The 144,179-nt window shown below is 42.7% G+C and overlaps 1 protein-coding gene and 1 non-coding gene across 3 annotated transcripts; one reads left to right on the top strand and one right to left on the bottom strand.

The window, feature by feature from the left end:
* Positions 1 to 17,810: 17,810 nt before the first annotated feature.
* Positions 17,811 to 17,922, bottom strand: LOC142855188 (small nucleolar RNA SNORA44). Its single transcript, XR_012911451.1, has one exon. It is a non-coding gene; the product is annotated as a small nucleolar RNA SNORA44 (small nucleolar RNA).
* Positions 17,923 to 43,326: 25,404 nt separating this feature from the next.
* Positions 43,327 to 119,534, top strand: Wars2 (tryptophanyl tRNA synthetase 2, mitochondrial). Of its 2 annotated transcripts, XM_075981801.1 has the most exons (6): positions 43,327 to 43,456; positions 91,164 to 91,421; positions 105,267 to 105,347; positions 108,519 to 108,604; positions 117,241 to 117,359; positions 118,703 to 119,534. In XM_075981801.1, exons 1-6 carry the CDS (start codon positions 43,367 to 43,369, stop codon positions 119,149 to 119,151), a joined length of 1,083 nt encoding a protein of 360 aa, XP_075837916.1. In that variant the 5' UTR covers positions 43,327 to 43,366; the 3' UTR covers positions 119,152 to 119,534. The 2 variants fall into 2 exon arrangements, with proteins under 2 accessions (XP_075837916.1, XP_075837917.1); XM_075981802.1 differs by lacking the exon at positions 108,519 to 108,604 and having other exon boundaries at positions 118,703 to 118,880.
* The last annotated feature ends 24,645 nt before the right edge of the window (positions 119,535 to 144,179 follow it).

The following is a 144,179-nucleotide window of genomic DNA, read 5'->3' as shown; positions in this document are numbered from 1 at the left end:
CCTTCCTTCCTTCCTTCCTTCCTTCCATTTCCATTCTTTTCTTCTTTCTTTCAATTTTTCTTTTTTTGGGAGAGTGTGTAAAATGTCGTGGCTGCTGTGTGTTCATGATTTTAGCATGTAATATCCAGAAGACAGGACTCCCTATTCTACAGTATTCCCTGGACCTGGAAAGGAGTGACCTGGATACCCTATTCTAGTACCAGGAGATACCCCACACCTGGCTCTGAAATTTTAAGTTGGCTTCTGGGAAGAGCATTAACCAGCCATGCAGACTGCGTCATTCAAACTTCTATTTTAAAATTTCTCTTTTTTTTCTTTTTTTTCTCTCCTTCCCCTCTCCACAGTCTCCTCCACATATGCCAACACCCCTTTTCAACAGATCCATATCCCCTCTGCATCCTCTCAGAAAAGAATAGGCTTCCTAGGGATAATAACCTAACACAGCACAGCAAGCCGCAAGAAGACCAGGCACAGGCACATATCATCACTTGAGACTGGACCAGGCAACCCAGTAGGAGGAAAAGGGTCCCATATGCAGGTAAAGAGTCAGAGACAGCCCCTATCCACAATGTTAGGGGTTCCACAAGAACACCAAGCTGTGCAACCACAACATATATGCAGAGGACCTAAGCAAAACCCCTCAAACTCCCTGATCTCTGCAAGACCACGAGAGTCCCTGTCAGTTAATTCTGTGGGCTGTGTTCTGTGTTCTCGTGCTGTCCCTGACAAACCATGCCCCCACCCCCCCACCCTGGTTCCTCCCATCTTTCCTCCCTCTCCTCTTCAGAACTCCCCAAGCTCTGCCTAATGTTTGGCTGGTGGACTCTGCCTCTGCTTCCATCAGTTGCTGGATGAAGTCTCCCCATCTCTTTGATGAGGATTCTGCTAGGCTTCAGTCCCAGAACATTTTGCAGACAGGACAAACTGTACGTTGAAGGTTTTGTGGCTGGGTTGGCATCCCAATCCTACCACTTGAGGCATTGCCTGGTTACAGCAGATGGCCTGCTCAGGCTCCCTGTCCCTGGTTTACTAGAAGTCTTTGCTAGGGTTTCTCAAGTAGATTCTATGCACTTTCCATACTAGGTTTCCATCTTGTCCCCGAAAAGCTCGCCAATTCCAGTCATTTCTCCCAGTATTTTCTCCTTCCCTCCCCTACTCCTGTTCCTCCTGTTCCTAACTCCACCTGCTCCCAATCTACCAAAAAAATCTATTCTATTTTCCCTTCCCATAGAGATCCTTGTGCTCCCCACCCCCTTAAGCCCTCCTTGGATCTGTGGGCCGTGGCATGATTATCTTCTACTTTACAGCTAATATTCACTTATGAGTGAGTACACACCATGTTTGTCTTTCTGCATCTGGGTTACCTCATGCAGGATGATTCTTTTTTTAGTTCCACTCATTTACCTTCAAACTTCATGATGTCATTGTTTTTATCACCTGAGTAATACTCCATTGTGTAAATGTGCCACATTTTCTTTATCCATTTTTTGGTTGAGGGTCATCTAGGTTGTTTCCAGTTTCTGGCTATTATGAATAAAACCACTATGAACATAGTTGAGCGAGTGTCTTTGTGATAGGATGAAGTATCCTCTGGGAATATGTCCAACATTAGTATAGCTGAATCTTGAGGTATGTCTGTTCCAAATTTTCTGAAAAACTGCCGTATTAATTTCCAAAGTGGCTGTACAAGTTTGCACTCCACCAGCAGTGGAGGAGTGTTCCCCTTGCTCCACATCCTCACCAGAATGAACTGTCACTTTGTGTACTTGTTATTAGCCATTCTGACAGGTGTGAGATGTGCATTTCTTTGATGACTAAGGATGTTGAAAATTTCTTTAAGTGATTCTAGGCCATTTGGGATTCCTCTGATGAGAATTCTGTTTCCATCTGTACACCATTTTTAAATTAAATTATTTGGTATTTTATTGTCTAGTTTCTTGTGTTCTTTATATGTTTTGGAGATCAGCCTTCTTTCAGATGGGGGGTTGGTGAAGAGCTTTTCCCATGCTGTAGGCTTTGGTTTTGTCCTGTCAATAGTATCTTTGGCTTGACAGAAACTTTTCAGTTTCATGAGGTCCCATTTATTAATTGTTGATCTTGGTGCCTGGACACTAAGTTGTCAGGAAGCTGTCTACTTAACCTGACAGAAGAGAAAGTGGGGAGTAGCCTGGAACACAGTGGCCTTGACCCCTCTGGCTCCTTCTCCTTTCTCCTCCTCCACAGGATTCCTAAACTCTGCCTAATGTTTGACTGTTGATCTTTGTATCTGCCTCCCTCAGTTGCTGGATGGTGTCTCTCTGATGACAATCTGGTCACAGGAGATGGCCAGTACTGGCAACTAACCTGATATTGTTAGGAGTCTAAGCTGGGGTTCTCCTGGGAGATTTCCCTGCACTGTATCTTTCACTGTACTCCGAAATGTCCCCACCAGCAGTCCCCCTCAACACTCTCCGCCTCCATGCCCCCCCCACAACCTGGCTGATGAGCTGAAATGCTGAGTAGTTGTCAACCAGGAGAGTTTTCAGTAATATCTATTTTTTCCCTATAAGTTCTCTGTTCATCACAATATTTACAATCATATGTATACAATATATAGCAAAAAATACAAATCACATTTACCTGAATTTTTCTGGAAATTTTTATGTATAAACCTCATCTGTCCTGTTTTTCTTTGAAAAGTTAAATAAGGACTTCTTACCTAAGTATTGGCTGACTCTCATTTGGATGAGAACTGTGATTGTAAGGATAATAGCTTCTGGAAATCCTCTCTGAGCTTAGAGCATCTCCTATTGTGTGACTCCCAAGCTCACTGCCCAGGCTCCTTTGCTGCTACACCAGCAAAGTAGGTTTTTCCAATCAGGTGGTGTCATGTGAATCCTCTGTTTTGAAGGAGATGCTTTCCAGGGGCAGGTGTGCATAGCACCCAGCCACAACTGAATGTGGGCAAGAGGGCTGCCTGGCCAAGCTCCTGTGATTTGTGGCGAGTATTATCATTTCGAGCTACAGTGTTGACCAGAAACACGGGTGTTACCAAGCATTGGCAGCAAGGGTGTTTTCCCTGGAGCAGACTACAGTACAGGTTACTATTATTGCTGGTCTTGTTGTTTCTAAATCTGCTCTCTAGAGAGTTCTGTGACTTGCTTAATATTTGTAGCATATTCTGTTTCTGCTTAACCTAGCCATTATGGATTCTACTGTCTGCAACCAAGAACTATGTGTGACAGCATTACCTTCATCTCCATTTTCCAAATGAAAAAATTAAAACTTCAAGAAATGGAGAAAAATCTCATAATTGCAGCTAATAAATAAATGGTTGATAAGACATAAGCCTAAGACTTTTGGGTTGAAGTCTGGACTCATCTGCAATGCCTTGTTGATGCATGTTTTTATAAAAATTATTAGCAATTAGATTTTTTTAAAAAAAATCTTGAGTGTTTAATATTCAGAGTAATTTAAATTTAAGATACTCTAATATTTACTATAATGCAGGCTCCTCCATAAAAATAAATGTGATCATTTAAAAAATGGTTACAATGGGGCTGGAGAGATGGCTCAGTGGTTAAGAGCATTGCCTGCTCTTCCAAAGGTCCTGAGTTCAATTCCCGGCAACCACATGGTGGCTCACAACCCTCTTCTGGCCTGCAGATATACAGACAGAATATTGTATACATAATAAATAAATATTTTTAAAAAAATGATTATATTGTAACTGCATTGCTCACCACTGATCATAGGTATTACTAACAGCAGATGACAGTACTGGGACCTGGAGATGGATGGATTTTACATGGAGGTAATCACAGAACTAGGAAAGAAGCCCAGCTTCTTGACACCCATTTCCTTCAGCCAGTTGAGGTCACATGTTAACCTACTTAGAGATGCACACATCAGACAAGACCCATGTCCAAGTGAGAACCTTGTTCAAATATAATGAGAAATAAATGTTAACTATGTGGGAGAATATTCAGCATGCTGTCAACCAATTTCAAGAACACTCTGAGCTACACTATTATCAACTCTTGGGGAGAGTAACTAGCAAGCCTTGGAGAGAGAAAACTCATGAAAACGCTCCCTGGGGTATAAAGATTACACTTCTACCCTGCTCTGCAATTCAAAATTTAATCAACCAAGTCTGCTTCAGGGAAATGATCCCCCTGGCAGGAATTAGGAAAACTGTTAAAGTCCTGTTAATCCATAGAAAAATACAAGGTTGGGTGTCTAAGTGTTGTAAGTAAAAAATTCCCAAACAGGTATCATTAGCTCCGTGTGCACAGTTAATGGAAGATATGTTTTACTCAACAGACCATCTCTCTTTCCTGGGGAAGAGTGGGGGTTTGTGTTATACAAGGAACCTTTGCAGTTCTGATTCTCTTCCCTTTAAATCATCCAGATATTGCTTTTTTATGGGCTGTGTAGTGACCAGACCGTCTCTAAGGGGGTGCTGAAACTTTCAAGCCTTGTTTCCCTTAAAATAAAACAAAATAAAATTCTTAAAGTAGAAAGGAGGGTCTGTGTGAATCTTTGTGGGCTGCGAAGCTCTCCTCAGACAAGATCTAAGAGGCGTAAGTGAGCGGGGAATGTCCTAGATTCCCTTTCCTGTTTAAAAGTGGACTCTGTACAAAACCTTCCTTTACAGCTTAAAGCACGTCTTACCTATCAGAAGCATATTCATTATCGCTGAACCAAAGCGACTTTTACTTTCTCCGTCAGAAACTACCTGGAGACGTCGCAGAATGAAGTCATGGTGCCATTCTAAACTACATGTGGTTTAGGTATAGCTTAAGAGATGGTTGGTGTAAAGTCACTCTGACCTAAGCGCAGTCTAGTTTTCAGGATCACTGAGTGAATCACATGGTGGAATGATGGAGTGTACAGTCCACTGATGGCTAACTCCGCAGGACCAGCCCCTTTCCCTTTTGTCTTAGGATTGCTGCTGCTGTGATAAAACACCAGGACCAAAGCAACCTGGGTGATGTGGGATGCCCTTCTCTATATGTGATGCTTTCGTTGGCTGATGGATAAAGCTGTTTCGGCCAATGGCTTAGCAGAGTAAAGCCAGGTGGGAAATCTAAACAGAGATAGAGAGAATAGGTGGTGTATGTAGCCATGTAGCTGCCGAAAGAGAAAGACACCACCAAAACCTTACTGATAGGCCGCACCCTCGTGGTGATACATAGATTAGTATAAATGGGTTAATTTAAGATGTAAGAGTTAGTTAATAAGAAGCCTGAGCTAATTGGCCAAGCAGTGTTGTAATTAGTAAAGTTTCTGTGTGATTATTCAGATCTGGGTGACCAGGAAACAAGGTGCCATCTCTGTTTACACTTGGGGAAAAAAGGGTTTATTTGGCTTACACTTCCTACCATTGTTCAGCAGTTAAGGAAGTCAGGATAGAAACTCAAACAGAGCAGGGACCCAGAGGAAGGAGCTGATTCAGAGGCCATGGAGTGGTGCCACTTAATGGCTTGCTTTTCCATGGCTTGCACGGTCTGTTTTCTCATATAACCCAGGAACACCAGCCCAGGGATGGCACCACCCCCAATGGGCTAGGCTCTCCCCCATTGATCACTAATTAAGAAAATGCTGCACAAAGGACCTTAGGGAAGCATTTTCTCTATTGAGGGTCTCTCCTTCCAGATAACTCTAACTTCTGTCAAATTGACATAAAACTAGCCAGCACACCTTTTCTTGTCTCCATAACTAAGATGAATGTCTCTGGCTTATTCAAAGAAACTTTTGTCTTAAACTGTCCCTTTATTTTAGTTCTCTATTAGCCTAATAAGTAGTATAGAAAGAAGGCTTAGGAAGACCAGGCATTTTCTCAAACAATAGTTGAATACCTCCGCAGTTTGATCAGCAGAAGAAGTCCATCGGTGGCTCAGGTCATTGGTAAAGGCACTGTTTAGATTCTTTGGCTGGTCACACCATAGCTACCTTAAGTAGATGTCCGAGGAAACCATTCAGAAATCAATTCCTTCTCCCTTCCTTACTCAGTGTCAACTCTAGGCAGGTAACATGCTCAGCCCTGTGTGTGTAACAGTGAACCCCTGAGAAAATGGATGTTGAGAGACCTGCTTCAGAGGGCCATGGCTTTACAGCAATAAATACTACTTCTCCTTTGTGATATGTATCTGTTTTCAGGAGACAGCAACATGGAAGTAGTAATACCCACTGAACATTCTTCATCTTGTCAAGGTCTGCGCTTTCTTGTGAGCTCTACCTGAGAGCTGATACACCCACTCACTGCTCATGTACCCTCAATCTGTTTCACCTCCGTCCTACTCATTCCCAGATTCTGTCGTTGTCTCCTACTTCACAACAAACATTAAAGTCACTTAACTTGTATTTTCCAGCCTTTCTTTCCACTGCCACTTTCAAATTTATGTCAGTTCTCTCCAATTAAGGAAACCTCAAAAAACAATCTGTAACCTCTACAATCTTTGAAAAAGATATTAAAGGCTCTTAAGAAAAAAAAATAACATGTTAGACTACTCAGGAAAATCTTTAGAATACAAAGAAGCAGAAAAGAATATCCTCCATAAAAGATAGTGCAGTATATTTTGAAACTTCAGTAAGTGAAAGGGTTTGATATTCAATAAAAATGGAAAATACATGGGATATAATAACATGTTCAGAAACAGATTCAAATGCCTATCGAGTTTTGGCTGATCATGAAGGTGACATCTCAAACTGGGTAAAGAAGGAAGAATTCAAAGAATGATGTTGGGGAACTAGCTGGTCACTAGGAAAAAAAAAGATTAAAACTATATTTCTCTCATCAGAAATAAATTCCAGATGCGTTATTCAAATGCAAGAAATAAAGGATTTAGAGAAAAGCTTGAGGAATGAGAAGTGTCACATTTATCTTACTTCCTAAAATAACTAGAAAAAGTATAAGAAACAATGGTTTTCAAGCATTGGATGACAAAGTACAATAATCCCTGGGAGAGAAGCACCAACAGCAGGAGCTCAGAAGCATCCAGCCTACAGTCTGGAGACTTCCCAGGCCATGCCATGGGGGAGGAGAAGCCAACTATCAGGACCTCATTACACAGAGAGGATGAGGCCCAGAGGCCCAAGGATGCTAAAGACCAGAATAGTATCCAAGGATAGAGAGAGACCAGAGTAGTGTCCAAGGCTAGAGAGAGCAGAGTGGTGTCCAAGGCTAGAGAGAGACCAGAATGGTGTCCAAGGTTAGAGAAAGACTAGAGTGATTTCCTCTCTTCTAGTTACTTTAATCCACCAACACACATTTTGTCCGTGTTGGACTTTTTGTCAGACTAAGTTATTTTATTTATTTATTTATTTATTTATTTTTATAGTTTTTGCTACCTCACTTCTTGATGAAAAAACTAATAGCCATGTATAATTGAATGCTCCTTGCATGCCAAGACACATTTTAAAATATGCGTTATTTAACCATTAAAGATCTCAATGAGAATATGTAAGGACTATTATCACATTTCAAAACATGGAGAAGAAGAAAAGGGAACATAAGACAACCTGACTAAAATCACAGAGCTAGTTAATAAAAGCAATAGGCTCTCCGAGAACCAGCATAAGTAGCCTGATCCCAGATCTGAACGTCTTGCTATTGCTTCCTTGATAGGTCTCACTTAGTTGTCCCTGTCACAACACCATTAATTCTCAGCACTTGTCACCTGGAGTCTATTTTCCAGCTCCTCCACTGCTTTGGTATAAATGTTCCTCTCACCTCTTTTCCTTCTGAATCCCTCACTCTTCCTTGGTTTCTGTTGCACACTCTGTTGCTTTTTGTGTTAGTTTCTTTTCTATTGCTGTAATAAAACACCATGACCAAGGCAGCTTCTAGAAGAGGGAGCTTGTTTGGGCTTGTGAGTCCAGAGGGTTAGAATCCATGATGGCAGAGTGAGACAGAAAATAGCAGGCGTGACGACAGGAACAGCAGCTAAGAGAGCTTACATCATGAACAACAAAGAAGTGGAGAGCTAACTGGAACTAGTGATAGGCTTTGAAACATCACAGCCTGCCCCCAATGACATACTTCCTCCAGCTAGCCCACACCTCTTAAAGCCACCCAAACATAACCATCAACTGAGAACCAAGTTTTTAAACATCTCAACCTCTGGAGGGCATAAACATTCAAATCACTACAACACGGTTCCATCATTGAATTTTGTCTCTATTTCTGACTCTCTTGAAGGGAATTTCCAAACAATGCCTTTTCTCTCTAACTCCAGGAGCTTTGTGAGCAATAGATACTCAGTTTTCCTTAGTAGGCATCAACAAAAGCATGTTTCCTAGGCACCAATATTTACAAAAGTCCAGAATTGTACCCATCTCCCAGCTTCTCTTTGCTTCTCCTGTTGTTTATTATCTGTTAGATAACTCAGTAGAGTCACAGACCCATTCTTATATCATCCTCATCTACTTTTTCTAGTTATTTCTGAGTTTTCTATCTGGCTTAGTCACTGCTAGTCACTGATATGCAAAGACGCCATGACCAAGGCAACTCTTACAAAAGAAAGCATTTAATTGCGGGGTTTGCTTACAATGTCAGAGGTTTAGTCCTTATCATCACAGCACGGCAGCAGGCCTGCGAGTCATGGTACTACAGAAGTCGATGAGGGCTATGTCTTGATCCACAGGCATAAACAGAGAGTCAATGGGCTTGGCATGGGCCCTTGATACCTCAAAGCCTACTCACAGTGACACACTTCCTCCAACAAGGCCACACCTCCTCATCCTTTCAAATAGTTCCACTCCCTGGTGACTTAACATTCAAATACATGAGCCTATGGGGGACATCCTTATTCAAACCACACTGTTATAGAGCTCTAACATGATAACTGTATATTGTCTTGTATGTTGTTTCTCGCTTTAAAGACGCTCTTCATACTGCTATGAAAATATTCTGAAGTCAATGTCTGATCATTTTAATAGCGCATCTAATGTCCTCCATGGATGCTCACCACCATCAGTGACAGAAAGCCGTCCAACTTCCACAGTATATCATTGGGGAATTCTATTAACTCTACACACATTTACAGCCTAACCCCTACGCCATTTCACCCCAACTGCCTGGTCTTGAACTAATTCCCTAGCATAACGTCCCCAAGCTTTTGCACCTCTGGGTCTTTTTATAGATTGTTCTAGGTATCATAGATGGCTTCTCAATCTTTTTATGGTTGGAAGACCTGATAATATTCTAAGATGTAGTCAAATGACACTCTCCATGAAGCCCTCGTCAACTTTCCTAATGAAAACTGCCTTTTCTCAGCAGCCAGACAGCACAAATATCTGTTATATAATCTGTCACGAAGCATTTGCCTGCAGTCATGGTTTGTTCAAATGACCTCTTTGTTTGCCTGACTCTGCACTCAACTCGTACGGGGGCCTATGATGTTATCTTATTTAGTTTTCTTCTTAGCTCTAGGTATGTGTATTTTGTTCTGTGATATGTTAGAAATCAGAAATTTAAAAATTGTAAAATGCTTTAGTTGAATATCACATTTGGTAACCAAAACATGAATTTAAATTATATTCTATCAAATTTATAAAGTTGGTATTTTCCATCCAAGTATGAACCCCATGCCCAGAGGTAGTTGTCCTATACAAAACAAACACTGTGAGGGTTTTTGTTTTTGTTTTTTTGGTGAGCTTTTTGTTTCTTCTTGACTTTTGGGGGTTCTTATTACTATGGTTTTTTTTTTTTTTTGGTTTTGATTAGGTGGGTAAGAGGTGGGGAGTATCTGGGAGGAGTTAGGGGAGGGATAAAATCATTAAAATACATCATTTGAAAGATTGTTTTTTTAATTTTAAGAAAAACTAATGTTACTTATGTCCCCAAACTGAGAGATTTGTAAGTCAGTTCAGTTTCCTCTGAGATTTTTTTTTTAAATCAGTGTTAGGCTTCTTGAGCCTTCTTATTCCCCTGACTCCCCAAATTGCTTTTGGTCAGTGTTCTATCAACTCAAACACTAAGTTCCAGCAGATCTCAACCTGAGAATACAGAGAAATAGGTATTCTCGTGTATCTGTGGGGGTGTACCAGTTTATACAATCTGCCAGTCGCTGTTGGATTGTCAATTTCATACCACATATAAATCATAAATGCATAAAATTATTCAGAAAGTCATAATCAGTAATAAAATAATTGTTATCTTCTCCAAATGTTCATTAATTGTGAACTATAGGAAATTTACATTCCAGATGCTACATAGCCACGAGAAACACTAAATTAGTTACTCAAGTATGATGCAAGTGGATTTCCATGATATATGGTTAAAAGGCAAGGAGGGACACAATGCATATGACTATCAGCTAAATAATCACTGTACAGAAGAGAAGTTGGGGCAGTTACTATACAGAGATGTGTAAATGTCTCTGGGCTGAGATGTGTAGAGATGAAGGACACTGGCTGCCCCTCTAGAGTTTTCTGAGCAGGGCCACGGGACCAGAAGCAGGACTCCCATCTTCTCTTTGACCTTTACAACTCAGGACAAGTAAAGTTATCACTGCTTTTTATAACAGCCCCACAACTACTGTGGCCAATAGCTTTGCTGGCAAATTCTTTCCCTCACTTTGCCTGGTCTCTTCCAATCTGCCCTGCTTAAGAAACATCCATTACCTTACTTCTATAAGCTGAATGAATGTACAAGGGCATGAAAGAGAAAGAGAGAGAGAGAGAGAGAGAGAGAGAGAGAGAGAGAGAGAGAAAGAAAGAAAGAAGGGAAGAAAAACAAAGAAAGAAAAGAACGAAGGAAGGAAAGGCTCGTTTAGTAGCAGCCTTGCATTGACAAGCTTCTGCAGAGCCTTTCCTGGAACACAGAGATCTGTCTACCAGAATGTCGTGATAATTGTACACTATAGGGATCACTTTTGATTATTTGTAATCTTTATGCCGGGTCCCTCAACTAACATGCCTATTGCTTGACTTGAATTTCCTAACTACTAGTTCCCAGTTTATGTTTATTTAGGCTTCTGTGTCAGTATGCTCAAGGATGTACATAATACACAGGACAATTTGTGTGTGTGTGTGTGTGTGTGTGTGAAATCACCCGTGACTCTGAATGTGTCTTTTTTATTTATAGTAATGCGTCACTGTGTACCTAAGATGCATATATGGGCAAGACGAGCCAAAATACATTTGGAGAGGCTCTCTGGTAGAGTTTCCAAAACAAATACACAGGAGTGCATTGTAAAATCATCTGTGGCTTGTGTTTATTTTAGAGTTTCCCTACTTTTCAGATGGAGGAACTGAACTGAGACTGGAAAGTGACCAGATGCATTCCTCAGCAGCCACAGCAGGTGAGGCTGTACCCCTGTGCACAGAGCACAGCATCTGAGAGAATGATCTGGAGACCAGGCAGTTTCTGGGTCAGATGGAAAATTGACAGTTATGCCTTAGGTAGTGGGCAAGAGAAGAATTGCTCCTCTCTGGGCCATAGTTCTCTTAGGAAGACTCTGAAGAGTCTAAATACACTAAAGGGCTTGGTCACATGGCAGAAAGAGGCTGGATTTTACTATGTGGAACAAGGCCAATGCCATCATCAATGAGAGATTCAGCCTCCTAGCTACGGCGTCATCATGAATTTGGCTACAGATGACAGAAAACCCAAACGTACAGTAGCACAAACACACAAAATAGGCAGAAGTAGATTGTGGCTGTTTAGGAGCTCCATTGCCTCCCATTCTCCATCTTTACTATCAAAATCTATAGTATAGGGGCTGTGCATCAATAGAATGATTACTTTGCATGCCTGAAGCCTTGGGCTTGATCTGCAGCATTCTGTAAACCGGAAATAATGGTGTCCATCTGTGAGCCTGGAATTCAAAAGGTACATTAAGGGGGTTCAGAAGTGCAAGGTCATCCATGACTATGTAACAGCTTCAAGGCCAGTCGAAGAGACATGAGACACCAGTTAAACAAGCCTAACAACAGCACAGTCCATATTACACTTATCTTAAAGAGTTTACTTAGAGTCTGTAGACATTTAAAGACCCTATTCATTAAACAATAGCACAAAAGATACAGCTCAGTTATTAAAGTCAGGATGGGTCTGGTAACATAGGTCAGGGGCTGGGTAACAGTACCTGCTGCCAAGCCTGACGGCCTTAGTTCGATTCCCGTACACACACAGTGGAAGGAAAGAACTTTGTCCCACAATTGTCCTCTAACTACCACATTCTCACTATAGTACAGGCACAAACACATGTGAAATAAATAAAACTGCAAAAAAATCGTGGTGGATTTTTTTTTAACTCCTTAAAAAGCAATTACACTGTGTGGTCTAACAGGGGCAGACTAAAGAATAAATAACTAAAACGGGCTCCAGACTAACATCAGCATTTAAGCTTACTCTTTACACTCCATACAAAATATTTTCTTGTTCTAGATTCCTGCAAATAAAGGAAAGGAGTGACTGGTGTGTGGTCACCTGACTCATGACAGTTTGTAACTGTATTTCAGTGAGCCCAAGGTGTCTTCTCATAGATTCTGTGGCCACAATAAATATCCATGTTTCCCATCTCACAGCAAACAACAGAAAAAAAAAGTTCTGAGGTCTAAAAAGATAGTTTGGGGTTGGTAATACAAGTTAGGATAGAAAGCAAATTAGGTGAAATTTAGGATGCATAATGGAATATTTTCTCTAAATTTGACAAATACAGATAGACTGGATATTGTAAAAGTAATACTTATCTGATAATTGTTCTTATTGTATATAGTTTTACTATGTTAGAATTAAAACTTTCCCTTTTATTTATACAAAAGGCGGAAATGTTGTAGAATATTTGTACGCTCTGAAGAAGTACTGCTGTGATTGGTGCAATAAAAACCTAAATAACCAATAACTATGCAGGAGAGAGAGAGGTGGGACTTCTGGGAAGAGAGAGAGAAAGCTGGGAAGAAGTAAGGTGGAATTGACAGTCAGACAAGGAGTATCGGAAGCCAGCCAACCTGTTCAAGTATGCCTGAAAGGGGGAGTGAGGATTGAGGAAAGAAATAGACAAGAGACAGAAAATAGAGTCAGGAGGGCATCCAGTGAATATTGTATCCCCTCAAATCCATTTCTCAAAGCACTTATACACCCCAAGCAAAAGGGAGGGCAAAAGACTTTCTTACTATGATACAAGGAACAAACACATATAATTACTTCCTTAATTCTCAAAGCATCCATTAACCACAGCTTAGATCAAACATCCAGATATCTGGCCTTGAGGATCAAGGATAGGTTTGAACTCTCTGACATTTAGTCAAGATGGAATGGAGTCAAATCTGTGGGCTTTCACAAGGAAGAAGCAGGATGTACAGAGTAAAGGTTACCTAGCCATGTAAAAGAATGCAGATTAAAAGATATGGGTTGTTTTAAACTATAACAACTAGTTGGAAGCAAGCCTAAGCTAAGGCTGAGCTTTTGTAATTAATAATAAGTCTCTGTGTCATTATTTGGAACTGCTGATAGAAAAGAAAGTCCATCTACAGAAAGGAGAGCAAGAGCCCCCCAGAAATGCCACCTGGCATTTCCCATGTCTCCCACAAATCAGGGCTGGCCTTTCACAGTGAATAAAAGGGCATACTGCTCCACACAGTAGACAAGAACCCTGTTATTTGGGGCTAAAAATACAAATTGTGTACAGAAACAGCTTAGGCTAACGTGTGGACTATGAGGCTTGTTCAGATCACCACTTCAGTGGACAACAAATGGAAGCCTGTAATGGTAAACAGAGGAAAGACAGAATGTCTCAGGGTCTGTTCTAGACCTTGTACAGCTGGTGCTTTTTTGGGTAATATTCTTTCCACACACCATCCCATAATTACACTTTTATGCTGGGGTGGCAGTCTTGGAAGGACATAGGTTAGCATACACTCTTCCAGGTATGGATACAATGGCAATAACTTACCTTTCTTCTTCAGCAAAATATTCCCAGAGCAGCAAGGAATAGCATCAATTTAACATACTTCCTTGTGGAGGAAAAGCAACATAGTCATACATGCTGAGGATGTAAATCATCACCACCATCACAGAATGTGATATACAGAGGTTTGTGTGGTCCAGTTTTCCCACTTCTGGATATAGAGCAGAAGGAAATGGAAACACCTTATCAAAGTGATGCCTGACCTTGTTTACTGTAGCACCATCCCTATAATCAATAAAGAGTTTACAAAATGCAATATGCATGTGTGTATGCATATATATACACACACATATATATACATATATACACATAATCTATAAACAAAAATATGTGTGTGCATGAATACATATGTGTATGTATGGTATATATGGGATATTTATTCCATCCTAAAACAGAATGGAATCCTATCATTTGTGATAACAGATGGAACTGGAGGACATTAAGTGAAATAAGGCAAACACAGCATGGAAGATTTTACATGTTCTTTCACATATGCAAGCTAAATATGAATCAGAAAGCAGAGTGGTAATGACTATAAGGTAGGAATCAGAGAACGCAGGCACGGGGGAGGATCAAGTAACAGGAACCATAATACAGCAGCATACACTTAATCTTTATTTGATAAAGAACTATAAATGAGGATTTGAATGCTCCCAACAAGAAGAAATCATAAATGTTTAAGGAAATGGAAGTGTTAGTTGACTTGACTTGATCATTCCACATGTATATGCGTTGAATTATCACACAATAAGTACACACATGAAGCCTGTAAATATGTACAGCTATTAACATGTGTCAGTTAAGGGATGCAATTAATGAAACACATAGTGTTGTGACTGGCAGTGCCAGAATGTGGGCTTGTTTCAGGCTGGCTCCAGACTTCGTTTGTCATAACGCAGGTGACATAGTGACAATCATTTTTTCATTACATTACGCTGAGACAAGGGAATACCATACATTTCGCTAGGTATTATAGTTGTAAATTTACAACTTCATATTGAAGCTGAAATACTATTGTTGAAATTCTGGAAAGAAAACTCCTAGAACTTTATTCTCTTGTGGAAAAAATGAGATCTAAGAGTTAGCAAACATGCCCTTAAGAGGAGAATTCCTGCAAGGCACTAGCTCTGCAAAGCACTGGCAACCTTGGCTTCGATTAGCAGTGGATGTGACCAGCAGCTGCAGAAGTGGTTCCTCACTGGGAAATGGCAGGGTGTGGTTGTATATGTGGCCACTTCATAGAAAGGGGTATTTCCAAAAAGAAAAGCTGTGGGTGACTTTCCAAAGTCATAGTTCATGATGTTCAGAAGGGCAATAACACTTAAAGACCATGGGGATGCTGATAGAAGAGGCCTGCTTTAAACACCCCGAGAAAGCACATACATTCCAACGCCAGCAGCTCGCTCCAGCCAAGAACTTTCCCTGCCAAAAGCTTCTCCGTAGGTTGAATATGATCCCTCAAGGTATAAATCTTTGCTTTTGTTTATTTATTTTTTATTTTCTTCTCCTGGGAGACAAACAAGTTGGTCATGAAGACGAATAAGCCCAAGGAATGCAGCTTGCCCCGAGTTGGTGAATTCACTTGGAAACCTACCTTGCTATATCCATTTCCCCCCAGGTCTGAAGAACAGCAATTAAATCCCTTTCCTGGCAGAGAGAGGGCACGGGAAGAAGGCAGCGGGTTTACCTGAGTGTGCATAACTAAAATTCCTTCGGTCTCAAGGTGCAGTTTGTCAGGGAATGCTTGCTAGTGCCAACAGCAACACCACCACCACCACCCCTCTCCACAAGTAGCAAATAAGGAGAGGGGGGAGCAAGAATTTAAGTCTATAAAAACGCCAAGCTGCATGGAGCTTTGCTGGCCCTTAAGAAGGGCAAGGAGGAGGTCTCTCTCGCCCAGGTAATGACTGTATGGGTCCCATAAGGAGATGGTTAAGTCAAACTGAGATGACTGTTCTTAGGAGGGGAAAAATATGTCAATCACACTTTGCCTTTGACACAAGGAAATTCCTTGAAACTGAGAATGGAGATTGGAAGGGAGGGAGAATGTCTCCTCACGTGGGTGGCCAGGAAACCAGGGGCCGGGAAAGCATGAGAGGAGAGAGGGAGAAAGAGACGCGCTGGGGAGGGGGGACAGAAGATTGAATTCTAATCAAAATGCTATGAAGCGTTCACACCAGGCCTTGGGAGAATATTAACAAGGTTATGGGGGGGGACTTTAGCCCCAGGAATTATTAGTGAATATGGAATTATATTTGCACAAACACTACCAGATGCAAGGAGCTAAATGTCCTGCAGATGTGGCAGGGGCCAGCGTGTGCTCCAAATAGGCGGCAGCTTTATTTGTTTTACTGGTCTTCCAGCGCCGGGGCAGCACGTTTCTGAGGGGTTACATTTCTGGAATGACCACCACACCGTGAACCCCAGTTTCCCAAATTCTGCCTTCATCAGCTTTCACGGTGCCTTGGCCTAGGATGGTGGGGGGTAGCCCTGAGGCAGGTTTGACTAGCTCACCAACTTACTCTCCTGTCTCCTTCGTAGAGGGGGAGGGGAGAGACAGGCGAACTTTCCCAGAAGGGATTTCCTGGAAGATGAAAGAGATCAGAGCTAGGTATATCACAACCGCTTCAGAGAGAGGTTGGGATAACAGATAGAACCGGCAAACAAAGGAGGCAACGCGCTTCCTTATCCTATGAAGCATCCTACCGTCCAGTCGGTTTAATTTCAATTTGTCCCTGCTGGAAAGGACAGACATCATTTCTAACTTTGGCAAGACACTAATTTCAGAGAGTGTCCTGAGAACGAGCCCCCAAATGCCCCCAGTAGTCACTTTGAGTATCAGTTATGAGGATATCGGATTGTTTTGAGGAGAAATGATTCAGTAGGTAAAAAATGCTTCCCGCCAAGTCTGAGTCTGATTCCCGAGACGGACATAATGAAAGGAGAGAGCTGGCTCCTGCGAGTTGTCCTCTGAGCCCCACGGCATGAGTGTGCACACACACACAAATAAGCCAAATACAATAAAAACTTTAAAGATGTGACTCCAGTGAGCAACGTTTGAGAACGCTGGTATGACGTGTAGAAGCAGGGTGTCTTGAAGCTAGCCTCGGGAATCCTCACAGGGCCTCCGTCGATGTTGGCTATATCCCTTCATGGTTGTATGTTTTTATACAGTTTATCAAGTTAAAGTGCTTAATGCCAGCTAGTTAATATTGCTCTGAATTCCCTGTCACATTTTCCTGCAGATAGGGTGGTTTGCAGGTGGGTTGAGGACGCGTTCAGCTTGAGCAGAGTGGAGCGCATTATGTGGGTCATGGAACTTTGCTGTTGAGTTGATTGCTAGCTCATACTTACATGAATGGATTCCAGAAGCCCTCTTATTGGCTGCTCACCCAGTGATCTGCATAGCCAAGATTTGTCATCCTGGAATATGAGCGCATCCTCTAATGCCCAGCTCTGGAATTAGGATGATGGTGGAGGAGAGACAAGACTTGACCTGCAAAGCCAGCAGCTGGTATGGAAAAGTTGTCTAGACCACATGACTCTTAGAGTTCTCAAGGTTCTGAGAAAAGCATTTTCAATCTGATCTAAATTTGCATGAGTGGCCCTGCAAGCGATGAGATTATGCGCTGAGAAAGTTTCCTAAGCTATCATCAATAAAAAGCAAGTTTGGTTAAACACACTGAAGAGGAGAGTTGGGATGTCCCTATTCTGCTTGTCCGGTATGTCACTTTAAAACAGTTCTCGTCTGTCAGCTGAGAGAATCTTCAGTGTGGCTGCCATCTGCTCGTGACAGACAGCTACTAAAGCATCCTGCTCTTTGCCTGGACTTGCAAATGTTCGTACTGTTTGTCAGCTTCTTCCATATTAACAATGCGCAATTCTCATTTTTTATTTCTTTTCTATTTTAACATATATAGGATAACTGAGTGGCATCTACAGGTACTGTGCTGACCTGGGCTGTCAAAGTCTCTCCAGTTCCTTTGGCATGCATTGGAGATCCCTAGCCCTTGGAAGCATGCTGACGACTTCTCTTCCTTACTAAACACTTGCTCAGCTCCCTCGTATTAATGTCCGAATTGTGCATTGTTTATCTAAAGAAGACTCCCAGAGTTGAACGAGTCTCAAACCCACATCCTCTGAGTTTGCTCTTGTGCCATGTGTCCACTTCCCAGACACTCTTACTTTCATCTTTAGGTTATACGGCAGGCTCTGGTCATACCACCTGACTTGAGACTTTCAGCCACAAAGTTCTACATGGATTTGAACCATGGTCTGCCTTACGCTGGAGGAAGGCGGTTATCCTAACCCTCACTCATTCCCCACCCTACCCAAGAGCATGCTGAACCTTGAGGATCTTTCTGTGCTTTGTCTAAGATCCAATGACTTCACTGACACCACCCCCACTGTACGCATGTGCCCCTTTCCTGCCTCACAATTGATAGATTTTTTTGGGGGGGGAGGGGATTGGTTGAGACAGTGTAACAGCCCTGGCTGTGCTAGAACTTTCTTTGCAGACCAGGCTGACCTCAACCTCACAGAGATCCTCCTGCCTCTGCCTTCTGAGAGCTGGGATTAAAAGCGTGACTCACCACACCAGGGCCAGTTGATAGATTGTAAAGTTCTCAAGATCAGAGTTCTCTTCGTTTTCTCTGATACATGTTCTTGCGGGTTTCTCTGGAAAATCCACCATCTTGTAATACTTTCAGGTGTTCACAGCCTGTAAACAGAAATAGGAAAGCTACTTCAAAGGACCTGGGTTGAAGGGATTTTGAGCTACAGGGATTTAGGTATGTTTTTGCTGAACTTCAAAAGACACTTTCTCCAGGAAGCCACTAGATGAATGGTAGGCTTACCAACCTCTGTGCAATTCTCTCGTAGTCCTCTGTTTACTCACATCTACACGGAATGTTTGCACATCGGCTCATTCTTCTGAGAAGATAGCATGAGCAAGCAATGCCTTATAATCTTTGCTACATAAATGGACATTTCGATTTAAACATTGTGAGGACCCAGCAGAATTTCCAACCAGATGTCTGAAATGAGGCGAGGTTTTTGTTTGTTTTCTTGCTTTAATGCAACTCAGCATCTATCACGTTACCTTAAAAATGAAAAAGAAATCAGTCAACTTTGTATCAAAACAGAACACCTCACGTCAGTGTGGGACAGAAATCCTCAGGCCTCCTGACCTGGCTCCCCAGATTCTTGTGTGTGGCTTTGGCTCCTTAGGTGGGACGGCAGTGGATGGTGCTGTTCCCAAGTCTGTAGCTGTAAAATTAGATGGTGTTATTTCTTGCCCATTGCAAAAGTCCCATGAGCCCTGAGAGTTAAATGATTAATGACCAAAAGTTCCTACACAAACATGAATACTTAATAAAAATAACCCCTCTTTGTCCCAGTGATAGGCACCAATGACCTGATGCTAAGCCTTGATCCAGTCTTGAGGCAGCCGAGATGAACCTTTCCCCTGCTGCAGACAATCTGGGCTGGTGTTCTTTTTCTTCCTCTATCAAGTCCCCTGCTCCCGCCTGCAGGCTCAGACTTTACCCCCAAGTCATGTGAAATCGGCTCTCTGTTTATGGGGGCCTCACACAAGGGACAGCTCCAGTGTGGGCCATCGTGGGGTCAGTATAATTTTATCATCTTTTTTTACAAAGAACATGCCTGCTTGACCCATACCACAAAATTATTAGGAAGGTTTGTGAGATCAAAACTTTTTATCAAATTTCATTCAGTTTAGACCTCCCCTAGGAGAAGCCCTGCGCAGCTGTGGAGAGCCTCTAGGGCGAGCGTGTTTCTCTTTGCATTGCTGGAACTGGAGTGTGCTTGGACAGAAATTCATAAGAAAATAGGTTCAGGCAAATTCTGAGTTTACTATTCTTTGCTGACTAAAACTAAAACTCATCTTTCTCTTTAGGTAGAAATACAGTCATGTGGAATGTCTGAGCTCCAATCTGATCCCTGAGCAAATTCAAAACACCCCGGGTGGATTATCGGCCAATGTGGACATACATTCAACAGTCTCGTCCCAGACGACTTTCCTTGTCTTCTCTTTGAGCAGACGAACGGCTAAGGGAGCCCCTGCAGGAGAATAGCATCACAAAGCTTCCTGTGTTCCATACAATCATTGTGTGCATAGCTGGCCAGGATTCACAACCCAAAGCAAAGCAGGAGGAGGCACATGAGACTCTTCCTCAAGCAGATCTTGATCTGAAATCCCGAGAGAACAAGCTAACAGCTCTGGGATCTGAAGCATCTTGTTTGGTTTCCTTCCGTTCATCTCCTTCTATGCAAAGAGGGACAACGTCACAGAAAGACAGAGCAGAAGTAATGTATTAGCAGCCACTGCACACTTAGAGGGCCGAATTCAGACTTTAGGATCTGGGTGAGCAGGACCAGGAGTTTGGTGAGTTTTGTTCTATCATAGAAGCAAAAGTGAAGAATTGATGTGGGAGTGTCTTCTATCTATCTGTTGCTTTCATTGGTTAATTAATAAAGAAAACTGCTTGGCCTAATAGGGTAGAATTTAGATAGTCAGAGTAGACCGAACAGAATGCTGGGAAAAAGGGAAGTGAAGCAGATGCTATAGCTCTCCTCTCCAAGATGGATGCAGGTTAAGATCCTTCCCGGTAAGCCACCACCTTGTGGTGCTACATTCATTATTAGAAATGGTTTAATTAAGATGTGAGAGTTAGCCAGTATGAGGCTAGAGCTAATGGGCCAAGCAGTGTTTAAAAGAATACAGCTTCCATGTAATTGTTTCAGGTAAAGCTAGCAAGGTGGCAGAACGCAGCCCGCCGCTCCTCATCACTACAAAGAATAACTGACACAGAGCAAAACCTGCCCTCAGAGGATCCAAAGTAAATGTCTATCCTTATATGTTCTCTGATTTTTTCCATGTGTATTATCAATCATCTATAAAAATTGTACATGTTCCCCAGGCTGGGAGTACAACTCAGCAGTATGACCTATACTTGGCATGAGTGAGGATCTGGTTTCAAGTTCTCAAACTGAAACTCAGAATAAAACAAAAATAGTTGGTCAAGTTCTTCAGTTACACAAGCTGACTGTAATCACAACTACATAACACATTGTGCAAAACATTGTGTATTATAAAATCACAGCTTAAAACAAAAGAGGGAGGTAAGGCGTATTCAAGTCTGTAGCTAGAGCAATGAACATCACCATTAATCATTATCTGGGAAGTAATTTGAAAGCCTAGGAAAGAGCATCTCCTGGGCTTTGCCTTGGACAATATTTTTAAATGCTTAAAAACCATCTATCTCATGAGACTTCTACTCCTTGTGCTGGTGGAATAAGGGGACTAGATTAGCCTTCCCATGTAAAGCCCTGGATAAATACACGTAATACTAGCTTTCTTGACATTGGGAATAATTGGTAGAGGATAGTATTCTCTATAGAAACAAGGTAGGTGACCCCCACGGTTGCCCCAAGATACACAATTAGGAAGGCAGGGTAGAGTCCTGGTGGTTTTTCTGGGAGGAGGCACTGGAGTCCAGTGAAGCCAACGTGGTCAAAGTTTTCAGAACAAAGAGCCCCAGGAGAAAGAGAGATGGCCAGTGAGAGTTTCTGGGATTTGTAGTCTCTTGCAAGATTTCAGCTAAGAAGTGCTCTAGCAGAGTTAATTACCTTAAAAAGCAATAAACTCTGATGTCCCAGGATGCACAGAGGGCCAGGACAGTGATTGCTTCCATCATCCTGAATTGAAAATCTCATACCTCTTGGGGCTGAGGCTAGTAATGAGAACGTTCTAGTCTCAGAAGTGGGGAGGCATTAAAACTGAGCTAAATATTGTCCTGATCCTACTGAGCAAAGACTAAATCAGGATCAGCACCCTCAGTTTGCTTCTTCATACTTGGCCCTACTCGGAAACAGTGTCTAGCACCTCTTAAGACAAAAGAACTGAAGTTGGGCACCTAGGGGGAAATGACCAAGAACACGAAAAATTGATTTTTTAAAGCGTGAACAGAAAAATAAATCATGTTCAAAATTAATATGATTCAAATTCTTACATTAATAAGGAAGGTTGATAGAAATAGGTGTGGTAACTGCATTCCAAGTGTTCAGAATGTGAGAAAGGGGCTGAGAAAGAGCTCACAGCAGAGCATCTGCCAGGCTCTGCCAGGCTCCATCACATTCCGTGCTTCAGGAAGAAGGGTGGAGGCTCCACAAGCCTTCGCCTTCCACGATAGCACGGCCATCAGTGTCCTTGTAGTTTAGAACTGGCTAACATAGCCATGCTGATGAGACTTCATGGGTGTAGCTTCTGACATTTCAAGGAGACACAGTCTCACAGCAAACTTCCAATTTCTCTGGCTCTTGTCATCTTTCACCTCTATTATTAATTTCACCAAAATTAATACATTATTATTTACAAAATTAATGCTAATTTAATATTTAAATTATTATTTAAACAAAGAGAACATACAGTAGAGATTCATTTGATATATTAGGCAAAGATAATGGAGATGTTTCTACAAAATGCATTTCTAGCTAGGCATCCATGGACCACACCTGTAATTCCAACACTCAGAAAAGGGAAAGAAGGATCCTGAGACAAGGTAGCTTGGGCTCTATTGAAAAACCCTATTTCAAGCCCACACTTGAAATGGTATCTAAATATGGAAGGAAAAGCATCAGAGATGTAAAATCCACTAGATGAGATTCACACTAGCTTGGGCACCAAAGGCAAATTGGTATGTGACTTTGAAGACACAGAAATAGAAACCGTTCACTGTGACGCACAGAACCAAAGGCACCAAGAGAAAGAGGAGTGAATACTGGACCACAGGACAGCCTCAGACAGACCAGTAAATGTGTGATGAAAGGAAGTAAGGCAAGGTAGGACACAAAATATTGAGGAAAGAATAGCTAAAATATTTCTAAATTTAAGAAATAGCCAAGATGCTTCAACTACAAGAAACATGAGAAAATATAAGAGCATCAAGACAGGTTATAATCAAATTGCATGAACAAGCATGTGTACATAAATGCTGCAAGATTTTATGGTTAATATTGTTATTAGTATGTTAAAATTTTAAAATTAAATTCAGAATTGTAACTAATAATCTTGGAAGTCAATTACACACACACACACACACACACACACACACACAAAACCTGTTGAATTATCATGGGTCAAGAAATATCAGGCTAGCTACAAGACAGACCAATTGTATTTTTCTTTATTATATGGGGTAAACTCACAAAACAGGAGTGAGAAGTTCAAGCTCAGCTGTGTAGCGTGGGAACGAGAGAGAGAGAGAGAGAGAGAGAGAGAGAGAGAGAGAGAGAGAGAGAGAGAGAGCGCCCTGGACCATCCAGCATTTTTCTCAAGGGTACCCTAAAGGTCACACCCCTAACTTAGTCCTACCTTTGTATTGGCTGACAGAGATTTCTCCATCAGAAATCTCTATTATCTTTTATAAACCAAAGGAAATAAAGTACAGAAACAACAACAAAAAAATAATTAAAATAAAAATCTACCCAAATCTCCCACTATTTTTGAATATTGGAAAAAATATGATATGAGCTCCCTTCAATTAAAATGGTTATTATAAAAAAAGATGAACGAGAAGTATTGACCAGAAAGCATCAATGTGGGAAAGAGAACATTTGTATACTGTTAGTAGAAAAGTAAGTTAGTTTAACTATTATGGAAAACAGGCATTTATGAAAAGGCAAAGAATCAAATTACCATATAATCCAGCGATCCCACTTCTGTGCATGTACTAAAAAAAAGGTGAGACCATACATGTATGCATCCTGTGTTGGTTGCAGTTATATTTATTTGCATGATCCAAGTTCTAAAACTCCACCTAAGTGTCCATCAGTAGATGAATGGATAAAGAAGGTACGATGTCTATGTACAACACAGCTTTAAAAAATCCTGTCATTTGTGATATGAAAGCCCAGAAGACAGCACAGTAAATAAAACAAGCCAAGATAGACTAACGCTCTTGCCTCATCTGCATGAAGGATATTCAAAACTGAAACTCACTGAAGCGGAGGATAACATAGTGGTTACAATAGGCTTGGATGGAGGGAAACTGTGATAACGTTGGTCAAGGATACAACAATTTCTTTAGGTATGAGGAAAGAGTTCAAGATATGAGTTGAACATCGCAGAGACTGTAGCTATGAGCAGTGTATTACAAATTGATATCCCTAAGAGAGGCTTACATGATCACTCTACATATAAAATAATACAAGTGTGTGAGGCAAGCCACATGTAATGGCTTGGGTTAGCCATTCCACAGTGTTCACATACTAAGGCATTATGCATACCATAAATATATGTAATTTTTACTTATCAATCGAAATATTAAAATATTAAAAGGGTAAAACTGTCACACTAGAATTATTTTAGTCCCCTAAAACATCTTTTAAAATGAAAGCAAAACACTTTTTCAGACAGAAAAAAAAAGACAGAAGCTAATGTTTAAAAACTATAGATGGAGAAAAACGTAACAAAGTTCAGTAGCCATCCTTGGTGCTTCTTCTTTTCTTCTCTGGGGTTTGAGCCCTAGAATAACACTACAAAATGGAAATAAAGTCACAAATCTCAACAAATTACTACTAGAACAAAGGCTCTTGAGTGTGTAAATAGCACATACAGGAATCCTATAGCTAATATCATACTTAATAGCACATACAGGAACCCCACAGCTAATATCATACTTAATAGCACATACAAGAACCCTACAGCTAATGTCATACTTAATGGTGAAAGACTACATACTTTTCCTCTGAAATCAAGATCAAGTAGGGATGGCTGTTCCACACATTTATTCTAAATTATACTGGAAGTAACAGAATAGGGAAGGAAAAGAGCCAAATGGCACCCAGGCTGAGAAAAAAGAAGTAATGTGTCTTTATTCACAATGGTGAAACTGTACACAATGGAGACCCCAAAGAAACTACAAAGGAACTTCTGAAACTAATCGATGCCTTTGGTAGGGTTACTAAATACAACATAAATAAACAAAATTAGTTGCATTTTTGTACACCAGCAACAATTAGAAACTGAAACGCAAACTGCTATTTACACCAGCATCACACAAAACATGGGTTAACCTGCCAATAAATGGGTGATAGTTGTGTACTATAAACTACAGAATACAAAAGACTTAAATACGGTCACTCCTCCCAATGAGTAAGAGATCCCATGGGGAGGCAACAAAGTCTGGTACATTAAGATGGGGCAGGACCCATGCTCTTGGGTAGGCAGAATTAACATAGTAAAATGGCAATCTTACTAAAAGGAATCTACAGATTCAATGCAATGTCCATCAGAATCCCAGCAAAATTCTTTACAGACTTCAAAAGAACTGTACTCAACTTCATATGGAAAAGCATAAAACCCAGGATAGCCAAAACAATCCTATACAATAAATGAACTTCTGGAGGCAACACAATCCCTGACTTCAAACTCTACCACAGAGTTACAGTACTGAAAACAGCCTGGTATTGGCATAAAAACAGACAGGAGGACCAATGGAACCAAATCAAAGACCCAGATAGCAATCCACACAGCTACAAACACCTGATTTTTTACAAAGAAGCAAAAAATACTAAACAGAAAAAAAGATAGCATATTCAACAAATGCTGCTGGCATAACTGGATATCAACATGTAGAAGAATAAAAATAGACCCATATCTATCACCATACACAAAACTCAAGTCCAAATGGGTCAAACATAACCTCAACATAAACCAGCCACACTGAACCTCACAGAAGAGAAAATGGGAAGTACACTTGAACACATTGGCACAGGAGATCACTTCCTAAATACAACCCCGGTAGCACAAACACTGAAAGAAACAATTAATGTATGGGACCTCCTGAAATTGAGAAACTTCTGTAAAGCAAAGGACATAGTCAACAAGACAAAACAGCAGCCTACAGAATGAGAAAAGATCTTTACCAACCCCACATCAGACAGAGGGCTGATCACCAAAATACACAAAGAACCCAAGAAATTGATCATCAAAAGAAAAAATAATCCAATAATAAAGAATTAAGGTACAGACCTAAACAGAGAATTCTCAACAGATGAATCTAAAATGGCTAAAAGACACTTAAGGAAATGCTCAACATCCTTAGCCATCAGAGAAATGCAAATCAAAACAACTCTGAGAGTCTATCTTACACCTGAAAGAATGGCCAAGATCAAAAACACTGGTGGGAGCACAAACTGGTACAGCTACTTTGGAAACCAACATGGCAATTTCTCAGAAAATTGAACCAATTTCTGAGTAGGAACCAATCTACTTCAAAATCCAGCAATACTGCTGTTGGGCATATACCCAAAAGATGTTCAGTCATACCACAAGGACATGTGCTCAAGTAAGTTCATAGCAGCATTATTTGTAATAGCCAGAACTTGGAAACAACCTAGATTCCCCTTAACCAAAGAATAGATAAAGAAAATTGTGGTACATTTGCATAATGGAGTACTACACGGTGGTAAAAAATAATGACATCTTGAAATTTGCAGGCAAATGGATCTAGAAAAAAACTATATTGAGTGAGGTAAGCCAGACCCAGAAAGACAAATGTAATATGCATTCACTAATAAGTGGCTTTTAGACTTAAAACAAAAAAAAAAACCAGCCTACAGGCCACAATCCCAGAGAGACTAGACAATAGGACCCTAAGAGAGAGACATACACAAATCTAATCTATATGGGAAATAAAAAAATACAAGATATCCTGAGTAAATTGGGAGTGTGGAGACCATGGGATAAGGTAGAAGAGGAGGGTGGAGGAAGGGAGGGGAGCAGAGAAAAATATATAGCTCAACAAGAACAATTTTAAAAAAGAATGAAGTATAATTCTTACTGATGAATGTCCCTTACAGTGCACTCTCATCCTAGGGACTGTGTGCCTAGGGAGGCAGCAATGCTATCTATTGTTACAGCTACTTCTGACCTCCTGGATTTGGATAACACACAGTATGACCTGTAGTTCTCATGGGTGAGCAACTTCCAGCCCTATAGGCTTTGTACACTGCCCAGAGTTAGCTCTAGTAACTCATTCCCATGGTCTTTTTGTGATAAATAATCTGTTGTTCTAGGTCTTTATTTAGCAAGTGAAAATTTAGTCTAAAAACCCTTGTATATAAATGTTCTGAATCTCTTGTTTTTTTATTACCAAAAGCCCCACTTCTTTCTGTATCAAGTTTACATGGCATAACCACTGATATAATTTGAATTGTAACTCTTCACCACAGGCTCATATATTGAAAGTCAGGTCCCCAGCATGTGAGCTTACATTATTGACAGCTGTGGAACCTTCAAGAGCTGTTATCTAGTAGGAGGAAGTTAAGATATCAAAGGCATAGTCTTCCAAAGGATACTGGGGTCCTGGACCCACGTTTATTTCCTTCTGCATCCCAGCTGCCAACTTCTCCTCCCTTCCCCATCCTCTCACAATTTTTTTTAAATAGTGTTTTTCTACATAATCCACACTAGATGCAAGATCTCACTGCCTGCATTTGATGCGAGATGTCCTTCTGTATATGTGCTGCATTTATTGGTTGATGAATAAAGTTATTTTGTCCACTTGTTTAGCAGAGTAAAGCCAGGTAGGAAATATGAACAGAGATATAAAGAGTAGGCGGGGTCAAGCAGACATTATTTAGCTGCCAAAGGAGAAAGATGCCAGAACATTACTGGTAAGCCACAGCCTCATGGTTATACATAGATGGGTTAATTTAAGATGTAAGAGCTAGCTAGGAATATGCCTGAGTCATTGGCCAAATTGTGTTGTAATTAATATAGTTTCTGTGTGATTAGTGAAGTCTCTGTTTACATGCATTTCCCTCCTGAGGGAATGAGGTTTCAGGTATGTGTCACCATGCCCACATTTTCCCCCTTTGAATAGATTCTCTCAAGTAAATTGTCACCAAAACAGGAAGCTGGCTAACACAGAAATCTATGAAATTAAAAGACCAAAGGTTGTTCCCTGAATGCAGAGGCATGATACTGTATACATGGTCTATTAAAATAAACAAAACAAATTCTCAGTGATGGGAGAAATTGAAAATATGTCCTCATGCACTATTAACATTTTTGGAGATAAATTAAGGGATATTTATTAAAGTATAAAAAATATAATCTCACAGTCATCTCAATTTTAGAATTTTACTCTGAAATGTCAGCCTTATTTTAGTATATTTATAATAGTTATAAACCATATTTGAAGCATATAGCCATCTAAAGATAATCAGAGTTGGGCATGTACCTCAGTGGTTCCAGCCCCCACATATCAGGCACAAAGCCAGGATTCAATCTCAGGAAGAAAGAAAACAAATAACAACAACAACAAATCTAGACACTACTAGAAGACGACAGCATGAACAATGATGTCAACATTCAATGGAATGCCTCTGCCTCTTACCCTTTGAAGCCTGATCTATATACAGATAAAGATCCACCAGAATAGGGGAAGATCAAGCTGTAATACTCTACAAGGAAGAAAATATTAGCTCAGTGGTTCTCAACCTTCCTACTCCTACGACCCTTTAATACAGCTCCTTTTGTTGTAGTGACAACAAGCATAAAATTATTTTTGCTGCTACTTCATAACTATAATTTTGCTAGTGTTATGAATCATAATGTAAATATCTGTTTTCTGATGGTCTTAGGTGATTCCTGTGAAAAGAGTTTTGGACCCCAAATATGTCACGACTAATAGGCTAAGAACCACAGCACTAGAATGTGCTGTTCTTTCTAGAATCTACATAAAATAGTTCTGTAAAGGCACTACCAACCACTAGCAGTGTTTCTCATGGCAATGGGATTCAACTTGAGGAAAGAGTGGAGAAAAGAATCCCAAGATCTTGTTTTATCTTTTTATTTACAATTTGATTCTTTTGTTTCTTCATATTGTGTGGTCATGAAGAAGTGTGGTGTGTGTTCTGGGCTGTGCACATGCTGTGGTGTACATGTGGCTGACAGAGGACAACCCATAGAAGTTATTTCTGCTTTCACATTGTAGGCTCTGAGGATTGAACTCAGGCTCCTTCACCAGATGACCCATCATGCTGACCCTACTGTTTGAATTTTCCTGTGAATGTGTTCCTCTTAATATTAAAAATATTTTCAAAGAGCAAATTTCCGTCTACCCTCTTTCTCTTATTTTCTGCCCCCCAACCCCATTCTTTCCTTTCCTCTTCTCCTTCCTTCCTCCCCTTTCTCTCTTCCTTCATTTCTTTCTTCCCTCCTTTTTTCTCTCCTTTTCTGTTGCAGGATATTTGATCACACTGTGTGATGATGTCTCTGTTTTACTGCACCTGCCAAGGCAACTTCTGATTGGTTTGATAAAGAGATGAACAGCCAATAGTTAGTCAGGAGAGGACACATGGGACTTCCAAGAAGAGAGACAAACTCAGGGGATCTGAGAGATGGGTTATTGGCCAGGGAGACACTGAGGAAGTCGAGACATAAAGTACTAAGGAGATGTAAGAAGCCACATGACAGGATGTAAATTAGTATAAATGGGTTGTTTTAAGGGCTAGTTGGGAACAAGCCTGAGGACAAGCATTCATAATTAATAAGAAGCTTTATGTCATTATTTGGGAGCTGGCAATCCAAAGAAATATCTGCTATACCTTCCCTCCTTCTTATCATCCCTTCTTTCTTTCTTTTTTCTTCCTGCACTTCCATTTTTCCTTGTCTCATTCATTCATTCATTCATTCATTCATTCCTTTACCTCTCCTTCCACTCCTCTCTCTTCCTTCCTTTCTTACTTCCCTTCCTTTTCTCCCTTGTTTCCCTCCCTTCCTTCGTTTGTTCCTTCCTTCTTCCTTCCTCCCTCTCTTCCCTTCCCTCCTGAGATGGTTCGTGTGCAGAGCTATTCCCAGAAAAAAATTATTTTCCTTATCATTACTTTTCAATAGTTGTCCTCAAAACAGAGAAAAATCAGCATGCATTGTTTAGCTGCTACAAGTTCTGAAGTAGGGTGTTTTTTTTACACAATTATCTTTTGCTCAACTATAAGAACCAACCAACATAAGCTCCCAGGCAACTTACCAAGAAATCTGAAAGTTGTAGAAAGCCTAGAATAGAAGTGCACAGAACATCTGACCCCCTTAAATAAAACTTAGCTTTGCTAATGGTTTACTTTCTAGGTAACAAATCACTTTAGTGTTGAAAAGCATGAGCTCATAATTGCTTCATTATCACAGAAGATTTGCTCAATATGTATTTGAGGACCAGTAATTTTTAAAACTCACCAGAATCTCTTGAACCCCCAATTATACAGCCACATAGAGTGATAGGCCAGGCTAGCCCTCACAGGCTGGCCAGGGTAGAACTGCACAAAGCCCTCAGCACCCTGAGGAGCTGCAGCATGGTGTTTGCTCACATTGCACAGCTGCTTTAACTACCGGGTGACCTATGTAATTTTCAAAAACTCAACATACAATTTAGAATATTTATTAGTAGGTTGCTGTTCACAGAGGACAGGGAGCTCCTTTTTTGTTGTAAAGTACAGATGAGCTGCCAGATCACCTCAGTTGCTTACAAGAGTCAGGTGTGATACCAAACACCAACTCGCGGCACGGTGACTTGCTTGAGTTTTTTCAAAGGAGCTGTCTCTCAAAGCATGCTGCTATTGAAAGAGTTCTTAAAATCCTCTGATCCTGATCAAGTGAAATTAAAGCTCAAGCACTTCTCACACCACCCTGGCTACTCCCACTGTGGAAACACTTCCCCAGACCACCTGAGAACACCTGTCCTTACATGCAGCCGCTGTCAACCCTCCTAGGGCTCCTCAGTCCGGCCTGAACATGGATGCCTGACCAAAGGCATGACCAGTGTCTCTGCTGATATGTAGAAACAGACTGACATCTGTCTCCCACTTTAGACTCTGTGGAACATGTTCTTCTCTTACATGTACTATGTCCCTTCTTCCTACACAAACATGAGCTAACCAGTGATGGCAACAGTGATCTTATGACACATTTTGCATGAATGCCTCTTCAGCAAACAGGGTTAAAGGGCCATTGATGAATACTTCTCTGAGAAAGGTGTGACTATTGTTACTTTTTCTAGATATACTCAGTTAGAACTGAGAATGATTTTCTCTTTTTTCCAAATGGTAGTTGGACTTCAGGCCCTTTAAAGTTTTTCCAAGATATTGCTAACATGTTTTTATCTCATTCAGCTCAACCCAACAACTCTCTGCTGAGCATCTGCTGTGCACAGTGCTGTTTATGGTATATAGCCCTGAGTGAGGCCGGTCACTTCTCTGGAAGATATTAAAGGTCCATGGAGAATACAGTCAGCCAATAGTGTGATGGGCTATGCATGAGAAAGCCTGTGAAATGCTGAGAACAGGGCACTAAGGGGACACCAGGAGGGGTATAATCTCCACCTTGGGAGAAGGGTGTATCTCGTGTGGCCTTACATCTTCAGACTATTGAAGAAGAACATGCTGCTTGCATCTTGTTCTTGGCTTTGTCAATGTTCAATGTTTTCTTCCAAATTCCTTCTTTCATCTCACCGTGGGTTTGTGACTCCTCATGAGCTGCACAGGACACCAGCTCTAAACAGATTCTTGGGAAAAGCACTGTGGATGCCTGTGTCATGCTAGGACGTGGGAGGCAAGGGGGGATGGAGCCAAGCAGGAACACCAGGTCCCAGGAAAAGGAACCCGCAGCACAGCTGGTACTGGTTAGCAAAAGGGCTGAGAACATGGGTAGGCAAGGCAGATGAGATGGCCCCAACCTACAACAGCCAGGCTGCTCTAGGAAATCTGGACAGCACTTCTACGTGTGCGTACTGTGTGCAATTCAACCACAGAGCCTGCCTCAAAGTCACTCAAAAATGCTTCTCCATTTTAAAGACTTTTAAACTGTGTGTGTGTGTGTGTGTGTGTGTGTGTGTGTGTGTTCATACATCACCTGTGTGTATATGCCCAGGGAAGCCAGGGGAGGACATCAGATTCTCTGGTACTGTAGTTACAAGTGATTGTCACCTGTCTAATGTGGGTACTGGGAAATAAACTTGCTGCTCCGTTGGAAGAGCAGCAAGTGCTCTTAACCACTGAGCCATCTCTCCGGTTCCATTTCTCTGTTTAAAACTACTGTTAACACACATACACACATACTTGAAATCACTAAATTAAGGGATGATAAATACATTAAGTCTCAGTGTTTTGGGGAGGAAGTGTCACATAAAGTAAGACAGACTTGTTCTTCATCTCCTCTCTGGTGTTTTTTTGTCCATGACAACAGATGTCCATGCACTTCATGGGATCTGAATGGGTGGATTAATACAAGTGAACAAAGGAGTCTAGCAGAGTTGTTACAAGCCTAGGGGAAAAAAAACTGTCCAAAGTCAGGCCAGCTACCAGGTGTGTCCTATGCTCTAATCCCAGCCACAGAGAGGCTGAGGTAGAAGGGGTGTCACAAATATGGGACAAACCTGGGATACAGAGTAACACCATAACTAAAGAAAATAAATAATTAAGAAAGCAAACCAACAATTGCAAAAAGAAAAACAAGCCAGCCTGCAGGAGGCACCTAAAGGATCCAGGAAACTGACACCGCCGGGGGTTAGCACAACCCACAGCCTCAGTGGAGCTGAGTTTTGCAATCCCTTCCTTGGTTGAGAGGCATGCAGTGAGCCTTGCTTTCCCCCCAAGGATGTGGCTGCTTGGAGGGCAGATGCAGGGACAGGAAACACCCCAGGATGGTCCAGAGCTCTGTCCAGAAGCATCAGGTTCTAGTCAGGCGGAAATCCTATCCCCTTTGAATTCAGGAAATGGCGCTCACCAGGGCTGCCTCTGCAGTTTGCCAACTTTCTGAGGGCAAGAACTGGGTTCTTTATCTTATCTGAGCAAATACAGCATCTTGAGCAGGAAAGAAGGGTACTCAGTTGTTAGTTATGGGATAATGAACTAGCAAACTGGCCCTGCCTGGCTCCCCAGATATTCTGTTAAGGTGCAACAAACTGAGTGTGTAGTAGCTTAAAACAGCATACTCTAGGGGCTAGAGAGAGGTGGTTCCATGGTTAAGGTCACTGGTTGCTTGGGTGTGGTAGCCCACACCTTTAATCACAGGCCTCCAGAGGCAGAAGCAGGCAAATCCCTGAGTTCAAGGCCAACCTGGTCTACAGAATGAGTTCCAGGAAAAACAAACAAAAATGAAGAATCAAAACCAAACCAAATCAAACAAAACAGAACACTGTCAGTTCTTCCACAGGACTCAGGTTTAGGTCTGATTCCTAGTATCCATGCGGTATCCAACAAACACCTGCAACTCCAGTTCCAAGGTATTCAACACCTTCTTCTGGCCCCTGTGGTCACCAAACAGGCACATAGTGCATAGACATACATGCAGACAAAATACCCATACACACACAAAAAAAAATTTTAAGTACAGTACATTACCCTATAGCTTTTGCAATTAGCAGTCCTGAGGTCAAGGTTTGTGTTCCATCTGAAAACTCCAGAGTCAACCCTGGTCTCTTCTTTTCTCTCTACGTTCCTTGACTCATGGCCCTTTCTTCCAACCCAGGTGTCATTACTACAATGATAAGCCAGAGGCAGGTATATATAGAAAAAATACCATATATATAAAGAAAACCTCTTTATAAAGAAAAGAAGTTATTAACTGATAGTTCTGAGAATTCATAGGTAAGAATCTGCCATCAGGTCAGCACTGGTGAGCATCTTATGGGGCACCTGTAAGAGGCAGTGATCACATGTCTAAACAGGAAGCTAGAGAGGCAGAAGTGGATACCAGAATTTGAGCCTAATGGCCCCAGAGACCTAAAGACCTTTCCCACTAGGCTTTACATATTCATGCTTCTATCACCATTCAGTAAAAGAACCTTGAAGGACAAACCACACCCAAAGCACAGCAGACACCAAGGGATGCATTTTTATCCCACCCGTAACCCTTCAGGCTCATAGAGTTTCTAACTTGAAGTTATTTTTAATAACTGAGTGGCAAACTTGAATTGCCAAGCCTGAGCTCTAGAATGCCTCTACCTTATTATAGTTTCATAAGTTTATAAGAAATCGCCCTTGTTAGTTTTTGTTGCTGTTTACAGAGACAGGGTCTCTCTGGCTGTCCTGGAACTCATTCTGTAGACCAGACTGGCCTTGAACTCATAGAGATCCACCTGCCTCTGCCTCTTGAGTGCTGGGATTAAAGGCATGTGCCACTATGATCTAGTGAACTCTCCCTTGTGATACTCGATAGAGAAGCATCGTTTCTTGGTTTTTCATGGAACATCAGTGCCATAGGCAGAAGAATTTTAATAACATGTTGTTGCGGGAGAATTGTCTGTAATCTGTCAGTCATGTTTTGAAATAAATTATGACTGGCCAGGCATGAAATATAGACAGAAAAGCCAGACAGGAAGTAGAAATGATGTACTGAGAACAGGAGAATTCTGGGAAGGAGGAAGTTGATTCCTCCCACTCCTGCCCAGATCACCGAAGCAGCAGGATGTGATCTGCTCCACTGAAAAAGGTACTAAGCCACATGGCTAACACAGATCAGAAAAATGGGTTAATCAAGATGTGAGAGTTAAGCCAGTGAGAGGCTAGAGCTAATGGACCAATCGGCTTTATAATTTATGGAGTCCTATATGTGATTTTATTTGGGGCTAAACAGTTGTGGGGACCAGGTGGGAGGACAGAAAACACAAACCACAAGCAGGCCTCCATTCATGTTACAACATGTGACTGATAATTTTTAGGAGGAAGGCTGTGAGGGAGGAAGGATGTAGAGAAAATACAAAATAGGCAGTGATACCCAAGGCGAGATGGTGGTAATTGTGACAGCATAGCAAACACCTGCCCTGCTCTGCCTGGAAAATACTGCTTCCACAGAGTCACCTACAGCCTCTAGCTCTTACCATTTTTCCTTCAGAAAGATCCCGAAGCCTTGTGTGCGGTGGGGAATAATGCTAACAATTCAATAGTAAAAGAATTATTTAAGTTGTAGTGGAAACATTTATCAAAATTGGAGGCAGGCTCTGGCTAGACATCCTTGGGTGTTACTTCCAAAGCATGAGAGGTCACTCGGTTACAAATGCAATGCCTACCTGAACATAAGAAGACTGAAAGGAAGTGTGAGGGCCATTTGGTTCAGTCACTTCCGCTATTCAGACAACAAAACAGGCTTAGAAGGAAAGGCCTCTACCGGTGATGGTACAGTCCTGCTGGAAACAACGTCTGTTTTTATTTGTTTGTTTGTTTGCTTGTTTGTTTAGTGCGTTCACTCTCTCTGGGAACATTATTTCTGGATTCCCATCACCTTTACCCTCCCAAGGGACATTTATCCACTGTGTATGTATAACTGATTGGGATCTGGCCAGCAGAACTTCTCAGTAAGCAGGGAGATGATGCAAGCTCGAGGACCTGGTCCAGAAATACATTACATCTTCATGGACTATTTACTGAAAGTAGATTTTGAATAATTTCCACAGAAATTATTTTACCCACAGGAATGCTATTTCTTCCCACAGGGATTTGGCCAAACAAAAAGAGGAACAAAATGGAGGGCCAATTGTGACTTAGATTTATTTAGAAAACATTAACTGGAACCTAAGTAATATCCCTCAAGTAATCAGAATATTGTATATACACTGATTTAGCCAAAGGAGCAAACCACAAGAAAGTAAGCATATATCGTAGAATTTTAAAATGCTTCCAGGGTTTAGCTTACACACACACACACACACACACACACCACACTTTCTGCTTTAACTCTCAAAACTGTATACCGTTAAAATATCCCGGCAAAGATCTGCCTCCACCCCCTCACACACACACTTTGTTCATTTAATCAATCTGACTATATTTACTGATCCCCTCCTGGATATACTGAACACTCTGCCAAACAAGTCTAGTATAGTAAAAGTCTCATTTCTAGAAGTTTTGATGTTACAATAAACGTTAACCTAAGATTTAGGGTTCCCCCCAGTTTTGTAATTCTGTCAACAGGCCGTGGGGCTGTACTGAGGGTGTCCATTGGCCCCTCCAGGTCCACCACCCACCATCTCCATCTTGGCCTCTCTTTCTGGGCTTGGCAAGGGGACTTTTGAAGACCAGATAAATATTTTTTCCCCTTTGTGAGGTTAAACAACTCGAGGAAACCAAACATCAGAAGGTGGGTGGGGGCGGTGAGAGAAGACAGAAGCAGTGGTATTTAATTTGGAACAGGCATGCACGCCGGTGCACCAAGCCGGTGCTGGAGGGTGATGCCGGTTCCCTCCTAAATGCCTTCTCCAAGAACTCTCTTTCTCTCTGTCTCTGTCTCTCTTCCTCTCCCTCTGTCTTTCTCTGTATCTCTCTCTCTCTCTCTCTCTCTCTCTCTCTCTCTCTGATTAGCAGTTGTCATATAAGCCATTGTGATTGTCAATAAGAAAATCTTAAGTATATTTCAAATAGAAAGAAAAACAGCAAAACAGCTGAGAACTAAGGGAACTGCTTCCTAGAGAGGTTAGAGAGGAAAGTCCAGCCAGGATATCCTCTCAACCCTTTGAGGCTTGTGAAAAACACCACTCCCATGTTCACGGCGGCTGAGAAGTTTATTTTCTCCTGTGTGTAAACTTGCCATGTTGATATGACAGGTAGGGCCGTTTCATTCAGTTGGGCCTACCTGTCTGAATCAGACTGGAGAAGTCCTTCTCAGGTGTCTGTCTCCTCGTATTGCCTGTGAGCACAGAGTCCATAGATGTGAGTCCGATGACGCCTTTCTAATCACTCCTTTTTAGGACATCGGAAACCAGTGGCCTAGACAGACGTGATGTAATGTGTAATCCTCTAACAATCCATTTTCCCCATCTATTCTACATTTAGGGAAAAAGACGTGTGAAGTTTAAATGACTCGTGGAGATCAGTAACAAGGCCAGCGTGCAGATTTTCTCAAATTTTTGCTATTCCATTTATTGAAGAGAAAATATGAAAGAAAAAAATAGCCGATTATAGGTCAATGGATTTGGGGAAGTCTGATGGATTCTAATGCACTGAAATGGAATTTGACAGCCACAGGGTGAGGTTGATAGGCTATTTTTAGAGAGATCAAAATCACTTGATTTTTAACTCCAGGAAGATGAAGAAATAAATATTTTGTGTGAATTTTGGTAGTCACAGTGAAGTGGTTCTCAATCTATGGGTCACGACCTCTTTTAAGAGGAATGACTCTTTCACAGGGGTTACCTAAGACCATTAGAAAACATATATATTTAAATTATGATTTGCAACAGTAGCAAAATTACAGTTCTGAAGGAGCAGCAAAAGTAATGTTATAGCTGGAAGTCACCACAACGTGGGGAACTATATTAAAGGGTCATAGTAGCATTAGGGAGGTTGAGAACCATGGCTGTAGAGAGACAGGAGATGAACAAGAAATAGTTTGATAAACCAAAACAGAAAATTCAAGGAGATGGCTGTGGGGTTGTTTTGCTTTTTATTTTTTTCTTATGACATGGTCTCACTTTGGGACAGGCTGACCTCAAATTTATAGCCATCCTCTTGCCTCAGCCTCCAAAGAAGTAGAATTATGTGTAGACATGAGTCACTATGCTTGACTTCCAGGAAACATTTTTGGAGAAGCTTGCCAAAGTTTACTGCATGGAAGATCAATTTGGAAGTAGGAGACCTGTCCATTCCAGTTGTGAAGTAGCTGAGTGCCAAGGATGAGTTTAAAATAGATCATGCTGTTGTAAGGAGCGGCGGGTTGTGTCCCCGCCACCCGGCTGCCCGCACGGCTAGCTTTATACCTGAAATAATTACGTGGAAACTGTATTCATTTAAACACTGCTTGGCCCATTAGTTCAAGCCTCTTATTGGCTAACTCTTACATATTGTTCTAACCCATTTCTAATATTCTGTGTAGCACTACGAGCTGGCTTACCAGGAAAGATCTTAACCTGCATCTGTCTGGAGTGGGAGAATCATGGCGACTGCCTGACTCGGCTTCTTTCTCCCAGAATTCTGCTCTGTCTACTCCGCCTGCCTAATTTTCTGTCCTATCAGGCCAAGGAGTTTTCTTTATTAGTTAACCAATGAAAGCAACAGATAAGATGCATCATCATGCTGCAGAGAACATATAGGTCTTATTTTCAGGGCCATACCATCTGGGGGGAAAATTTGGCATTCCAAGGCAGTTATAAAATACTTTTTTAAAAGTTTAATTTTTCTAATTTTTAAGTTATATTTTCTCCTTGGAAGATGAAGAGGGCGGGTGGGAAACACTGACACAACCTCTTTCGATTTTCTCTGAGATCCACGTTTACGGATCTGCATTCTCTACCTTCTTTCAAACCATTCTCTTAAGCTAAAACTGCAGCTTCAGAAAGGGTATGGAAAGAATATTAAAACTAATAGCCACTCTTGGGCCTACATCCTATGTAATCCTATGTAACTAGTTCTCCTAAAGACCACAGGATTCCGTTTCTGAGGATCACTGCTTCCAAACTGCCTACTGGGCATGCTCCATCTCTTTCCACTCTCCCCTCGCTTTCTTTTAGCCCCAGTCACAATGCTGTGAAGTAGGAATCAAAAACCCTTAAGGTTCTTGCTATTCATATCCTTTGCTTTCTCCCTTGATCTTATTGGATTGCATAGTCGAGAAGAGACAGTGATGTCTTCCTTAAAACTGTTAAGTGACCTTTCAAAGTACACAATGAATCTTTTGATGATTTTCACAATGAGATAATTTTCAATCCCATTCCACGGGGGCGGGGATAGAGAAAGAGTATCTTCTAAAATACAGACGAAGAGACCAGCATTACCTATCTAAAAACCAGATACTCACTGGTCTGACCACACATGGGATGTGGCTTCATGTAAAACCTTCCCTCACTTGGACCAGATTTAACCTCGGTTTTCCTAGCAAGGCCCTAGCATGGAAATGGAATTGAAGCCTGTGTGTGTGCGCGTGCGCTTGCTTGCACGCGTGCACTCCTGTGTTCTTGCTCCTATGTGTGGAATGGTTTGTAAAAAGTGCTATCTATGGACCAGTTTCATGATCTATGAAATACATCACAGAACGAAGGCTAAGCCAAAACTGAAAAACAACAGCCACCAATTCGTCATCTCAGCTCACCCATGCTTCTATGTGCACAGCGGTTGTCTTACACAAGGGTGGGTTTCCACAAGTCCCTTTTATTCCTCTGTGCATAATGGATCCACACTAAAATGGTATGGTCAGAAAACTGTTGCTGTACAGCCATAATTATCAATTTTTCTTCTATTACAGAATCTCCTCCACATTAAAAAAAAACAAACAAAACAAAAAAAAACAAGACATACTCAATATGAAGGGCCTGGGTGAGTGGGTTATGCTTAAAGTAAGTTTTGAATACAATTGCCATCTAATTTTTGCAGCCTGAAAAATTCTTCTTTAAGTGAATAAATGTGTAGGGCAACTCTCCATTACCTTGATCAGCACCTAATACCAATGTGACACTGAGAATTAAATTAGAGAAACAAAACTGGATACTTTGAGACTTGGGGCTGATTATAATACTGGAGCTAAGAGTGGGTTTAAACTCTTCCCTTATCCCATTTAAATCTGACTAGGTATAAACTCTCCATTACTGAAGAGTGGAGGTGTGTCTGCCGAGGTGGAGGTTCCCTTGATGTTCGTGGACGAGGAAACCCAATCCTCTTTGCTGACACACATGGTTGCAATAGAAACAGCGCCTCGACTGCCAGTCTGGTTTTAATCTGTTGTTTCTAGCAAGAGAGGATTTTCAGGGAACGTTAAGAAGAGCGCAAAATTACCAGAACTTACTATAAAATAAAAGTGTTGATGAGAAATCAAATTTTAAACAAGTGCTCACGCTCCTAAACATGAACACATGTGGACACACATGGTGGGTACTACAACTTTAAGAACAGGAAAGCTTAATATTTTAAGAATGTTCGAAGACTGCTCTGGAAACTAATTTATATCTCATTTTAAGAAAACACTTCATCTTACTCAAATGATCCTAGAAGTAAAATGCTGCCGTTAAGCACAGTGTACCATTTAAACAGCATTCCTCGATACATTTCTGTATGAGTAAGTTTAGCATTGTAACCTTTTTAAGTATAATTACTGTGTATGAAAACACTTTTAAAAGTGCATTATACAACTTTTTAAAGATTGACAATTACAATGATTAAAGATATTTGTTAAAGTAAGCAACACCTGTATACTGTTTATTTTGGAAGATGGTTTATTTGAGGATGGCAAGTCTTTGGTCAATCTTCCTTCAATACTAAAACACTATTGTAATATGTTAAAAAAAAATCTGACCAGAACTGGCTCTAATGAGTTTTGTCGATTCTGGTTGTTAAAAGTTTTCCAACATTTTTTAAAACCTAAGTCATATAACATGTTAAAAAAATAAAACTTAGATTTAGAACATATAACTGCTCTGTGCAAGGTACTTTACTAAGTGATTTGGAGAAATGTTAATATTTGTGAAGTTTTTATAGTATAATAAATATTGTGTAGTCCTTTTCCTGGCAACAATTAGCTATTAAATCTCTAATAACATCTTGCAGTTTATAAATGATTACCTCAAAGTATTGGAAATACATTGATGGTGTGTTAACATAAACACATCTTTTACCAAGAGCGAGTCCAGATTTCTCCCTTTGTCTTACATTGCCTTGTGTTTGCAATCTTTCTGCTGCATGAGTCTGAATTTGTGTTTGCCTGAATTATGTCATGGAAATCTGTCCTTGTGTCTGTGTGTCCCTAGCAAAGGCTTTTGTTCTGTATTTATGGGACAGCAAAGAAAGCATTTCATGGAGGAGGGATGGATACTTCACTGGAAACTTGAACAGACTTTCACAAAGGATGAAATTTTACTGGCTCAAACTGACCCTGGCAATGAACAAAAACTATCACCTATATCTAACTTCTGCTTCCAGTGTTTGTGGTGATTTGTTTATAAGGTTGCTTTCAACCTATTTGTTGCTTTCAACAAATGTCTATTTACAACACACCAATAACTACATGCATTGCTTTCTGGATCATAGGCAAGGAAGAACATTTATCTTAAAATTGCAACTATGCATTAACTCAGGTGATTGCATGGAAAATTCAAGGCAAGCGATGTGGATTATTACATGGTTCCCTCTCTCTTTTGTAGTTTTTGCAATTATATCATTTCCTCCTTCCCTTGTTCTCTTAAAGGCAGATTACTCAAACAGGCTGAGTACATGGTAGAATAGAAGTCTTTTTTTTTTTTTTTTGGTTTTTCGAGACAGGGTTTCTCTGTGGTTTTTGGAGCCTGTTCTGGAACTAGCTCTTATAGACCAGGCTGGTCTCGAACTCACAGAGATCCGCCTACCTCTGCCTCCCAAGTGCTGGGATTAAAGGCGTGCACCACCACCGCCAGGCTTAGAATAGAAGTCTTAAGTAACTTCAAGGTGTATAATTTGCTGGCTGTGAGGTCCAGTGAAAGTATGTAGGGATATTTTCATAATAATATAAGAGATATTTCCATAATAATGTGTCACCAGAGCAAATGATTTATTCAAAAGTCACAGTACAGAAGTAGAATCTTAGTTAAGATAAACTGTCTTAACTAAGAACGTGTCCTGGAAATATTCCCCATGAAAGTATTACCAGTCATAGCCTGGGCAAAAAGATTCCAAAACATAACTGGCCCAACTGTCTCACTATTAGGTTTATTTTTTTAATTCTACAATCTGGATGACCAGGAATGCTACAAATCTAAAGCTAATTCTTAAGGTTATAATCTCATTGACTCAAATTGTAATGATTTGCTTCCTGTGGGAAGACTAAACACCTAAGTCATTTATCAACCCCACGTCGCAGTGGATACTGTCTGTCTCTTCTCCTGATGGGCTTTGTCCTGGGCTTCAGCTAATACCATACACTTTGGTTTTCTATTAATTCATGGCTTCTAAATTTCCATTCTTGGCCACTTTTGTATTCTGAATTCTATCTGTTTTCAGTTTTGTTTGTTTGGCTCCTAATACCATGTTCTGTGGCTCCAGTCTCTCCTCAGGTCCACACTCAGCTGTGTAGTCAAAATGCTTTGCACTTGGAAATACATGCACCTTGAGTTTAACTGACAAAACCAAAATCACGTTGGTATGTTCTGTTAAGGGATGAACTATGACCTTATGCATACCTGTAATTCCTTCCCTGTTCACTTTCAATTACAGCAATTGTGCTTGAACTTCGGGGTCAATTGCACACTTAGGAAATTTTATTATATGATTTGAATCCCATCTTAACCTTAGATTTCAAGTCCTTAGGAGTACAAACACCTCCTATACGCCTTAACCTGCCATGGCCCCTTGGTAATTAATTTCTAGTATATGTCTCTTAGACTAATATAAGAAATACAATAGGACTGGGCCACATCTGTTTCAGTTATATTTTTTTACTGATTCTTTATCTGAGAGTTTTCAGATCCACTGACAGAAGTCAACTATCTTAACACGAAACACTGTCTTCCTCCCGGCATCATTGGTGCCATTAAGCTGGTAGTGAGCCACCAGCAAACACTGCAGCTTGTCTCCTGAATGTGGTGCTTGCTTCGACACCAACTCCTCAGTGTGCACCATGTATTTATCTGCAAAGGCAAGATACGCACACATATCCTTATACCACCAGTGGTTTCCACTCAGGGTACGAGAGTATAGTTGGGGACCCTATGACCACCACGTAAGTCTCAAAAAGCCATTATGGTCCTATAGGAGAAGCAGTTTTCATTCTTAAGGGACATGAATAGAAAGTTGCATCTTGTAGCTTGGTCAGAAAAACAAATTACTTGGGTTTTTTTGTTTTTTGTTTTGTTTTCTGTAAGAAGTAAAGTCAGGGAGGGGGAGGGAATAGGCTCAGTTTGACCTCAAAGCCTTGAGATCATATTTTTAATGGTCTTGGAGGTCACTGCCCTTTGGTTCAGTATCCATGAGTATAGCAGAGCAAGCCATGTGGGGTCTGACAAGTCATTGTATGTAGTAGAAAGGGATGGTGGTGGGGGGAGGATGAATTGGATGTGAGGGGGAGCGGGCATGGCTTTGCCAGAGTCAGTGACTGATTTTCGAAACGGCAGGGTGGAAGATTGCCTATTTTTGCCATTTTCGATGTTCAAGGAAATCCGCGGGCTGCATGTTCCCAGGAACCTTGGGGTCTATTTTATAGCCCTTGTTTAGGGTGGATGATTTCCTGTTATTTCCGTGTCTAACACGCAACAACTTATTTGCAAGGGCAGATAGTCTCCTTCAAGGAAGCTGGCACAAAGAGGACGGTTGTAGGAAGAACACTAAAGCCGAGTGCCACCTCACTCCAGGCCGCACCTTCTCTGCAAACGCAGGAAACGTCCCTAACGAGCTAGATCAGCCAGCAAGCACCCTGAAGGCTAGCGCATGCGCAGTAAGCACAACTGGGGCTCGCCCGTCGACGTCATTCCGGGCCAGGCGGCTCCGCCCTTCCCAAGATGGCGCTGTGCTCCGTGCGGAGGGCTCGTGGGTGCTGGAGCTTCATCCGGGCACTTCACAAAGGACCCGCAGCGACTCCTGCTCCCCAGGTAACCCGAGCCGGCCCTCTGCAGCAGGCTTCCGGTCCCGCCAGCGCCTCTCCGCGCCCCTTCCCTCCGGCCACTTATTTCTCCCTCCTTGTTTCCCGCAAAGAGCCCTCCGCACTTTCCGAGGTCCACTAGCCTATGAATGTCCCCGACGTGGGGACGTCGCAAGCGCACGTGACAGAATAAGGCGCTGCTGCTGGGAGGCTCGCGCCGCCGACCGGCCACGTGGCCGCCGTTGCCAGGCAACGCAGGAAGCCGGCTCTTGAAAGAGCGGGCGGGTGTCTGAAACTTAGTTGCTCTGGGGTCGTTCTACACGCTGGTCTGTCATGTTTTTATCCTCCTTTCCCTAACGGCTACCCCGGGTGCTGCGGAGAAGTCAGAAAAGGTCTGTTTAGGTTCGTGCAGTAGCTAGCAGCGTGGATGGTGCGCAAGTACCGGTGCACCGCTCTGGTTCTTTCTTCATCCTTAGGCCTGTATCTAGCAGGCCCTGTAACCAACAGCAACAAGCTGCCAAGGAACTTCATACTGCTGCTTGCCTGACAGCACTGAGCGTGATACCTTGTGTTGAGACCCACCGTATTTGCACTTTACTGTCAAAGCCAAGCTTGGCAGGAGATATGTTGTCATTCGTTCTGATACGCACCAAAGCTTTTTGACTTAGATTATCAGGGGAGTAGGGTCTGAGAGAGGGAAGGAAATTTGAGGAATGAATTCTGACTCCTTGCGTCTTCATCGCCACGAATGCATAGACAGATGTGACTTGAGAATGTCATATCATAACCAATGTATTGAAAAGCAAACCGGCCTAGAAGTTAGGAAAACATCCTAAAAGTTCCTGACTTTTTTTCGGATGTTTGCTAGCTGTGCTGCAGATCGAGTCTCCAGCCTCTGGGCTTATTTTCTTTAGCAGATGGGATACCTGAACTGATTGGCATGTTAATTTCCAAGCCTGGAAATCCTGTGGGTTCATCACTGTGAAGATAAAGTATAGCCAATGAGTGTAGATGAAAACCAACATGTAAGATTGTGTTTCTAATCATCCCATAAACTCATTCTCTGAACTTCTGTTTTCTTCATTAATGTAAACCTCACAAGATTCCGTAAGAATAAAAGACACAATATACAGGAGACTCAGCAAGCAACTATTCAAAAGTTACTTTAAGTTTTAAGAAACAGTGTTCGGTAAGAAATGATTCCAGCTGCAATTATCAAATGCTGTTTTTCTTGAGGTCTGGGATTTTTGATTTTTCAGAATAAAAATGATAGGCATTTTAATGTGTATGGAACCAAGAAATTCTAGGGCAGATTACTATTTTAAAACCCTTAATTTAGCTTTAAATAAAAATAATTAAGTGTTAAAGTACCGTTTCTGCAGTGTCATAATGCATATCACTTAGAATTGATGGCAGGAAAGACTAGGGTAAGCCTGGCCTGATGACAGAGGCCTGTAGTTCCTGCTATTCTGGAGCCTGAAGTGGAGGCTGGAGGATCACAAGTTCAAGACCAGACTGTGCTATAAAGTTCAAGGTCAGTCTGGGTGATTAAGTGCAATTTTTTTGTCTCAAACTAAAAAGATGACTGGACATGTAGCTGAGTGTCAGGGTGCTTCTGCAGTGCACATGATGACCTAGGTGTAGAAACACCAGCGAAACCTGCCGAAAGACTGATAGCGAAGAGTAAACATTGTATTCAGAATATTGCAGTAGTTTTTGTACATAAGTGTTTACACATAGGAAAAAAACACTGGAAGGAAACAGCCTTCTTTAACATTTTTGTTGTGTTTGTTCATCCTAAATAGGGGATTAAGAATAATTTAAGTGTACATTAAGCATTTGTCTCATGTGTTTCGAGTTGCAGTTCTATCACTTTTATAACCAGAAACGTTTGAAAGCATAAATCTCCATGCAAACCCGTAGTCACTGATGCTGTTTTGGCATTTTAGGTTTCTGAAAGAGATACCTGTCCTATATTGCCATTATTAAAGTGGCCTTGGAAAAGGACTCCTAAAAATTTATGGCCACTTTTCCTGTGTGGGTCTTCTTTTGCTATTGAAAGGCTTCCTTTGAAGTCCAGGGGATTTTGTGAGCAGATGCAGAAATATGTGAAGGAAGAATTGGATTCTCAAACCAGATGGACTGGACATTTTTATGACATCTCATAACCTTTGTACAAAACAAAAAAATAGTTTGTAAGAGCATACTATAAGAGAAAGGATTGCATATTTATCATATAGGTGGTTTTATCAAACCAAGAAGTGGTTAAGTTACTCGGTTATTGGTTTAGGCTGTGCTTGTGCCCCCCCTAAGGTGCTCAGTGGGAGCAATGGTCTGCTTTGAGGTGAGATGAGTCATAGTTGTGCTTTGTTAGAATGGATGTACTGAGACTCCTAAGTTCTTTCAATGTTTGGGGAACTTTTTAAACAATATCTTGGCTAAGAAATGTAAGAAGTGCATTGGTAAGAAGCGTGACATATTTACTCCCGAAGGCTACAAGTACACTCAAACACAAAATAGCGAGAGAAGGGCTAGAGGCGTGGCAGGTGCTTGCCTAGTTCTGGAGAGATTTTGGGTTTTGTCTCTGATATCTTAAAGAAGGGCACAAGGGAAGAAAGTACGAATAAGAACACATCATACCATATTCAATGTGGATGTCTACAATTTATGTGAAAATCATGGTTTATTTTGTCAGGTGTTGCTTGACAGAAAACTGCTGAAACCTGACGAGATGAGAGTAATCACAAAGTCAGAGAAATGACAATCTGACGTGCTGTTTAAAGGCCGGTGGTGTTAGGTCCAGTGAAGCCTGTCATCGTTGGCCAAACACAGGACCTGTCCTTCTTTAAGCACTCATTCATGGTTGTATTTTGAAAACAATGAAATAGTCTTCGTTAGAAGATTTTTTTGCCAGATTATTTATAATCATTCAGCTCACATATAAAAAGCCCTTGGTTCATTTTTAGCCCTCCTCATCCTAGGTTTGGCCAACACTGCCTTATTCTTCTTCCTGCCAATAGTCAAAATGTAACTGTTAGATGAAGGAAACATGTTTCAAAAAGACGAAAGAGCCACTTTCTGATTACACGACAAAACTTCTAAAAGCGCTTAAGATCTCCAGAGTTGCAGAATTAGTTCCTGTCTAGCCTGTGATACACTTTGTACTACACACTCATGATTATCAAAACAAAACTTTTAACATCTGTACAGTGCTATCACCTTAGGTATGAACCAGGTTCTAATTTTGCCAGTTTTTCCAGCACTCGTTTTGCTTCATCCGATTTGATGCAGAATCCCATGTTTCATTGTTGTGCATTCTCCAACCTGGATTACTTTCTGGTTTTCTTATTATTATTATTATTTATTTATTAAAGATTTCTGTCTCTTCCCTGCCACCGTCTCCCATATCCCTCCCCCTCCCCCAATCAACTCCCCTTCTCTCATCAGCCCGAAGAGCAGACCAGGTTCCCTGCCCTGTGGGGAGTCCAAGGATCTCCCACCTCCTTCCAGGTCTAGTAAGGTGAGCATCCAAACAGCCTAGACTCCCACAAAGCCAGTATGTGCAGTAGGATCAAAACCCAGTGCCATTGTTCTTGACTTCTCAGCAGTCCTCATTGTCCGCTATGTTCAGCCAGTCCGGTTTTATCCCATGCTTTTTCAGACCCACTCCAGCTGGCCTTGGTGAGTTCCCGAAAGAACATCCCCATTGTCTCAGTGTGTGGGTGCACCCCTCACAGTCCTGAGTTCCTTGCTCGTGCTCTCTCTCCTTCTGCTCCTGATTTGTACCTTGGGGTTGTAGTCTGGTGCTCCAATGTGGGACTCTGTCTCTGTCTCCTTTCATCGCCTGATGAAGGTTAATATCCAGGAGTGATGGAGGAAGGTCATTGGTTAAGTAATAAAGAAACTGCTTGGCCTCATAGGTTAAAACATAGGTGGGAGGAGTAAACAGAACAGAATGCTAGGAGGAAGAGGAAGTGAGCTCAGAGGCCATGCTTCCCTCTCCCAGGCAGAGGCCATGAAGTAAGCTGCCAGGTCAGACATGCTGAATCTTTCCCGGTAAGACTGATGCTACACAGATTATTAGAGATGGGTTGATCGGGATATGAGAATTAGCCTGTAAGGGCTAGAGTTAATGGGCCAAGCAGTGTTTAAAAGAATACAGTTTGTGTGTTGTTATTTCTGGTGTAAAGCTAGCTGTGCAGGAGCCGGGTGGGATGAAAAGCAGGCCCGCAGCTCATACTACACAGGAGGATGACTATATGTTTTTCTTTGGGTTCACCTTCTTATTTAGCTTCTCTAGGATCACAAATTATAGGCTCAATGTCCTTTATTTATGGCTAGAAACCAAATATGAGTAAGTACATCCCATGTTCCTCTTTTTGGATCTGGTTTACCTCACTCAGGATAGTGTTTTCTATTTCCGTCCATTTGCATGCAAAATTCAAGAAATCATTGTTTTTTACTGCTGAGTAGTGCTCTAATATGTATATATTCCATACTTTCTCCATCCATTCTTCCATTGAAGGGCATCTAGGTTGTTTCCAGGTTCTGGCTATTACAAACAATGCTGCTATGAACATAGTTGAGCAGAAGTTCAAATGGCCAAAAGACACTTAAGGTCATGCTCAACTTCCTTAGCGATCAGGGAAATGCAATTTAAGACAACTTAAGATACCATCTTACACCTGTCAGAAAGGCTAAAATCAAAAACACCAATGATAGCCTTTGCTGGAGAGGTTGTGGAGAAAGGGGTCCACTCATCCATTGCTGGTGGGAATGCAAACTTGTGCAACCACTTTGGAAAGTAGTGTGGCGGTTTCTCAAGAAATTCGGGATCAACCTACCCCTGGACCCAGCAATACCACTCTTGGGAATATACCCAAGAGATGCCCTATCATACTACTTTCTGGTTTTCACTATTGAAAGGAGCACCTTGGCTGCTGTCGATGAGTACGAGTCATGCTTGGTAGGGTGGCTCAGTGTGAGTTCTCCTAGGGATTTCTCATGCTTAGACCAGAGTTACGGATTTGGTAGAATACACAGAGAAGAAGTTTCTGTCTAGGTCATGAGGCAGGTGTTAGCACTTTAAGAACTAGAAAATAAGGTCTCTTTAAATCCTTTCCCAGTTGATCATTGGTGGAACTGAGATGGTGAAGTTTACTGTGGGTGTTCCGCTCCACATTTTATGATTATTGTTGGTTAGGTTTCTTTGATCATACTGCCATGAAATTGGGGTTTTCCTGGTAGCTTTTGACTCAGTTCATTTCCAGTTCTGTCTGTGCCCTGTCCATCACCTGCTCCCTCTGTATGGGAAGCTCTAGGAGCTGAGAGGTCGGTTCAGAGTCTTGTTAGTTGAGAACTGTGCCAGTTAGATCAGACTGTTTCAGTTCTGTTTTCTTAAGCAGTGCAAGAGGGCTCCTTGTGGATCCACCTACAGCTTCTTTTCATCTCAAGAAGTAAATACATTTGTTGAAAATGCCCCTTAGGTTGGTTGTCTATTTGGACTGATTTAATGTAAATATAAATATCTCAAGTCTTTGAAAACATCTCTGGATAGCTAATAAAAACCACTGCTGAAAACACAGAGGAAAAAAACCAGATAATTCTTAGGGCTGCCACAAGCAGGGAGTGCTGGAGAGAGAGAGCCCGCTGCTGCCCTCCAGATTCCTTCTGAGTTTATTATTTTCATACCTGCATGTGCAGAGCTGCCTTCACAAAGGAACTCTGTGTGTGTGTGTGTACATAGATACACATATTTGCATTGGCATAGATGTATGTGTTGTGGTATCTTTTAGAAGAGGAGATAATACACATGATGTGTGCTGAAGCATCATGACCTGTGCCAGGCGAATCTTATCTTACTCCTTCCAAGAGTTTCTGTAACTCTTATTTCTATGCATTTTATGAAGGAAGACACTGAACTTGGGGAAAATAGTTGACATTCCCCAAACACAGAGCTAGTAGAGACCAGTGCTGGGGAGCAAACCCAGAGTTGCCTCTGCTTTTTTCACTTGATTAGAAATTCCCTCTTATCAGTGAAATAGTGTAGGGGGTAAAGGGACATCTATAGCCCTTCTTGTCTGATCCCTCCTCCTATTCTCCAGGGCCCCTGAGATACAATAGTGAATTTCATTCTTATTTTTTTCATTTTTTATTAACTAATTTTTTTTCTTCAGCCCCAACAGCTCCCCTCTCCTCTCATCCCAGTCCCTCTCCATGACCCCTCCTTCATTCTCTCCTCCTTTCTCTTCAGAAAAGTGCAGGCCTCCCATGCATGTTAGTCAGCCATGGCTTATCAAGTTGCTGGATGAGGCAACCCAGTATAGGAGGAAAGGGTCCCCAAAGAAGGCAACAGAGTTAGAGACAGCCTCTGTCCCTATTGTTAGGAGTTCCAAAGAAGGCCAAGCTACTCAACTGTAACATATGTGCAGAGGGTCTAGGTCAGTTCCATTCAAGTTCCCTGGTTGGCAGTTCAGTCTCTGTGAGCCCCCATGAGGTTGGCTAGTTGATTCTGTAGGGTTTCTTGTGATGTCCTTGACCCCTCTCTGGCTCCTACAATCCTTCATCCCTCTTCCACCGGAGTCCCCAAGCCCTGCCTAATGTTTGGCTGTGGGTCTCTGCATCTTTTGTATCAGCTGCTGGATGAGGCTCTCTGCTGACAGTTGGGCTAGGCATAGATTTGTGAGTATAGCAGACTATCACTAGGAATCATTTCACTGACTTTTTTTTTTCTTTTTTGCCAGTCATGTTTAGTTCAGTCCCAGGTCTCTGGGTTATTTAGCACTCCAGACAGTTGCATGGGTAAGTTCCCTCTCATAATATGAATTGCAAGTTGGATCGGTCATTGGTTGGCCACTCCCATAATTTCTGTACCACCTTTATCCCAGCATATCATCTAGGCAGGGAAAATTGTAGGTCAGAGGGTTTGAGCCTGGGTTGGGCTCCCAATCCCTCCACTGGAAGTCTTGCCAGCTTATAAGAAATGACCAGCAAGTTCAGGCTGCAGCTTCCTTTAGAATAAAAGGGAGTTTCTTGATTGGGTCCACATTTGATGGATAGATTATGTTTTAGAAAGCTGTCCTGAAATATATAAGTAGAATATGGTATTGGTTCTGTTTACCAAAGCTCCATGAGTATAGGGAAGTCATCAAGTACTGTTCTCCTTCTCTGGGTTTGCCATCTTCTCTGTTCTTTCTTTCCTATCTTCTTGCTTCCTTGGAGCTTATTCTTTATGGACTGTTGGTCGTTACGCAAAAGGCAATGCCACAGCTTTATCTTGAGTCTCTGCCTGGCCTGACCTCCAGCCTCCTCACAGCGAACACCCTCCCCCCACCCCGGTTGTGCTCTTGACATTAGTGCACCCTAGTGTTTGGGAGCTTCTCTTCTAGACACTGTGGCCCATGCCCAAGACTTCTTCCTAGATTCTTCTCGGGAAAGATGTGCTCTTTGAGGATGAAGCTGCTCTGCCCTCGGGTAGCATGGCAGGTGCAGAGACAGTTTACAGACAGAGACAACTCACTGACTCCAGCTTGCCTTAATCAGCCTGGCATTGGCAGACATCCATCTATATCATTTCAGTGAGACTTGTCTTTTATCGCCATCTCGGCGTTGACCAAGCAGAGCAAGGTCGTATCTAGGTTATTGCACTGCCCCATTCATTTCAGTGAGACTTGTCTTTTATCGCCATCTCGGCATTGACCAAGCAGAGCAAGGTCGTATCTAGGTTATTGCACTGCCCCATTCATTTCAGTGAGACTTGTCTTTTATCGCCATCTCGGCATTGACCAAGCAGAGCAAGGTCGTATCTAGGTTATTGCACTGCCCCGTCACTTGAGTTCTCTTGGTCCTCCAATCATTTACTGAAATTCGTCCATAACTCTCTTTGCTCTTGAGACAGCCATTTTTGTTTTATTTTTCTTTTCTCTTCAAACTGCCCCTTCATTACGTGTTGAGCTTACTTCTGATTGGCTAACACAAGCTGGCTTTTTGACTGCTCTTTTGCCTTTTGAGTAGAGTCAAGTCAGTGTGATGTCTAACCATGAGGGTTCTCACTAGTTCTGCTTCCATCCCTATGCCAGACCAGCAACCAGCATTCAGGTTCCAACTCCTTCTCTTTCCTATCTCCTCTTCTGACCGACTCATTGGTGAGACAGCTTCTGTGAGAGTATAGTCCTGGATGGTCAAGTACAACCTTCCCTGATCTCATTTTTCAGAATGTTAATTGTAGATTTTTAACAAATCTCTCCTTGTATACTTTTTCAAATAGAATCTATGCTCTTCAATAATAATGTATTATTCAAATATAACACTCTGTACTGCCCAAAATATTTCAGATATTCCCATTTAATTTTGAATACAAAATATATGTTGCAAGGAGACTGCTTGTTTGTCCCAGCCGCCCAGCCCTGAAATAATCCCACAGGAACTGTATTCATTAAATCACTGCTTGGCCTATTAGCTCTAGCTTCTTATTGACTAACTCTTACATCTTAATTTAATCCATTTCTATTAATCTGTATATCACCACGAGGTCATGGCCTACCAGCAAAGTTTCAGCACATCTACCTCCAGCAGCTCCATGGCGTCCCTCTGACTCTTTCCTTCTCCCAGCATTCAGTTTCGTCTTCCCCGCCTACCTAAGCTCTTCCCTATCAACAGGTCAAGGCAATTTCTTTATTCATTAATGGTAATCACAGCACACAGAGAGGACTCCTACATCAGATACAGAATTTCATTATTTAGCTGTCCAAAATTTCTATTCCCTGATAACAATTCCATTATGCTTCCCCCCCTCTTTTTTTTAAAGCCAATTCAGTGCTAATGAGCAATCTAAGTAAGTATCAGTGTTCTTTTATGTTTTAATTTAGTGAGTGTTTTCCTATTTCTGTTAAATCAGTGTAGTACTTAACTCATCTGGGCCCTATTCTGATAGGACTTAGGCTTTCAGTCGTTGCTAAGGGTAGTGACGGGGATGCAGTGCCCACAAACTGCCGCTGAACACCTGCCTTGTCCCAGGATGTAAAGCCATCAGGTACACCAATCCTCCCAACTCAACTAGGTCCACAGATAAGAATTCTGGGAGGATTTAATAAGTCACTCAAGGCCATGTAATTGGCAGGTGTAAGAGCCAACACATGAGCCCAGTTATCCTGACTGCAAACCCTATATGTGAACTATAAAATGGCAGAAGTATCTAAGAAGAAACTATGCATGGTAATTTGCTGATAACCTCTTTGAAAACTTGTAAGTACTCCATGGAAGCTACTTTTCTTGTCATGATGACACACAGGATGAACATTCTGAATCAACCTTTGTTATTGCTGTTCTTGCGGTGTTGCTTGGCTGCATGAATTATGTAAATAGAGCAAAGCTGTCTTGTACATTTATCTCTGTCTCCATTGGTTACTGCCACTAAGATTACCTTAGATAAAATAAGGCTTTAAAACATGAGTCCCAGGGCGCATGTAGGAAGTTATATTTATGTATTGTCTGTAGCCGGAAGGTCATCCTGGACGGAGCCCTGCAGGCAGAATAGAGGCGGAGAGTGCTAAATCTGCTGCGGATCGGGGGTCACTGTCTGGCTGTACTGTGATTTATGGCTGGAATACTTTCTTCAAGGAGTAGAAGCAGTGGTGGCAAGGCTTGAGAGGTGGGAGTTAGTGCTGTCGGCCCCCTCTGCAGAGGATAAGGAGTTCCTTTCTAGAGGATTCTCACTTGTTAATGGAGCTCTAAAGAGGTCTGCAGTTCACTAATTACAGAGTATGGACTGGAGTGATTGCCAACTTGTTAGCATGCAATGAGGCTTTAAATCAGCACAGTTGGACAGCGTTGGCACTACACTAGCAAAGGCCTCCTTGGTAGCTTTTTTTTGACAGTCTCCACCGGTGGAGACTGGACATTCATATTCAGTCTCACCCAGGAGTCCTTCAGGAAGGCATAAAAATACAGTGGTGAAGGGAAGTGGATTTGTTTGTTTAAATCCTTGATTTGGTCTTAAAGGTAGTTAAAAAAAATACTGCAAGATAGAAAAGGTCCCTTGGGCTAGGGGACTAATAAAACGTTGTCCAGCAAAGAGGTGGAGTCTCAAGGATAGTGAGGACTAGACTATCAAGCAGCTGCACTCTGCTGCATAGTGAGATTTTGTTTGAAAGGAAAAATCAATGCAGACAAGTTTGGCTTCCAGTGTCCAGCCGTTCTCCAGCCGCCACATGCCACTAACTGGAGCATGCGAGGTCAGGAACTGTGAAGAAAGGTTGTAAAGGATAAACATTCACATGTTTATCTTGACATCAGAACACATCCCTTCCTTGTGTTCTGTTGGGCTGTTTATCGCAAGGAAGCATGACCTTGCAGAATCTGCCTGACTACTGGATCCCACGGCATGTCGGTGATGCCACGTAACTTACCTGAGCTCATCAGACTTGCTTTTCTCTTTCAGAAGTGTCGATAATGTTCACATTGTAGGACTAGTATGTGGATTTAAGCATCTATCACATATATAAAGTCCCTTGGCTAATATTTAGTACTCAGTAGATCTTTCCCTTTGAAGAGGACTGTTCCCACTCTTATATACCCTAATAGTATTTTTCCCATCACCACACAGCCCTTCCTTCCCAACACCCAACCAGTTAATTTCCCCAAAGCAGAGCAGACTTGTGACTTTTCATAAAGTCTGTCCTCCTCATGACTTTTAAAATCTTCTCCAGACCATTGCTATTAAGATGGATCCTTCACCCAGAGTCACATAAAATTCTGCTTTGTTTAGAGTCACCTGTTCACTTAATGATATATTTTTAAAGGGCCTTTCTTCCCATCTATATCTTTCTCTATTCTACCGTACTTTTTAATTTCATTTTACTTGATTTATGACAGGATCTTACGTCATAGCTTTCACTAGGCTCAGACTTGCAATCTTCGGCCTGTTTCCCAAATGCTAGGGTACTGGGCATGCACCATGCTGCCTAGCCGTTTCCCAAATGCTAGGGTACTGGGCATGCACCATGCTGCCTAGCCGTTTCCCAAATGCTAGGGTACTGGGCATGCATCATGCTGCCTAGCCGTTTCCCAAATGCTAGGGTACTGGGCATGCACCATGCTGCCTAGCCGTTTCCCAAATGCTAGGGTACTGGGCATGCACCATGCTGCCTAGCTGTTTCTCAAATGCTAGGGTACTGGGCATACATCATGCTGCCTAGCTGTCTCAACACCTCCAAACACTAGGTGCAGCTTTTGGACATCGGTCAGAGAGCGGCTTAAGACAAGCAGCAGCGAAGAATTCTAATAAAACTTTGTAGAAGTTTTTTTTTTCTGAAGCTGGAGGTAATCACTTCCAGTTTGAAATTATATCTCCCATTTTGAAATTGTATGAGACTTCGTTCCTGTCTATAGAAATGCTGGCACACCTCTTTATAGTCGACTTGAATAGATGGAAGTGCATGGCTTTGTTCTGCAGGCTCTGTTTGGACACTCCAGCAAGAGCAGTTGAATAGACGTTGTTTCACAGATGACCTATAGGCTTCACTTAGCACAGAGAGCTCCCAAGATGTGATCTTCTTGGAGACCCCTACATGTCCTAAAAAATGAGGAAGAGCCCTTCCTGTTGAGTGATAGCTATGATAAGTATATGTGTGATAAATGAGGTATTACTTAAATCCTTGGTATTATGATTCCTACCATAGAAACCCCAGTAATTATTTATTGAATGAAGTCAGTAAAAACCAAATCAGTGCAGTGATAAATGAGAAAATCTACAGCATTGATATCAAGCGTGTTGTTGAATAGAAACCATACATTTTAATGTATTTTGTGTTTAATTGATTGCATCTGATGTTAAATGTTTACTGCAGGCAGTGAGTGTTGTTTCCCAGTGTATCTAGGCATTTATGTTACCAGAAGGCTATCGGTTTCCAACCTCTTGCCTGTGGCTGAGTTTACTTTGCCGGCTCTAGTCTTCATGGTACTGCTAATTACATTGTATTTTTTGTTTGTTTACTTTTGTTGTTCTTCTACTGAAGTTTGCTACCTATGTGTTCAGGTAAGTGTGAACATATTCACAATTAAGATGAAAAGTTTTTATTTTGCTTCAGGGGCTGCCTAGTTTAATAAATGTGCTGTGTTACCTATAAAATAATTACTATTATATTTTTGCTATTATAATTAAGGGTTTGCTTTTTACCTTTCATGAAAGAGATGAGATCTCATGTATTAATTGAAGTTTTTTCATATTCAGTCACACATTTGAAGTCTCCTTAAGGCAGCTCGTTGAACCATACCTAGCACTTTTTGCTCTGTTGTTGGTGGTGTGCTTTGCATAGAAAGCAACCCTGCTGCTCACTGCAGTTATGTGATAGACACGGTAAGGCCAGGCCTAAACTCGTAATGTAATGTGCCTTGCTTTTAGTTGCACCATGGTAAGAGAGGGCTAGCATGATGGAAGACTTTGTATGTCCATGTACTGCAAACAATTTATGTGTTTTTTCAAAGTGGCTAATAGCTCTGACATCTGGTCAGAGAAACTTCATTGCTATACTCGCGTACTAATTTGTCATGTATATGTTTAATAAAACCTTAAATCAACCCAGTGTAATCACAGGATAGTTATGGGATATCATGTTTCTCGGGAGAATAGGATTGGTATAACAGTTCCTGTGCCTTAATCTGTTTAGACTGCCACAGGAGTGCCATAGACTGGGGAGCTTAAACAACAGACATGTATTCTCATACTTTGGAGGCTGAGAAGTCCAATACCAAGGTGCTGGTGAGGGCCTCCTTTCTAGTTACTAGGGAGTTGGCATCTCACTGGTGAGAGGAGCAAGGGGTCTCTCTAGGATCTTTCATAGGACAGTAATCTGTGAGACTTACCCACTCCCGTGACCTAAGTGGCTCCCTGTTTCATTTTCCAGTACCATCACATTGGTGACTAAGTTTCAACATAAGGTCCTGGGGTTCACAAACATTGTCTATCTTAGTGTGTGATTTCAGTGGCCGAACATCTTGTAAAACAGGACTAGTTTTTGAAAATCTTTGAAATGTGTTGGATGTTCCAGTGTTTCCGCATTGACACAACATCTAGCAGCTGTTTTTCACTTCTAAAATGGAGCAGAAATTCTTTAGCTGACCATGTGTCCTTAATTTTGATTGGGAATATATTAACATTTATGACTTAAATAGAGACATAGCTTGTTCTCTGATTTTACTTTTTTTCTAACTAGTGGGCCTTTTGATCAGGTTTCAATGGTATTTTTCATTTTGAAAGTTACATGTTCACTTTAGATCATGTGGATGTGGGATACAGGACCAGACCATTGGCTCACATGCTAGATAGAATAGGAAGAGAGAGCCACGTGGCTCAGTAACACAGACAAGAATAATGGGCTAATATAAATTATAAGAGTTAATAAGAAGCCTGAGCTAATGGGCCAATCAGTTTATGACTAAAAAAAAATAGATGACATGGTTGTGTGCCTGTAATTCTAGTGCTGGGAGACAGACAGAATGATCCCAGGGGCTGGCTGGACAGCCAGTGAGAGACCCCACAGAGTGATGGAGAAAGACACCTGATGCCACCGTCCGACCTTCACAGATAGGAGCAGGTGTTCATGTGTATGTGCACCACACACAGGAAAGGAAAAAAGGCAGGCAGGAACAGAGAGAGGGTGGGTATATAAAGTGAAAAAGATTTAAAAACCTGGAGTTAGAGGCAAAAGTTGAAGACTGTAAAAGGAAAATAGGTAGAAGAATCATTAGAGGGTCAATCTAGGGTCTCCAAGGGGACTAGAATGCCAAAGGTCAACTGAAGACTGTATATTACTATATATTAATATATAATAATACTATATATAACTGATATAGTAAATAAAGGCTGAGAGTTATTAAAAAGCATTTACAATTGATTAATACCCAGGGATGGTAGCATCAGTAATTGTAGAATGGTTATGAGCCTGAAAATTAATCACAGACGAGATGAGCAAGTGAGGACTGCCCTTTTAAATAGCTGCTTGAGCACAAACTGTCTCGGAGGGTAAAGGGAGCTGTAGACATGACATCGTAAGCCAACTCTTAGGGTAGTTTTTAGGCTTGAAACTTAAGCATGATTATAATATCAAGCGTAAAGATGGAAACTTGGGGGATAAAGGGAAGAATGAGTGAATGCTGTCCTGAGTAATTGTAAACAGCAGGAAAGAAAGCTGTCTCTGCGAGGAGGCAGAGATGGGTGTGGGTCTAGAGTTTTCTGGAAGGGTGCAGTCAATAGAGGGACTCCAAAGCTATAGGGTGGTAGGTAGCTCTTCCAAGGGGTGAGATTTGAGGAGGCAGTATAGATACTGGGTTAATGTGTGGGCTCTAAACTTAGACACTATTCTCGTCCAGCTTCTTCCATTTGATAGATAATGGAAGCTGGGTTCTGGGGCAAGCACTAGGATCTAGAGACCATTTCATCTGTAAGATGAGCAAGACCAGAGTTAACAGCTTGACCTCGACAGCCAGCCTGCCAGTGTTTGCGCCTCGTATGCTCCACTACTGTTTTCTTCTTTTACAATCTATAAAATGAAGATAGTAATACCTACTTCTGCCTGTGATGGTGGCTGTGAGGATCACATGAGTCAGTGTTATAGGGATCCCGGACAGCACCAGGTACATTGTATAGACCAAGTTTTAAAAAATGTTTTATAAGCAGTGTTGCGACCCTAGCTGAAATTAAAACTAGAAATTGGTTTTATACATAAATTCTGCAGAGTTTTGACATTTTTATTGTTGCCAAAAAACTATTTAGCATTTAGTATCTAAAGAACTTCCTAGCCTTAATCGACGATTGGAGTCTCGCCGGGCAGTTGAGACACAGTGGCAAGGGGACTGAGGTGGTTCATGGATGCACAGTCCAAGTAGAAGAGCACTGGTGTTTATGGTGTTAAAATGGCAGAATGGTGACATGAACTCTGGCATGGCATGGAATAGACAGCAAGAGTTGAAATCAAACAAGTGTGTCAAAAACTAATGTGCCAGATGGCTTAAATGTCTTTGCAGACAGAGTTACAAGCTGAACTCTCTTGGAGAGTAGAGCTTGGCAAAGACAAGATTCCCAAATGTGCAGTAAATAAGAGTGTACTCCATCGCCACTCATCTTCCCATCCCTTCATATCTGCCTCTGCCCTTGCAGCCTCCCTCCCCAAAATAAAATAAAGGTAAAAGACAAAAAAAAAAAAAGAAAAGGAAAAAAATCTCATTGTAGAAGCTGTAATGTGTCATGGTGAGTCACACAGTAGACCCTTTAGTCCATACATCTTTGCAAATGTTCATTGCATTGAGTCCTTAGTCTGATTTGAGGCCCCTGGCTTCTGCTACACCATCAACACTGTGTCATCACTGGGCCTCCTCTTGGATAGATACCAGTATTGCTGCCCTGTGGTGTGGAGATCATGCAGCTTTGGATTTGCAGGACCAGCCTCTTCATGTGCTCTAGCAGTTCATAAATGGGGTAGATATTGGGGTGGGCCAACTCATAGCCCTGAATCTGGGTGGTAGCTGAGTTGGTCAGCCCGCCAGCTCTCCTGAATCTTCACTATGAGGGTGAGCTTTCTAGCACTGCCCTGGCTAGCTCAATCAATGCCCAGTGCCACAGGGAGCAAGGAGCAGGGCCAGTTCTCCCGCTCTGACACCTTTGAGTGTCTTTGTAATCCCTCGGTTGGCCTTGCATTGTGCTGCCTTGTTTTAGTAGCAGAACATGAGATCAGAGAATTAGAGAAGGGTAGCCTCGTGGTTGGAGACATGGCTCTGTGACTAAGAGCACTCGCTGTTCTCAGGGAGGATCAAGGTTCTAAGCACCTATATGGTATCTCCCAAACATCTGTCACTCCAATTCCAGGGCAACCATACACATAAAATAAAAATAAATGAGTCTTTAAAAAATAAAATGCCTTTAATTCTGGCACTTGGGAGGCAGAGGCAGGCGGATCTACAGTTCTGCCTGTGAGATCGAGGCCAGCCTGATGTACAGAGTGAGTTCCAGGACAGCCAGGGCTGTTATACAGAGGCCTTTGCTGGGATTGAGTTGGGAAGTCATTAGAAGGCTTTATCCTGGTAATGTCTGACATGGGCATTAAAGCCTCACTGTGGGTGCTTTGACAAAGAGTTTAGTGTAAAAAAGCAAGAGTACAGTCAGGGAGACCAGACATGAGACAACTGTGAGATTCAAGTGAATGATAGCAGTGCCTTGAGTTGAGCAGGGTGGTGGAGATGGAGTGAAAGAGTCTGGGTATTTTAAATGGAAGTAGAATTAACACAGTTTCCTGACTGGGGTTCTAAGGACTCCATCCAGAACAATTAAGTGAACAGAAGGAATTCACACTTACTGAGATGGTAACACACTGTGTGTGACAGAAACGTGATTTGGAGAGAAACCTGGAGTTCACTTAGTGTGCTGACTTCAAATGCCTGTTGAGCACTTCCCTGTAACTGTCAGGCAGGCAACCAAATACCTCAGACCAGAGCCCAGGAGAGGCCTAGATGGGGCTAGGCGATTAGGAGTTCCTAATAGAGCACGCATAGAGTTACCTTGAGGTTGGGTATGCCATCGCAGTTTGTTTAGGAAAGATGTGGGAAGAGAGAGAGAGGAGAAGGGGAGGGGATAGAGCAGAGAGGAGAAAAGCAGTCCAGAGACTGGATCTGTGAACTCAACCAGGCCCGAATACCTGAGTGTGACTGGGCACACATGGTGGAAGGAGAGAAACACGCACACATACGCACACATGGGGTCGGGGGGGAGGTAATTTTTTTTTTTTTAAATTAAAATAAAAGCTGTCAGGATGATGAGAAAAACAAAGCAAAATTGTAGTAGCCAAATAGGTGAAAGATAAAGTAGCTGCTGGGCCTGGGCTACAGACATGCAATGCCAGCATTCTGGAGTCTGCGGCAGGAAAGCCTTCATTCGGAGCCGCTGTCACATGCATAGAGTTCCCGTCCAGGCAGAACTGTATAGTGAGACATTGCTACAAAACAACAAATAAACAAACAAATAAAACAAAAAAAGCAAAAAGAGGTCTGCTGAAAGCCAACTTAGGAAGCTGTTTTCAGACTACTGTGAGCATGCGCTTGTTCATGCTTAATCTCATACATGCACACGCTCAATCACTCGCACAATACGCGTATATCCCCTCACACACTCACACACTTGCACGTACACATACATGCACACACACAATCACTCGCACAATACGCGTTTATCTCCTCACACACTTGCACGGACACATACATGCACACACTCAATCACTCGCACAATACACGTATATCCCCTCACACACTCACACACTTGCACGGACACATACATGCACACACTCAATCACTCGCACAATACACGTATATCCCCTCACACACTCACACACTTGCACGGACACATACATGCACACACTCAATCACTCACACAATACACGTATATCCCCTCACACACTCACACACTTGCACGGACACATACATGCACACACTCAATCACTCACACAATACACGTATATCCCCTCACACACTCACACACTTGCACGGACACATACATGCACACACACAATCACTCGCACAATACGCGTTTATCTCCTCACACACTTGCACGGACACATACATGCACACACTCAATCACTCGCACAATACACGTATATCCCCTCACACACTCACTTGCACGGACACATACATGCACACACACAATCACTCGCACAATACGCGTTTATCTCCTCACACACTTGCACGTACACATACATGCACACACTCAATCACTCACACAATACACGTATATCCCCTCACACACTCACTTGCACGGACACATACATGCACACACTCAATCACTCGCACAATACGCGTATATCTCCTCACACACTCACTTGCACGGACACATACATGCACACACTCAATCACTCGCACAATACGCGTATATCCCCTCACACACTCACACACTTGCACGGACACATACATGCACACACTCAATCACTCGCACAATACACGTATATCCCCTCACACACTCACACACTTGCACGGACACATACATGCACACACTCAATCACTCGCACAATACGCGTTTATCTCCTCACACACTCACTTGCACGGACACATACATGCACACACACAATCACTCGCACAATACGCGTTTATCTCCTCACACACTTGCACGGACACATACATGCACATACTCAATCACTCGCACAATACGCGTTTATCTCCTCACACACTTGCACGTACACATACATGCACACACTCAATCACTCACACAATACACGTATATCCCCTCACACACTCACTTGCACGGACACATACATGCACACACTCAATCACTCGCACAATACGCGTTTATCTCCTCACACACTTGCACGTACACATACATGCACACACTCAATCACTCACACAATACACGTATATCCCCTCACACACTCACTTGCACGGACACATACATGCACACACTCAATCACTCGCACAATACGCGTTTATCTCCTCACACACTCACACACTTGCACGGACACATACATGCACACACTCAATCACTCGCACAATACGCGTTTATCTCCTCACACACTTGCACGTACACATACATGCACACACTCAATCACTCACACAATACACGTATATCCCCTCACACTCACACACTTGTACGGACACATACATACACACACACACACAATTACATACTGTCGCATGTGTGCACACATACATTTGCACACTCAAACACTCACATAGTTACACAGACACTGTCATACACACACACCTTCAATCCCTTCCATATCTGTCTCTGTCTCTCTCTCTCTACATATACATATATATATATGCATATATAGAGAGAGATCACACCTTCATGGCGATATTTCTCTGTTTCATGGAAAAACATACAAAAGATGAACAGCCCCCTTTCAAGTACTGGACCCTCTTCATTACTTTTGCTTTCTTTACTTTTCTTCACTGTTTACCTAGAAACTAGTCCCATGAGCCTTTCAGTGAGGATTTTATGTGAACGATGAGGTATTTGATGCTTCAGTAAGGAAAACCTCTGGGCCCACTGGCCTCAAGACCTTTATGCCTTCTACATATGACTTTTAGTAAAGTCGACTTACATGGTAGCACAGATGTCTAAGGCTGCTAGCTGATTCAGAAATTCAGCCTTTAGTAAGAAAGCCTGTACCATAAGATGATGCTACCTAAACATTAGGAACCTGTGCATACACACACACACACACACACACACACACACACACACACACACTAGTTCTGATGGCAATAGGAGTGAAAATATTTTCCCGACAGGAGTGAAAGGCTTCAGGGAATGCTAACACTGACATCCGTCTGAGCTTTGCAGAAAGTACCCGCAGAATGTGTGATTAGAATCCATCAGATATTTGGCTGTCTTTTCCAACCAAAAGATGGATTTGAACCAGATTACCACTTCTATGACTTAGTTTTGAAGAAAGAGGGGTGTGTGGAGGGGGGAAGCAATTATTTGTCTCTTTGTTCAAAGGCCTTTTTGTATCGTCGATCCCTGGAAAGCTAGTGGAGGAGCCAGCCTTTCACATCCATTAAGGTCAGCCCTGAAACTGTTGAATTTGATCTCTTCCATTTACCATCTGGATACAGTAGAGCAAAAGCTATTCTGCATTGGGTTGCTGGACACCATCCAGAAAATAATATGTCAGGGCATCAAAGGCTTGAGGCTCTTGGTCCATTCTGGCTAATGATCACAGGCAGGCTCTGCGCTCCAGTTTTGTAGTATGTTTCATTTTTTGCAGTGACAATTTATATCCCAGTAAAATAGATCACAAGGATTACTGCCAGCTTGTCAGAGCTAAGATTCCTCTATCATAGACATCCCCACAAAAGACTGTTTTAATTGGGCAAAGCTTGATTTCCAAAGCCCGTTTGCCTCCATTCCCTTCCAATCTGCCTTTTTTCTCATGGACAGCTCTTGCTTACTGCAGCAAGGCTTCTAAACCATAGACTGTTTCATTCCATATCCAAGCCCCCAGTTTAAAATTCTTAAAACTGACCTCATTTAAATCATATTCATTGTCATCTTTATAAGGGGGTCTAGTATCTGGCCAGCCAGTGACACTGCTGGCAGCTATCCAGGAATCTGACAACCACATCTCATTATTCACACCAACTGGAGCCAATTGTGGCTGGTATGTTATTATTGTTGTTATTATTATTATTATTATTATTACTTTATTAAATGTGGATAGGAAGCAATGGCAACGACATGTCCTGTGTCTTCCCTGAGACAGAGAGGAGTCTGTATCAGAGAGTATATGGCTGAATTTTAAGGGAGTTGGAGCCCATCTAATGCTAGGTTTTGATACAGCAGCGTTGTTTTGGATCTTTCAAGATGCACCCTTTCATAAATTTATAGCTGGAGTAAACAAGCAAGCAAACAAAAAAAAAACAACTTAGGGAACTGTCATTTTGCCCCTTACAGTGAGAAGAGATTGCAGGAAAAATTCAAAACCCTGAGAATAAAAATTACTTTCCTGTGTCAAGGGTGAACCTCGGGCTGCTTTCTTAAACAAATTTTATTTGATATCTCAAACAAAATGGCAGGGCCTGAATTCCTTCCCAGGAAGCTTGGCTGTCTCTGAATTCTGGCTGTCATCAAAAAGCATGTTTGGGACTTGTACACATATACACACATATTTAAGACAACTGTTGTTCTCTTTCCTAGTATCAGTAAATTCCAATTTGGCATAAACATTGGTGTGAAGTAGCACCCACCACTTCTTCTGCTATAGAAACTGAGCAGACTGCCCTCCCTTTCTGTGCACTCAGGTAGGATAAACAGTAAGCGCACAATTACTGGACTCCAGCAGTGGGACTCACTGTGCCTACCTTTGAGCTTTGTGGGGAGTGGATAACTAAGCCGTCTCCCTGGCTCTACATCTTTTAAAATATCTTCTCCAGACCTGTAACTTGTCTTCTCATTATCATGATGTTCATTCTGTCTTGGTGAACTGAAGTTTGTTGACTGTGGTTTCTGTCCCTTGTGGTCCTACAACTGTTCAGTTCCAAATACACCGAGGTCTATATTGATTATAAACCGATTGGTCTAGTATCTCAGGCTTCTTATTAATTAATTTTTATAACTTATATCAGCCCATAATTCTTATCTGTGTTAGCCACATGGCTTGGTACCTTTTTCAGCAAGGCAGTCACATCTTGCTTGCTCTCTGAATTGGCTTCCTTTGTGTCTGGGTGACGACTGACACAGACTGACTCTTTCCTGTTCCCAGGATTCTCCTGTTCTCATTGCCCTGCCTCTACTTCCTGCCTGGTCGCCCTACCTCTACTTCCTGCCTGGCTACTAGCCAATCAGTATTTTATTAAAAATAATACAAATGACAGGATAAAAGACCATTGTCCTACAGCAGAAGTTTATAATTTTAGTTATATACAGTTTATCAATTATTTCCCTCATGGATTATGCCTTTGGTACCAAGTAATCATCACCATGTTCACCGTTGGTAAGGTTTTCCTGCCTTTTAGGAGACTTAAGGTTTTGCATTTGTATTAGACTTAGGATTCATTTTGAGTTACTTCTTGTCAAAGGTTTAATGCCTGTGTCTGTTTTGTACACAGGGGTCTGATTGTTGAAGACTCTTTCCTTTGCTGAGTTGTCTCTTTCTACATGAAAAAGATCAGTTGACACTATGTACCCTAATCTGTTCCATGCATCTGGTTATCTGTTCTACCAATACACGCTGTCTTGATTGCTGTAGCATTGTACTGTGTTAAACACAGGTAGTGTTAGCCCCCTCCCCCGCTCTGTCCTTTCGCCAGTCTGTGCTGTCGTGATTGTTATGGGGTACCATAAGCATGAGGAGCACTAGTCCTCTAGTGCTGGGTTGGTTTGTTGGTTTGGTTTTACAGTTTGTTTTGTTTTACAGCTGTAGCAACGTAATGTCTTAAAATTGGGCAGTGTTAGCCCTTCATCTCTTTTCTTTTTTCAACTGAATTGGCTATTGTGTTTTTCCTTGTAAACTTTAGAGTCCATTTGTAGAAATATACAAGATAATTTGCTGAAATTTGAACTAGGATTGAGTTGACTCTTTAATACTTATACATGGATATGGACCATCTCTTTATCCTTTTAGTTCTTTGATATCCTTTACCAGAGTTTTGTTGTTTACTTCTTGTAGATATCTCTCTCTCTCCCACACCTACACACATATTCATCTTAAAAGTTATATATAGGCATTTTGGGAGGTGCTAATATAAGCAGTAATGTATATTTTTGTTTTAAAAGTATGACGGGGAGGGAAAGAGAGCATGCACATATATTGTTGATAGAGAGTCAAAGGATAACTTTGGGCAGTCAGTTTTTGCTCTCAGCCTTGTTGAGACAGGTCTCTCTTGTTTCTGCTGCATTGCATACTCAGGCTGACTGGCTTGAGAGCTTCTGGGTGAGTCTCCTGATTCTGCTTCATATCTCATGATTGCAGTGTTGGATTGCAGATGTGTATCACAGAATCTGGCTTTCTCCTAGGAATCAAACTCAGGTTGTCAGACATTCATGGCAAGTGTACCTACTGAGCTGTCTTAACAGTCTCATGCTATATTTTAATTTCAGGTTTTACTTGCTATTGCTGCCGATAGAAACCGCATTGTCTTTTGTTTGTTAAACTTGTGGCCTGCCACCTATCTGGAATCTCTTGTTCTAGTGGGCAGAGCTTGTATTATTATTATTATTATTATTATTATTATTATTATTATTATCATTATCATCATCATCATCATCATAGTTCTTTTGGATGTTCTGTGTAGATAGTCATGTGAACAAAGGCTTTTTTTCCTTTTAAATTAGATTATTTTCTTGACATAATTATCTAGGATTTGCAGTAATATTGAAAATGGGTGGTGAGAGTTAACATTAATCTTTTGTTTCTGATTTTAGCAAGAATTTTCTTCTAACAAATAGGTATATGATAAATTCTCTTTCTTTGTGTGTGATCCTTTTTATGCAGTGTAAGGTTTGACTCACTAATATTTTATGGAGGAGTTTTACATCCATGTGCATAAGATATATTGATCTATAATTTTCTGTATTTTATATTTATTTTTGGTATAGAGTAATGGTAGACTTACAGAATAAGTCAAAGATTACTTCCTCAGCTTCTGTTCTATATGGATTGTAGAGAGTTGATATAGTCTAGTCTTTAGATGCTTATTAGATCATTGAGAGTTGTGGTCCAATTCAAATTGTTTATTTCCTATTGTATAAATTTTGGCACATTTTGCATTTCAGGAATTCAGTCCATTTAATCTATGTTATTAAATTTGTGGACATAGTGCTCTGTGTTCATAAGATTGTTTTTTATCTTTTTGTGTGCATTACTGTGATATTCTTTTTATTTTTATATTACTGATTAGTGTCATTTTCTTCATTTATGACATTTTTATATATTTCTGCAATACATATATTACAGTTTGCTGATTCACTTCTCTATTGCTTTTCTTCCCATCACCACCTTCCGCTTGCCTTCCACATCTGTAGGGATCCTCCATTTACCTTCCTGTTCTTTTTCACACCTCTCAGTTGCACAGCTTTGTGTCCTTGTCTTTTCTTTGATTTTTTTTAACGATTTGTTTATTTATACAGTGGTCTTCTGTGTGTGTATGTGCATGCCAGAAGAGGGCACCAGATCTCATTACAGATGGTTATGAGCCACCATGTCGTTGCTGGGAATTGAACTCAGGACCTCAGAAAGAGCAGCCTGTGCTCTTAACCTCTGAGCCATCTCTCCAGCCCCTGTGACCCTTGTCTTTGAGTGATTGGTTTATTTCCCTAAGTATAATGATCTTTAGTTCCATCCATTTCCCTGCAAATGACAGGATTGTATTCTTTTTAAAATTCCATTGTGTGTATGTGTGTAGGAGTTTTTTTTTCCTGCACACTCACCAACTTTTATTTTCTTAATAGTAGCCATTCTAACTGAGGTAATGATGGGATCTTAGTGGGTGTTGATTTACAGTTCCCTGGTGGCTAAGGATGCCTAACTCACCTTTTCGCTCTTTTGTGTGTTTATTGATCATCTCTACTTATTCTATTGAAAACTTTTTGTTCAAGTCCATTGTCCACATACTGATAGGATTGTTTTTTCTTTTGTTACTTAAAGCTTTGAGTTCTTTTATGTTTTGAGTAGTACTCTCCTATCATAGAACAGGCATATTTTTCCTGTTCTGTAGACTGTCTCTTCACTCAGTGTTACTTTTTATGTTGGTATACAAAAGTTTTTTAATGTATTTAAATTAATATGTAGTATCTGTGCACATATCTAATATATAACATGAGATATAATATCTATATAAATATAATATCTATACATAAATTAATATATAATATCTGTACATATAGACAGGGCCATATGATGATTTTACTAATGTTACAATATGTATTGCCATCTAGATAATTAACATTTGCTTCTTACCAAGCATGCTTTCTGTGTGCTGGGAAACTTTAGACTTCAGATCCTTTTGAAATATATCATAAAACATTATAAGCTATTGTTGCCATTCTGTGTTATAAAACATCAGAACTGTTTTATTTTATAATTATATCTCATGCATATTTCCTAATCCCTGCAAGTTCCTGCCCCTCCCTCCCTTTTTAGAGGTCTCTGTTTCATCATTCGTCTGTGATGAGATTGCACAGAAGCCTTTGCTGTAGTCCTGTGCGCTATTCTTGCTCTTACCGTCCAGCTGCTGGAGTCCCTTCTGGACTGTCATTTCCAGTGCTGAGATCCTGGAGCATTTGCCCTAGTCTACAAAGCGAGTTCTAGGACAGCCTGAGCTACACAGAGAAACCCTGTCGATAAAGAGATAAGTGAATCTTTAGAGGCCAGTGCATGCTGATGGCATTCCAGATAACTCCAGCTCTCCCTCATGCACAGCATGTGTCTCCATCACCGGTCAGCATCCCCATGTAGAAAACTAGGGAACACCTGCACTTTCATTCTCTGAAGTAGAACTTCTAAATTTTATTTCAGTGATTTATTTTCACAAACAGCTATTTATAAGACAGGCTTCTTCCAGCTAAAATTGATTTAGGAGTTTGGGTCAGGTCCTCTGAGAAGCAAATGGGGGAGGAGCTTTTGTAGGGAAAGAAGGTGTAGGAATAAAATAGAGAAAATACGAGAAAGAACTTCTGATGCTTTTTCATGTGTGGATTTTTTTTGTCCAATTACAGAAAATGTTCCCAGGTGCTAGTTTTACCAAGCAGGGTTTAGGATTCATCCTTGGTGCCACCATGTTCCCCAGTTTCCATTTCCCTCTTTCATCTCTCTTGCTCATCCCATCAGCAGATACTAGTGGTTCCTTTCCAAAGATGAGTCCAGTCTACCCTTACTTTCTGTTTTCTTCCAACTTCGCTAATCAAAGCCACTGTCACTGCCTCTGCTCCTCCAGTGACTTCTTTGCTTGCCTTGTTGATCGTCTTCCATTTTGTCTTGATCTAAAGACCAAAGTAATCCTTAAAAGATGCAAATCTCATCAGTTCCCTACTGAACTTCAGTCCTGCTGGTCCCCGCTCTTTAGTCTCCCTTCCAAGTGTTCGTCTCCCCTTGATCACTGCACTCCAGAAACACAGGTCTCTGTTTTGTTCTTACTGATTTTATTTTTGCCTTTCACTTCTTAAAATAGCTTCTCCCTTATTTTTTCAGTTTAAAATTTTTGAGGCAAGAACTCAGTCTTTCTGCCTCTGCATTCTGAATTCTAGAATTACAGGCACGCACCACCATGCCTGGCTTCTCTCCTACTCTCTACTCTTTAGGCAAAAGTCTGGATGTTGTGTGCTCCAGTATTCGTCTCCCATGCTCCGCCTGAAGAAGACGCTCCATCACTGTGATGCTGTCTCATTCTCTTTTCTTCCTGCTCCTAATCACATTCTTCATTTATCACATTTATTTTTTCCTTGTTTATTTTTCAGGTCTTTTTTTGGTATTTAAGTTCCATAATATTAGGGCCTTATATTTAAAAAGCCGGTAGTAATTGGAGCTGTGCTGCTGTTTGATTTTATAACTTTAAAGAATCCTGTGCCATCTGATTCTCAGAAGGACGAGAATGGAGGCAAGGAGATTACCAGAAAGGCTTTCAGACCGGAGAGGGGAAGGGTCCTGCTAGCGTGGACATGGGGTGACAGGAAAGACTTGCTACATTTCCATGGCCTGCTCCGGAAGGATGCCTTTGGCATGTTGCCAGCACAGGCAGAAGCCAATGCAAGGTGATACATGCATGCAGTTTTGTTGCTGTGCCTTTGTCACATGCCTTTTGGTAAAGACGTGGATGAGCATTACTTCTGGGTCTTAGTGTTAATGGCTTCAGCCAGGTCTAATAAAAGAAGGAAAAAAGGTGTTTTTAAGCCCTTTATGTGGTTCTATATTTGGCTTGTTGTTAGAAGCAAATATTGTAGCCTTATTTTAATCTAATGAAGCAAAGAGGAGAAAAGAATGCAGATAGTCGGAAAGAAGCTCTGGGGATGTTCCTTAGCTATGCGTTTGCTTCCCCAGAAAGTCCCAGTGGAGATATATGCACAGCAGTAATAACATATGGGAACCGAAATACTGCCCTGGTGTCCGTGAGGCCTGGGTCTGATGCTCCACTGTGTGGCTCTGATAACCTTGACTTGCCCAAGCCTTTCCACCCTAAACTTAAACCCAATTCTGGAGTGTTAATTACCAGCTGCCTAAGATAGAGGGTGCAAGAGACCCATCTGTGCTGCTGACTTGGGAAGAGGCAGAGAGCTGGCCAGGCTGAGCTGACTTGTAGGCTGAGAGCTCTGGTAAACACGCAGCCCAGCCACAGTCTGGAAGTGAATCATTTCCACACAGCATCCTCCCATCCAAGCCCAGAAGAAGAGCAGGAAAAGAGAGGGGGACATCAGCTGCCAGATCAGGAGAGCTGGAGACTGCTGGAGGGCAGCTCCTCACCGAGAATAAACCAATCAGGAACCAACAACAAAGTCAAGCTTGGAGAAATGAAGGGTCCTAAAATATAAACCATACAGTGGAGCTTCATGGAAATGAAAACAGTGGCTTATGATTTCTTTTGATTCTTCTTACTGATACTGTTCATTAGTTAATTTATAAAATAGTGGATTTTGTCATGACATTTCCGTAGACTTTTGAAAGGATGACAGTGGTGTCAGTTGAGAGAGTCCAAGAGATCTGTGAGGAAGGACAACAGCAAGGCAAGGAAGGCTTGGACTAGGGTGAAGGGCATGGGTGGTCCCGAAATGCTAGGAAAGGCTGGAACTGGCCCAACACTCGGGAGACTGGGGTGTCTGAGAGGACTGGGAGTTTGAGGATAATCTGGATTATATAGTGAGGTCCTGCCTCTAGAGTTTTAGTAATTCTATGGGTGAGAAACCAAATTATAGGCAAAATTAAGGTGGATGGCAGATATAGGGCTCTCGTAGGCGTGCTTAGGTGAGAGGGAGAATTAGCCAAAGGTCAGGGCCTGCCTCCGTGTGCTTCCACATATTAAGAAACCCTTGAAGTACCTGGTAAGCAGGTGGGGGAAAGAAGCTAGGTGTGGTGGCACACGCCTGTAATCCCACCACTCAGCGGCCAGAGGCAAGAGGACTGTCATGAGTTTAAGGCCAGGCTGGGCTACAGAGTCGGCTTCAGCTACACTGTAAGACTCTGTCTCAGAAATGAATTTATTAATTATAATTTAAAAGGTGGAAAAATCTCATTTGAGCAATCCTAAATAAAAAGCAAGAGTGGTTAGAACTAGCATTCACCCTGCTTCTTGTAGCTCTGAATGGCCCTGCTTGGAATGCCAGACACATGTCAGAGCTGGGGAGCCTGCACCTCCTGGCCCTTGCCTCCTCATCAGAATGTCCTAGAAACCTAGAGATAACTCACACCTTCTTATTAAAGCTGAACAAAGGTCTCGCCCATGCGTTAGGAGGTCCACTTTCATTACATCAGGGTTGCTGATGTAATGGCATATGCCTTTTCATCAGGGAAAGACTGAGGGAAAGGACAGAGATGGGTAGTGTGTGTTTTATTGATGTATTTATTTTATGTGTGTGATTATTTTGCCTACATGTATGTATGCGCTGTTTATTTCTGGTGAGCATAGAGGCCAGAGAGGACATTAGCTCCTGTGGACCTGGACTTCCAGAGGTTGTAAGCTACAGTGTGGGTGCTGGGAACCAACCCTGGGTCCTCTGGAAGAGCAGCAAGTGCTTTGAACTTCTGAGCCATCTCTCCAACCTAAAAAAAGATAGTATTTGAGTAAAGAAAATAAGGATGCTTCTGGCCTCTAATTTCTCTATCATAATGAAAAGAAAAGTAATTACCAGTTATTTACTCATTTATCCAGGGTTACTACAGTGAGGGCATCAAGATGTACTAAGCATGTGCAATGTCCTGGATTCAATCATTGGCTACAGAAACACAAGTGATAAAACTCAAATGAAAATAATAAACACACAGACACAAAGATGTTCATTTTAAAAACAATAGTAATTATATGTTGAACAACTATAATATATATACAGAGAATGTTTTTTTATAAAGTGAGGCTTGTTTGCATTTTTTAAATATTCTTCATAAAAAGTGCTGGTGTCTTGTTTGATTTGAATCAACACACTAATACTCCACATTTGGTTGTTTCCAACAAAGAAAGTTGAAGCGATTATGATACTTCAGCGGGCATTCCTCTGTATAGCAGTCAGCATTAGATATTTGCTGTTGGAGGATGTTGGAAGGGCTGAGCCTTTCTCCTGTTCCTTTGGTTGTTAGCAACCACCACGGTAGAAGCCCTGACCCCTTGAACCACTGCAGCAACAGATGAACAAAGAACGAACTAGACTTCAAAATATTTTGTTTTCAGATGTTACTTGTTGTGTTGAAGTCATCACCCAACATCTGATTCTGATTTTGAGATTCTTAATTTGTTCTTTTTAAAGAGTCAGATTTTAAAAACATAAACACATTTCCACTCAGTTTTCCCATGAACCTCATCCCATAACTCAACTCAAAACATCCTGCTCCTGTGGCACCCTGCTGTGTTCCTCCCATCCGCAGATTAGGACTGCCCCTGGGTGCCTGCTGGACACACACAGTGCTTGTCTCCAGAACAGCGGAAGTGCCCTGTGTTGTAGACTAGGCATATACTTACTCTAAGTGCAGAACTCATCAAAGCGGGCTGAATTCATACCCAGAGCTCCCTGTATCCCTTTGAGTACCTGTTTGAGCACATTGATAAAATAAACATCAAAGTATCACATGAGAGCATTCTGAACCTTCAAGGATTCCTTGCACTGTAAGGAGAGTTGAGTAGTTTAGATAGTAGTTAAGTACGTATTATTCTGAAAGTATTTTACTATAAATTCAATTAAAATTCTATTGCCTTAAAACTACAGGAAGATGTTCTAGTGTTGTTGATATTGTTGCTTTTACGTGGGCAGCCTGAAAGCAATTCTTTGAAAATCCCCTTTGCTGATGTCAGGATGCTTATCCTGCTCTACGCTAGGACCCCAAGTGCCTCAGCACCCAGGACCAGACTTCTAACTGCTGTAGTCTGTAAGCTCCTGGAGTCTTAGCTTCTGCTCCATTCGCTTTATTCATTTACTCTGTTGAGACTCATCCACTCTAGTGGTGTTAGGGACCAGAATGAGACATGTAGAGTAAATAAGTTACAGTTACAGTGTGTTACATACGAGACTGAGTGAGAGCACCATGGGGAAGTTACAGTGTGGTTACATATGGAAGAGAGAGAGGGTGGGGGAAGGGGAGAGGGAGGAGAGGAGAGAGAGAGGAGAGGGGAGAGAGAGGAGAGATCTAGCTAGAGCATGATGAATAAGTGACTATGGGATTGAGTAAGGAACTTCTCCTATCTGGAACATTTAGAGAAGAGCCAGGATAGGATAACATCGTAAAGAGTAACTTGAAATTCATGAGATGGGGGAAGGAAGCCAGGCAGAAGGCACTGTATGTGTAAAGGCCTAGTGTTTAGAAAGTTTGGCTTTTCCAAGGAAGTAAACAGATAGATCCTAGGGTTAGGAGAAAAAGGCTGTGGAAGTAGCTGGAGTCTTATTAACGTGAATGGGACATCAGCAAGGAAGCTGAGATTGTTAGAAATACAAGGGATTTGAGAAGTTCTCAGTTACACAGATCATCTGATAGGTCGCTGGACTGTGTAGTGTGTGTGCGCGTGCGTGCGTGCGTGCGTGTGTGTGTGTGTGTGTGTGTGTGTGTTCATTACCGTTCTCAGGTCTGGAAAATAGAGAAAAATCCCTTCCAGTTGAGATCCGGACGTTTCGGGTCTTCCCCATGCTGTCTCGGGCTGTCCACAGAAAACAGCTCCGTGCCACTCCGTCTCTGCATTCCTCAGTCTCCTTCCCTGTTTCCAGCTCCATGCAGGGGAATGTACAGTTCCCTTTGTCTAAACAGTAATATCAAAGCAAGTATCTGGTGTTTTTTACAAAAATTACCCAAAGTTTTGAGACTGGGGCAAGCAGTACCATCTCTTGTAACACCAAATATTTTACCCTGAGTGACTGCCCAGCACATAGTCGCTTGTCACCTGCAAGATATGCTTCCAAACCAGGCACGTGGCATTGCAAACAATAAGAATGGTGCAGCGTTATTTATGCTGATCGTCCTATGTACTAAAATGTATTGTAGAGAATTATAAACAATGTAAACATTCTAATGGGGAAGAAATCTTAGAAACTCATACTTAAAACATTATGGTTTGAGGGAATACTGACTTTGTGATGACGCTGTTGCAACAAAAATTATCGATATTGACTCAAAGCATATTTTCAAAAATATAATGTGACTATAGAAAACATAAAATAAAATAAGATCTGTGGAGAAGGTGTACTGGGATAAAAGCTGTGCTACAAAAGCAATCTAGAAGTATCCGTTGGCGAATAGAGGCACCCTTCTGGAGTTAGAAAGTCAAAATAAAATAGGAAAGAGGGAAGCTGTCTTGGTTTATGTACTCACACTTTGATGACGATGAGGGCACACAAGTTCTAAAGGCATCATTAGCTGGAGGGCACCAAAACCACGCTGCTGCTGTAAAGTGAGGGCTGGCTTCAGTTCTGTTCACTAATGGGGGGGAGCCAACTTAACGGAATGAAAAAGTTAAAAACAATCAAGTGAGGAAAGCTTTCTCAATTAGAGGATGTTCAATTTGGTCAGGCTCAAAGACAGCTAAGGCTACTGAGTTGTTTTATATACGGACAAACACACAGTGAGTGCAAGTCGTGATCAGGATGTCACCGCTGAACAGACATAGAAAACTGACCTTGACGGCAGAGTTTCAGAGGGCGAGCTACTCACACGTGCAAAACTAATGTTGATTAGTGAGTTTGGGGAACTGTGAACTCTGAAATGCTTTCGATATGGGCACCTCTTTGATAGCATCCTCTCTGCGTCTGGATGCACGTTACCAGCCTTATTCCCGGCTTTTATAAGAGACCCAAAGATAGGACCTGCAGGAAGCAATGTGGCATGTCAAAATATATTGGGCTATTTGTTCTTTAACGTTATGGGCTGTCATTGAGAGATTCCAGAGATTATTGACATGCGCTTTTGAACATAAAGAGGGATGGTGGATTAATGATCAGCTGACACTGGCTTGCAAATTTGAATCCCCTTCCCCCCAGTTTATTAATTATACACACAAAGTTTTATGAACTCTTCTTAAAGAGCTTCAAAGAAAAATCAGACATGTGTGCTTGGTTTTTCAAAAGTTAAAGAAACAGTTCACTGTTTGTTTTCTTTAAAAGAAGCCTATATCTCAAAACCATTTGTACTATAGTGGTTATGCAAAAAATGTCTGTTAAAAATTCAAAGGGAACAAAAGCTGTTTTAGAGAACAGCAGTAGATCAGGCTATTCAAGTAGTGTGTGTCCTGATACTCCATTACAAAGACGGTGTACCGTGAGTGCTTTTCACCAGAAAAAAAAAATGTCATTTGCTAAATTCACATTTACATTTTTCTGAGTGATTACCCATAATGGAAATTCCAGCAGTGCTGTTTAAAATGGAAGCAATAAGTGGAGTTAAAGCCAAAACCATGTGCAATAATTTTAAGGAATCAATGCAAATATGACCCTAGAACTTTGAACTGATCCTGGAACAAAATAACAGCAACTTCATCTATGATTACGCCCTGTGAGTTGATCTGTGCTGTCTATTTGATGTGGTCTGTCCAATAATGCTGCTTTGCAACACAGCACCACTACCTATACACAGTTGTGGTTTGGCCAATCACCAGAGGCAGGGCAGAGTTTTTATCCTGCTCTGCCTTGCCCACAGCACTGGTCCTTGCAGCTCCGGAAGGGAGGTCCAGTGGCCAGGCTCACTGTAGAAGGGATGGCAGCCAGATCTCAGAAGACCGTGTATCTGTTTGGTGTGCTAGCTGAGCTTGCTTGTTTCCTCTGGCTGCTGTAAATGACGTGCCTCACTCAGCCCTGTGAAGTGGAACTCAGTGCAATGGGGGCGTCTCTTACAGCTCTAGCGTCGAAGGCAGAGACAGCATCTTAGGTGCTTTCCTTACCGTGGGGCTGTATCGCTCCAACCGCTCCATCAAACATGGCTGCCTTTCCTCTTTATTACTGCCTCCTCTTATAAGGTAAATGATGAGGACTTACTCCAGTCAAGTATGGCCTCATTCTATTTATATCTGCGAAGACTCATCTTCCAAATAAGGTCATATTATGGAGATCCACGTAGACATGAATTGGCAGGGGAGCAGTTAAGCAATAGAAATTCTGTAAATTCAAATTTACCCAGAAACAATGTCAGTTGTTATATAAACATTTCTTCCGTTTTGGACGTTAGACTACAGATCCTACTGAACACTGACTCTTCTTACCATGTTAATCGAACATAGCATTGACTCTAGTGTAAGGATGCTTAATTTAAAAATGAAGGATTAAAGGCAAATCACCCACCCAGAGTTTCTCATGGGAGTTTTCATTTGCTTAATTAAGATCAGCTCATGGAGACACTTACCTCTGCCATGCTTTGGTGGCGTGTAAAGTCTGAAACAAGGGATTTGGAATTAATCGGGAAAAAGAACAATGTGGTCACTATTTTGAAAAGACAGTTGAGATGATGGTATGGGTTCTGCAAAGTCCAAAGCAGTTGAAAGCCTTGAGGAAAGATGGGGAATGAACACGATCCCTGTTGCGTTTGTAGCTGATTGGCTGATAACGGTGCTAGATAATATTACCGAGTGCTTCCTAGGCACTTTCAGTCTCCTCCTATGTTTAATCCATGGAATAATCCCATGAAGTCGAAGACAGTGAGTCATAAATACTCAATAAAGATTACACAAGCAAGGATGAGAGGAGCCAGGGACTGAATACATGGGACATAGTGAGGAAGAAGGAATTAGGAGTGGTTGTATGTCATTATGTCATTCCTAGACTGAGCAGGTTTGGAAGGATGGGTTTGGGGTACAGTGTCATGCTTGATGGGCTGCCGGCTGGAAGTGCACGTGAATATGCCACGTTGGTGGCTATAAAGGGCTGGCAGTGGTGTTTCCTGTTAGCATCCGTCTGCTCTGAATAATACGATAGTGTTTGATTGTATATCTTATGTGGCTTCAGTGAAACATGAAAAATAATACTGTCTTCTAAAAAGCATAGTAATTTAAACAGGGTGAATTGTTTGCGATTGTATATTCTAGGGCCCTTTTTAAGTTAGGTAAGTAGATACCATATTTAGAACTTCGTGGAGCTTTTCAGCCACATAGAGAAGAGGAATTTGTGACACGCTGGGAGCCAGCTGGCTAATAAGTGGATGGACTTCATCGCAAAGCCCTGTCTCACCTTGTACTCCAAGCTTTCCTACAAACATCCCCCTGCATCCCTCTAACCACAGGTTATCCCCTCAACCTGACGGCTTGTGGGAACCGCTTTGTCAAAACCATTAAAGAAAGAAATGCCTGTGAATTCTCTTCCCGACGCAGCGCCTGTTTTCAGTGGCATTTTGCTCTCATTAATCAGCATTGCAGCAGGGCAGACACTGTACTGTGTATTTTACTGTCCCCAGCACAGCAGCTCCTCCATCTCTGCCCCCAGGCTGACGCATTGGGGAAAAGGGGAGAGGGAAGCCATCAATCTTCCAAGCTGCTCGTGTCAGCAGCGAGTCCTTCCCCCTTCCTGTTGGCTGTCTCTCTCACCACCTGTGTTTAGAATTAGCATGGAAGCTGCTGCCCACATGAATAAGAACCACTGTCCTTGTCACCTGCCCTGGTACGGGCCACCAGTCCTCAATGAAAACACGTACATGAAGCAGTTATCTCTAGTGGGAACTAGGGAGGCGAGAGAGTCACACATCCCCTTTGACGATATTCATGACATAAAATTAAAGTCATATATTTTAGAAGGTAGGGATAATATTAGTGGCTCGAAGAGGTAAAACCAAATAACTTTATCGAACCCCATCTTCTTAGAGTTGTTTGCAGCCAGAGTTGATACCTGACTCACAGCCTGTCTACTGTCTACCGTCCATTCGCCACTCCTTCAATCCTCCTGCGGCTTGGTTTGTTCTTCTGTAAAACGACTGCATCGGAGGAGCTTTTGCAAAGATTGAGACAACATTCATAGCTCTTGCAATGGTATCCACTGAAAGCTCTCACCAAATGTAAGCTAGTGTTGGGCCTCCTTGCTCAAATAAAAAAGTAGCGTCAGACACATTAAGTGATACAAGTATAATATTAGCGGGCATAGAAGGAATTTGACCCTAGCACTCTCTGATCCCCAAAACTCATAAGTTTTGGGGGAGAGTTGTTTATTTGTTTGAGACAGAGTTTCTCTGGGTAGCCCTGGCTGTCCTGGAATTCACTCTGTAGACTGAGCTGGCCTCCAAGTCAGGATCTGCCTGCGTCTGCCTCTCTAGTGCTAGAATTTCATGCATTTTGTGAAAGATTTTTGGTATCTCAGCTTCAATTGACTAAGGTCACCTGTTACTGGTTCAGGCTTGGGTCAGCCAACTGAACTGATGATCATAATACCTAACCCCATACCCTACAGAATTTACCAAACCATCTTTGGGGATCAGAAATACAAGTGTTTTTATTTTTATAATTCTTATTTATAAGTATTCATACAAGAATATGAGCTATCTAGTTAAATATTCATACAAGAATACGAGATATCTAGTGCTACAACATCACTTAATTATGAAAGCGAGTAAGTACCGAATCTGTACTCTGCTGAGAGATTAGGAACCAACGAGGATTGCCAGACAGAGACATGGATAGAACTGAGCCGTTAGCCATAGAGAATTTTTGTCTTGTGCTTATATTGGAGTGTTTTAAAGATCTCTTTGTGAAGTGCAGGCTGTTCATGCATTCTGAATCCCATGCCATGTAAGATTTTTAGAACTGGACATTGCCAAGTAAGACTTTGGCATCTTCGTCAGCTGCTGAAGATGGTGCACTTGCTTGTCAGCGTGTCTTCTCTTTCCATTCATTATAAGATCAGAAATGACACCATTCTATTCTACTAACCTTCGTGGCTGCCACACGGCTGCTTCTGACTATCCGTTAAAGATGAATTGTTTCAGAAGTTTTGCTGTATTGTAATACAAATTATAAACAAATGAATTGTGTCTGTCTGTCTGATCAAGTTAGAAGCCTTGGAGAATAATTATGTAGTAATTGTCAAAGTATTGGTTGTTCCATATTGACCTCACATTAGAATCACCTGGAGTGCTATTAAAATTTAAGATGCTAATGTCAAATATCAGAGTGATTAAATCAGAATCATGTCTTTTAAAGCTTTGAAGGAAAACTGATAAGGGGAGGCTTAGAAAGAATCATCTCCTTTCATTCATACATAGTATTTCCTTCTATACATTTGTAAAGTTGAAGACACCTTTCCATGCTGCAAAAGAGTAAATGTTCTCAGACAAGCAGGGACTTCAGGCAGACATTAAGGGGGATGTCTGAACAATGATTGGGTTAAACCTTTCATTGGCCACCAGAGGTAACAATAAAATTGTATCTTCCCATGGTTAACAGATAAGACTACTTGAGAATTTTCTTATGAGGAAAAATTAATCTTAATCATTTGAATAATCTTCTTTCTACTTTAAAACTTTTTGTTATTTGTCTCTTGGCTGTCCTTACTATTCCTTTTTTGAATTTATTTATTTGTTTTATGTGTATATGTGTTTGTCTGTGTGAGTTTCTATGCACCAGGACATGCAGGAGCCTGCAAAGTCCAGAAGAGGGCAACAAATCCCATGGAACTGGATTTGCAGTCCATTGTGAGCTGCTGTGTGGGTGCTGGGAATTAAACCCACGTCCTTTGCAAGAGCAGGAAACTCCTCAACCACTTGGCCAGCACTGCTCCCCACTTTGCATATACAAATAAATTATGTAGTAGTGATTAGGATGTGTATGGCATGACTGATTTAGCAAGCAGTGTTTTTAGATATTAAAAACTTTATGTATATCTTGTTTAGATGTTATATTAATTTATTTTTATAACCAACTTTCTAATAAAACACAAAAGAATTTATATCCTATTTATGTGTTTCATATAGTTTTTGCATTTAATGAAGTTTAGCCCCCTGTGAGGTGACAGTAATCTTCCCTAAGAACTAAATCCCATGACTATATGTATATATATATGATTTTTATTAAGCTCTACATTTTTCTCTGTTCTCCCTGCCTCTCCCCTCTCCTTTAGTCCTCTCCCCAGGTCCCCATGCTCCCAATTTACTTAAGAGATCTTGTCTTTTTCTACTTCCCATGGAGATTAGATGCATGTAAGTCTCTCTTAGTGTCCTCATTGTTGTCTAGGTCTCTGGAATTGTGAATTGTAGGCTGGTTTTCTTTGCTTTATGTTTAAAAACCATTTATGAGTGAGTACATATGATAATTGTCTTTCTTAGTCTGGGTTATCTGACTCAATATATTTTTTAGCTCTATCCATTTGCCTGCAAAATTCAAGATGTCGTTATTTTTTTTCTGATGTGTAGTACTCCATTGTGTAAATGTACCATATTTTCCTTATCCATTCTTCGGCCAAGGGGCATTTAGGTTGTTTCCAGATTCTGGCTATGACAAACAATGCTGCTGTGAACATAGTTGAGCACATGTCCTTGTGGCATAGTTGAGCATCCTTTGGATATATACCCAAAAGTGGTATTTCTGGGTCTTGAGGAAGGTTGTTTCCTAATTTTCTGAGAAATCGCCACACTGATATCCAAAGGAGCTGTACCAACTTGCACTCCCACCGGCAATGCAGGAGTGTTCCCTGTTCCCCACAACCTCTCCAGCATAAATTGACATCAGTGTTTTTGATCTTGGCCATTCTTACAGGTATAAGAGGGAGTCTCAGAGCTGTTTTGATTTGTATTTCTTTTATGGCTAAGGATGTTGAACATTTCCTTAAGTGTGTTTCAGCCATTTTAGATTCCTTGGTTGAGAGTTCTCTGTTTAGATCTGTACTCCATTTTTATGGCATTATTTGTTCTTTTGATATGTTCTCAATTTCTTGAGTTATTTGTATATTTTGGAGATCAATCCTCTGATGTGGGGTTGGTGAAGATATTTTCCCATTTTGTAGGTTTCTGTTTTGTCTTGATGTCCACGTCCTTTGCTTTACAGAAGCTTCTCAGTTTAAGGAGGTCTCATTTATTAATTGTTTCTCTCAGTGTTTGTGCTACTGGGGTTATATATAGAAAGTGGTCTCCTGTGCTAATGTGTTCAAGCGTACTTCCCACTTTCTCTTCTGTGAGAGTCAGTGTGGCTGGCTTTCTGTTAGACTTTATTTTATTTTTATGTTATTTATGTGTGTGGACACATACATGCCACCACATGTAGGTGGAGGCCAGAGGACAACCTACATGAGTTTACTTTCTCCCTCCATGAGACGATTTCCAGGAAATGAATTCAGGTCATGAGTCTTGGGAGTAAGTGTCTTTATCTCCTGGTCATCTTGCTCGCCCTCCCATTTCATTATTTTTATTTGATGGAAAGGAGATCTCACTGAGGTGCCAAATGACAGGAAGAGAAAAAGACCCAAAGAAAATAGTCCAAAGAGATGTTTAAGTTCTCAAAGAACTAGCTGCAGAGTCACATTTTATAAACGTAAAAACCTGCTTTTGTTGTTGTTTTAGTTTGGTTTGGTTTGCTTTTTGTTTGTTATACAGAGAAACCCTGTATAACAGCCCCAGCTGTCCTAGAACTAGTTCTTGTAGACCAGGCTGGCCTCGAACTTGCAGAGATCCACCTGCCTCTGCCTCCTGAGTGCTGTGATTAAAGGCATGCACCACCAATGCCCTACTCAAACCTGCTTTTTAAACCATGTCTTTAACAAAATACTGTAGATTAATTTATAAAGGTGATGTGGGAGTGTCATATATCAATCTGTTGATTTCATTGGTTAAGCAATAAAGAAACTGCTTGGCCCAGATAGGTTAAAACATATGTGGGAGGAGTAAACAGAACAGAATGCTGGGAGGAAGAGGAAGTGAGCTCAGAGAGAGGCCATGCTCCCCTCTCCCGGGCAGACGCGATCGATGAAGCTCCAACCCAGGATGGATGTAGGCTAGAATCTTCCTGGTAAGCGCACCTTGGGGTGCTACTCACCTTATTAGAAATGAGCTAGTCCAGGTGCGAGAGTTAGCCGAGAAGAGGCTAGATATAATGGGCCAAGCAGTGTTTAAATGAATACAATTTGTGTGTTGTTATTTTGAGCATAAGCTAGCCAGGCGGCCAGGGTGCTGGGGACTCAGCCCTGCCGCTCTTATTACAACATAAAAGACAAACATTTTCTCCATTCTAGAGGCTGTTAGTCCCAGATCCTCTCTGATACGCAGAGAGGGCTGCTCTCTGCTTCCAGTGCCGTACTGTTGTTCTCCCCTCCAGAGGGACGGAGTGAGCACAGCATCCTCACGTGGCAAAGGGATGGAAGAACAAAGAGAGTGGGTTTTCTCTTAAGTCTCTTTTGCAAGGACATTAATCCTTCTCACATTACCAAAGACCCTATTCTCTCCTTATTTGTGTGTGGCAGAAAAAATTTATTTGCTATGAAGGGTAGGGAAAACAAAACAAAACAAAATCTCTGCATGAACTTGAAATTGGTTTTCAGTCACTGTAGTAGAGGATGTGTTCTATAAAGAAGAGATGTAGAATTCTGGAAACAATTTCCTAGAACAGCCCCGATAGATAGCAAAGCCTTGTCTGCGGGGAGGCTGGGAAGATGCTTACAGAAATGCTCTATTGTGCATAAACCAATTGAACGGTCTTGATGGCAGTTATAAAGCTCCGTACAGTAAAAGGCTTTCCTGTAAGCACTTCTGCTCCCCAGCAAGAGTGGCATGAAGTGCTTGAACACGCAGGGAGTTTTTGCCAGATATCTGACCCCTAGATGTAACAGTGCATGCACTCCTAAATGATTCTGCTTCCTTCCACCTCGTGCTTTCGGCAGCTATGAGAGGGAGGCCGTGGAAAACACCACACTCAACACCAATAGCCAGAGAGTGGCCGTCCCACGTGTGCCTTTTTCTTTCATTTTTCATTATTCTGCTGCCAAAAAAAACCAACAACAACACGATTTTAAAGACTTGTACTCATTGCATTTTGGCCATCAAGATTTAAAATGTAAATATTCTGGGGGTAGGGACAGCAGTGTGACATTTAGAACTCTGATAACAAGCAAGGTGGTCACAGGTTGCACTGGCTCGAGGACTTCCCCAGGTCTCCTGATCAGGTGTCAGGAGTTCTTACTTGAGTTCTGGTTCTCGATGGTGTGACTAGTACAGTAAGTTCCATATGGTTGTTTTTCCCATCAGTGGAATATCCATCAGGATGTAGCACATCAGCTTCAGTGATGGAGCGTGGCTTCCGATCATGAATTCCACTCTCGCGGTGGCATCCTTTGCCGTAACATCATCTTTCATGTAAATCTGGTCCACAACTGCTAGGTCAGACTCAGTCATTGGAGCTTCCAGGGCTGACTGATTATCCGTCTCTGGGAAATCCAGAGTTTATGAGTACTCACTGTCCAAATTCATATGTCCATATCATATGCTGTTCCATTTGAGGAAGCTACATTAAGAAGCCCTGCTTCTTCTTGGGAATTCCCATGGGGATGCCATTGATGAGAAAGCATCATGAAATACTTAAAAAGAATTTTCAGGAAAAAGCAAAGAGGTGGAAAATCATAGATTAAGCAAGGTAACCCAGACTCAGACAGAAATCACATATTCTCTTCCATATGTGGCTCCTGCTATGGTGTGTGTGTGTGTGTGTGTGTGTGTGTGTGTGTGTGTGTGTGTGTGTGTAGTTGATGAAATGAAAAAGGAAACTACGAGAGAAGGAGGGGTTACTGAAGGATGTGGGGAGAGCATTAGGACACACGTGACATGAAAGGGGAAAGGGGACTGTTGGAAGGGTGGAAGGGCACAAGGGGACCAAGGGACTTGGGGAATGAAGGGAAGAACAGAACTAATAAAACCAAATTTTGTTTGGCAAAGCATTTGAAGCCCAACACTATATGTGTTAAGAATAAAAGAAAAGAAGCGGCTTTGTTTTGAGTTAACCCCACTCTAGAAGGCTTCAACGGGGTGACCAGTGCTTACTCAGCAAGAGGGAGGCACCAGTGTCTTGAGAATGAACCATTGCTTACTCAGCAAGAGGGAGGCAGCAGTGTCTTCAGAATGAACCATTGCTTGGCTAGAGTTCTGGTCTCAGCAGAGATGTGCTCTTGGCTTTGTTTTGAACATTGCTGAAGTATGCTTTCCTCCTCTGAGACGTGGAATGGGACAGAAGATGGTACAAATGGAGGTGCCAGCCATTCCCAAGTTGAATGCAGTGCCTTTTGAGAAGGAGCACAGAACCAGAGCCCAGGGGTGAGAACATACGTCCCTCTCACCTGGCTCCCTTAGACCTAAAGCATGCTCTTTAGAACTTTGCTGGGAAGTGATGCCAAAACATTCTCTCACAGATGAAGGTGACACAGTGCACACTGTGAAAAAAAAGGAAAATCAGAGGTTTAAATAAGCCTGTAGTAACTATTCGAAAATCTAAGTTTATCTCTGTTAGGAATATTTTTTAACAGAACCTTTCCACTGGTGCAAAGAAATCCAATTAGGCCAGATTAAACCAAATTAAATGCCCAAATTTAATAGATAATGGACTCCCGGGTAGCTGGGAGCATGGCAGGGTAACTAGACAGGGAGCGCACACACAAACCCAAAACCACCTGTTCCTCCTCTGTGCCCCTGCCGAAATACCCTGTGGGAGGGGTCAGCACTTGGCAGACTGGGAGTTGGAGTTGGAGTCCAAGCGCTTGGCAGGCTGGGAGTTGGAGTCTGGACCAACAATCTCTTTTACACCCTTTCGCCTGATTAGCATTGTATTTAAGCAATTATCATAGATGTTTATAAGAATTTACTTTCTAATGGGTTACTCACTTCTTCTTTCTTTTTTCCTTAAGTGTTAGTTATTGCCTGTGTATTGTTTTTTGGGGAGTGGGGTGGCGGGGGTGGGGGCAGAAGATTTGCTGTGTTTTGTACTAATTGGGTATTTACTGTGTTGGTTCCCCTCTCTGTGCATCTGGTTCTGTTTCTAGGCAGAAGTGAACCTACTTTCTTTGGTGAGCATTTCTCAACAGTCCAATGTTCTAATGCTTTGTGGAAGCTGAAGTTGACTGCAGCAGAACAGTGCTGGGCCCAGTCAAAGCTTCCAGACAGCCGCCTGATGATTTTCTACACAGGGTCTCCTGAAGCCGATTAATAAAAATGCAGGGTTGGAAATTGGGGTTCAGCCTGAAGATCCAAAAAGCAAAACAACCAGCCACTGGCTCTTACCTTGACCTCAGTCTGAAAAGGCGATCCTGCCTCCTGGAATCTCAGAAGGAGAGTGCCTGCTGAGAGCTGTTTCCTCCCATTTTATATTCCTCTCTAGGGCTGGGGTTAAAGGTGTGCACCACCGTGATTAAAGGCATGCATCGCTCAGTTTCTATGGCAACTAGTGTGGATACTGGGATTAAAGGTGCGTGCAACTCTAACCTGGTCTGTAAGGCTGAGCAGTGGTACTGTTTTCCTCTCAGATCTTCAGGTGGTCTTTATGTATTAAAATACAATTGAAATGCCACTACAGTCTCCTCTGCTTCCACTCTGAAGTCTTTAACTGACAGTGGAGAGATTCAGGAAGGGTGAAGGTGTTAAGGTGTGTTTCAGCAGTCTAGAGTGTGATAGTGACACGTTACAGATGGCAAAGGGAGGAACTAGCAGAGCGCTAAGGGGGGCTTTAAACAGTATTTTTAACTTATATGCAGTCAGAAGAGCAAACAGACTTATAAAAAGATATTTCCATCCACGTTAGCTGGTAGTGTTAATAATGACTTTATTGGAGTCTGTGGCTCCGTGGGCACAGGCACAGGCCACAGAACCGAAGACCTGAGTTCATTTCCCCAAATCCATGTGGTAGAAGAGAACCAACTCCTGCAAGAGGTCTTCTGATGTGCTCCCATGAAACTGCACCCTGTGGTCCATGTGTGCCCCACATACGCACACTCATGAGTAAGCGCACACACACGCATACACATACACACATATAAACACACATACTAAATACATACATACATACATACATAATCTTTATTGCTATTCTTTTTAAAACACTTCTGGAGGTGTGGTCCAATTATGTAGCCTTGCCTGGCCTGGAGTGCTGCCATACCGGCCCTTCCCTGCCATTCTGATAACAAGACATGGAGCTTGTTCAGCCGAGTTTCTGTGTTTGCCTCTTTTGAACACAGTTAAAAGCAGTCTGATGACTGAGCATTTGATGCTCTAGGTAGACAGGGCAGGGTTTTGTAGGGACGACTGAGTCTTTGTTTCCCACCATTGTTTTCAAGTTAGTGGGTTTCACCCTGCTGGCGCCATGGCTCATCAGGTGAAGGTTCTGGCTGCCATAGCTGATGACTGGAATTTGATCCCCAGACCTCACAGGGGCGTGCTGGAGGGAGAGAACTGACTCCTGAAAGGTGTCCTCTGACTTGCACGTGCACATGTCCCCTAATAAATAAAATGTTTAACACACACACACACACACACGAAGAAACCGTGTCAGGGCTAGTAGGTAACCTGATCCTTTTGATGTAACCTACTTACTTGGGATCAACAGCAGAAATTCTCTTGAGTTGTCTCAAGCATTGTCTTTTGCAATAATTCACGGTTTGGGATTTTTCAATTGCTTCTGAGTGCAGTCATTAACACTACTAATATGATAGGTTTGGATATGCTCAGGACCTTAGGCAAGAAGAGTTTCAGCTCTGTGAAACTGGTGAACCCATGCCAGCTTTGGCCGATCCCTCACCCTCTTGTCAGGACTACATCATTGTCCGTTGCTGGTGTTGGTTCTACAGTGAGCCAGTTAATTGCTTGGAGGTGGCTTCTGTGAAGGAAATATGCCTGAAAGGAACACGAGGGGGTATCATACACAGTCGCTTACTCTGTCCATTGCAGAGGAATCCACCCCTCCAGTGAGTGCATGCCTGTGGGCCAGTCCCGAAGCTGTTTTCTTTGTGGCTTGCCTGCTGTCCACTGGGGAGCCCATGCGCCTTTCATTTTCATTCTTCTCTGACTACAGTGCTTTTGAACACAGAACCCCCCATCCTCCCACCACCCAAACTCCACATTCCAACTCCATGATCTCATGGTACCAGGCATATCTCCCCTGCCATGCCGTCAGACCGCCCGCTGGCTCTCGCTGAGGAACAGACTGCAACGTAAACTCAGCACAGAAGAGCAGGTCGCTCTCTGTATATTTTTAAGACCAGGGATCCAGATCCCATTTAGAGGCTGTATTTGTTTAAAGGCTCCTTGAAAACTGAACAAAACATTTCTTGTTGCTCTTACGTCTTGGTAACATCATTCCCTCTGCGCTGATGTACAGAATCTCGGAAACCAGAGGATGGAAAAGATGCATTAGCTCATGGTTAATCCATTCCCACTGCTCAGGATGCCTTTTTCCCACAGTCGATCCTCTTGTGCTTTTCTCTTCGCGTCTTCTCAAGAATTTATTTTCTCCAGTTCTCCTGGGGCACAGTTTCTGACTTTGACCATAGAGGAATTTATATGGAATTATTCATATTCTTTTTTTTCAGCTTAATATTCCTGGTCTCCACAACCCTTTCTATTACCATAAACAGCCGCTCGTCTTCCTGGTCAAGTATTTCTGGATGGTATTTTCGCTCCCATTTACGAAGTTCCGAATTTGTTTTTCTGCTTTACTTTCCCTCTCCATCAGCCAGCGCTGACGCCCATTAATCATTTTTCAGTGCACTGAAAAGCCCTTGCTCATTCCCATACCGGAGCTGCTCATGGTCCCTGGGTGCTGGAGGAAGCCTCCTTAGTCTGTGTTCATTTCTCTCTCCCTCCCTCTACTCTCCTTCGCTTTCTCTCCCTCTCCATCTCTCTGACCCCATTCTTCTCTTCCCTCTTTCCCCTCTCTCTCTCCTTTTCCCTCTTCCCTCGATTCGCAACTGGAAAATGATTTTTAAGAACTGTTTATAAGTAATGATTTGAAGATTTCATTGAAGGGGTGCATGTGTGTGAAGGGGGATGAGGTTGTCAGTGGTCTGATGATGTTTTTTCATAGTTCCTTGAATGGCATTTTTTATATCCTTGGAGCTACAAATCTTTTGGATCCTCTCCTGACTGCTTGGATGAGATTCAATGCTGGACCATAGACATATGATGTAATATTCTATTTTGACACTGTCATCTTATTAGCTGAAAAAAAAACAAATTACATTTGTAAAATTTGGAGTTCTTGGTGAAAGAGAAAAAGAACAACTTAAGGAGCCTCGACACTCACTTATGTAAAGTAGATTAGCTCTCAGGAGCTACTGGTAGGTAAAAGATACAGCTGTAGGATGTTGTATGCTTTCCCATGGTTTCAACATGGTTGCAGAGTGTTGTAACATGAAGGTGTCCATTCTGCCTCAAACGGTCACATTTTAGGTTCTAACCAGATTCTTCACACTCTTGTATGACAGAAATGGCATTTCAGAGCAAGGAGAAGAAAAACAACTTTTTTCTACACATAGTACTGGAATAATCAGCTAGTCATCAAAAGAAAACTGAATGTCTCCTTCACACAGTATGCAAAACAAACAAAAACACTCCAAATAGATGCAGACCTCAATGTGAAAGATAGATAAAGCATTAAAGTGTACACGTGGAATTTATTGACTATGCATATATGTGTGTGCGTACAAATCTCTTCAGGACCTCATTATATTAAAAGATTTCTTCTATGACACAGAAGTTCGAAGTAAAGTACATTATGTTTATTGAACTAGTAAAGAACTTCTCTTCATCAAAGATAATGGGAAGAAGTAAGTACATAATGTATTTCCTCTGAGAATGTATTTCCTCTACCTGTAATTAACAACAGTACCTAGAACGTATACAAATTCTTAACTAGTAAAAGACAATTCATCCAGCTAAAGCATAGACTAGCTTAAACAGGATATTCACAATAGCAGTAGAACTGGACAATAATCATAAAAGATTTTCACGTTCTTTAGTAATTAAGGAGATGAAGTTAAACTTTCGTAAGATTCTACTTGGTGTCTGTTCTGTTAACTAAAAAGACTGGGACAGTGCTCAGGGTTGATGGGACTCTGGAGGCACGGGAAGGGGGGTAGAGAGTTCACACTGATCCATTCTCAGGAGGAGTTCACCAGGCTATAGCATGGTTGAAGAGGCATGTGTACACCTTATGATTTTGCATTTCCACCCTACATATAGAGAAGCTTGGCTAGTAGCACACAAAGATATATGTATGGCAGTGGTCTTCATTCCTCTGTAACCATCTTATACTTATAGAAAAATTGACAAAATTATTTTGCCAAAAGCAACAAATTCTTAATCAGTGATGCTGAGCGGAACATAGGTAGTTGTATTAGTTATTCTTCTGTTGCTATGAAAGACACCGTGACCAAGGCAGCTTACAGAAGAGAGTTTCTTTGGTTTGCTGTTCCAGAGGGTTGAGTCCACTGTGGCAGGAGGCATAGCAGCAGGAGCAGGAAGCTGAGCGATCACATCTCCACCACAAGCACAAAGCTGAAACTCTAAGGTGGCAAGGCTGTGTGGTCTCAGAGTCCACCAGCAGTGACATACTTACTCCAGCATGGCTGCACCTCGCAACCCCCCCAGACAGTGCCTCCAACTGGGAACCAAGGGTTCAAACACGACACCAGCATATGTGAGACCTTTTCATTCAAACTGCCACAAGAGTAGAGTGACCACATATTGGCTTTAAAATCCCACATCTGCTGTTTCCTTGCTGTGTGGCCATGGGTAATCAATCTATTGATATATCTGTGACCTTTGGTTTCTCATCTGCAAATTGGAAAGAGTAAACCCTGCTATATTAGGTACCCAACTAAATGTGTTCCTGTATATAAAGAATGGAGCATATGGCTTTGGGGACCTCTTCCCTAATGTTGGATTTCCTTGCCCAGCCTTTATACAGGGGAAGGAGCTTGATCCTACCTCAACTGAACGTGTCATGCTATGTTCAAGCCAATGGGAGGCCTGCCCCTTTCTGAATGGAGACAGCAGAGGAGGAGAGTAGGTAGACAGGGAGAGGGGGTAGATGGGAGTGGAGGGTAATGGAGAGGAGAGAGGGGAAACTGTGGTTGGTATGTAAAATAAAGAAAAAAATGGTAATAAAAAAAGAATTCAGGACAACTAGGGCTGTTAAACAGAGAAGGAAAGAAAAGAACTGAGCATAAAGTGTAAATCTTAGCAGCATAACTGTCCAGTAAACATGGGGACTATTAAGATGTTCTTGCAGTGCTGACCGGAACAGCAACAATGTGATGTTTAGAAGCTTTAGTCCATACAGTTACTGGTGCCTGCTCACAACTGCTGAGTCATCGCTACATAGTAAAGTCACTCAGGAAAAGTCACTGTCCTCTCGCTTAGTTTTTCCTTCTCATTTTTTTATGACACTAGAAAATGTGACTCAAAGGGAAGACATGACTAAGACAAAAATATTTTTATAATTTAGAAAATTATGCAGAATTTTAAATTTTTCTTAACAAATTAAAACCTAAATACAATTAGTGAATAAACATGAAAATAACCTTAGATTTAAAATATTAAAATGAAGTACATATTCTTTAATTCTAGCCTAAGACCATACTCATTAAATTATAATATCAATAATAAGAAACAACTCAGTAGGTTTTAGACTAATGCTGTGGCTTTCATTTTTAACAACAAAAAATGAAATCACAAGCAAAATCCAAAGGCTCATTTAATCTCTAATGAGATGGCCTCTTCGTGCACAGGCATTCATGGTGACCACTGGGACCAAAGCCAAGCTTTCCCTATTAGGAACTGCTATCCATTTACCCCATTTCTGGTTCATTCTGTTCATGATTGTACTGCTTGCTACTTTGTACCTCATTGTCAACATACATTGCATACATTGTCAACTAGATTGCTATCTTTTGGCTAAGCAGACCTCTTCGTAAGCATCTTTGTATGCTTTGAAGTAAGAAAAACCATTTTTAATGTCCATTTGTCTCCATTAGCACCAGCATAGTGAGCTAAACAGAGTCCATACCCAACAATGCATGGTGATGCCCATCAGGCTGTAGTTCACAGAAACAGGACTATACAGTAATAGGTACACAGAATGCATGGATGCTGCCTCCAAAGCAACTATGTTTGTTTTTCTTTTCCCTGTTGCAGAAGGACGGTGTGGAGCGTGTGTTCTCTGGCATCCAGCCGACAGGAATCCCCCACCTGGGCAATTACCTTGGAGCCATTGAGAGCTGGGTGAAGTTGCAGGCGGAGTACAGCACAGTGTTGTACAGCATCGTTGACCTCCACTCCATCACTGTCCCCCAGGACCCCGCCCTCCTCCAGCAGAGCATACTGGACATGACTGCTGCTCTTCTTGCCTGTGGCATAAACCCAGAGAAAAGTATCCTTTTCCAGCAGTCGCAGGTCAGCTCCTCAGACCAGAGCCCAGAGGGCTTGGGTTTTTATGTTGTTTGACGTGCCTGTTCACAGTCTTTTTTAAAATTATTCAAGGACGACATCATCTAACGTGATGTTTCCAGTTTAATATTTACATGCATTTATATCGCTAAGTATCCTTGTATTTCAATACTGTTTTTCAGCTTCCTCCTGCTATACTTCATGGTCTTTCATCCTCCCCAAAGTTATGCTACATTAGTTCTTTGAATCCTGGGATTTTTGTTTTTTAAGTTGGCTACTTTCAGTCTGATGACTTCCCACTGTTGACTAATCTCCTTGTGATCGGGATTGAATTTTGTGACCAAGGATTATTCGTAATTCCAATGGTGGTTTATTGGATATTGAACTTGGAAGGCTTACTGGATAATTTCATTGTCCTTTTTTTGTATAATAGCTTTTGAAAGGATTTGATGGAGCAAGCCAGGATATTTGAAGACAAAGTCCCAATATCAGTGTATAAGCCAAGAATATCTTCAGAAAACCAAAAGAAATGAAGCCAAAATATTTGACTCATACCTTCACGGTGGGTGAGTCAGTTATCTTTTGACAGGGAGAGATACTACCCAGAAACAGAGCAATTTAGACACACACTAGCAAAGACGATAAGAACTCCTGCTGGTCACACCCCTTACTGCAGATCCGCTTTAACCTGCAGCATAGCCCCAGTCAAGGGGTCCCCTTTCCTGATCACTGCTACTAATTTAATACACCTTTTTATTAACCCAGATTTTACTGCAGAGTAACCAGCTGAAAATATACAGTAGGTGTAGGGGCTTGTCACTCAATGGTAGAATGCTTATCTAATAGTTCAGAGTCCTTAGCTGAATCCCCAGCATGGCAAAACACACAAGTATACACAGACATACATGAACACGCACACACTAAATAAAGAATATCCTTAATAAAGTTATCAGTGTAAGCCTGTCACTCATATGCATATGTGAAATGATGTCATCATTAAATGGATCATGCAGACAACTTACCCAGATTTACTTTTGATTTACAGTTGCTCAGAAAGCTTTTGCTTATGGCTTTTCCAGTTTAGTGTTGGGCAGACCTAAAGTACATATCTGTGTTGGGCAAATGCAGACTTCTTGATGATTTCCATGCATTCATTAGCTTTGGCTTTTTAAAAAGCAGCAGTAAATCAGCTGTATCTTCTGCACATCTGCCTATCAAATATGTGTATGTATTTATTATGCCATCTTTGTCCTATATTACTTTTTTAAAGTTTTTTTTTTAATTTTATGTATACGGGTGTTTTGTCTACATGTATATGTATGTGCACCATGGGCATGCAGTAGCCATGGAGCCTAGAAGAGGGAACTAGATATCCTGGAAACGGAGTTACAGATGCTTGTGAGCTGCCACATGGGTGCTGGGAATCAAACCTTGGTCCTCTGCAAGAACAGTGTTCTTAACCACTGGGTCCTCTCTCCTACCTCAGTCCTACTTTGTTCATGCTGCTGGTCCCCAGTCCTCCTGCCTTGTCAGTCATCCTACCTGGGAAGCATTTCACCTTCTTTCTGAAGGATTGTGATGCTTGTAGTTCTAGAAGCCAGTTTCTTTCTACCCTAACGCCTGTCCCTGACACTGCAGAGGTGCTCCTCCTCAAGCACCTTTCGAGTCACCTCATGCGAAGCACGCCAGCTTCACTCCCTCCAAGCTGGTTTTGATACAGGCGCTCCTTTGATCCTTATTTGATGTTATTTCTAAAATTGCATTCTCAGCCACAAGTTACTATTTCCATATTTCTTGGAGGTGAATACATCTAATCTCCCCCAAATAGCTGCTTGCCAAGTTGCTTTTGAAGTCATCTTTAAATTAATGACCGTTTCAAAAGCCACATTCAACAGTTGTCCTTTCAGCTCCTTCCTCCAAGGATAATGTCCTTGTGATAACATTTTTAGCATCACATTAGCATATTATACATGTTTTTCCTTGTAATAGACTTTTGACAGTGACCTCTTTAGGTATATAAAGTGTGCAGTCATTGAGATAACTTCTGTAGCCTATAGCACTTAAGAAAGAGAAACCTACAGTGGGAGAGACTTTGTGCACTGTCTCCTAACTGAGGAGCCCGGGAACTCGTTGGTTCCCAGGTGGCTAGTATTTTAGGTCAGGGAGAAATGAATGACACAGAGTGGGGTCTGCCTGCCTCAGCTTCCGTCCTCTTCCGCTGTCGTGTTTCCTTGCTGCCTTCCTTGACTTCAGCTCTGTCTTGACTGTAACCTCTAAGGAACACACTTATCTCACCTCCAAGCTGCAATTCTGCCCTCACAGCCAGTGTGAACAGCTTCCTCGGTGCCTTTGTAGCCATGAGACATACCCAGTCTGGGCAGTTCCCTCTGTTCTAACTTAGACAGTCACAGTGTCCCAGCTCCACAGATGGACTGGATCTCCCAGGCCCCGTTTTAGTGTCCACACAGGACACACGGAGGTGTCCATGAGAACAGGTCAGTGGCCATGCTCTCATGCTGTTAAGTAGTGAAATAACTAAAAGTAGATATCCCATACAATAGCGTTTCTCCCCTTCAGTATTTCAGTGTGCCTCTCTGTAAATTCAGAAAACGTTGTATATAAATACCATGTTATCATTATACCTAATGAAGTTGGTGACAAATACACATTACCGTTTAATCCTAAAGTTATTTCGAGTGGTCTACCCAGAGCCACACGTTGGGTGTTCTGTTTGTTTTGGAGTGTGTGCCTTGTGTACTCCTTTGCAAGTTGAATCTCTCCTTCCATTGTGGCTTCTGGGAATGGAACTCGGGAGATCAGGCTTGTGTACTAAGTGCCTTCACTGAGTGACCTCGCCAACCCTACAGTAGGTCTCGTGAAGTTGTTCTTTATGTCTAACTGTAGTTTTGCAGCCTGTACCCTTTGACTGACATCTCCCTATTTCTCACTCCACCATCCCCTGATAACCACCCTTCTCCCTTCTGTTTCTGAGTTCAGTTTCTTTCCATTCTATATATGATACACAAGACATTTATCTTTCTGTACGTGAACTATTTTGTTTAGCATATACCCTCCCAGTTTATCCATATTGCTGCAAATGATAGGATCCTTTCTTTATAAAGACAGAATAGTATTCTATAGTAGCAGTTTATTGGTATGTGGATAGACATCTGGCGGGTTTGTTCATATCTTGATGTTTGGGTCTACAACTTGTGAAAGGTGCTGTCGTAAGCCTGGGAGGGCAGATACCTCTGCCATCCTGAATTCACAGTCTTGGGGTTTGGACCCAGTGTAGGGTCATGTGGGTGTTTTCTTTGGTCTCCTTTAGGAACCTCCACACTCGTTTCCAAGATGGCTGTACTTTTTCGTTCCCACCAATGCCTGGCAGGAGTTTCCTTTTCCCACATGTTGCCAGCATACGTGATCGTTTGACTTTTTAACAGCAGCCGCTAAAGAGATATGAGGTGACGAACCTGTGAAGCCGAGGACAGAAATGAACCATCTTGTTAGGTCTGCGGGAAGAGTTTGTGGTCATGTTCATAGAGCGAATGGGTAGGCCCTTCCTGCCTGTGTCTGCTGACCCTCCTGGTGTGCTTTCCTCAGAAGCTGCAGGCAGAGGGCTGGTGGGAGAGCCACCTTAGACTTTCTGCTCTCACCTCACAGAATGTCAGTCCACCAGCTGTGTGGTAGCTGCAGGCATCTTTCTGCTAGTTGCCTGCCCTGGGGCCAGACCTACCCCAATTTAGCTAAACAGCAACCTAGCCTTTGTGCCACAGTACCAAGGTGACATAAACTTAGCACCAGTTTGTTTTGTGTTCGTGACCTGCTTGACTCTCATCAGTGACTTTCAGAAGCATATGCAGAAAAATAATTTAATTTTGACAAATTAAGCCCCAATATAGGAGACAGGTAGCAGGTGATATACAGATCATTTATGTACATCATTTAATACTTTGCCCCCTACTGTTGCTTCCTTTATTTTGGCAGTTTTGTACCATGTGAGCATTTGGTTGATAAATAAAAAAGCAAAGAATTAGGAAGATTTGGGAACTGGGGCCAGTTAAGAGCATTTATACCTGATACCCCCACACAATTATTCACAAGTAGAATTAATAGTTTTTGAAATTGTGAGTTAGATAAGAGTGTTGTTTTCTACCATGTCACATCTTCTTGGTAGTATGGCCATTGGTTACATGACGATTTTCCCATGTGCCCTGGTTGTGCACTAGAAAAATCCCTAGTAATCATTTAAAATGGGAAAAGAATTTGGCTATGCTGTGATGCTGATTTTAACAATAATTTTCATCTGCAGTCCTTTGCAGCCTGACTGGAACAGTTTAGACATATTGAAGATTTTTCCCCATTATTTTCCTTTTCTTCCTCTCCCACTGGCCTGTAGTTCCAGTGCTTCTCCTAAATATGTTTGCCATATGTGGGGCGTTTTCAGACCTCGTCTGAAAATGTGTACATGAGTGTGTATGTGCACATAAGTGTGTTCACAAGCGCGTTTTGTTTGGGGGAGGGGGAGGGTGGGGGGAGAATACCTATATGTGTATTTGGCAGAGGTTTCCGTCTCAAAGCCAAAGTCACTGCCTTTTGTTTTTGGCAGACCTGAGCACAGATCCAACCTGAGTCCCCCAGATGTCTGTGAGGGACAGGTCCGCACATCTCTCCCCGACAGCATCCCTGCAATATAATCACCCTGCAGATGGAAGATAAAAAAAAACGCAAGACTCAGTCCTCAGCCCTGGCTTCCAGAGGAGGTCAGGACAAAAGGAGGGTTTGGGGTATCAGGATATCAAGTTACTGAAGGTCCAGAACTGTCCAGGAAAAGTCGGCAGAGCAGGAAAGGAATCTGAATCTGGAATGTAACCTCTTCTCTAATTAGAGTTATATTTTGTTTCCCAGGAAACAGAAATCTATAATAATAATAAATTAAAGGGTACTATGGGGAATCAGTTGCTGAATGAAGGCCAAAGGAACTGAGTAGATGGATCTTGGCCCAGTCTGTGCACACAAAGTTATACCTGACTCCCCTCTCTGTCCTGAGAAGTAGAAAGCCAGATCCTAAAATGAGGCGGAGCCCCCATGGGCTCTGTGTACGCTGGTCTTTTGCAAGTGCATTTGAGCATGAATTCATGATTGTGGAACTCTCCAGGTTGTTAGCTACCAAAAAGGAGGGCATGCTCAGCTTTTAATAGGAAGGGAACAAACATCTGTAGACTAACGGCCTTTTGGAATGTATTTGTAAAATTGGCAATACCTCTAGAGTTCCTGGGGAAACGAGTCTCCGAATGGCCTGTGCTGTAGACTTATGGTGAAGACGCGATTCCACACCCAGAGTCTGCATATGTTTCTTCTCTACAGAGTTCTCACCTAGACCACAGGTGCCCCTTCCTGGCCTCCATCCGGGCTTCTGTATGACTGGATGAGAAGGGATAGGACGGCTGGACAATACCTACAGGAAGTGGTCTTGCCTTATACTCAAAGCAAGAGTGGCCTGAATGTCACTGACATCTCTTTTTATTCTTATAATTGACAAGTAACTAATTTTTTCTGAAGCCTATTTAATGTCTACGATAGGGGGTTAAGAAAACCATGTGTTATATTTGGGAAAGACTAACTTTCTATCACCAGTCACTGTGAGCCTGTCCTTGTCTCCAGGTTCCTTGATATGGCAAAGGTTTTGTATAAAGTGGACTAACAGATGGTCATCCAGATGATGGCTATCTTTTTTATCTTCTTTAATAAAATATTTTAAGAAACTTTTTGCTTACTTTTTATTGTGCCAGGAATATTTTGGATATCCAAGAGTATTGGATACTAAAAAAAAAAAAAAATGTTTCAACCATTCCAAAAAGTACGAAGATGAATGGCTGTCTTTTGAAATATTAACTTCCTTCATATAGGTTTTGATTCCAAAATAAAACATTGCAAATACAAGAGAAACTTTTTAGCTCCCTCGAATTTCATTCCATGCTCTGACCCCCTAGAGGCAGCCCCTTTGTCTATTTGGTATTTATCATTCCCGCATATGTGTTTATATTCTTATTGAATGTGATATGGCCATAAATAATCTGTATTATTTCTTTGCACATTTTCAAACTAAGTCAGTGGTGTCCTGCTGCTTATCTTTCTGTATCTGCTATCTGGTCCTTGTTTCATTTCATTTCTGAGATTTGTTCATTTGTGTTGTTGCTGCGGAGTTTTCTGGCTCTGTCACAATGTATTTACCGATTTTCTTGGCAAGAATACTTAGAATTCTTTTTCAAACTTTTTTTTTTTTATAACTACAAACAACAGACAGCAGGGAGGAAGAGACACAGCCTGGGCTTGTTTGTTTTTCAAAACAGGGTTTTTCTGTAGCTTTGGAGCCTGTCCTGCAACTCCCTCTGTAGACCAGGCTGGCCTCGAACTTACAGAGATCCATCTGTCTCATTGAAAATGTCGTTTGTGTACTTGAGAAAGGCTTTTTCTCCCCCCAGAGACTGGGTTTCTCTGTAGCTTCGGAGCCTGTCCTGGAACTAGCTCTTGTAGCCCAGGCGGATTCTGAACTCACAGAGATCTGCCTGCCTCTGCCTCCCAAGTGCTGGGATTAAAGGTGTGCACCACCACCACCTGGATGAGAAAGGGTTTTTGTTCTTTTAATATATTTATTTGTGTGGGTGGGGGACCATGCACACACTGACCTGCATATAGAGGTCAGAGGACAACTGGCAAAAGTGGGTTCTCTCTTTCTGCCATGAGGAATCGAACTCAATGGCTAAGTTTGGTAGCAAGCACCCTTACTCTTGGCCCTGGACGATTGTTTTCTGTGTGTGTGTATCAAGAGTATAATCACGAGGATGAGCCTTATTCATGCTGCCAGATCACACTGATTCTAGTTTGCATTCCCACCCCAGACACTCCTATGCTCCTCTAAGTCCTCAGCAATATTAGTGTTGTTAGCTGGTTTTCTTTTTTCGTTATACACTATGCTATCTTGTTGTGATTGGCACTTTTGGTTGAAGTTAATTTTTTTTCTCTCCTAACCCTTCTGTTTTCATCTGTGATTTATATCTCTTTTTGGCCCATTTCTTTCATTGTTTTTTCTTATTGATTTGAGGAAGTCTTTTACATCTTCAGGATACTAAGCCTTTGTTATATACTATCTTTTCTCAGTGTGTGTGTGTGTGGTGCCTTTTTAAGTGGGTTAATGGAAGTGGGAAGACCCACTCTAAGTGTGGCAGTGCCGTTCTGTGTGCTGTGTTCCTGAACCTAATCAACGGAAGGCTGTGAGCTGAACACAGGCGTGTGTCCATTGCATTCTGATCCCAACTGGACTCAGTGTGGCCCATTTCCCTCTGCTCCTGCGGCCGCACGTTCCCTGCTACAGCACTCTAGAACTGTGAGCCAAAGGAAGCCTTGTCTTACGTTGCTTTTCCTGGGCATTTTATCGCAGAAACAAGTCAAGCCAGCTATGGAAAAGCAGCCTTTATTTTCCTGCGGTTGAGTTCTCGTGATGTGTGTTTTCAGTAATTCTTCTCGGCTTAGCGTTGGAGAACTATTCTGTATTATCTCCAGGGTGTTTTTTTAAGTTTTATTCTTCACACTTAAGACTGAGCTATATAAAACTTGGGAAGTCCTGCACATTTCATTTGTAGTGGTAAAAGGCCATGCTGTTAATGTCATCAGAGATCTCGGGGGATCTTTGAGGAATGAAGGGTACGTGTTTCCTAAAATTCCAGTTTTTACTAGAAAGCAGAAATGCCGTTCCTAGCCACATCCTCTGGTTTTCCTTGAAGTGGGATTATCCACTGATTTGCCTTAGCCACTGGAAAGGGAGGAGCAGAGTATACACCACACTCAAGCACGAGTGGAGTGGTACTTGAAGGCTGTTTCATCAGACCTAATTCTCTTAGGTCACTGTTTGTATGTGAAAGCTCTCACTTTTAGCTATGCGTTTCTTAGTCTCGCATTGGCAGCATATAGGTGGATCTTGTTCTTTTACCCATTCAGCCAGTGTATCCTCTGTTTGGTGACTTTGATCCATTTATTCAGGTTGTTTCAGATACGGAAGAACTTAGTTTCATTATTTGTTCTATTGTTTTGTAGCCACGTTACCCTTGCTTCCTCACTTGCCCACTTTTGCATGGTATCAAACTCTGATCCCTTTCTCTTTATCACAACAATCTTGAAGCATCCCACACATTAGACTCTGAAATGAGAAGAGACAAAGTGAAGTATAATCTGTAGGTGTCAGACGGTAAAAAGAGAGACAATGTGTGGGAGGCACTTCAAATCAAGAGCAACTCTTACCCAGTGTGTCCTTCCAGCTGATACAATGCTTCAGATTAAGGAGAGGTATGCGCAGAGGTAAATATGCATACAATGAGCCCCAGGACTTAGATGGGTTGACTTTTGAACTAGGAACAGGCAGATAGAATCAGCATATTTAGCTTGGGAAATATTGGACAGAGAAAAGTGAACTCATGATATATACAGACCAATATTCACTGGCATTTCAGGTCCTGACAGGAGGCAATCCAACTAAGGAGAGTGAGAGTGGATCGTTGATAGAACGTTCTTTTAATTAAAATCAGATCCCCAAACAAGGTTCTTGTTAAAGGGATTTGTCATGGGGATGATAAGAGTCTAATAAAAGTAACTCAGCATGAAATTGCCCGTTTCCGAGAGGAAGCAGTAAATGGGAGTTTGTGAGTCTGAATAGTCTTCCAAGCGTCCTAACTAAAGTTTCCAGGACCTGATGCATGAGAGGGTAGCGTTTGCATGGGAAAGAGGGACATCCTGAGGGGCCCTAAGGGTGTATTAGAGATCTGACCCAAGAATTACCGAACTGGGTCATTGGCTAGGTATGATTGATATCTAGCAAGTACATATTTTGGAATCAGCTTCCTTGGGCTCTTTTTCTTAATTTTTTTTATTTTAAAAATACAGTAAAATACATAGGGAACATCTATGTTCTCAGCACAAAGATGAATGTTGTTAATATCTTCTCATACTACTTTCAGTTCCTTTTAGTTTAAAAAAAGTTACAGATGATAGAGCTGGCAAGATGATTAAATTAGTAAGGTACCTACCATATAAACCTGAGGACCCAGATTCCCATTTTTGTCACCCTCATAAAAGCCAGTTGTACATCTGTAACCCTGGTACTAAGTGGGCAGAGACAGGTGGACCTTTTAAGGGCTCACTGACCAACCAGGATGGCCAAATCAGTGATACCTGATTCAGTGAGAGACCCTGTCTCAAAAATGAAGTGAAGAAATAATAGATGAAAGATACCCAGTGTCGGCCTCTCTCTCTCTCTCTATCTCTCTCTATCTCTATCTCTATCTCTCTTTCTCTCTCACACACACATACACATAAACTTTTATTTGTGTGTGTGTGTGTGTGTGTGTGTGTGTGTGTGTGTGTATCACTTGCATGTCTAGTGCCAGAAGAAGAGGTAGAATTCCCCGGAGCTGGAGTTACAGATGGGTTTTAGTCAGCATATGGGTCCTGGGAATTGAACCTTTGTCCTCTGGAAGAGCAGCCAGTGCTTCATCTTTCCAACCCCATAAACTTTTACAATTGTAGATGAAGTTGAACTTTTTAAAAATCCTTTCCTTGTACAGTCCTTTCATCTCTCCTCCTCATATTCTTTCACCATAGACAGCCATGATCTTGAACTTCATATGATCAGTGTGGCTCATAATTGATACTTATTTTCCCACAAACTCATATTTTGTACTTATAATTCCATTGAGAATATATAATGCTTTTTGGTTTTGTGACTTAAAAACATTTTGCAAAAGTAATGTATTGTGGTACATTTCACACTTTTCTCTTTTCACAGAATAGTTTATTTGGTTTTGGTCTGGAGTGATTTGGGTTTGGCAAAGTTTTTTGTTTGTGACAGGGTCTCACTGTGTAACACTGTCTGGCCTGACACTCCCAGAGAGCCTGCTGCCTCTGCCTCCCAAGAACTGGGACTTAAGATGTGCGCTGCCACACCTAGAAGAGTGGGTTGTTTCTGTGATCTGTCTGGAGGTTCCGATCCGGCTGGTCTCTTTTGCTGTGCAGACTGTCAGTATACCACTGCATTCAGTGCACTCCTCGTTGCTGTCACCAGATGCTTGAGAAGAAGCCTCTTAAAGGAAGGAAGGGATTACTGTTACTCACAGTTTGAGGATACAGTGCATCATGGCTGAGAAAGCATAGGGGCAGGGACAGTTTGCAGCTATGGCAGCAGGAACCTGGGGCTGCTTGCTCACATCTCAGTGGACCCGGAAACACAGAGGAGAATGTCAGTACCCACTTTTCCCATTTGTACCATCTAGATCCTCAGCCTCAGGCAGTGCTACCTACGTTCACGTGAGTCTTCCCTCCTCAGTTAGTGATCATTGGGGAAACTGCTCCGAAACATACCTGTTACTCTACTTCATTAACACCTTAATCAAATCAAGTTGACAGTTGAATTAACTAACAGCCACATGTGTCATTGCATGATCACACTTGATTTTATCATTTCTCTATGAGTAAGCCTGTAATCTTATTTATAAATTTTGCAAGTATTCAATGAATATATGTAAATCCTAAGTGCTCTGCTAAGTACTTATGCTGTGCCAGTGAATAATTCAAATAAAAATCTTTAATTCTGTTGGATTAGAAAAATAAATAACAACAACAGTGCATAAGACAACAGTAAATTATATTAGGAGGTTCAGTTACTTTCATTGCTGCAGCAATACACCATGATCAAAGCAACTTATAAAGAAGTTGTTTAATTGTTTTACATTTTCAGAGCGTTAGCATCCATGATGGCAGAGAAAAGGCATAGTGGCAGGAGCAGTTGAGAGCTCACATCTTGATCCACAAGCACACTGGGAATCGGAAGAGTCCTGAAACTTCAAAGCCCTTCCCACCCTGACGCACTTCCTCCAACAAGGCCACATGTCCTAATCCATTTGAGCCTATGGAGGCCACTCTCCTTCAGACCATCAGATTAGGTTATAAGTAACGTAAAAAGGAATCAGCTACACTCGCTATGAGATAGGAGGGTAGCTGGCTACTGTTTCTAATGGTGGGATCTGCTAATGGTTGAGCAGACTTAAGGTGAAGGAGTTAGAGAGAATTCCTCTCAGAGAAAAGAGCCAAGGGAAAGCCACTGAGGTGGGAGTGTGTCTGAGGGAAGGCAACAAGGCCAGCTTCCGAGATAACAAGAACAAAGAGGGAGGGGAAGACATGTGAAATCAGGAGACAGTATTTTTTTAGTACCTATAGTAATAGTAACTGACTTTGAGCTAGGTATTCTTCTGAGCAGTCTTAGGTAGAAATTACTGTTACCCTTCCTTTGTCGATAATGAAACTGAAGCCCAAAGATCAAGTTACCCAGAGTAACCTAGCTAAGGAACAGAACTAGGATTCAGACCCAGGTCAACTCCTTCAAAAGACAAAAGCTCTTGGGTGTGAGGTGATCTGGATAGCTGGGCAAGGGTCCCATGCAAATTCCTCCTGAAGCTACACACTCAGTCCAAGGGGACAGACAGCCTTCCCCCTAGAAGAGGACCATGCTTCTGCCAAGGGTATAAAAGTACCTGTGCTCCCCGGATAGAATCTTCAAGTCAGCTTTAAGCCCCACTGCAGTCCTTGTGTGAACTTCTTCATACCTTGCTTGATAGCCTTACCCTTCACCTGCTATAATTTAGATCCCATTGCAGCTGCTCTCTTGATATTGCTTTTCCCTGTATCAACAAGTTGGTTTGCAACTCTGTTCTTTCTGCAGCTTCTGGTGAAGGTCATACTTGCAGCCAGTGCCTAGTATCTACCGTGCACCAGCCTGTATTTTACAAGGACGAACAAGGCAGGCAAACTGCAGTGGCTGAAGAATGCTGTGCTTTGTTCTGTGGATGGGTGCAGTCTTGTTTGTGGATGGCGAATAAGTCAATTCCCTGCCCTGACCTTTGTCTGTGGCTAAAACAGATCATATAATTGTTTTGTCTGTGGCTTCACAGCATAGGAAAATAATATATTTAAGTATTTACCACTTTGAATTTTTTTTTTCAAATAGAAATCAGTACCTCTCCATGTGATTGTCTTGACCGAGACAATTATTTCTCATATTATTTCTCTTATAATGATTGAAGACAAACAGCAAAAAGTTAATTGGCCTTGACCTTTTACCTAATTTCTCTACTGGAATCTATTTGAATTAATTTAATGCTAATTTAAAAACATCCAAAATCTCTGCAGAATGTTAAATAATCCTCATTCCATCTGGCCAAACAAAAAGCTACTCCAAGCAGAATACTGTCATTCTTGGAGACACAGTGGTAAGCTTTTTATCATGTCGCCAAAGCTAAGCCTTCCTTGTTTCTCTGCACTTGTCACCCACACTCACTCGCTGTGCTCTCATTCCTTCCCTCCCTTCAATAAAGAGGAAGATTCTCTCACTCTTCTCTGTGCCTAGCTGTGTTCTGATGGGATGCGTTTTCACGGTGACTGGAAGCCACTCTAATCCTCTTGGCGACATGCTGGGTCACCGCTTGTGTGTCTGCAGCAGGAGTTGGCAGTTTTCTCGGGCAGTGTTGTCATAGCCATTGCCTTCCCTGAAACCCCTTAGAAGAAAGATGACAGATTCCACCCAGCCACTCGCAAAACTTTAAAAGCAATTCCATGTCAAATACATGAAAAACAACTCTTCCTTCTCTCTAACTTGAAGGGGGAAAAAAAGAGAAACTGTCTTGCTCCAGATGTCAAGCTCCTTGCTAGTGAAACAGGCCTGCGCTGGTTCATCCCCATCCCTTTATGTTCCCTTTGCAAAACCCACAGAGAACACATTTGGGGCCACTTTGCAGAATTGGCAAGAGTCTCTGCTTTTTAAGGGAATCATATGGACACAGAATGCCACAATCAATAGACTCGGAATCCCCAGGGCTCAGAAATGGGATTCTTAGGACTCACATTCTAGGTCATCAGTTAGAATATGGCCTGGGCCCAAGAATCGTCCCAATTGTTGCCAGGTTTTGCTTACTTGATTAAACTTGATTCAAACAAAACTAGGTTGAGGAGAGTTTGTATTTTCTTGTTGATTAGTGGTGGTTGCAGGAAAACAAAACAATACAAAAAAAGAAAGAAAGAAAAGAAAGTGAAGAAAGACTCAAAAGAGGAAGAGCTAGGATCTTTACAACTCTCCTTTGGTGGACAGGTGATGCAGCTAGTCTACTTTCTCATCACTGCAGATCTGAACAGGCCAAATTTTTCATTGGAGCTAGGTGCCTTTCTTTGCTGTCTACATGAAAAGTTTTGTGGCTATCATCATGGATTTAAAGAGGATCAAAGAGGGCTTTGGATGGGAAAGGGAGGGCAAGAGAGGGGAGGGGAGGAGAGGAGAGGAGAGTGAAGTGAAGGGGAGATACAAGAGAAGAAACGAGGAAAGGAGATTTATTGACAAGCCTGACATTTCAAGGGGATGGGTACCCTAGGATGTAGTAAAGTCCACATTGAAGATACTGAAACATCCCTGGTCACCTCCTTACTAGGGATGTTGAGAACTTAAACAAAAGACTAGTATTTGTATTAGTTTGGATGGGTGTTTTTAGTGGTAGCAGTGGTGGATATATATATATATATATATATATATATATATATATATATATATATATATTCATATTCTTCTCCTTGACCTGAGGGTCTATGCATCAGAAATAACAGCCCGGCCCTTCACCTGTTTCCTTTTAATAACCTTGACTTGGGTCATTCTTAACTATTTGAGCTAACCATCTTGTCTAATTATTTCTGCTTTTATACAAGAAGACATTGACTATATATATATTTACTGTTTTTTGTTATTACTATTTTTTCCCTTAGGTGCCTGAACACACTCAGTTAAGCTGGATCCTCACCTGCATGGTCAGACTGCCCCGGCTGCAGCATTTACACCAGTGGAAGGTAAATGATGCCAGGACAGGATTATTAATGGAAAGGAAGGCATCTGTTTGTTGCTGTGCCAGGTTCTTGGAGTCCTGAGTTGACTCACCACCCTGGGCCACTCACTGTAGGCTGGAGCAGCATCACCCACCTCTCCATGTCACAATGTGGAGTAGAAACCAGAAGGTTCTCCAGGACTCCAGCTTCAGACCTATTTGTTATATCTGTATTTGGATAGATTGGGGAATGCCTTTGAACCTACTACGTTATAGTTAATGAACAATCAGAATCTCTAGAGTACTGGTCCCTGATTTTGCCTCCAATACCCCCTGGAACCACCAAGCATCCTGGAAAGAATGTTTTCTCTATGGGGAGAAGAAACAATATTTTTAACATTTAAACAAGTTGAGCCTAGACCATGGTTCAATTCCACAGAAGTTCCTCTAAGAAGATAAATTAGGTAATCCATAGTGCTTCGCTGCCATTTCCTTTTGCAATTGGCTAACTGGAATCGGGTAGCCCCAATTATATCAGCACCCACTGTAGTTTCCGCTTCTTTTGAGCGTATTTTCAGGGCCCTTCATCGCCTCAGAAGTTGCTTTTCAGAAGCCATTCCCTAAACTGCAGAGAGAAGCCCCCCCCCCAAGCCTGTGCCTGGTCTGGGTACCGGGGTGCCTGTTTCCCAGATCCTTACCTTGAAACCCAACCCCTAGCAGCCAGGACTTTGAGAGGTGGTCAGATGGAAAGGGTGGGTTCCTCATGAGTGGGATTGATGTTCTAAAATAAGTCTCTTTACCTCTCTCACAAAGGAAATAAGGACACACACATAAAAAAGCACCACTGGCCAGTCTTGGAGGTGGGGTGTGGGCTGTGGCAGGGGCTCTCTTTTCTAGCTCTAGTTTTTGTCTTAATCCTTTACTTCCTGGCATCCAGAACTAGGAAAGATGAATGTCTATTCTATTGCTTACAACAAAAATTGGTATCTTGTGAATGTCCAAAGAGCTGGTAAATAAGACATTAATGGGGAGGCTGCAGATTGACCACATGCCAGGAACTGGAAACAAAGGTTTTATAAGACTCTCTAACATATTTTAATTTAGGCAAGACTTTGATATTTTAGTACAACATTATACTACTAATTTCTGATTGAATCTAATAATTAAGTGTAAAAAGTTCTCTGAGTACCCTGGGAAGATATGCAAAGGCACAAAAGTGGTGTGAAGGGCTGGAACAGTGAGCACAGAAGGGGTGGTGTGAAGGGCTGGAACAGTGAGCACAGAAGGGGTGGTGTGAAGGGCTGGAACAGTGAGCACAGAAGGGGTGGTGTGAAGGGTGAGGACGGTGACACAAGGGAAGGGGTGTGAAGGGTGAGGACGGTGACACAAGGGAAGGGGTGTGAAGGGTGAGGACGGTGACACAAGGGAAGGGGTGTGAAGGGTGAGGACGGTGACACAAGGGAAGGGGTGTGAAGGGTGGGGAGAGTGAGCACAGGGGGAAGTGGTGTGAAGGGTAGGGACAGTGAGCACAGCAGTGGTGTAAACTGTGGGAACAGTGAGCACAGGAGTGGTGTAAACTGTGGGAACAGTGAGCACAGGAGTGGTGTAAACTGTGGGAACAGTGAGCACAGGAGTGGTGTAAACTGTGGGAACAGTGAGCACAGGAGTGGTGTGAGCTGTGGGGACAGTGAGCACAGGAGTGGTGTGAGCTGTGGGGACAGTGAGCACAGGAGTGGTGTAAACTGTGGGAACAGTGAGCACAGGAGTGGTGTGAGCTGTGGGGACAGTGAGCACAGGAGTGGTGTAAACTGTGGGAACAGTGAGCACAGGAGTGGTGTGAGCTGTGGGGACAGTGAGCACAGGGGAGTGGTGTGAAGGGTGGGGACAGTGAGCACAGGGACAGTGAGCACAGCAGTGGTGTAAACTGTGGGGACAGTGAGCACAGAAGTGGTGTGAGCTGTGGGGACAGTGAGCACAGAAGGAATGGTGTGGAGGACGGGAACAGTGAGCACAGGGACAGTGAGCACAGCAGTGGTGTGAAGGGCGGGGCAGGGCTGCTGAGGTGGGTTATCTGGAGGGTTGATGGATAGAGCTTGGATCGCAGATTAACAGCACTCAGTAAGCACTAGAGTTTTCCACAGCACCTTGCAAGGCCAGCATGCCAATATAAAAAGTAAAGGGCTGGAGAGATAGCTCAGAAGTTATGAGCTCTTTTTTACTCTTCCAGCACCACATTAGGTGGCTCACAACAGCCTGTATGTCCAGTTTTAGGGGATCCTACACCCTCTCTCTGGCTATGCAGGCACCTACTCACATGTGGCATGTACATACATAAATACACAGAAAGAGATAAATAAAAATAATAGTACTAATATATCCTCAAATTGGGCAGCAAGATGACTCAGCATTAGCCTGATGACCTGGATTCAGTTCCTAAAGCCCACAGTGGAAGGAGAAAACTGACTCTCCAAAAGTTGTCCTCTGACCTCTACATGAAAGCTTCTGGCATATACCTTCAGTCATGCCAACATGTATAGGCACAAGACCACACACAGAAAGAAAGAAAGAAAGAAAGAAAGAAAGAAAGAAAGAAAGAAAGAAAGAAAGAAAGAAAGAAAGAAAGAAAGAAGTAAAAATTTATCTGTAAATTTAATGTAATTTCAGTTTTTAATCTTTTTAAATGTTTTTATTTATCATGTCTGGAGGGAGGGTGAGCAATGGCATGTGGAGACCAAAGGACACCTTCCCGGAATCAGCTCTCTCTTTCCAGAGTATGGGTCCTGGGGATGGAGCTTGGCTCATCAGGCTTTGTGAACATAGTTCATTTCTGAACATAGTTGATTTGGAATCTAGAAAATCCCTTTGTCCTTAGTGAAATGAAAGTGAAATAGAGGTGGTCCAGGATCTCTCCTGGGGCAAGGGGCCCTGTGTGTAGCTCAGTGGTAGAGCTCAGGTGGGCTTTGCCCCAGCTCCGAGAATAAACTTAGATACAAATGGTAAGAAGTTGCCCTTGCTTCTCCTGGAGCCCGGAGCATGACCATGGTAAGCAGCAGGTGATGCCGGAGGGGCTAAAGGCCCCGGATGTGTGTTATTGCAGGACCTCCAGAGCACTCCTTGCCTCCCTTCAAAGTGTCTTAGCTGAGCGGTGTAATCGGGTCCACGTCAGATTTCTTTCTCTTCTCTCTTGTTTCTGCAGGCTAAGGCTGCAAGGCAGAAGCATGATGGGACAGTGGGCCTGCTCACATACCCGGTGCTGCAGGCGGCGGACATTCTGTGCTACAAGTAAGGAGGGAGGCCAGCCCCGCTCTGGTGCCTGTGTGCTCTCTCCATGAGAAGAAAGGCTGTGTGTGAGTGTCGTTTGCTTGTTCACAGGAAGGCCGCACTGCGCAGCCCATGCTCATGGTGAACGTGTCCAGGAATTGCAGGCGTGTGCCACACAATAGTATTCTTAACACCTCAGGGAAAGGTCTGACTTGCAGAGAAGGGGCTACAGAAAGTACCAGGCAACACTGCGAACTAAATCTGTGTGTGTTTCAGTGACTGACTATTTGGAGCTAGTGCAGAGGGCCTACTCTGTGTTAGGGACCTTTCTGGGTCATCTCTGTACATGAATCCTAATAGCTTTGTGAAGTTTATCATCATCACCCTGTTCTTCAGAAGAGAAAGCCGAGGCACAGCGTGGTCAGCAGCAAATCCAGAGTCACCGTAGCTAAAAAAGCTTGGAGTCAGCATCTGAGACCCAGAGGTGCTCCCAGTCTAAGGTCAGGGAGGCTTGTGGCTTTGAGTCTGCAGTGGGGAGCCGGATGGCAGTGACAAGAAATAGGGAGTAGCTCAAACTGCTCATCTTGTGACCAGGAAGAAAAAGAGGAGAAGAGAAGGGGAGGGGAAGAGGGAAGAGGATGAGATAGAAGGAGGAAGGGAGGACAATGGGCAAGAATAGGCATAGCACTGTTCTGCAATGGCAGTTGTGTGAGTGTGGGCTCTCTGTATGCAATTGTCTTGTTTTCTCTAGTGGGGATGAACCCTGTGATAGATTTACAGTCCCATTTTTGCCTTTTGGCTTCTGAGACAGGGTCTGGCTAAGTTGTTCAGACTGGCCTTGAATTCACTCTATGAATTCAGTCTTCAAATGTGAATTGCTCTTGACTCAGCTCTGGGTAGCTGGAATTACAGCCTGTGCCCAGGTCCAGCTCTAAGTTTATTTTACTGTGCTGTCATCTGCCTTGCTTCTCATGCTGTTTGGTGACACCAGTGAGCTGCAGCTGTGGCGGCAGGGGTTACGTGCTTACCATGCTTTCTTAGTTTGGTAAAATTAGCACAGACTTAATTTTTCCCAACTCTGTAATTTCTCAGACCGATTAGTCCCTATTAGAGGTTTTATCTGTTTTAATACATGATTGCTTTCTTTTTCTGAAGTTAAGAATACTCATCTTTTCACCAGGTCCCTTCTATATATCTGATTTGCCAGCAGCACTGTCTGCGCACTTTGGGACCAGTGTGCTGTAACTTAGTCATTGTGAGGCTGTGCCCGGGCAATGCACAATGGTGACTTGAGAGCGCATATAGCTGTCGGGGTGCATAGTTGTCCAGGGAGTGCAGATTGCCAACTGATGGCAGGCAGGGAAGGACAGTGTGTTGCTTACAGTAACATGCATATTCAAACTTACTGCTTATTTCTGGGATTTCTCATGTATGTTTTTATGCCTCGGTTGGTTTTTAGGTAACTGTAGCTGCAAAACTTAAAACTGTGTAAGAGGCAACTGATGTATAGTTTCATCAGTTGCCCAAAATCTAATTTGCAAAATGATATTGCAGTCCTTTTATTTGCAAATTAGATAAGCACAGACACCTCTGAGAGTTATTGAACGAATTACATAGGATCAGTAGCATATGATACAAACTTCATCGTTTGTAGATCTAGGAGGACACTTGGAAGGCTGGCATTAGCAAAGCAACTTGCTAAGATCGCAAAGCCTGTTTTATGTGCCACCGTTTTTAGGGTCAAGTCCCACTCTGTGAATGTCCTCATGTCATACACAAAGCTGTAAGTAGTTCCGATGTGGCAGGTAAACCCTAAAGTGTTCTGCTGGCTTCTTCTCTGTCTTAGTCTTTGTGTGATATTTCATTTATATTTTAATAAATAAAACTTGCCTGAAGATCAGAAAAGTAAAACAGCCACTCAGCCTTATAGACCAGGTAGCAATAACACACACCTTTAATCCCAGTAGATTAATCCCAATAGTAATCACAATAGCTTGCCATAGAAACCAAGTGGTAGTGGTACAGGCCTTTAATCCCAGAACTAGAGAGGATTATAAAATGGGAGGAGATGGCTCTCAGTCTCAGTCTCATTCCTAGGTTTCCTAGAAGCAGGATCGCCATTTTCAGACAGAGGTCGAGGTAAGAGCCAGTGGCTGGCTGCTGTGCTTTCCAGGTCTTCAGGTTAGTTTTATTTATTAAATTACAAGTGAAATGCCACTGCAAATCTACCTGCAACGTCAGCAGGGATCGCTCATAGAAGTATTTCTTTCCCATTCTGTAAGAGTTCCTTAACTTCTACTGATCTCCTTAGTGGCTGGAATAGTGCTTCTTCTGGGCTTCAGAAAGGAGGGTGGATGATATTGGCAGAATTCTTCTGTTCTCATCTGTGTTCTGATATATACAGTTTGTCCATGCAAACAGATAAAAGATGCTTTTCTATAAAACCAGGTGATTATCTGTCTTCAAGATGGTGGTCTCCTTCCTAAGCCTAGAAATTACATGCCAGATCTAATGCCATGATTGGATTACAGATGTGCATATCTGCATGCCCCTTTACTAAGAGAAGCAGCCAGTGTTCCCTTCTGTCTAGTCTCAGGCTAGACCACCTATGCAGCTGGGAGTATTTTCTGTTTATTTTTGTTTTGTTTCATGTCTTTCTGTATTTGGGAAAAGTCATGTCTAGGAATATTTATATTACAAACATAGGTAGGTAGATAGATTGAAGTACAGGTAAAATATCTGTGGTTTCTATCCACCAGAAAATCTGTGTGTCCTCTGCATAAAATGCTGGTGCAAGTCAAATATAGGTTTTGTATTTGTTTTTGTCAAAGTCGGCATTAGAATAAGTGGTATGGTAGGCCAGAGAACAAACACTGGACCAGGAATGGAGAAGCCGCTTCAGATTGGCTTATAAAAGACATGTAATTGTTTCCATAAGAGTTGTTTAAAGAACCTAGGACTGGAGAACTGAGATGATATTATCTGGAGAATATGATAAATAACAGAAATTTAAGCCAAGCCTGGAGGTGCAGGTCTGTGATCCCAGCTGTTCATCAGACTAGGCAGGAAGGTCACAAGTTCAAGGCTAGCTTGAGTGACTTAGTGAGACCCCGTCCCAAAATAAAAGTATAAAGAGGGTAGGTGATGTAACCCAGTAGTAGAGAGCTTGTCTAGTGTGCATGAAGCCCTAGGCTCAGTCTCTAGCACTATCAAAATAATATCGATGATAATAGCATATGTTGAATATATATATATATATATATTGAATATATGAAGAAAGAGCACTCAAAAACAGCAAAATAGCAAAAGTTCTTAATTTTTATTCATACATTTCTTGTTTATCTGAATGCCTAATTTTATTTTTTTTAATTTATTTATTATGTATATAATATTCTGGGCCCCAGATCTCATTATAGATGGGTGTGAGCAATCATGTGGTTGCTGAGAATTGAACTCGGGACCTCTGGAACAGCAGTCAGTTCTCTTAACCTCTGAGCCATCTCTCCAGCCCTGAATGCCTAATTTTAAATAGCTAACCATCAGAGGACCAGAAGGCCAGCTGCTAGATAATGTCTTCTATATATGATAGGGAAGCTGTACCCATGACATCTCAACAATATGGTCACCTAAACAAGACCTACAAAATGACAGCACCAGATGGCACGCCATTGTGAATGAGAGAATTCGATGGGTTCAACCTCAGATGAAGAGCTGTAGGCAAAGAGGGCGACTCAGTCTTCTCCAGGGACAAGTGCCCTGATAGTTTCCAGTCACAACTGGTCTGTCCTAATCACATAAACATAGGAGCAACACTCAATGGACTCAGTAAGGAGGGAGTGTGTGTGTGTGTGTGTGTGTGTGTGTGTGTGTGTAGCTGTCTGTCGGTCAGTCTGTCTGTGTGTATCAATTATAGAAGAAGAGGTCATGAATTTAATAGTGAGTTGGAGTAAACATAGGAAGATTGGAGGGGGAGAAGGAAGAGTGGAAAGGATGTCGATGTAAATGTGATACTCTTGACATTCTCAAACAATTAAATAGCTGGCCACATATTAAATAAATATTTATTTTTCTTTGTTTTTGTTTATCTTCTTGTGTGTGTATATATATGTGTATATATATATACATATGTATACATAGAGAGAGATATGCACAATGTATTTATATTCAGCAGGGTTGTCTAAGTACTTGTGATGCAATAATTCTAGGCAGTGCCGCTGTACACACCCTTGGAGGGAAGAGAAGGGAAGACTGAGAAGTGTTGAGCAGTGGTCTCCAGAGCACCCAATAGCTGGTAGATACATGCCATTCACATTCTCATGATGGCTCTGTAACATAGGTGGGTGAGATCTCTCCCCATTTTTTAAAAAAGAGATAAATTAACTCTCAGAGAAAATCTGCTAATTCTTCATAGACCCAAGAATTTGAGGAGAAACAGAAGAAAAAGCTGAGCCCATAAATCAGAGGATAAGATGGGCCTAGTGGGCATGCTCAGCAGGCAGTGCACTTGTCTCCAAGTCTGACAACCTAAGCACAAGCCGAAGAACCGCGTGGAAGGAGAGCATTGACTCCCATAAGTTGTTTTGTGACTGCAAGCATACCATGCACACATGCGTGCGCACACACACACACAACGTAAATACATGTTTTAAATAAAAACTCTGAAATGGCACAGAATGAGGAGGTAGCCCTTTAAAAGCTGTAAGTAGAAAGCCAAACTCTGTCAGTCGGCTGTCTTTGGTGAAGTCAGCTTTGGCCTGGGTGTCAGCAGTTTCAGAATGTGGTTGGTTGGCCTCATGTCTGTGGGTCTAGAGTGAAGCAGGATGTCGTAGTGGAAACACATGGTGGGACAGAGCTGCTTTATTCCATGGTGACCAGAAACAGGTATAGAAAGGCAGACCAGGGTCCCCAAATCACCTTTTAGGGCCACACCCCAATGACCTAATTTCTTTCTAGCCCACCTGCTCCCACATCTCCCAGTAGCACCATAGACTGGGCCCACGCCTTTAGCACATGGTCTCTGGGGAACAGTTAAAGTACAACCAAGAAACAAAAATGTAGACAGGAGAATAAGTGGCCTGGAATTTCGGTTTGAGAGTCTTCCTGTTGTCTGGGGTTGGAAGTGCTGCCCTGGGAGTATGCTTTTTTAGAGCCTGTCTTAAAATTTTAGGGTTCTTAAACTTTATCCAGTGAGCCCAGGTTGGCCTGGAATCTTCCGTGGTCCTGAAAGCCGCTGTACCAACTTCATTCTACCATGCTGTCTGCACGGCATCCCTTCTCTGTTCTTCTGGAACAGCTATAGTGCACAGTGCTCTGTGAAATCAAACTCCACTGGAAGGCAGTCAGGCGCAGAATCTCCAGGCTCTGGTCCGGGACACTGGGAGCTCACAGAGGACAGGGAACTGTGGTTGACAAGAAACTAACCAATGTGTGCTCCCAGAACGGGAGGCTATCAGTGGAATTTAAGGACCAGCGAATTGGATGTCATCGATGCTTTCCAAAGGAAGCCTTAAATGCAAGGACGGATTAAAGAGAAGAGCAGCTGGGCCAGTCTGTTGCGAGGCTGTCTTACCAGCCTAGAGCATGGGAGTGATGGTAAAGAAAAGGAAATACAACTTCACAGTAGCACTACTGTGCACGGGTCCTGTGTCAGGGAAACCACACATTTACTATGCTGTTGCCCTGCTTGAGGTGGGCAGTCCTAGGAGAGGCCTCGTCAGAAGTCACAGCTCCTCCCAATGTATACTGAGTATCAATGTCTGATACCTAATTACTGTGATGATCAGTCACTGCCGCATGTCCAGTAAGCAATCAGTGATGGGGAGCCAGCCCTTTGTGACAGAAAAGACAACCCCAAACCCCTTTCCCGGCCTGCTGAGTAAAGGCAGCAGTTCTGAAACCCCACAGGCACAGCCAAGCCAGTAGGAAAGCAAGATCTCCACGGGCAATGATCATTCATCTGGACACTGATGCTGCCAAAGGGGCGGGGCAGAGCCCAAGCAAACCTCCAGGCAATAAGGATCGAAGCAGGAGAAAAGCGGTTCAGTCACCAGAGAAGAAGATCAGAGGCATTATTATGTGACAGAAGTTATAACAATCAAAATTATGAAAGACTTTTGTTTTATGTTGTGTCTGAGAAAGCACAGCCAGGGCGAGAGGGAATGGAAAGGCAGGGGAGGCAGAGTGGACCTATTAATATGGATATCATTATGTCGGATATAAATTTTAAAAGCGCAGCCCTAAATTATTTGAAGTGAAAGGCAGGCTGCGAGGCGAGCGGCTGCAAACGTGAAGAGAATAAGCCCCATGAGTGAGCGGAATCAAAGCCAGGCTGGGTAATGTGGAGTGTGAACTCCGTGCATGAGAAGCACAGGCCAAGATAAATTACAGGAGGTGAAAGCGGCAGCGGCCGCCGAGGGAGGAGGGACCAGAAACAAACAAACCAGAGTCAGATGCAGATGCCACGTGGAGCAACGGGGCCAGGTGAAAAAAATTAAAATGGTTTTAATCCTCTTATAAAAAAAAAATCAAAACCCCACAGAACTGTAAGAAAAGAGTCAAGGATCCGACATAAGGCAAGAGGCACACAGTGTCATTATGAAAACTAAATGTGTTTTCTGTTGAGGGGGTGACTTTGTGAATCTGGAACCATTTTGACATGTGGAAATATTCATTTTGATGTGCTTAAAGTGTATTGATTATGGTAATTGTTTTTTCTGTGTTAGTTGCAGTCCACTGTGATTTCCTATGGGCTACTGTAACTGCTTTTTAACCTGCTCTGCTGGCTAATTTGGGCTCAGGGAGCCAAGGTGACCTCTGCTTATGGGCATCAGTAAAATTACCAGGTAGGAGTAGCAGAGACCAGTCGAAGAGAAATCGACAAAAGCAGGCTGTGTGCTTGTGGACCCCGGAGAGGAGCCCGTGCTGAGCAGAGGGTACGAAGTAAGCAAGCTACTTCTACCACTCAGTGAGCCACGGGCCTTCTGCTCCAGAGACTTTAGCTCTCCCAGGCCCTTTGCAGTTTCCCGGAACTGCTTCTGCTGACCTCCAGAGAGGAGGAAGCACTTCCTGGTTCACAAGCCACTTTACTCAGTGTTCTGGCTTTCTTAGGTCAGAGTTCTCAGGAGTCCTATACAGTTCATAATTTACATTTGGGGATCACCTGTCAGTTTCACATACAGTTTGTACCCAAATCTGGATTGTCCCCAGGTCTATGGCCATCTCTGGGGTGGAGCATTGGACTCTCTGTTTTGCCGGGTTGGCCATTAAAATAAAGATGATCTTATTAGTGAAACCAGTGTGCCTCCCATAAGACCATTTATGTCTCTCTCTTGGCATTTTGCCCTTCGTCGTATCCAACATTAACGAGTGATTGCCATATCAGTTGCTTCCATGTATTGAGCATTTACTCTCAGGAGCTACCCTTGGTAACCCTGGAAACAGCCGGAAGAGGATGGTGCCGTCGTTGTCTCTGTTTGCAGAGGAAATGAAGGCTTGCAAAGAGGGAGGGCCCCGTGATGCTCATTCACTGCTTCTTCCAGGTTAAAATAAAATTCCTCCGTCAGAAGCTGTAGCTGTTTTATCAAACCTGACCCCACAGCCCAGCATTAACCATTAAAGCCACCCGTCTCCACCCCAGGAGTCCGTGCTTTGAACTGCGCGTGCAGGAATGATACCATCATAAATAATAAATTCTTTGTGTTCTGAGTGGTTTTTTTTCATATCCTCATTTTTTAATAAATAAAAACTTTTAGATAAAACTCAAGTTTCCTTAGTTCCTTTTCTCAAATCATTTTCTTTGCTCTCTCGAAGCAGCTACAGTGAGGTGACTTAGGTATGTCTTTCTCCTTCCGTTGTCATCGTGGTCATCATTGTTATCTGTCAGTCCTCAAGAGTCAGCCCAGTGCCTGGAACGTCAGCCTTTCCCAGGTTGCTGTATCGTTACAGACCTGTGCATCTGTGGACATAGGTCGCATTTGAACCTAGACTCTCATAATTTACCTCAGGGAGAGTGTGCTCCTCACACGCCCTGCAGTTCACTCTCCTTGGGCTGCATTGTCTCTTAGACCCAGCTGCGTTGTGCTTTGAGATTTTCATTGACGTTCCTCGTCACATATTAGCTGTCCTCCGATTACAATTCCTCAAACATGGAGGCACATATTGCCGAAAGATCTTGAATCCTTCCTTTTTTGATGAGGAGGAACGGCTCTGGCCGGAAGAGCCGTCTGCCATCTCTAATTTGAAGAATGGGTGGGGTGTCTTTCAAGTGTGAGCCGCAGCTCTGAGGTAAAAGCATCTGGTCTAGGTTGCAGTGATCTGTGCTGACTGGGTGAGGGATGAGGAGTGGCTTTTAGACACAATTATACGCAGAGCATGTGCTAGTCAAGATGCCATGGCTCCCTCCCGGCAAGATCCTGTCACGCTGGTGTTGATGGCTGTACTCTTTTGCGATGGGAGAAACAGAACCGGAGCAGACACTCATCTCCTCAGCATTTGTCTGACACACAGATAAAGACTCGGGTCTCCGTGTTCCCTCTGTAGTTGGTGACCATTTGTTGAACACCAACGGTAAAGTAGGCACAGGACACGCAGCTGCTTGCAATACCATTTCCGGCTAAGAAGGAGCCTTGCTGAGTTTCTCTGTCTGTGTTTTATTAAAGGTCCACACACGTTCCTGTCGGGGAGGATCAAGTCCAGCACATGGAACTTGTCCAGGATCTAGCTCGGAGTTTCAACCAGAAGTATGGGGAGTTCTTTCCATTGCCCAAGTCCATTCTCAGTAAGTAACAACCGGATGGTTATGAAACTGGGCTCGTGTTGAAGAGTAGACTGGAGACCAGGAACTTTGCTGGGACTAAATTTGGCTCTCTCACTGACAGGCTTCACGATTCTTAGCTGAAATCCTTATTGTTTGGGATTATGTGGGAACATTAAAAAAAATGTGAAATATGGGAAAAAACTTTAAAAATCATAATTTTTAGTTTCTAAAATATTTGTCAATAGATTGTGTGTATAAATGAAGATTTTATTTGATAGAACACATTACACACCCTGTTTTACACATAAGCAGAACAAGGCTCAACAAAGTTCACGCTGTGTCCAAGTCATGTGTCTAGCGATCCCAAGCTGAGCCCTGTCAGCCCTGCTGATCCCAGAACCCACGTACCTCACCCTTCTTAACGTTCACAGTGAGACAAAGGCCAGGAGAATGAGAACTGCCCAGTCATAGTCCAGACAAATAAGAGAGAACTGATGATCCCCAAATGTTGTTTTCTGAACGAAGAGGAGAGCTAGGACAGACACCTACCACTGCATCTGAAATGCCAGCCTCAGCTCTGCTAGGGTCTCCCGCGCACTGATGTCACCTCCATATTAGCAGTAAGAGTTCAATGTTCAACCCATTGCTTTTTACCTACTTCACCATTAATAGCCGTAAACTTAGCAGTTATCAATGACACTGGTTTATGAAGCACAGCCTGCCATCCCCTCTGTGTGTGTGTTTCTGTGACTGTTTATGTGTGTGCATGTGTCTGTAAGTATGTAACTGTGTAGCGACATGGAAGGATTGCCACAGATGGTTAAAGTCTCAGCATTGCTACAGCAAGGTGGAGACAGGAGAATGGCCCGCTAGCCTAGGAGATGCTGCCTAATGGCAGAAGGAAGCCATAGCCTGCCTCAAAACGAAGTAGATGACCAAAACAGAGTCTCAGAAGTTGTCCTGTGGTCACAGATTCACCATGACACATGTGAATCCATATACACATCCACAAACACAAAATTTAAAAAAAAAAAATGAAGTGTTTACAGAGCTTAAGAAATGGCATAGAGGATAAAGGCACTCGCCATGCAAGGCTGGGGACCTGGGTTTCCTGGCACCCACAAGTGTGCACAGAATAAGTAATATAGCCAACACAATTCCATTTGTGTCAGTTATACACTGGTGAATCACTGCTGATCTGTGCTGTGGATGCTGCACTAAACAAGACCTGTTTCTGGTGTCTTTACCTCCACACTTGATCAATTGCTCAAATCCTTCAGGTGTGCAATTTGTGCAATCAGATAATACCTCTGGTGTTTTTGATCTAGACTCTAACATTCTTAATGACGTGTCTTTTCACTTAGCGTCTATGAAGAAAGTGAAATCCCTCCGTGACCCCTCTGCCAAAATGTCAAAATCGGACCCTGACAAACTGGCCACTGTCGGAATAACAGACAGCCCAGAGGAGATCGTGCGGAAATTCCGGAAGGCTGTGACAGACTTCACATCAGAGGTCACCTACGAGCCAGACAGCAGAGCTGGTGTCTCCAACATGGTGGCGATCCACGCAGCCGTGTCAGGCCTCTCGGTGGAGGAGGCGGTGCGCAGCGGCGCAGGCATGGACACGGCGCGCTACAAGTTGTTGGTGGCAGATGCTGTGATTGAGAAATTTGCTCCAATCAGGAGTGAGATTGAGAAACTGAAAAAGGATACGGACCATTTAAAGAAGATTTTACTTGTTGGATCTGCAAAAGCCAAAGAATTAGCCTACCCTGTGTTCGAGGAGGTGAAGAAATTGGTGGGGATCCTATAGAATGGCAGCCAGTCACCGCACTCCAGTCAAGACGCTTTCCTTGGGCAGACTTTAGTCTGCACACAGTTAGTTTGATTATTAGCTTCATTTGATGAAGGCTTCCAATTGATGCTCCAGTTCCGTCTCAAATGCTATGATCAGGAGAGCCGAAGCAGACTCGGGTCTACACCCCAGTTAACTGAGGCGCACTTTGGGGTCTGAAGTATTCCCACACACTTCACAGCTAACAGTGTCTGAGCTCTGATGTGTGCCTGTTTATGCAGGCTTTCCTGTGACAGGTGCACTCCGTCTGTTTCCTTCTCAAAGCTGTGCATAGAGGCCCGGTGCTGTAAGCCTGAATCCCCTTTCTATTTGGAGCTCATAAAGACAGGTTGATGCTTACAGCTCACGTGTCACTGAGATGATGTTTGTCCTCCTGTATTTGAACGACTTAACCTGAGCCAGGAGATGGCTCAGGCTCAAGGCACCTGCTGCCATGCCTGACAGTCTGAGCTCAGTTCCCAAGACCAGCATGGTGGAAGGAGAACGCTGGCTGGCAGGTTGTCCTCGGACTTGCATTTGTGCACCATGGTATAAGTACACACACACATCACCACCAACAACAAATAAATAAAAATATAATAATTTACTTAATTTACATGTGTTTCCTAAGAAACCAACAAATGTCTATTTTTAAATTCAGAGATTCATTATATTGCCTCAGTTTCATTTATTTATTTATATTTTATATCATTTATATGGGGCCCAAGTGGTGTTCTTTTTTGTTTGGTTGTTTTTTGTTTGGGGGGGGTTGAGACAGAGGTTTCTGTTTGTTTTTGTTGTTTTGTGTGTGTGTGTGTGTGTGTGTGTGTGTGTGTGTGTGTGTGTCTGGATGTCCCAGAACCTGCTTGGTAGACCAGGCTGGCCTTAAACCCACAGAGATCCACCCCAAACTGGCTCATGTTCTTAGTGAGCATTTTTATTTTTATACTCATCACGGTTTAGTAGCACCACCCCCTTGCTCTGGAGCACACTGAGAGGAGTTACATTTTACACACGGTGAAATCAAGGGTCAGAACACAGGATTAGCCTGTACAGGGTCAGTAAGCAAGAAGCAAATTGAAGAGTGAAGCCTTTTCTCCCTACTCCCACGACTAGAGCTTTTTAAGGATGCTCCCGATAGCTGTGACTGCCAAAGCTCTGAGCCTCCAAACATTCCAGTTTTGAGCGTGGGTACTAGAAGGACAGAGCCTGAAGTACTGATATCGGTGTTAACTCAGCCAATAGCTGTGTGTTTAAAATCTGGATCCAACTCGCTTTGGTCACATTTACCCCGCAAAACCCCAAAGGTGGGTCCCAAGGCCTCGCATCTAGGTTGCAGAGACACCTGCTTGTCTCTGCCGGACTCCAGTGGGAGCGAGGACTGGAACCTCTTATATTCCCTGTGAAGGGAAGCTTCTTGTCTCATATCCGCCTCAGTCGCTAGGAAATGACAAACCACCCAGAACATAGATCTGCACTTCCTTCTTCACACCTGAAAGTGGAAATGGCAGCGCTGGCTTGTGCACCAAGGCCTAATACCAAGTTTAATTTTCCAGGGGTCGACAAGATGGCTCAGCAGGAAGGGGCACTTGATGCCAACCAGGTCTGACCCCTGAGCAGTCCCTGAGAGCTACATGGTAAATGAAGACAACTGGCTCCCCGCAGCTGTGCTGAGACTTACACACGCATATACATGCTTTTCCACACACAAATGTTTACATTTGAATTTTAAGATTAATTTCACTGAACACATACCATTGTTAGACAATGGGGACTAGGAGACACTGCTTCCCAAAGTCTATATTAAAACAGACTTGACTCAGGGAAAGGATACATTTTACTTTTGTTGTTGTTGTTGTTGGAGGGGGGCATGTTCTTTTCTTAATTCATTTATTTATTAGCGCTTGTATTTTTATGAGCAGGACCATGCCAAGGTATGTTTTTATACCTAGCCCTTTACATGCCACGAGGAAGGGGAAGGCGACACATGGGTATCAAAGATTTTATTAAATCACCACATAAGAGGGTAGATCAGGGTTGCAGGACAGGGACTTGGGAGGCTTGTTTCTCCTGACAGCCCCTAGCAGGGGCAGAAGCAGGTTTATAAACACAAAGTTAGAGTTACAGTGTTCACCAGTAAGGATTTAGGGATTAGGGGCTTCCTTGAATAGGCCATCATTGTCAACAATGCAAGCTTTTCAGTCCAACCAATCAGATTCGCTTGTTCCTTCTGTTGTTGGGAACAGCCAAGATGTTTCTAGAGAACTAAAGATGCATAACTATCTCTGTGGTTTAGGGAGGAGGTTGTTCAGCCACTGCAAAGTTCTCAGCTTGGGAACCTAAACTTTATTTTACCCTACAAGGTGAAGTCTGAAATCTAAAGTCAGGCCAAAGTGCTTTTGCCTTTTCCCTTAGATGTCTGTCAGAGTTGGAGGGTGGTGTGTGGGGCCAGTTCTCTCTACACAGGGTTTACAGGAATCAGAATCAGGTCAAAGGCTTAGCATCCGGCACCTTTTCCTGTTGAGCCATTCACTGGCCCTTACATTTTAATTTTAGGTCTTCGTCAGGGATGCCTATAGTCTGAGGATGTCACTGGAAATATTTCTTACAAGGATCTTTGGACTTGCGTTTTAGTTTATTTCTGCTTCTTAGAGGTTATCCTGTTCTAATGCTTTTTCTCCCCTCCCTGCTTTTGGAGATCTTTTCCATGTTGCCTTTAATTCTTGGTAGACAGAAGTGTTGCAAGGGGTTAAAAACCACACACATAAACAGGCAACTGGTGTGATAGATATAATTTCCAGTATTCCCAAGAGGCTTCCTGCAAAGAGAAAGTGGAGAGGTGCTGGGGTGGGGCCTCAGCAGGTAGAGGTGACTGCCACTAAGCCTGACAAGCTGAGTTTGACCCCTGGAACCGACATGGTGGAAGGAAACCAGCTCCTGCACACTGTCCTGATAACACTCTTGTGCTGTGGCCTGCTTCTTTAAGACTCCTAGTGCATAAAATCGGAATTTGCCATAATAATTAAAATCCTTGCCCAATGTATGAGAGTTCTACAGGGAAACAAATCTAATAGGATACTTAGAAAACAGAAGAAAGATTTTATTGGGGACTGGAGAATGGCTCAGTGGTTAATGGCATATACTTTTCTTGCCACGAACATGCAATTCGGTCTCCAGTACCGAGGTTGGGCAGCTCACAACTGCCTGTAACTCCAGTTCTGAGGAGATCTGATATCTCTGGCCTTAGCATGCACCTGTACTCATATGCACATACCCACACAGTATATACATGTACATTAAAATTAATTAATTAAAATAAATTCTTAAAAATAATTTGTTGTATGGATTTGATCACAAAGACTGGAGGGAAAAAAATCGTAGAATGTTGTCTTAAATCTAGGGACTCAGGAGAGTCGTGTCATCACATCAAGATTTAAAGGCTAAATCACCTGTGGTACACTCAGTCCAAGGCTTTCAGAACCGGGGGACTGGGATGTGAGCTTCTGTGTAAGCCCCAGAGTCTGAAGGCCTGGGAATCACAAACTTTGCTATTTCAAGATGGATCAGCTTAAGGAAAGAACAGGTTGGCCTTTCCCAAACTTTTGAAATGGTCTCTCAGTACACTGGTTGGTGAATGTTTACTGACTCAACTTCCAGTCTTTTCTAGAAATACCCTCATAAGACACCAAAAATGTGGAAAAAAAAATTAGTTTCCCCAGCTACCTGTGTAACAAAAGCTGACATATAACGTCAACTGTTACACCCACTCAGGAAGTTGATGAAAGAACAAAGCTACAACCTGGATGTGTTCTTCACATCCCTTCCCACTCTCACATATAGGCTCCTCACTGGGAACCTGAGATATACCTTGACTAGCAAGCTCAAAGCGGTGGTCTGCCCTGGCTGGTCCACAGTCTTCTCTCCTGTGCTCTGTTACATTCTCAGCCTTTACATTTTCCTTCTCTGCCCCTCCTGCTTTTCCTGTTGTTCCCACCTGTTTCAGTGTTCTTCTAATTACTCCCCAGAACTTCATTCAGGTACCCAGCACGGCCCTTTGCTTTTGTTCCCCAGTGGCCTGTGTCTGCTGTGAGTTAAAGGGAAAGGCTGTGCCATGTGGCCGTTCTTGGTCTCTCTCTTCAGCATGAGAATCCGTCTATGTCATCCTTAACTATGTGTTATCCCTGTGTGATCACTTGTTTTCAGTCTGTCAGCTTGGTGGCTCTTTTGAAATAATTTGCATGGGGAGAGCCAGTCCCTCCCTGAGACGGCTCTGAAAACAGATTGCCTATCATTAGCAATTAGGATTTTCCAGCACCCTGGGCCACAACAGCCAGGAGCACAACTGCTCATCCTTTTAAGCTCTCATTTGTTAACTCAACAACCCTGTTTTGTTGGTTCCATGGGGATTGTTTCTTTCTCTAGGAAGGAGACTGGGGTCCAGTGCATTACAAATTTGTCCTCAGATATGCAGTTCAACACTGTGATCATCTTTATGATGGATCTGTCTGGTGAGGGCAGCGAGGGAGATGCAATATACCCATTACTTAGCAGAAGACACAGAAAGATGCAAGTTAGCAATGCTGGATAAGCTTGGGGGTGAGCAATTAACATGGATACCAGGGGAAAGATGCCACAGATCAGGGAGAGGAGAAAGGATTTTCTTTTCTTTTTCTTGTTTTTATTTTATTTTATAATAAATGAGTGGGTTTTTTATTCCTGTATGTACGTGTCCACTGTTTGCATGCCTGGTGACCACCAAGGTCAGAAGAGGTCATCAGATCCCGGGGAACTGGAGTTGCGGATGGTTGCAAACCACCATGTGGGTGCTGGGAATTCAACCCAGAGTCTCTGCAAGAGCAGCGAGTGCTCCCAACCCTCAAGCCATCTCTTCAGCCTGTGTTTCCACATTCTTAAATACCTCACAACTGGGATGGTGTCCCACCAGAAGCTTCAGAACGAATCCACATTCAAACCATGTAAGATGACACCCTCAGTGGTCTTCACATAAATGAAATATTTGATATCTACTATAACTGCCTTGGCTCTGTGGAAGACTTTTCCCTAGATCCTCCCTACCCGAACCCACATATACATCAGGCCTCCAGTTATCATTTTCTAAAAAGTGGATGATATGTCTTATGAGTCTATCTTGAACTGTGATTTAACAGAGTTCACTTTTTTGAGTAACCACTAGCGTGTCCTCAGAAGAGCCTTGCAAGCATTATTAATTCAAATAAATGTTCTCTCCCGAGAGTGCCTTGAGTTCTCCAAACCTGCTCCCAATAACAGGGAGTTATGTGATGCTTTTTAAAATTAAACTTTGTGAGTTTTATAGACATGACGATAGGAGCTAGCCCTAGGGACCGGTGTTCCGGTTGTGGACAGTCAGTGAGCAAGAAGTGTCCTGTTCCTAAGCTCTATTCCAGAAGAAAGTGTTTGTGCTGTAAGAGGAGACCCACTCATGCGCATACAAGACCACCAAGTTGCTTTGGGTCAGCTTCTTTCCTGGGTCCCTACAGAGGGAATGAGTGAGTAATGAGATCCTGAAAGTTGTTGGCCCTTTGGAGGATTCTTCTTTGTTAGCCCCGCCCTCTTTGCTTGCTGGTCTCCATTCTGCTTCAGTCCTACTCAGCCCAAAAACAATTCTCTGACAAGTGTGCAGGACAGTCATGCACCTTTGCCCCTGGGACACCTCACACTTGCTTCTCGTCCCCACATCTAAGATGATGCCAGACTAAGCCCCTGCCCCTGCTTCTCTTACCCATCACTTTCTTTAACTAGCAAACCAAACAAATACATTCCCAAGGCCAAGCAGCCCTTCAAGGTGAGCGCTTTATCGCTTTATAACTCATACTGCAGCTTGTCACAAAAGGGAAGCTCTTTCCCGAGATGTTTTTACACTTATTCCTCTCTTCCACTCTTTTCTCTGATACTTGATGCCACTGAGGTCAAAGTGCATGATTTCTGTGCAGTCGCGGTATGCCTGGACGCCTATGCCCTTCCCACCATTCTAGAGTAACTAACCCCGTGTGCCTCACCACTCTCCCTATGGTCATTGCTATGCCAGCCACTATGGTGACTTCCGTGCCAGGCCTAGCATGGTCTACAACTGGATGGATACTCATCAAACCATCTGTTGATCCACATCCAACTATTAAGGAAAAGTTAAGCGCATTTCTCAGATGCACTGTGTTATGTTGGGCACATTGAGGTCAACAGAAAGGATTTTATTGCTTGATCCATACCAACACCAAATTAACAACTTCAGTATTGATTAGCACTAAGAACAAATTTCTTCCTTGTCTCCTTTTAGAAAGAATAAATATACGTGTACACACACATACACACAAACTTTATTGTGCTTACTGTTCAGGTTTTTGCTACTATATTCATAGAGTTGTCATGGATTTTGAGTAACTACTAACCCTCTTCCAGCATCCACCCACCCCTTCTTTCTTGTCAGTAATGGAACCATCTCTCTTTGAACTTCAGCAGCTCTCTCAGCCCCAGGTAGCTCCTACATTTCCCAACTTGCAGTGAAGTAAATGTGATGGTTGTTCTTGGTTGTCAACTTGATTGCATCTGGAATTCCCTAAAACCTCAAAATTAGAGGGGCGTAACTGGGAGGGATTTGTGCTTAGCTTGAATGGAAAGATTCTATTTCTAACCCAACTCTTTGAGGTGGGAAGACACGCCTTTAATCTAGAGTTTTTGAGGTGGGAAGACCCATCTCTAATCTGGGCCACGCCTTCTGCTGGAAACTTGTATAAGGACATGGAAGAAGGAGGTTTTACTGCTTATTGGCTTACTCAGCCTTTTTATAGAATCCAGAATCTCCAGTTCAGGGATGGAGCCACCTACAATGTGCTAGGGTTCTCCCCTATCAATTACTGATTACCCAAATCAGTCACTAAAATACCCTACAGGCTTGCCTACAGCCTGATTTTACAGAGGCAAGTTTTTTTTTTAATTCTTCTCTCATACAATATATCTCAATTGAAGTTCCCCATCCTCCGCTCCTCCCAACCTTGCCACCCCCACTTCTCTCCTCTCCTTCACATCCACTCCTCCACTGTTTCGCTTCAGAAAACAGCAGGCTTCCCAGGGATATCAACCCAACACAGTATAACTGGTTGCAATAATGCTAGGCAAAACCCCTCATATCAGGACTGGGTGAGGCAACCCAGTAGGAGAAAAACAGCCCCAAGATCAGGCAAAAGAGTCAGATACACCCCTCACCCCACTTTTAGGAGTCCCACAAAACCACCAAGCTAAACAACCATAATATATATGCAGAGGACCTAGCACAGGCCCATGCTGGCTCCGTGATTACGACATCAGTCTCTGTAAGTCCCTATGAGCACTGTGTATTTGATTCTATGGGCCATGTTTTCCTGGTGTTCTCTATCTCTCTGACTCTTGCAATCCTTCTTCCCCTCTTCTGCAGGGTTCCCCAGGCTCCAAGGGGAGGAACCCAGTAGAGATTTCTAATTTGGACTCTCTCTGCCTAATGTTTGGTCATGGATCTCTGTTCTGAGATATTTGTACACTGTGAAGATGTATTTGCTGTGAATGGCATAATAAAGAGCTGAATGGCCAATGACTAGACAAGAAGAGGTCAGTGGGACTTCTGGGGACAGAGAGGCCTCTGGGAAGAAGAAAGGTAGAGATACCAAGAGACACGGAAGAAGCGGGATGGGTGGTACAGGGCAGACTATAGAGTAATAGAAATGGGTTGATTTAAGTTATATGAGATAGTTAAAAACAAGTCTAAGCTAAGACCAAGCTTTAATAATTAATAGTAAGTCTCTATGTCGTTATTTGGAAGTTGGCTGGTGGGACAGAAAAGGACTCATTACAGGTCACTACATCTGCTCCAATCAGCTGCCGGCGGAAACCCCTGTGATGATGATTGGACTAGGCGCTGACCTGTGAGAATAGCAGAATGGCATAGGAATAACATTTTATTGATTCTCTTTCTATCCTAAGTCTCTGGACTATGCAGGTTCTGGGTCCTGGTCACACAGACAGTAAGTGTGAAGCTTAAGCTCCCTTTGGTAGCAGTAGGCTTCAAATTAGGGCAGTCATTGGTTGGCTCTTCCTACAAGTCCTGCCAGCGGCGTTTTCTTAATCGAGGTTCCCTCCTCTCAGATGACTTTCACCTGTGTCTAGTTGGCCTAACACTACCAAACACAATGAGTTTGTTCTAGCCGATAGCCAAGACGTTTAAAGCTAACGAGCATCTAACTCTTTTTTAAAGGAAGCTGCTTTTCCTTTCTCGCTTCCTAGAGCAACACATTTGACTCACTAATGGAAAACAGAAAGGAATGATGGGAAGCGTTAACCCTGCAACCAGATGCCTGGACTCAGTAAGCAAGCCCTACTGCCTGTCTTAACTATCTGCCTGGCTTACCTTCCACACTTAAGCAGCTTCCTCTTGGGCTCTCTGTGTTACGTGCGCTAGGCCATAGCCATACTGGTTTCTTGCCTAATGTCCCCTCTACAGCTTGTTCTATTTAGCCTTGTGCAGGTAGCATTAGTTGTGCTAAGGCAGAGGTTCAGCAACTGTGATCCCCATGCCAGATGTGCCGAGGTCTCCTGGGCACTTACATGTTTACTATGCAAATCTAGTCTCCACGTAATAGCTACTGCTTGAAGAACTGGCGATGAAGCTTAGCTATGTGTTTTTAAGTCAAGGTGAAAAAGAGATATAGACATTTAAGAACCAGTGTGCTGAGGATGAGCCCCCCCGCCACCGCCGCAAGAATTAATGAAAGCCAGTCTCTATCTTCAACATGTTTGCATTGGTGAGAGTTAATCAGTCATAAAAACACTTGTTATCTTGACTCTCTGCTATTTCCTGTCTTTTCCTTTTTAAAGAATCAGATTCACTCAGGAGAGTTTATCTTAGATTGCTTTTGTTTATAGATGTGATCACAGAAAGTTTTAAAACCCAAGGTCATTTGAGTGTATGCAAATTATAAAAGGAGAAATAATTGGTTGCAGTTGTAGATAAAGTAAACAGACCCTCGACTCCCCAATACTGGAATTAATAAGGAGTTCCTGAAGCCAAGAGAGACAAGTCAGAAGAGGTAGTTATTCACACAGCGGGTAGTAAAATTACAGTTCTTATTAGCCGGGAAAGGGTTATATGGTCTAGAAATCAAAACAGTTGAGCGTGGATTAAATTTATGGGCGAGAAAGTCATAAAATTATATTAAGCACAAGTTAGGAATGTTCACATTCTTTCTGAACGTGGCTGACAGGGACATCACAGAAGGAAACTTTTCTAACATTCAGTGCTCAGAACGCTAGCCCAGGCTAGATTAATGTGGTGCAGGAGATGCCCTGTAAAGTAGACCAAGAGCAAAGACGCCTGTGCTTGGCATATCTCATGTAAAATCTCTTCACGTTTTAGATAGGATGGAGGATTTAATGGAAAAGATACAGTAGATGCAATTCATAAAAGAATTGTGTTTTGAGAATAAAGCTAGCATGTCATTATTCTCATTAGCAAGAGAAACTAGATGATTAAAATAATTAGATAACTCTGCTTTGAGCTGGATAACTGTCCCCAAAAGCTTAGGTTGGTCCCAACTACGTAAGAGGTAAAGCTTGGAGACCCCAATCCCTTCCTCTTTCTCTGCTTTCGTTTTCTCCATATTTCTACCATGATGAGGTGACTTGCCACAGACCCAACACTGATAGGTCCAACTGACCAAGGGCTGAAATTGGCAAAGCCAAGAGCCAAAATAAACCTTCCCTCCTTATTCATTGACTACATCAGATGTTTTTACAGTAACAGAAAACCAACAAACTCAACACCTAATAAAATGCTGTTATTAGGGGCAGGAGAGATGGCTCAACAGGCAAGAGCACTGGCTGCTCTTCCAGAGGTCCTAAGTTCCATTCCCATCAACCATATGGTGGCTCACAGCCATCTATAATGGGATATGGTGCCCTCTTCAAGTAAACATGCAGAGTGCTCATTCATAAACGATAAATAAATATTTTAAGTGTTGTTGTTAGTCAAGTGGTGGTGGTTCACACCATTAATCCCAGCACTCAGGAGGCAGAGGCAGGAGGATATCTGTGAGTTGGAGGATAATCTGGTTTACAAAGCAAGTTTCAGGACAGCCAGGACTGTTACAGGAGAAACCCTGTCTCATATATGTGTGTGTGTGTGTGTGTGCTGTTATTAGTATACAGAGCAAAATTATTTTCTATCTTTAGCATGAGAATGTTACACTTTGGAGAGAGTAACATAGAGAAGAGTGTTCAGGCAAGAGGGGCTAGAGAGATGGCTCAGTGCATAATGGGTGTTCTGTGCATCAGAAACCAGGGGCATTCCTTGAATTTAAGTTGTGATGATGATGATGATGAGGTGGCTGATAGTATTTCCCAGCTTCCTTCCCAACTATGCACATGTTAAATTCTCCCACCCACTATCAGGAACTCAAAACTCACTTTGCACATCTGCCATTTGCTGGAATAAATCATCTTAGCCCCGACTTTATGTTTTTCAACATCTTGCAGGGTCGTTAAACTCCTTGCTATCCATTCTGGTAAAATAGTGCTGTGTTGTCTCCTCCCTCTACTTTTTTCTCTTTTCAAGCACTTCATCTAGAAACTGCCTTTGGTATGTAAAAATAAATGAAAAAAATTTAACTGAAATAAAGAAAAAAAAGAACATCTAAGTTCTTTCCAAAAATATTGTTAGTTACAATCTCTATTCCAAATTGGAATCAAAAGTATTCCACAGTCTGGAGGCAAGTGAGATTTTTTTTATTGCGTTTTTATGGAGAGTAAATTGAACTTGGGCGGGAGACTAAAGAGGGACTCCTCTATAAGGCTCTACCATGCCCTCCTGTTGCACCCCAACAAGCACTCACGTTGCAGGAATTACATCTCTGATCTACTTCCATTTACTGCCCAGCACCATCGTGCCCTGGGCACTACCAGGCACATCAACTCCTTCCTGAGCCTCAAAATCATCCACAGGAAGCCTCGAATGGCTTCCAGAGACCTCTGTCTTTCTTCTCATAACTTTGAAATACATTCCTGATATTTGATTTTTGCTTTCATTTGATACATCAGAATCATTATCCCCTTCTTTTGATAATTTTTCCCTGGTTGCTAAGTTGTCCAGTTGTCCTGCTTATTGAGGTTTAAGTTTGCACTGCATGTTACTATTCTTTTTGCCTCTTTTGTATGCGTGTATTTTTATGCACCTCTGGGCTTAAATTATTGCAAAATGAAAAAGACTTGGTTTCTTTTCATTGTTGCCTTTGTTTGTCAGATCATTCCAGTGTGAAGCACATCACTGCACAGAGGATTGGTGCAAAAGTGAGACTTACTGACTGAAAATAACTTGACTGGAGAGAGGTTAGAGGTTGCCAACTCAAATGGTTTCAGGGGGGCAGAAAAGTGCGCAAACGTATTACATCATTTTACAAATGTTTATTCAGCGCCTGCTATGCATGCTGGCCACTATATAGGCACTGGCTATTCAGCAATGAGAAAAAAAAAGAGAGAGACAAAAATCTTTCCCTTGTACTGAGGCTATTTGGGGGTGATTGGCCCTCTAAAAGAGATAACTACAATTAAAATTAGTTTGCTGTGTTGGGCCGCTGAGTGATTAAGAGCCCTGGTGCTGCTCTACTAGGGGACCTGGATTTGATTCCCAGAACCCACATGGCAGCTAACAATCCCATTTATAACTCCAGTTCCAGGAGATCCAATACCCTCTTCTGGCCTCCAAGGACACCAGACACACACCTGGTGCACAGACATAAATGCAAGCAAAATACCCATACACACAAAATTTTATATATATATATATGTGTGTGTGTGTGTGTGTGTGTGTGTGTGTATGTATTTTTAAAGTACGTATATTGTTTTAAAAGTCTAAAAACTGAGTCTGTTAGAGTGTACTGCAACCCATCAAACTGGTACCTTTCTTCATAAAGTGCTCCGAGAGTCACCAGGAGTGTGCACATGGAGAAAGGGAACATGAGAACACAGGCGGAAGTCATCCTCAGAAAACGTCAGACCTGCCTATACCTTAACCTCAGTCTTTTAACTTCCACAACTGTGAAGCAGTGTCAGTCAAAGCACCCAACCGGTAGTATTCTGTTGTGGCAGCCCTGGCAAACTGATTCGGAGTTGCAAATATAGCGACTCCAACCATACTCTGCTCTACCTATAGATCCGTGTCTCCTTCAGCCGTCATCAGCTTCCTACTGCAGTGGGTGGAAACCAATACAGAGGCCCCCAACTAGGTAAGTTGCAGAGTGAGAAGGTTTGGAACACATCATCTTAAGTGGAATGTCTCCATCCGATTCCTCCCTTCAGGGCTTTGGGAACGCTGCAGAAGAGGAGGGAGAAAGATTTTAAGAACCAGAGGGGAGGGAAGATGCCAAGGGAATGGGGCCTTCTAGACACAACAGGACTGGTACACGCATGAACTCACAGAGACCGTGGCAGCATGCACAGAGCCTGAGTAGATCTAAGCAAGAAAATGGATCCCTGACCTCGAAGCTCTTTCCAGCTGATAAACACTAGCAAGGGAAACCAGTATAGACGGGCTTTCCTTTGGGCCAACATCTCACAAAAATGACACAGAGGCATACTATGAATTACGAAAGCTTGGCCTATTGCTTAGGCTTATCCCCTTGCTCTTTTAACTTAAATTAACCCATTTAAATTAATCTACATTTTGCCTCTTAGCTTTTTACCTCTCTTTCATCTTTTACCTCCTGTTTCCTCTCCATGTCCTTGGGCATCTCTGTCTCACCTCCATTCATCCCCTCTACCCGCAAGTCCTACCTAACCTCTTCCTTTTTACCTATTGGCCATTCAGCTCTTTATTAAACCAATTAGAAGACACCTTGGCAAAGGCACATCTTCACAGTGCACAAAAAGATTATCCCATACAGCTTAGTTTTCTTCAGAAGAGTCACACTAGATATACAAACCATGCCCAGCAGTAGATGGCCAACACAGAATGAACTCAATAGTATTTTTTTGTTTTATTTTACTTTTTTATTATAAAGTATTTGGTCAATCAATAGTATTTTTAAGAGGTTGTTTTGCTTTGTTACGTTTTAACTTCGCTGATCTTTTGCTCATATATTATGCTTTGCAATTTTGTGTTTGTGTGGGATTTCTGTGCTTGCAAATGTGTGTTTCTTGTGCTTTTTCTTTGACTCTTCTTTCTGTTTGTTTTTTATTTTTAGATGCCTGTTTGTTTTCTAACGAGAGAGAGAAAAAGAAAGGGTGCGGATTTGGGTGGGAGGGGAAGCAAGAAGAATCTGGAATGAGTTGGAAGAGGGAAAACTATGATTAGAATGTACTGTATGGGGAAAATTATTTTTTATTTTTAAAAATAAAAAAATATATTTATATTCAAAAATTATTTTTAAATGTATGCAGAAGGCTAAACGGGGTGAGAAAGACAGCAGTGTATGATCTGGGAGAAAACTCAGCCAGCCAGAGGAGTAGCAAATGTGAAGGCCTTGAAACAGAAGCACGCTTGACTCATTTAAAGAGAAAGAAAGAAGCTGCTGTGGTAGAAGAGGGCAAAAGAGAAGGAGTGGGGTGGGAGATGAGGTCAGAGGGGGAAAGGAGTGAGACTAAGGCTTTATAGGCCATTGGAGGGATGTCCGGCTTTGTGGTATAACATATGGAGTTGAGAAGCTGTGGCTGACTAAAGTTATAAGAAGTTCATGCTAGAAAGAAGACTGTAGGGGTCAAAGATGGAAGCAGGGAGATCAGATATGCTATTTTTTTTATTTTAATCATCAGTGCAAGAATGAAGCGGTCAATAGGATAGTCAGATTTTCAAAATTCTTTTTAAGGCAGCACAGAAAGGATCTGCTGATGCTTTGGTTGTGATATGAGAAAGAGAGAAAATTTGTGATAATTTAAAGGGGTTTTGGCTTGAGCTTAGATGGAACTGCCGATTATTGAGGCAGGAGGCGATTACAAGAGGGATATCTATCTAGAAGGATTAAGAGTTCAAGTTGTGCCATTTGGAGATGTTGAGTAGACAATTGAATGTTTGAAGTCAGAAATCAGGGAGTGATCCAGGCTAGAGACAGTAATTTGTAAGTCATTAGTCGCATCTAAGCCTGGGAATGTTAACGAAAGGTCAAGTGGATGGGTGGACAGAGAAAAAGAGAAACCAAAGGACTAAGTATAGTTAGAAGTATAGGTAACCAGAAAGAATGCAGAAAATATGCAGGGAAAATGGAACTGCTGTGGTATAAGGAAAATAAGGGGAGACTGTTACCTCAAAAAACGAAATTTTTGAAAATGAAATTGATGCCCTGGCAATGCTGAAGCATGCATGGGCAGCCCGTATATGGCTGTTCTGTTGAACTCGTCCATATTGGGTTTCATGGTCTAAGTTCATGAGGACGACTGACCTTACCTCAAAAGCCAAGTGGGAAACTTTCAGGCAGAAAACTAGTCTATGTCCAGTAAACGGGAAGGATCAGTAGATTCAGTACTGGGGGTCACTAGAGAGCTTGATCAGAACAGTTTGGGTAAATGATGACATCCGATTTCTTCCAATTGGGAGCCAAGTATTCAAGCATATGAACCCATAAATCAAGACTGCAGGCAAAAATGTTCAGTCATGACAAAGTTTGATTTTGGCAAAAAAAAATATCATCATCCTCATCTTTGGTATAGTAAAGGAAACGCTATTTCTAGAGAAAGAATAAATGGACCCATATTAACAAGGAAAGGGAAAAACTACTGCATACGTGAGGATTAAGATTCTCTTTTTTAGGAGGCTAACAGCCCCTGCAGTCATTTTCTCCGAAGGAGGCTTTCCAAAGATGTTCTGACGAGTCATCAGAATAAGATGCAGAATCCAAGGATAATGCCTTTGAGGGACAGTTCTCCTATGAATATGCAAATGTGTACATGTATGCATGCACCTCACCACTTTACAGTTAGATTTTAATCCTTAAAATCCCTTCAGGCTCCCAATGGCTTTGCAACTGAGAGCACTTGCTGCTGCTGCAGAAGTTGAGGGTTCTGTTTCTAGCACCCACATGATGGCTAACTCCAGTTTTAGGGGTCTGATGTCCTCTTCTGGTCCCCAAAGATGCACACGCTGCACAGCTGTGCATGCAGGCAAAACACCTATACCCATGAAATTAAAATGTTTAGAAAATCTTTAATTCTTTTCTGAACTGGCCAAAGGAAATAACGCTGTCTGGCTGGAATCTTCCCTTCACCATGACGTGATAATCAAGCCTGTGACTGATGCAGAGGGGAGGTCTGGTTTGTCAGGTTTAGAATTAAACCCAGCATTCTCTGCCTTCCAATTTAGCCAGTATTCAAGGCAACTACCTCGGCTTGCTCTTGCATACTAAGTCAGACATGTACTGGAGAGTCAAAGACTAAGCTGTTCATTGCAAAGCAAGCCGAGAGCATAACTGTTTGCATATTGTACTTTATTTACATGTACGTGTGTGGTGCTAATGGTGTGGCAATTCCAGGAAGCAGAAGTCTTTCTGCTTAGAAAGCCATTGCTAAATCTGAAGTGCCTGTTTACTATGAGAGAGAAATTCAATGAACAATAAAGTGGGTCAGAAAGCTCCCAGGAAGTATGTCTGTTTTATTTATTTCAGCCTGTCACAGGCTTAGCAACCTGTGACATCTTAGCTCCTAAGAGGAAATCCACTGATTGGCCTACCTTTGTCAAGACATCGTATGCAAGTATAGGAGTGGCGAGTCTCCAGAGTTCTCTGACCACATAGCCATAAGTCCAAACAAATATTCAAGTGATAGAACCTTGGTCATGGCGTGGTCACTAGCCCACCCAACCACCCTAAGCCAACCAGCCATTACTGTGTTCACTCTAGCTGTGCTAGAGACAATACGGAAGTCACCGTCACTTCAGCGCATCTTCTTCTCTGTGGCTTTATACTCTAATGTGGGAAGACAGGGAGGAGAGTGTAATCCTGAAGATAATTTGTGTAGGGAAAGCTTTAATTAAACTGAAGGGATTTGAATAGAATTTCTTTAGCCTTGGACCAGAGTTACCCATCTCCTAGGGTACCTTACATTCCAAGAGGATGTCTGCTCATTAAATTTCACATAATACATTCCATTTTGAACTGAGTCTTATCTTAACCATTCTCCAACATGACCAGTTGCCCAATAATGTATAAGATGTTGTTTGTAATGAAAGTATTAGCAGTGGGTCTCTGATCTCTATGGTACAATTTACTGGGGAAGACAGAACGTTAACCCTTCAAATGTAATCAGCTTCCCACTACTTAGCATAAGTAGTCTTCCTTTGAAAACCATATTATCTCAAGAACTGTATCATATAAGGATTTTTTTAAAAAAATTGAATTGAATTAAACGTCCAGTTCTTTGGGAGCTCCTTTACTTTGCTCTTCCTCCAAATTCTACAAGCAAATATTTACTGAGTGTCACCTGTGATGGGCAGGACACTGTATCTCTCATGGAAGAAACCAAAATAAGCATGGCAAGCTACCCGGGATGTTAAAACTGAGCAATAACCTTCACACCCCACACGTGGGGGAAAATTTCCCTCATACGTTTCTATATGGAACTTTCCAAACAAAAGCATCTTTAAAAATTATCTATCAACCTTCCTTTCCCCTTCATGATGTGTCTTTAATACTATTATAAAAGTACTGAAGGTACCGTGTTGGGATGCAGTACTAAAGCCTGTAGTGTCCTGGGAGCCTGAGGGCTCTCCAAGCTCTGGGCTCCCTGTGTCTCGGAAGCCCTCAGCTGGTCTTCAGCAGCGATGATGACAGAAAGGAAAATGAATGCGGTCCCTTCATCTTCCTTCTTTTTCTACGGCATGAAGCTAGGGGCCCATAGAGGATCTAATATCAAAAGGAAGAGGGCAATACCACTACATGGAGAGGAAAAAAAAATAATTACCAAATTTCCTGAATAGTAAACAGCTTTAAAAAAAAAAAAGCAGAAGAAAAAGCTCAGGCCTTTGATAAGTAGGCCCCCGGTCTGCTTGTGGATGCCTTAAGGATTGTATCATCAGGCCGACTCCAGAAGGCCCGTACTATTGTTTCAAAAAAGAGGGAACTAGGAGGAAGACAGGGGAGAGAGTAGAGGGGTCAGGGAATGCTGCCTCTTGGGGAGGAGTTTCATTTTGAAAGTGCAGTTTAAAAGGCTAACAGTAATAAAGCTGAAAGACAAATTGAACGAACACTCTTGAGTCTTCGGACAGCGGATTTCTCGGAGCCAGTCCTCCTTTTCTTGAGGAATTAACGAAAACAAGTAGATTCAATAATTATCCTGCCACAGATGACATTAGCTCCAAAGCAACCCAAAGTAGCCCGGAGATGTCATTCTGAAAACAATCACTTGGGGGCAGCCTTGTGACTGTTAAATTTCCTGTGTCACGACGATAGCTGTTACAACTCTATCTCCTCCAAGTAATGGGTTTCTTTATCTGAGGTTGTGAGTGGAAGGGGGAGGGGAGGCAAAGGGAAAGGCGGCTTAGGAAATAAGCTTTACGGGAGCATGCTACTGCGCCAGTCCGGTGATGTCACTAGAAAGCTCAGACGGGCGGAACAGTCACCATAGTTTAATGTTGGGTCTAGGAAACGGAGAAGTACGGACACCACAGTGGGTAAGAGGTCCAGCCTGTACCTGCATCACTGTGCACACGTGCCAGGGACTTCCTGCCCGGCGCTGCAGGGCCAAATCTGTGACTCTCACAACCTCAAAGAAGCTAGTTAGTGAAGGGATGAGCAGAGTGTGGACCCTAGGAGGTTGCTCACTAACTCACTGAAGTCTAAGCAGCGGCCACAGAGGGTTACCCAGTGTAAATCTGAGCATCCTGGCCTCCCTTGGCATTCCTGACCTGTCGAGGCTGAACAGCTTGCCCAAGGCCTGCCTCAGCTCCTGGCAGAACCAGGAGGTCAGCGGCCGTGGTGTGAGGAACTGTGTGATGAAGCTGAGTCCGGCTCTTAGATTACACACCTCAAAACAATCCAAGACATTACAGCATCAGTACCTTCCGTTCTGATTTTGTTTCACATTCAGGAGTTAATGTCCTATATCTTTGTGTATCTGGAGGTTAAAATCCATGGAAACGAAGCTGCATGTGGCCTCTGTGGCCTCTCCCTTACACACGAGTCAGCAGTGCTGGCCCAGAACCCCAAGACCAGAGAGAATTTGCCAGTTTATGTACTTGGGTGTTGGGGCACCTCAGAATAGATAAGTAAAACCCGAGAGCCCTAACAGCAAACAGCCAAAACCTCGCTTCCCAAAACGGTGGTGGAGATTATCTTCTAGCGCTGGTAGGTGAGGGAAGAAACCACAGACCTGATTCGCAAAATAGGGTACACTTTCAAAAGTCAGGAAGATGGGAAAGGTTGGGCTGAGAACTTTTTTTAAATTTTTAAATTTTATTTTTTTCTTATTTATTTATTAAAGATTTCTGCCTCCTCCCCGCCACCGCCTCCCATTTCCCTCCCCCCTCCCTCCCAAGTCCCCCTCCCTCGTCAGCCCTAAGAGCAATCAGGGTTCCCTGCCCTGTGGGAAGCCCAAGGACCACCCAACTCCATCCAGGTCTAGTAAGGTGAGCCTCCAAACTGCCTAGGCTCCCACAAAGCCAGTACGTGCAGTAGGATCAAAAACCCATTGCCATTGTTCTTGAGTTCTTAACTCTGCAGCTGATTTGGCCTCAACCTTCAGCACTGAGGCGTCACCAAGGACGCCTCTAGTCTGCTGCCCTGTCCCTGCGAGATCCACGCAGCTACAACTACATCAGAGCTCTGAGGTCCAAGGAAATCACATGAGCTCACCCTCTGGCCGTCGCGCTGTAAGGTTAGGCCCTTCTAGAAAGGAAAGGGCGATTGTCTGGGGAAAATGTTATAAAAGGGAATAGTTAACCTTCAATGTGATACATTTTCCCCCTCCAGAAAACTGAGAAGTATGCAATACCCGACTAAGATAGAGGAGCCAAGAGACTTAGCCCTTCTTTGGCTGTAAACAGCTAAAGCACTTGGTGCTGGTCCTCATCGCCCGCCAGGTCTCTTGGAGAAGCACTGCAGGGGCGAGCACATCCGCACTGTGGAACCGGTTGCGGGCTTCGGCCCCTGCCGGCCTTTAAGCCTTAGACCCGAAGCATGGGAATTCGGTCGCACGTTAAAGCTTGGATCAGGCTTCAGGGCCTGGCTAGAAATTCAGCCCCGCAACATCTTTTTCTCCCCTTCCCTTACCCCACCACCACCGGAGCTCGGAGCAGCAGCTGCCCGCCTGGAACAAAGGCAGTTCGTTTCTGTCTGCGCGTCTGAGTCTCAAGGACTCCAAGAGTTGCGCTCTCTTCGCTCTAAGCTTCCTTGGATGCTAACGAAGGCTATGCACTTCTACGAAATCAGCAGTAAGGACCGAGCTGCTGGCTCGGCACAAGGCATCCTTGATTCTGCTGTCAAGCATCAGGGCATTCCTGATTCCTATCTTGAGACACTGGGAGTCTAGACTCCACTCCCCACCAAGGTCCAAGGCTCAGACTGTCTAAGATCTGCCTCCTTCACTGGTCAGCATCTCTTCGCCCTGCTGAACTCTGGCCAAAAAAGACAGCTCATAGTTGGAGCTTCCCCTAAGTGATAGATGCCTGGTTAAGTAACTTTAATGACCCAACACTGCAAAGGGTATGAGCTTGTCCCACCTCTGCGGGTAGAAACGATGCTAAACTAAGTGGGAACGAGTTGTGCTCAGCAAAAGCAAACCTGCTTGCTTCGCCAATAAGGTGAAAGGGATTATTTTCAGGGCTGGATGGTTTTCTCCAGAATGTATTTCCCTAGACATACCTGGGTTGAATGAACCATCAGGGGTCGTGTTTAGAAGGTCCACTGAGTCTATGAAAGGAACGTCTCCATTAGCATGGCCCACTCCCCACTGCTTTCAATCAGATGAAGAACTGCATCTAGCAAGGTGCCCTTTTCGCTGGGCTTGATACAAACTGGTGTCTATCTGGACAAGCTCCGGTGGTATTCAACCTCCACCCTCACCTTTGGCCACTACCCACGTCCCACTTTCCCAGTGGCCATGTTTTCCACTGTGATTGTGGCTGGCTACCTCATTGCTTGGTCTGTGTAGTGGAATTCAATGTCACAGCCTAGGAATATGTTTGAACTAGAGGATGCTTACACCAACCCTTGAAGGCTCCTCCTCTAACTCTGCTAGGCAGGCTAAGCAAGCATTTCTTGTTGCGGAGAATCAGTTGGGTTTTTCCGTGGAGCCACAAGACAACTAGTTCATTTGCTTTTCCTGGTTGGTGTCTGCAGCTCTGGTTATGCAGCGGTATAATAAGGCATGTAAAAATTAGGGTTTTTTTGTTTTGTTTTGTGGTATTCCAGCATTCTGGAAGATGAGGCAGGGGGTTGAAGAGTTCAAGCCCAGCATGAACTATAGGGTAAGATCCTGACTCAGAAATTAAAAAAATAAAATTAAGGAAGAAAGGATGGAAGATCTGGAAGAAGGAGAAATAAAAATTTAGTGTTTGATCATGTGATACAAAACTTTAATTAGGAGTAAGTTTAGGAGATCTATACTATAGTGTGGCATTTGTAGTTTTAGTCCTGAAAATTGTTAGGAAACTTTCATCATAAAATAAGTATATAAGGCATAGCTGCATATGTCAAGCCATTTCATGACGCACAAGTATTTCATATTATGTACATAAAACCCAGAATGTCTCCAATAACTTTTTGAAAGTTAAGTGACATTTTATGTGCATTTGTGGAGTTTCTGGATTTGGGAAACTCTTGTTCAACCCCTTTTCTAGGTTGTGTGAGTGGATTTACGGAGTTGTGTGTACATTAGTTTGCCCGTGTGCCTGTATGCATGGGTGCTGATGAAGTGCGTGGTTGTGGGAAGAGCCCTAAATTAATCTTTTCTTCTCTCTGTTATATGATTTGAAAAGAATTCATTGATTGCTAGGTTTCTTATTCCCGAACTCCTTGGCACACTCCTAAAAGATCAGCCTTTAGGAAGGCAAAGCATTCCTTTAAAGGGATTTGTTTAAATGGTTACTCAGCATCACTCTCACGGGCGGGACCTAAAGTTGGAACCCAAAGGTTGTTCCTTTTCTATTTCTACAACTCAGGATGAAAAGTGTGAACTCCCAGGGCATCAGCCATCTTCTGATCCAAAGTGTGGATAGCCTCAACCCTGAGCCCTATAACTCTGATGGTCTTGAGCTGTGATTCTTAAACACTTTCAAGAGGCCAGCTGGCGATTTGCTTGCCCAGTCTGCTCCCCAAACAAAAAATAATAATAATAAATATGGGAAAGTATAGCAAAGTGCCCATCTAGTGGAAGGAATTCGATAATTATGGAATGGAGAAATTATATGCATATCTATTCAGGCTTAAAAAGCAGCCTTTTTAAAAGTTTAAGCTTCTCTCTCTGTGGGTGTGTGTGTGACATTCACAGGACAGGGATGGTTTGTTGTTTTTATCACTTTTCTCTCTTCACACTTCTAAGTCTCAGCAAGGAGCTTGGGTCTCTGCAACCAGTTTGGAGCCATTAGACTCCCCCACCAAAGCCTGTCAACTGGCCAGAAAAACCAAGACTTGCTTGGGTCATATTCCCATGTCCCTGCCAGAGCTCACTCATGTTTCCACAGAGGCTCCTCAGCTGATTTCATCCTGCACACACCCACCCGCATTCTGGTCCACACAGCTCTGTAGGAGGCACGCTTTGCGGTCTCACAAAGTCCGCAGATGGGCAGATTGGTTCTGTTTGTCTTGGAGCTCCAGTCTCAGCCAGCGTTTATGCATTGATTGAAGTTTTCAGGAAAGTCCCCAGCTAGGCCTGCTGCCACCTCGCTGACATACAGATACTCTCTTCCCATCTCTCCAAGACTTTTCTGGAGGGTGCATCAGGAAGGAAGAAAGAAGCAACCGTTTGCTCTTCGCAGCAAAATCCATCTACTGAAGTCAGGAAGACCCAGAGAAACCTTGTCACCCGCCCTCCTTTTCTCCCCTCTTCTCCTTTCCCCAGTCTCTTGCTTTCCTAACATTTGGGAAATCGGGAACCTTCTTTAAAGGGTTTACCATCAGATCATCTGCCTGCTTAAGCTGCAGTGTGGGTGCTGGGGAACAGGAAAAAAAAATGCGTTCTTAAAACTCCTCTTAGATCCAGAAGTACGAAGTGAAATCATTGTAGCTGGTGGTAGAATGCCAGAGAAGGTAGAAGGGTAAGGCAGCCTCTCACTTCCCAGCCCAAAGGTTTACTAGAATGCCAAGCTGTGGTAAGCTTTAGGGAAGCCCTAAAGTGAGCATCTTCCACTTCGTGTTTACCAGTTAATGCCCAGGAAAATGTATTCCAGAATCTGGTAATAGGATTGTCACAGAGAAGCTCTGCTAATGAGTCTAGAAGCAGGGAAGCTCCGCTGCTGGGCTTCCTCGAGCACCTGCCCCACCCACACTGCAGGCTAAGGCCCGAGGAGCATCCTGCTCTTGCTTTGCTATTTGTGATGAAGGAGAGCGGTGACAACCCAAACCCTAGCGCGGGAGCAGGGACCTCCGCAGGCTGCATCCTGCTGCCTTCTTGAAGTACTCCGGGGGCTACTTTTCAGGATACCCTTTTAAAAAAACGAAACCAAATCCCAACTCAACAGTGTTGAATCAGCTGTTCCCTCTACCTGGCCTGCCCGATATGATCTACAGCCCCGATTGCTAACGGTTACCTGGGGACAAATTAAGAAATTGAAAACGCTGAGCTTGAAAAGTCGAATTCCTTACACTATCTGGGGTCGTTAATCACGGAGCAGAACCAGCAAACAGGAAAGGAGTTGTGTAGGTCTGTGTCTGCGCGGTGTACAGGTGGCAGGACTCCAAGGTAGACAGGCACACGGGCCATACAGACTCGGAAGGACACTCGGGCCTAAGGTTGACAGATTCTAGGAACAAACGAGCTGTCCTGCCGGTCTTAACTTAACAATGAGAGACTCGCATAGTCAGTTCCGACTGGGTGGTCACAGAGGATCAGCTCTGCAGTTTCACGAGTTCCAGAGAAAGGTGGCCCGTTTCTCACCCAAGGCGCTGATAAGAATAAAGTTTCAGATTCAGCGAGTCCCCAAGGACCTTAAGAGTGGATTGGGGCTAAGGATGTGTACATTGTGGGAAGTCTTTTCCTAAGAAAAGTGGGAAGTGAAAGATGTGTGTGTGTGTGTGTGTGTGTGTGTGTGTGTGTGTGTGTGCTGTGCAGACAAGGAAGTGGTCTAGGATGGTGGTAGTGGGGTTGGGGGGCTAGTATCGTGAGAATTGAAACCTAGCCGGGAAACCAGGGGCTTGGGATCAGTTGCCTAGCCAGGGTCTTCCCTGGTTGACGGGTTCGCCTCAGGCGCCTGTTGCCCCTTTTGATCCCTAGAGTCCAGGCATCCAGCTCCTTCCTCCGAAGTCCTTAAAGACAGGAATCCAACTTCCTGACCTCCTGTCAGTAGATAATGAGACTGTACTTCTACCTCCATCCGTGTACGGGGACACCAGAGGGCTTTCAGTCATAATCCTCAGAAGTATTGAGCAAAAGACTTGCCTTGGTCATCTCCTCTCAGCAGCCCTATAGCTGTAGGGACAATTTGTTTAGTGACGCTCCAAAGACAATGGAAAGTTCCCGAGTTTTCCTGGACGTGGTGTTCAGGAGGCGGGGCTGGGACCCGCTGACGGCGGTTTCTCCGGCCCCGTCCCCCCTCCCCTGTCCCTCAGCCACCGGGCAGCAGAAAGAGGCAAGCACCCAGCCTACTCCTGCCCCTCGGCCGGCCGGAGGACCTGTGACTGCCTGGCCCACCACCCCTGCACCTGCCTGGCTGAGGTGAGATGCCCGGCATGGTGAGGGTGATGCTCACCCGACAGCGCCCAACTGCTGGGCTGCCAGGGGTCAGTGACCTCCGGTGACGGGCGGGAGAAGGGACTACGGCGGCGGCAGCGGCGGGTGGATGCATCACTGGAGTGGGAAAGCAAGAATATTTAGGTGATCCGGATAAAAGTCTTAACTTGGACCAGTCAACTTAGGACCAGTCAACGAAGTTGTAGAGACTTTGTTTTCCTTATTGAGAATAATAGCATGCTGTCCTCTCCCTCTCAATGGGATGGCAAGTCTCTTTGGTCTGAGGAAAGATGTAGCGGTCAGTTGAGGAGTTGTGAGATCCTGGACACGAACAAACGATAAGGAGCACTTTCGGTTGTTTTAATCTGCCCTATTTTAGTGGGATGGGGGAAATCCAATTCTGAACTTTCAAACACCAGAAGCGGCCACCCAGGAGCCATTCAGATCAAGCGCACTGGGGCTGAGATCACTCCTCTGGTCTTTCTCGGGAAGGACCCAGCGCTTGAGGAGAAACACGGTCGAGCTGTGCAGCTGTACTGCCGGCTGGTCCCCCGCAAGGTTGCCAGGAGCTTGGTGGGGGATGTAGCTGTCCCGGTGCATCGGATCTGCTCCGAGGCAGGTCTGTCTAAAGGGCGCGCGAAGGACCCTTCTCTGCGCCATTTGTCCTCGGTCCCCAGATAATTTCCCTAGCAAATCGGAAGGTGACCAACTTCTCCCGGGTCCTCAGTGCGGTTTGAGGCCAGTTTACTCGGTCGCCCAAACTCCCTAATCCTGCGAAGTGCTTGATCTAGCGAGGGCGACCCCGCCATCCAGAACTGCCCTGAGCGTGGCATACGGGTCGAGGATGGCATACATGCCCCGGGGTCCCAGGAAAGTCTGGCGGCACCCATCAGTCCCGGGGAGTCTGTCGCCCAGATGTCTGGGTTATGTGGAAACAAAACACTAGCGAGAGTCCCAGGACCCTCGGCCGGGAACTGACCCGGATGGTCCGAAAAGCGTGAATCTTAACCTTTTTCTCCTCAGTCCCTGCGGCGTAGCAGTCGGCTCTGGGAAGCTGACCTGAGCCCCTGACAGCTAGATCTGGCCCGGCTTGCCACCCCCGGGGTTTTCGACTATTTCTTGGAGTATTTGGTTAACTCCTCGGT

Source organism: Microtus pennsylvanicus, chromosome 7 (assembly GCF_037038515.1).
Source record: "Microtus pennsylvanicus isolate mMicPen1 chromosome 7, mMicPen1.hap1, whole genome shotgun sequence".
Lineage (NCBI taxonomy): Eukaryota > Metazoa > Chordata > Mammalia > Rodentia > Cricetidae > Microtus > Microtus pennsylvanicus.
This window is presented reverse-complemented; position numbering and strand designations above follow the sequence as displayed.

What these genes read in the sequence shown, in the direction of transcription:
- Wars2 (XM_075981801.1), top strand. Translation starts at nt 43,367, where the DNA reads ATGGCGCTGTGCTCCGTGCGGAGGGCTCGTGGGTGCTGGAGCTTCATC. An exon ending in AGCATTTACACCAGTGGAAG is followed by an intron (nt 105,348 to 108,518) that starts GTAAATGATGCC and finishes TTGTTTCTGCAG; the next exon opens with GCTAAGGCTGCAAGGCAGAA. An exon ending in GCGGACATTCTGTGCTACAA is followed by an intron (nt 108,605 to 117,240) that starts GTAAGGAGGGAG and finishes GTTTTATTAAAG; the next exon opens with GTCCACACACGTTCCTGTCG.